The sequence below is a fragment of the Bombina bombina genome, chromosome 12 (genome assembly GCF_027579735.1).
Source record: "Bombina bombina isolate aBomBom1 chromosome 12, aBomBom1.pri, whole genome shotgun sequence".
NCBI lineage: Eukaryota > Metazoa > Chordata > Amphibia > Anura > Bombinatoridae > Bombina > Bombina bombina.
The window spans coordinates 63663814-63807992 of record NC_069510.1 but is presented as its reverse complement, the minus strand read 5'-3'; the positions used below and the strand labels follow the sequence as shown (position 1 = coordinate 63807992).

At 38.0% G+C, this 144179-nt stretch overlaps 1 protein-coding gene across 1 annotated transcript; it reads left to right on the top strand.

Annotated features, from left to right (window-relative positions):
- The first annotated feature begins 43167 nt into the window (after nucleotides 1-43167).
- LOC128642581 (ficolin-1-B-like) lies at nucleotides 43168-130134 on the top strand. The gene is given in 10 exon segments (XM_053695345.1): nucleotides 43168-43459; nucleotides 58995-59108; nucleotides 59224-59277; nucleotides 62576-62613; nucleotides 67959-67992; nucleotides 81667-81689; nucleotides 81691-81795; nucleotides 108383-108512; nucleotides 114275-114409; nucleotides 129229-130134. Coding segments are annotated over 10 exon segments (1050 nt in total). The 5' UTR covers nucleotides 43168-43293; the 3' UTR covers nucleotides 129480-130134.
- Nucleotides 130135-144179: the final 14045 nt, after the last annotated feature.

The window sequence follows — 144179 nt, the reverse complement described above, 5'->3', positions numbered from 1 at the left end:
TTAATACATGTGAACTTAAATTTAAGACTATGTCTTCTTTCAAAATCGTCGTTGTCTGGGGGGTCTTCCTCTTCCTCTTGGCCCCCCCCCCTCCTGATATGTGGTCTGTGCCCCTCATGTTTTTTGAGCGAGTGGTGACTCCTTGGTTGTTATGAGTAGACTCAATGTTAGGTGCACTTGCCCCATCAGATTCAGAACTGTTGCCAGATGAATCTACGGTAGTTAAATTTCTGGGTTTGTAATATCTTGGTCTCCTAATCCGTATCTCATTCATACCTCTTCTTTCTTCTGGGCTTAATAGCCAGCGGTATACTCTCTTCTCCTTGTAATCTGATGTAACTATGTCCCATTTCTTGTTCTTAAAAGTGGTTAGTTCATGTTGGTATTGTTCTAATTGATTTTCTAATTTATTTATCCAATCGTTATCTTTATCAGATTCTAGGATTGCCCTATTGGTCTCTTCAAATTTGGCCACTTCTGTTTTTGCTGTCTCCATAAGTGCCCTGACTTCCTCTATTACTAAGAGGATCAAGTCCAATGAGCATTTGTTTAGTATGCTGCACCATTTGGTACAAAAAGCGGTGTTATTCCTCCCTATTGTGGGTACATTTTTAACCCTGAATCCCCTGGGTATGTACATCTTGCGATAATATTCTGAGAGGAAACTCCCATGTAGAGAGAGGTCAGTGCATTTCTTTCTCAATTTAAGCCATTTAGTGTAAAGATGTTCAGTTGAGACTTTTAAATCTCTTGCTGGCAATGCTGCAAATCTGATGCGATCTGCATCATCTTGTGTGTAGTTAAACACTGTAGCTCCAGGAATATCATCCTCTGTGTCTTCCATAGTAATAGGCATTACTTGTTCCATATCAGTATATCCGGTAATTAACCCCACAGACTTTAGTGCATACACCAGTGTAAGTGACAAAATGATGGTCCAGAGTCTGGTATTTTCGATAGTAAGGGTGCAATAGTGCCAAAATATTATTATTTAATCAATGTCCATAGGGCACTGCACACACTTTTCAACTGTAAAGCTGCCCGGGGTGCATTCAATCAAGTTGCACACAAATTCCAAATAATAGGAGCGCACTCGCCGGGTCTTAAATAAGTAATACAATTTATTTATACAAAGTGACGTTTCGGGGTGGTTAGCCCCGTCCTCAGACCATTACAACAATTGAAATAAACAGCAAACATTTATACATTACCCTCCACCATCACCACGTACTACCGGAAGTGCCGCCGGCGTCCTGCAGAACTCAGTGCGCAGGTCCGCCGGTTGCCATAGTTACCCGGATATACAACTCTGAAATTAAAAAGAAATATTATAAGACACAGTAAATATCTGCCATCTCAGTACTTGTATATTTATCCTATTCTATGTATCATTAATAGTCTCCTTGTGGCTAACTGTCATTGTTATTACTATACGCCACCATGTCAACATGTATCCGGTTGTCAAGGCAACCGTTGTAATGGCATACAATCCCACAGAACCTCAGATCCTAAATATGGATAATAACAATGCTTAGTTAATAAGATATAAGGCTATTGATAGAGACTGGTTGTGACAGGTCTATAGCTAACTCCCCATATATAGTAATTCCCTTAGGCAATCAACCTTTAATATGGTACTATGTTAGGGCTAAGACAATAGTAAAGTGTCACAAAAATTCTATCTATAACCATAGTTGATACGCCAAAAACATGATTATAACCAGGTATCTTACAAGAAACAGTGCCAATCCAATTGTGTATTTAACCCCTTGGGGAATAAAGTCCCCAAGTTGTAAATCCACCTGGACTCTTTTTGTAACAATAGATTAGCTCTGTCACCACCCCTACTGAGTTTAGGTACGTGATCAATGATCACATACCTCAAATCACTAACAGTATGGCCACTCATTGCAAAATGCCTGGCAACAGGCTGCTCCGATTCTTGCTCTCGAATTGCCAATCTAATGGCAGAGCGATGGTTGGCCATACGTATGCGGAGGGTGTCTACCGTCTTACCCACATAGAATAGGCCACATGGGCAATGTAAGAGGTAGATAATATATTCAGTAGTGCACGTTACTCTATATTTAATAGTGTACTTTTTGTTAGTGTGGGGATGTGTAAATGCCTTGGTATTACTCATGCCATTACACGTAGTGCAACCAAGGCACCTATAACAGCCCACTTTTGATGATTGTAGCCAAGTGGTCTTTTTATAGCTGTCCACTGGATCCACTTTCACTAGAGAGTCCCTTAGTGATCTTCCTCTTCTGTAGGTCACTCTTGGTGGTTCCATGTTAGTGAATGGCAATGTTGGATCACTAGTCACTATATCCCATCGATCTCTCACTGCTCCAGGTATTCCCTTTTTGTCTGCAGTGTATGTAGTTAGATAGGTCAAACGATTCTGTGTCTCCAGGGGTTTTCTTGTACATAGGGCCTCATCTTGTTTCATATCCCAAAACTTAGCCAGGTGTTGGTCGATGTGGGCTTGTCGGTATCCTCTTTGTAGAAATCTCATTTTCATCTCTAGAAGTTGTTCTTTGGCCTTATTAGGATCACTATTGTTGCGGACTACCCTTTTAAATTGTGATATCGGTAGCGCTCGCTTATCTCTATCAATAGCCTTATATCTTATTAACTAAGCATTGTTATTATCCATATTTAGGATCTGAGGTTCTGTGGGATTGTATGCCATTACAACGGTTGCCTTGACAACCGGATACATGTTGACATGGTGGCGTATAGTAATAACAATGACAGTTAGCCACAAGGAGACTATTAATGATACATAGAATAGGATAAATATACAAGTACCGAGATGGCAGATATTTACTGTGTCTTATAATATTTCTTTTTAATTTCAGAGTTGTATATCCGGGTAACTATGGCAACCGGCGGACCTGCGCACTGAGTTCTGCAGGACGCCGGCGGCACTTCCGGTAGTACGTGGTGATGGTGGAGGGTAATGTATAAATGTTTGCTGTTTATTTCAATTGTTGTAATGGTCTGAGGACGGGGCTAACCACCCTGAAACGTCACTTTGTATAAATAAATTTTATTACTTATTTAAGACCCGGCGAGTGCGCTCCTATTATTTGGAATTTGTGTGCAACTTGATTGAATGCACCCCGGGCAGCTTTACAGTTGAAAAGTGTGTGCAGTGCCCTATGGACATTGATTAAATAATAATATTTTGGCACTATTGCACCCTTACTATCGAAAATACCAGACTCTGGACCATCATTTTGTCACTTACACTGGTGTATGCACTAAAGTCTGTGGGGTTAATTACCGGATATACTGATATGGAACAAGTAATGCCTATTACTATGGAAGACACAGAGGATGATATTCCTGGAGCTACAGTGTTTAACTACACACAAGATGATGCAGATCACATCAGATTTGCAGCATTGCCAGCAAGAGATTTAAAAGTCTCAACTGAACATCTTTACACTAAATGGCTTAAATTGAGAAAGAAATGCACTGACCTCTCTCTACATGGGAGTTTCCTCTCAGAATATCATCGCAAGATGTACATACCCAGGGGATTCAGGGTTAAAAATGTACCCACAATAGGGAGGAATAACACCGCTTTTTGTACCAAATGGTGCAGCATACTAAACAAATGCTCATTGGACTTGATCCTCTTAGTAATAGAGGAAGTCAGGGCACTTATGGAGACAGCAAAAACAGAAGTGGCCAAATTTGAAGAGACCAATAGGGCAATCCTAGAATCTGATAAAGATAACGATTGGATAAATAAATTAGAAAATCAATTAGAACAATACCAACATGAACTAACCACTTTTAAGAACAAGAAATGGGACATAGTTACATCAGATTACAAGGAGAAGAGAGTATACCGCTGGCTATTAAGCCCAGAAGAAAGAAGAGGTATGAATGAGATACGGATTAGGAGACCAAGATATTACAAACCCAGAAATTTAACTACCGTAGATTCATCTGGCAACAGTTCTGAATCTGATGGGGCAAGTGCACCTAACATTGAGTCTACTCATAACAACCAAGGAGTCACCACTCGCTCAAAAAACATGAGGGGCACAGACCACATATCAGGAGGGGGGGGGCCAAGAGGAAGAGGAAGACCCCCCAGACAACGACGATTTTGAAAGAAGACATAGTCTTAAATTTAAGTTCACATGTATTAACACCAATGGAGGCACAGGTGTTGAATAAGGGTTTGTCTTTCATCCCTACTGAACTTAATGACCCCTTTACAACATTTTTGGATACACAAAAATTTGAACGGACGCTCCGACTACGAGAAAATTTTGGCACAAATACCTCAGAAATACCAAGGTTTCGACCTAAGGGTAAATATGATCCACACAGCTCTAACCCGAGTATAAAAACCTATAGCCGCCTATTAGCAGACCAAGTAAGTAAAGGTTGCATAGCGGCACAAGAGATCTGCAGAAACAATCTGACGAAGATAGAAAGGAAAGCCTTACAGGATTTGAAGTCAAATCATTCTATCATCTTCCGTGAAGCAGATAAGGGTGGGGCGGTAGTAATCCTGGATTATACATACTATCAACAGGAGATTATGTCCCAACTACAGGACAAAAATACCTACAGACAGCTACCTGGGGATCCAATTTGGACGTTCAAGAAACAAGTGGATGCATCACTACATAATGCTCTAACAGACGGACAGATTGATGATAAATTGCTGACCTATCTTACCGTACAGTTCCCGAGGACACCAGTGTTCTATACACTACCTAAGGTGCACAAACACGCTACACGACCACCAGGGAGACCAATAGTGTCAGCAATTGGATCCCTACTACAGCCAATTGCAGTATATTTAGACTCTATCCTGCAACCCATTGTCCATAATATGCCATCATTTCTATTGGACTCTATTTCCTTAATTAAGGAACTAAAGGAGATCAGAGGTTTAAAGGGAACTGAGTACCTAGTTACGCTTGATGTGGTAAGCCTCTATACAGTGATACCACACCAACAAGGTATAGAGGCTATACGCAATCACCTATATAGATACCCTTATGTGGGTCCCAATATGGATTGGCTACTAGAATTGTTGGAATTTTGTCTTAAAATGAACTACTTTCGTTTTGAGAATAGGTACTTCTTGCAACTGCTGGGTACAGCGATGGGGTCAAGTGTGGCCCCATCGTACGCCAACTTGTATATGGCTGAATTTGAACAATATCAAACAGAACTATTCCAGGACACTAGGATACGATGCTTCCGTCGTTATATTGACGATCTGTTTTTTATCTGGGAAGGCACAGAAAATGAACTTTTCGAATGGTTCCAACAATTGAACCAGGTTCTACCAAATCTCCAATTTAAAATGGAGCATAATCAAAATTCAGTGGATTTCCTGGACTTACGTATTACAATCCAGGGGGATGGGCTGGGTACTACCCTCTTTCGAAAGACCACAGATAGAAATTCATTATTACAAGCTTCAAGCTGCCACCCAGCGGGTCTTAAGCGAGCGCTACCGATATCACAATTTAAAAGGGTAGTCCGCAACAATAGTGATCCTAATAAGGCCAAAGAACAACTTCTAGAGATGAAAATGAGATTTCTACAAAGAGGATACCGACAAGCCCACATCGACCAACACCTGGCTAAGTTTTGGGATATGAAACAAGATGAGGCCCTATGTACAAGAAAACCCCTGGAGACACAGAATCGTTTGACCTATCTAACTACATACACTGCAGACAAAAAGGGAATACCTGGAGCAGTGAGAGATCGATGGGATATAGTGACTAGTGATCCAACATTGCCATTCACTAACATGGAACCACCAAGAGTGACCTACAGAAGAGGAAGATCACTAAGGGACTCTCTAGTGAAAGTGGATCCAGTGGACAGCTATAAAAAGACCACTTGGCTACAATCATCAAAAGTGGGCTGTTATAGGTGCCTTGGTTGCACTACGTGTAATGGCATGAGTAATACCAAGGCATTTACACATCCCCACACTAACAAAAAGTACACTATTAAATATAGAGTAACGTGCACTACTGAATATATTATCTACCTCTTACATTGCCCATGTGGCCTATTCTATGTGGGTAAGACGGTAGACACCCTCCGCATACGTATGGCCAACCATCGCTCTGCCATTAGATTGGCAATTCGAGAGCAAGAATCGGAGCAGCCTGTTGCCAGGCATTTTGTAATGAGTGGCCATACTGTTAGTGATTTGAGGTATGTGATCATTGATCACGTACCTAAACTCAGTAGGGGTGGTGACAGAGCTAATCTATTGTTACAAAAAGAGTCCAGGTGGATTTACAACTTGGGGACTTTATTCCCCAAGGGGTTAAATACACAATTGGATTGGCACTGTTTCTTGTAAGATACCTGGTTATAATCATGTTTTTGGCGTATCAACTATGGTTATAGATAGAATTTTTGTGACACTTTACTATTGTCTTAGCCCTAACATAGTACCATATTAAAGGTTGATTGCCTAAGGGAATTACTATATATGGGGAGTTAGCTATAGACCTGTCACAACCAGTCTCTATCAATAGCCTTATATCTTATTAACTAAGCATTGTTATTATCCATATTTAGGATCTGAGGTTCTGTGGGATTGTATGCCATTACAACGGTTGCCTTGACAACCGGATACATGTTGACATGGTGGCGTATAGTAATAACAATGACAGTTAGCCACAAGGAGACTATTAATGATACATAGAATAGGATAAATATACAAGTACCGAGATGGCAGATATTTACTGTGTCTTATAATATTTCTTTTTAATTTCAGAGTTGTATATCCGGGTAACTATGGCAACCGGCGGACCTGCGCACTGAGTTCTGCAGGACGCCGGCGGCACTTCCGGTAGTACGTGGTGATGGTGGAGGGTAATGTATAAATGTTTGCTGTTTATTTCAATTGTTGTAATGGTCTGAGGACGGGGCTAACCACCCCGAAACGTCACTTTGTATAAATAAATTTTATTACTTATTTAAGACCCGGCGAGTGCGCTCCTATTATTTGGAATTTGTGTGCAACTTGATTGAATGCACCCCGGGCAGCTTTACAGTTGAAAAGTGTGTGCAGTGCCCTATGGACATTGATTAAATATATATATATATATATATATATATATATAGATAGATAGATAGATAGATAGATAGATAGAGAAATTTTAATTATATATCTGTATAACACAGATAGAAATAAAGATACTAATTTAAAAAAATATATAATCAATATAATCAATGCTGACAATATATGTAGAATTTTTTTTAAAAATGTCATATAATTGTACAATATGGACAACATGTTAAAAAAATACACTATTAAAAACTATTTGATTTTATTTTAGTTACATTAAAAATGTATTTAAATTAGTAATATGTCTTTTGTATGAGTTTCTTTTTATATTGTAAACAAGGGTGGTACAATTGAAGTGTTGTTCAATAATTCAATTAAGATTTATAAAGAGCAAATAGTATTTCAAAAGCTGCCTAAATACAAAGTATGCACTTTAGATTTATAAACCGATTAGTAAAAGATAAGAAGAAAGATATATTAGGGATTAGAAAAATAAGATAATGAAAGCATAAATAAAAGTAACATTGAGAGAAAGATAAATAATGTCTGGTAACCTTGTAAATCCAGAAACAAAAGAAGTGCACATAAATTAATTAAAAATCAAGCCCTAGCAAACATAATATATTGACATCTATTAGATATTTTTAAAAATGTATACCTAGGCATATTGTGAAACCTAAGATATGTCATGTAAAAATAAAAATTATTTGATTGTATATTGGTAGCTGTATATCATTATGATATGCAGATAGCAAAATAAAAACTAAATAAAAGTGTTTATATGTAATAAACATTGTCAATATGTACAATCATATAAATAAAATTACATAACATATTTATATCTAGTGTATATATATATATATATATATATATATATATATAAATATATATATATATATATATATATATATATATATATATATATATATATATATATATACACATACACATAAATATATGCCATTACGTATACACATACAACTTTAAAAACAATAGATATATATATATATATATACACACACATATTGATAGATAAACATAAATGGGTGTGTTTGAAATAAAAAGATAACGTTGCAAATATAATCTGAAATTTGAAAGAAGTATATATTGTAGACTATAACAAATTACTTCGATTGAAAAGTTTACTCAAATGATAAAGTTTTTAATCTATAATGATAATGAAAGAATAACTAAAATTATAAAACACGATTAACAATTAATTTCAATAAACGAATATTTACAGTTATTAAACAATAATAGATAAAACACCTTTTTAATTACTATAAATCAGAGAGTTATTTATATATATATATATATATATATATATATATATATATATATATATATATATATATTACATTGATTGTATTCAATGCCAAAAAATAAATTAGCATTTTCATTATCAATAATAATTATTTATATGAATACACCGCAGAAATCCTTTTAAATTTGAGTCTGAAAATATAACATCAAAGGCTTTCATACAATTGCATGGATGTAATTTATAACGAATGTAAAGATACTTTGTTATTCTTTGCTTATTTTTTTATCGTTCAAACAAATCCAAAAAAATCATAATGCTTTTGTTTTAAATATTATTCATATGGTGCGCTGTGACGACAGCACGTAGCGCAACACAGCGGGAGCCCAAGCAGAAGCACGGACACGCTAGCGGTGGAGAGGAAACTGCGTCCAGTGCCGAGTTTTGGGTTTGGAGCGCCCTTGGGAAGTTTCTCTGCCAGGAGCGCTAGGAGGGGAGGTGGCTCAAATTGTGGGCTACACCTGGCCTGGGACTTCCACAGCAGGATACGGCAAGGGCAAGGCTGTGATAAGCTACTACCCACAGTGACACAAGAAGGGTCTAGGGGCCCAGGATCTATTGGGCTGCCGACTAACCCTGAGGTTTGTTCCGAGTGCAGAAGGTGTGAGGGGTGCACTTGGGAAGCCACAGAGCTGCCTTCTTAGAGGAGGCCTTCGTCCCCCTGAAAGAAAGAAAGGAGCAAGGAGAGAGGCCCAGAAAAATTGCGGGCGAACAGAGTGGAGCAAATGGAGGAGAAAGGGAGGAACAAGGGAAGGTAGGAACTTATTTTATTGACTGCTGCTGTTTACGTTCCTTGTTGGTCCCTCATATGCAAGAGGGGTGTTGAACCAGAGAGTATCGGAACTCAGCTTACTTTTTTCTTGGCTCTTGGTTTTCTTTTTTTCCTCCTCCTCTCCCTACCTTCCCTAAAAATCCCTTGCTCAAGAAGCTGAATTTGATTGGAGTTTTTCAGGGACTGGTACAAGTTTCTTTTTTTCTCTCTTCATTACTTTTCAAAGCCCTCCTCTTTCAAAGTGATTTGGTGGTAAAGTGCACTCATTGTGATAAAGACCTGTGAGATGACACCCTGCTGAGTGTTGATTATAACGGGGAGCTAGCAGGTCAGAGCCTGAATTAAGTCAGCAGAAATATGGAGAAGTATCTTAACCAGGGGAAGATGTCACCAAAAATGAAACAAACAGATAAAAAAGGCAATAAGACTGCCAATTCAATTAACTCCCCAAATAAATCACTTAGGGAAGAAAAGATCCCTGACACTTCTTATGCAGGGGAAATTGCAACACTGGTCTCGGCCCTGATAGGGCCCAAATTGGAAGAGATTCATACCAGATTACTGGAGGAGTTAAAAAATCAGGCAGAGAGAATAAAAGAGATGGAACAACGGATTTCAAATTGCGAAGATACTCAGATTAAAGTACAACTTCAGATGGAGGCTTTATTGAAACAAAATCTATCACTATCTAACAAAGTTGATGAGATGGAAAATAGAGCCAGGCGGAACAATCTACGCCTGATTGGCATCCCCGAATCACTAAAAACCCAGGATTTAAAAAAGTTTGTGGAATGGACTATTCCTGAGTTATTGGGCTTAAATCCAGAGCAGAACATATTCACAATTGAAAGAGTGCACAGAATGGGAAGAGAGAGAGACCAATCAATAACAACTGATAAGAGACCAAGACCAGTCATGGTGAAATTCTTGAACTTCCAAGGAAAAAGCGAGATCTTGAGAGCCTATAGGAAACAACAGAATCTACACCATCAAGGAGCAAAGATCCTGCTCTTCCAGGACTTTTCCTCTGAAGTTTCGCTGAAAAGGAAACAATTTTCGCCTATCTGTTCTCGGCTAGTGGCAGAAAAGAGGTTTTTCTCCTTGCTGTATCCAGCCAGACTCAGGATAAAATCAGGCCTGGACTTTTTCTTTTTTGATTCCCCAGAAGCAGCCCTTTCATTCTTGGATAATGAATCGAAGAAGAGGATGGTTTAATGAGAGTCTTCTTTACATTATATGGCTTTTGTAATTGTTTTTTTGCGTCTAAGATGCTATTTAACAAAGATTTTTTTTTTTTTCTATCTAGTTTTTTCTTTTTCTTTTTTGTTCTCCCGGACAGAAAATATTTTTTTTTCTCAAATATTTGATCTCTTTGAGTTTGCTCAAGAGATCAATTTTTTTCCCTTTTTTTTTTTTTTTTCTTTGAAGTAAATGTTTTTTCTCAAATATGAAGTAATTGTTTATATATATATATATATATATATATATATATATATATTTTTTATGCCTATAGGGCAATATAAAGAAACTATAGTTATGTATCGAGTAACATATGAGGTTGAACACATGGGGTTTATATATTTTTGTTTTGATGTTTGCATAATGATGTGTATCACTGTAATACTAGGACGAATAAGGAACAAGGTTACTCCTTTAAGTAGAGAAAAACATAATTTATGTAAGAACTTACCTGATAAATTAATTTCTTTCATATTAGCAAGAGTCCATGAGCTAGTGACGTATGGGATATACATTCCTACCAGGAGGGGCAAAGTTTCCCAAACCTCAAAATGCCTATAAATACACCCCTCACCACACCCACAAATCAGTTTAACGCATAGCCAAGAAGTGGGGTGATAAGACAAAAGTGCGAAAGCATAAAAAATAAGGAATTGGAAAAATTGTGCTTTATACAAAAAAATCATAACCACCACAAAAAGGGTGGGCCTCATGGACTCTTGCTAATATGAAAGAAATTAATTTATCAGGTAAGTTCTTACATAAATTATGTTTTCTTTCATGTAATTAGCAAGAGTCCATGAGCTAGTGACGTATGGGATAATGAATACCCAAGATGTGGATCTTCCACGCAAGAGTCACTAGAGAGGGAGGGATAAAATAAAGACAGCCAATTCCGCTGAAAATAATCCACACCCAAAATAAAGTTTAAATCTTATAATGAAAAAAACTGAAATTATAAGCAGAAGAATCAAACTGAAACAGCTGCCTGAAGAACTTTTCTACCAAAAACTGCTTCAGAAGAAGAAAACACATCAAAATGGTAGAATTTAGTAAAAGTATGCAAAGAAGACCAAGTTGCTGCTTTGCAAATCTGATCAACCGAAGCTTCATTCCTAAACGCCCAGGAAGTAGAAACTGACCTAGTAGAATGAGGCGGAGTTTTACCCGACTCGACATAAGCATGATGAATTAAAGATTTCAACCAAGACGCCAAAGAAATGGCAGAGGCCTTCTGACCTTTCCTAGAACCGGAAAAGATAACAAATAGACTAGAAGTCTTTCGGAAATTCTTAGTAGCTTCAACATAGTATTTCAAAGCTCTAACTACATCCAAAGAATGCAATGATCTCTCCTTAGAATTCTTAGGATTAGGACACAATGAAGGAACCACAATTTCTCTACTAATGTTGTTAGAATTCACAACCTTAGGTAAAAATTTAAAAGAAGTTCGTAACACCGCCTTATCCTGATGAAAAATCAGAAAAGGAGACTCACAAGAAAGAGCAGATAATTCAGAAACTCTTCTAGCCGAAGAGATGGCCAAAAGAAACAAAACTTTCCAAGAAAGTAATTTAATGTCCAGTGAATGCATAGGTTCAAACGGAGGAGCTTGAAGAGCCCCCAGAACCAAATTCAAACTCCAAGGAGGAGAAATTGACTTAATAACAGGTTTTATATGAACCAAAGCTTGTACAAAGCAATGAATATCAGGAAGATTAGCAATCTTTCTGTGAAAAAGAACAGAAAGAGCAGAGATTTGTCCTTTCAAGGAACTTGCAGACAAACCTTTATCCAAACCATCCTGAAGAAACTGTAAAATTCTCGGAATTCTAAAAGAATGCCAGGAAAAATGATGAGAAAGACACCAAGAAATGTAAATCTTCCAGACTCGATAATATATCTTCCTAGATACAGATTTACGAGCCTGTAACATAGTATTAATCACAGAGTCAGAGAAACCTCTCTGACTGAGAATCAAGCGTTCAATCTCCATACCTTCAAATTTAAGGATTTGAGATCCTGATGGAAAAAAGGACCTTGCGACAGAAGGTCTGGTCTTGGCCATCCGGACAAGATCCGCATACCAAAACCTGTGAGGCCATGCTGGAGCCACCAGCAGAACAAACGAGCATTCCTTCAGAATCTTGGAAATTACTCTTGGAAGAAGAACTAGAGGCGGAAAGATATAGGCAGGATGATACTTCCAAGGAAGTGACAATGCATCCACTGCTTCCGCCTGAGGATCCCTGGATCTGGACAGATACCTGGGAAGCTTCTTGTTTAGATGAGAAGCCATCAGATCTATTTCTGGAAGTCCCCACATTTGAACAATCTGAAGAAATACCTCTGGGTGAAGAGACCATTCTCCCGGATGTAACGTTTGGCGACTGAGATAATCCGCTTCCCAATTGTCTATACCTGGGATATGAACCGCAGAAATTAGACAGGAGCTGGATTCCGCCCATACCAGTATTCGAGATACTTCTTTCATAGCCAGAGGACTGTGAGTCCCTTCTTGATGATTGATATATGCCACAGTTGTGACATTGTCCGTCTGAAAACAAATGAACGACTCTCTCTTTAGAAGAGGCCACGACTGAAGAGCTCTGAAAATTGCACGGAGTTCCAAAATATTGATTGGTAATCTCACCTCCTGAGATTCCCAAACCCCTTGTGCTGTCAGAGACCCCCAAACAGCTCCCCAACCTGTCAGACTTGCATCTGTTGAAATCACAGTCCAGGTTGGAAGAACAAAAGAAGCCCCCTGAACTAAACGATGGTGATCTGTCCACCACGTCAGAGAGTGTCGTACAATCGGTTTTAAAGATATCAATTGCGATATTTTTGTATAATCCCTGCACCACTGGTTCAGCATACAAAGCTGAAGAGGTCGCATGTGAAAACGAGCAAAGGGGATCGCGTCCGATGCAGCAGTCATAAGACCTAGAATTTCCATGCATAAGGCTACCGAAGGGAATGATTGAGACTGAAGGTTTCGACAAGCTGAAACCAATTTTAGACGTCTCTTGTCTGTCAGAGACACTGAATCTATCTGGAAACCTAAAAAGGTTACCCTTCTCTGAGGAATCAATGAACTCTTTGGTAAATTGATCCTCCAACCATGTTCTCGAAGAAACGATACAAGTCGATTCGTATGAGATTCTGCTAAATGTGAAGACTGAGCAAGTACCAAGATATCGTCCAAATAAGGAAATACCACAATACCCTGTTCTCTGATTACAGACAGAAGGGCACAGAGAACCTTTGTAAAAATCCTTGGAGCTGTTGCTAGGCCAAACGGCAGAGCCACAAACTGGTAATGCTTGTCTAGGAAAGAGAATCTCAGAAACTGATAGTGATCTGGATGAATCGGAATATGCAGAAATGCATCCTGTAAATCTATTGTGGACATATAATGCCCTTGCTGAACAAAAGGCAGAATAGTCCTTATAGTCACCATTTTGAATGTTGGTATCCTTACATAATGATTCAATATTTTTAAATCCAGAACTGGTCTGAAGGAATTCTCCTTCTTTGGTACAATGAAGAGATTTGAGTAAAACCCCAGCCCCTGTTCCAGAACTGGAACTGGCATAATTACTCCAGCCAACTCTAGATCTGAAACACATTTCAGAAATGCTTGAGCCTTCACTGGATTTACTGGGACACGGGAAAGAAAAAATCTTCTTGCAGGAGGCCTTATCTTGAAGCCTATTCTGTACCCTTCTGAAACAATGTTCTGAATCCAAAGATTGTGAATTGAATTGATCCAAATTTCTTTGAAAAATCGTAATCTGCCCCCTACCAGCTGGGCTGGAATGAGGGCCGCACCTTCATGTGGATTTGGGAGCTGGCTTTGGCTTTCTAAAAGGCTTGGATTTATTCCAGAATGGAGATGGTTTCCAAACTGATACCGCTCCTGTAGGGGAAGGATCAGGCTTTTGTTCCTTATTGTGACGAAAGGAACGAAAACGATTATTAGACCTAAATTTACCTTTAGATTTTTTATCCTGTGGTAAAAAAGTTCCTTTCCCTCCAGTAACAGTTGAAATAATAGAATCCAACTGTGAATCAAATAATTTATTACCCTGGAAAGAAAGGGAAAGCAAAGTTGACTTAGTAGACATATCAGCATTCCAAGTTTTAAGCCATAAAGCTCTTCTAGCTAAAATAGCTAGAGACATATACCTGACATCAACCCTAATGATATCAAAGATGGCATCACAAATAAAATTATTAGCATGTTGAAGAAGATTAACAATGCTATGAGAATTATGATCTGTTACTTGTTGCGCTAAAGCTTCTAACCAAAAAGTTGAAGCTGCAGCAACATCCGCTAAAGATATAGCAGGTCTAAGAAGATTACCTGAACATAAGTAAGCTTTTCTCAGAAAGGATTCAATTTTCCTATCTAAAGGATCCTTAAAGGAAGTACTATCTGCCGTAGGAATAGTAGTACGCTTAGCAAGAGTAGAGATAGCCCCATCAACCTTAGGGATTTTGTCCCAAAACTCTAATCTGTCAGATGGCACAGGATATAATTGCTTAAAACGTTTAGAAGGAGTAAATGAATTACCCAAATTATTCCATTCCCTGGAGATTACTTCAGAAATAGCATCAGGGACAGGAAAAACTTCTGGAATAACTACAGGAGATTTAAAAACCTTATTTAAACGTTTAGATTTAGTATCAAGAGGACCAGAATCCTCTATTTCTAATGCAATTAAGACTTCTTTAAGTAAAGAACGAATAAATTCCATTTTGAACAAATATGAAGATTTATCAGCATCAACCTCTGAAACAGAATCCTCTGAACCAGAGGAATCATTATCAGAATCAGAATGATGATGTTCATTTAAAAATTCATCTGAAAAATGAGAAGTTTTAAAAGACCTTTTACGCTTACTAGAAGGAAGAATAACAGACAAAGCCTTCTTAATGGATTTAGAAACAAAATCTCTTATGTTAACAGGAACACTCTGAGTATTAGATGTTGATGGAACAACAACAGGTAATGTAACATTACTAAAGGAAATTTTATCTGCATTAACAAGTTTGTCATGGCATTCATTACAAACAACAGCTGGAAGAACAGATACCATAAGTTTACAGCAAATACACTTAACTTTGGTAGATCCAGCATCAGGCAGCGATTTTCCAGAAGTATCTTCTGATTCAGGGTCAATCTGGGACATCTTGCAATATGTAATAGAAAAAACAACATATAAAGCAAAATTGATCAAATTCCTTAAATGACAGTTTCAGGAATGGGAAAAAATGCCAATGAACAAGCTTCTAGCAACCAGAAGCAATAAACAAAGAGACTTAAATAATGTGAAGACAATAATGACGCCCATATTTTTTAGCGCCAAAAAAGACGCCCACATTATTTGGCGCCTAAATGCTTTTGGCGCCAAAAATGACGCCACATCCGGTAACGCCAACACGTTTGGCGCAAAAAATGACAAAAATGACGCAACTTCCGGTGACAAGTATGACGCCGGAAATAACAAAGAAATTTTTTTGCGCCAAAAAAGGCCGCGCCAAGAATGGCGCAATAAAATGAAGCATTTTCAGCCCCCGCGAGCCTAACAGCCCACAGGGAAAAAAGTCAAATTTTAAGGTAAGAAAAAAATTGATTATTCAAATGCATTATCCCAAATAATGAAACTGACTGTCTGAAATAAGGAATATTGAACATCCTGAATCAAGGCAAATAAATGTTTAAACACAAATATTTAGAACTTTATATAAAAGTGCCCAACCATAGCTTAGAGTGTCACAAAAATAAGACTTACTTACCCCAGGACACTCATCTACATGTAGTAGAAAGCCAAACCAGTACTGAAACGAGAATCAGTAGAGGTAATGGTATATATAAGAGTATATCGTCGATCTGAAAAGGGAGGTAAGAGATGAATCTCTACGACCGATAACAGAGAACCTATGAAATAGACCCCGTAGAAGGAGATCATTGAATTCAAATAGGCAATACTCTCTTCACATCCCTCTGACATTCACTGCACGCTGAGAGGAAAACCGGGCTCCAACCTGATGCGGAGCGCATATCAACGTAGAATCTAGCACAAACTTATTTCACCACCTCCACGGGAAGCAAAGTTTGTAAAACTGATTTGTGGGTGTGGTGAGGGGTGTATTTATAGGCATTTTGAGGTTTGGGAAACTTTGCCCCTCCTGGTAGGAATGTATATCCCATACGTCACTAGCTCATGGACTCTTGCTAATTACATGAAAGAAAGATTGTGTATATGCTTAAAGCTATGTATCAAGTAATATATGATGTTGAACACAGGTGGTTTATATATTTCTGGTTTGATGCTTGTGAATTGTTGTTTATCACTGTAATATTAGGACGAATGAGAAATAAGCCTACTTCTCTAAATAGAGAAAAATTGTGTATATGCCTAAGAGTTTCATTAGTATCTGTATAGATAGAAAGACATTATAGTTATGGGTAAAATAAGGTACGATTCTGTTCACAAGGGGTCAAAACACAATTTATTTATATTTTTTCCTTTTTTTTTTTTTTAATTACAATATTTTGATCACAAAGGGCAATATACTTTTTTGCCCTCTTTTTCTATATACACTTATAAAGAATTTATAGCTATGTATCAAGTAATATATGATGTTGAACACAGGTGGTTTATATATTTCTGGTTTGATGCTTGTGAGATGTTGTTTATCACTGTAATATTAGGACGAATGAGAAACAAGCCTACTCCTCCAAGTAGAGAAGGATTGTGTATATGCCTAAAAGTTTCACTAGTATCTGTATAGATAGAAAGACATTATAGTTATGGGTAAAATAAGGTACGATTCTGTTCACAAGGGGTTAAAACACAATTTTTATTTATTTATTTATTTATTTATTTTTTTTATTTTTTTTTCTCCTCTCTCCTCTTCTCCCTTTTTCCCTCTCTCTCCTCTCCTGTCCCTCCCCTCTCCCCTGTCCTCCTCTCCGATGATTCCCTCATATAAGCTAGATGGTTAAAATACTGACTTGGAACATAGGGGGGATACACTCCCCTATAAAGAGGAAAGCAATCTTGAACCTACTAGGGAAAAAAGATTTCGATATAGTGTGTCTACAGGAAACCCACCTATCAGATAAAGAGCATAGAAAGATCAGAGCTCGCTGGCTGGGAGAATCTTTCTTTTCATCATATACAAAAGCGTCTAGAGGAGTGATGGTTCTTTTCCACACAAGGTTGGAATATAAAATTCTTAGTATCTCTTAAGATAGTGAGGGAAGATATTTGATCATTAGGTTTTCTACTGAGGGGGAATAATACCTGTTGGTTAACATTTATGGTCCTAATATCTCTAATGAGAAATTTTGGAATTTATTAGTGAAGAAGATGTTTAGATTCCCTAAAGCTAAGATAGTACTAGCGGGGGATTTTAATGTCACACCAAACTCATACTTGGATAGAAGGAAAGTGGGGGCTCGGAGTGGGGAGACTAAATTCAAATCTGCTCAATTGAACTTCGAGAAGAAAATATTTAATCTACTTCATAACTCACTAAAATTAGTTGATATATGGAGATTATTGAATCCAAATAGTCTTGAATATACGTGCTGCTCTAAAACTCACAATACGTTATCAAGGTTAGATCTTTTTCTGATTTCAGACGTATTAGTCTCTAAAGTTGAGAAATGTAGCATTGGAGATTTTAGTTTATCAGATCACGCTCCGGTTACTTTATCTTTCGCAGGAAAGAGGAAGTTCTCATTTAATTCTTTTTTCTTTCCAGCTTACCTGCGAGATTCCACCAACTTTAAAGATTTTTTAATTAAAGCGTGGGAAGACTATAGCTCATTTAACAGCCATTGCAGAGGGGATGTCCAGCTTTTTTGGGAAGCTGCTAAAGCCTATCTGAAAGCGGAAATCTCTAATTATGTGGCAAAGGTAAAGAAAGAGAACATGAGGAAAGATCTAGACCTCTCAGATAAAGTAAGGGAGGCATATATCTTGTTTAGGGAAAGACCATGTAAATTGAATACAGATAATTACTTCCAGGCAAAGAAAGAAAGAGAGACGTTCCTTATGGGAGAGGCACAGGTACTCTCATATAAGAGTAGTGCTAGATTTGCTAAATATGGAAATAAAGTTGGCAAATATATGGCCTCTCTGTTTAAAGACAGTCTAGGAGGAAATCAATAGCAGCAATTAGAGAGAAGGACCAAGTACACACAGATCAAGGTCAAATACTGCAATTATTTCAGAGGTTTTACACTAACTTATATACATCGCAATGTCCGGACTCAGAAGACATTAAACATTTTTTGGAAGATATTAATTTCCCAAAAATTACAGAAGAGGATAGTGAGGGTCTGAATCGACCAATAACAGAGAGGGAAATACAAAGAACCATTAATTCAATGGCTAGAGGAAAAGCTCCTGGCCCGGACTGCTTACCGGTCGAATCCTGCGAACAGAGATTGGCCCGGTACTGACCGATCTTTATAATACATATTATGGAACAGATAAACAAATTTCGGAGAACTTTAAGAGGGCTAATATAATCCTAATTCAAAAGATCAATAAAGATCCATTGGATATGACTTCATATAGGCCCATTTTGCTTCTCGGCCTTGATTACAAAATACTGATGAAGCTTCTGGCGGAAAGACTGAAATCTTTGCTACCAGCGTTAGTGCATCAGGACCAGGCAGGCTTCGTTATGGGGAGAGCGTCTGAATTTAATGTAAGGAAAATTCTACAGGTCATCAAGCGGTTTGGGGGAGACTGCACTGCCCTGCCGGAGGCCTTCCTGCTATCCTTGGATGCAGAGAAGGCCTTCGACAGGGTGGAGTGGCCCTTCTTGATCCAGGTCCTAGAGAGATTTGGATTTAGGGGCCTCTTTAGGGATTTTATCGTTAAGGTATATTCAGATATTAAGGCCTCTTTGTTGATTAATAACTCCATGTCTAACTCATTTATGCTAACTAGAGGCATCCGTCAGGGATGCCCGATGTCTCCGTTATTGTTTGATCTTATAATAGAACCTCTGGCTATCAAATTAAGAAATATGTTGATCGGAATAAATATAGACCAGGTAAAATTTAAAACTGCTCTATTCGCAGATGATCTTCTGCTATTTGTTGCCGAGCCAAGAAAACAGATTGGTGCAATTATCAATCTGCTTGAACAATACGGTAGGGCCTCAGGGTATAAAACAAACCTCTTGAAGTCTAAAATCTTGTGGCTAAAGCACGATCCAGGGGAAGCACAACCCTTTCAGTTCATAGAAACGAATTCGCTGGAATATCTGGGGTTGAAGATCTCTGCTAATACAGCAGATTGGTATAAAGATAACTTTGCATCAGTACTGAGGGATAGCAGAGAAAAATTAAAATCATGGGTCTCACTCCCGGTTTCACTGACAGGTAAGATAGCTCTCTATAAGATGTTTATTGTCCCTAAGATTCTGTACACTTTGAGGATGTTTCCTCTTTTAATAAATAAGGCTGATCTACGTCTCTTTAATCAAGCTCTGAGAGTGTTTCTTTGGAGCGGGAGAAAGCCAAGACTGAAACTAGCCAAGTTATATCAACCTTATTTTAAAGGCGGGCTACCCGATCTAGAGAGATATAATCAGGCTGCCATTTTAAGATTCTCTATGGATTGGCTAACAAGATCTTTTGTATACTCGGATGAAATTCTTGAGAATCAAGTCTGTGCCCCGCTCTCCTTAAATTATATTTTGTTCGCTTCAAATAAAGAATTAGGAAAGAGACTATTGGATCACCCTCTGTATAGAGATATAATAATTGTCTGGAGAAGGTTAACTAAGTCGGTTGGAATGAGGCAGAATATTTCAAAATGGTTGCCGATAACTGGCAATACACACTTCCCTTTAGGCAATATGGTGGACACTTTTAAAAAATGGTCACCAGGAAGACCACTTATAGTGAAAGACTTCTATGACTCTGAGTTAAATAAAGTCTACACATTTGATAGATTTCAAGAGATTTTCCCGGAAGCTCAGAAAAAACATATATTCTATTTTATTCAAGTAAAAGGCTATATTCTTAAACTAGTGAACTTGGATCCCCAGATGTGGGAACAACATCGGTTGGTTGATCTGGTAATGGTTAGGAAGGGATTATTATCCTTTATCTATAAATTTTTGGTATCCCTGGAAGAAACATCGGTTCTAGCAGATTTGACTTCCCAGTGGTTAACACTGGTTGATTCTCCTGATCTTGAGACAATACTCTTAAAGAGTGTGAAGACTGCACAGAGGTTGTTTTCTTCGTCTTATTATAGGGAAATTCAATTTAGGGTGATACACAGAGATTATTTAATTCCTCGGAGAGTGGCTAAGTGGAACAAAAATGTGTGTAATATCTGTTGTAAATGCCACTTTCAAGATCCTGACTTGATTCATCTAGTCTGGGGATGCCCTAAGGTAAATCAATTTTGGATGAAGGTAGAATATTTTCTCTCTAATATAGTAAAGAAAAAGATCCAGCTATCACGAGACTCTATTCTTTTTTTAAGATCCCACGCCGCTTGGGATAAGGATGTTGACTTTATACTAATAGCATTAATAATTACTAGAACACTTCTCTTTAAATATTGGATTTCTTATAAGACACCCACTATCCCAGAAGTGAGGAAAGCATTATTAGACTCATCTATCAAGGCAGCATATGAATCAAAATTGGAGGGGCCCTCAGGAGAGAAATTCTGTAGAAGGTGGAGAGTTTTCGTGGGCTTCCGGGGAAATGACTTCGTACAATATATAGAACAAATCATCAACATTAAATTAGATTGGGGGGGGGGGGTGCGGGGGGGGGGGTGAGAGGAGAGAGGGAATATTCTTCCTTACTACTACCTTTTTTTTTTTTTTTATTATTGAGTTGTCCGGGAAAGGGTCTTGGCTATTGGGCTTTTGTCTCTTCTTATATATTTTTCTTTTATGCTGTAACCTCCATGCATGGAGAAAGGTGTGTTATGTGTGTGTTGTTTGTATTTGTCTTCTTTCTTTTTTGTACAATAAAATTTAAATAAATAAAAAAAAAAATAAAAAAAAAAAAAATATTATTTATATGTAATAAATCTAAAATGAAAATGAGGGCAGTATAAATATTTAAAATATAGAGCACTGATTTCAAATATTATATTAATAACTTACTATCGGTTATTTCTTTTGAACTTGGAGCAGCCCTCTAAGATGCTGAGAATCTTGGCAAGAAATGATCATCAAGTATGCGCATGCGTGAATTGTGAACGCGCGACAGGCATAACCTTGTTTATATTGCACTCGGCGCATGCGCATTGGCTGCGAGCAGGCTGTGACGTAGCTTTCTGGCCGCCGATCGGCCTGAAAGTCAATTGGTCTCTTGAAAAAACGTGACCAGGAAGTAAAGTGACGCATCACCAAAGGGCTGAATAGAAGATTAAAAAAATATCCATTTAAATGCGGCGATAACGGTATTTATGTAATGCAAAAAAAAAAAGTCATGAATGAAAGTGCTATTGTTTTGACGGTAATTATATAAATCTGCAGAGTAGAAGCACTAAGTTTACTTTTACTTTAAATTATAGACATGCACCAGAGGCCCCAAATGTGTACGGACCGGTTCTGAGAATATTATCCACATGGAGATTAATAAATAGTGGCATAAGTATCCATGGCAAGGAAACAATGTACAATAGTAATACACATGGAACAGTGCACTGATGCGTAATAACCCATTTAAAAGGGAGTGACAGGGTGAGGTAATAGCAGGGGGCATTGAGGAAACCTGAAAAATTTGAACTGTAGTAGGTAGTTGGTCAAGAAACTAAGGGGTCACATAAGAATATTGAGATATACTTAGTAACTGATGAGTCATATCTATGTGGTGCAAAATCGGAACATTCAAAATCTAATACAATGGGCCTGTGGTCTAATTTGACTCTTGAATCTGAGCTTGTTCCCACTTAAAAGTGATGTGTGTGTGCATGTTCAGTTTCTTCATGAAAAAGGTATAGCGTAATTTAAAAGGATATAAAACTCAAAGTTTTTCTTTCATGATTGAGATAGTGCATGCAATTTTAACCTCTTAAAGACCAGAGACATACCCTGTATCCTGTGAGGTTGCGCTATTTCTGCATGCCCCACGAGTTGCAGAGTTACTGATACTACCTGATTAAACTCTTTACTGCTGGGAATAATAAAAATGTGGTGTGCAGCTGCAATTAGCAGCCTTCTAATTACCAAAAAGCAATGGCAAAGCCATATACTGTATGTCTACTATTTTTGAACAAAGGGGATCCTAAAGAAGCTTTTACAACCATTTGTGCCATGATTGCACAAGTGGTATGTAAATAATTTCTGTGAGAAACCTAAAGTTTGTTAAAAAGTTAAAGGGCCATAATACTAAAATGTTTAAACATTTGAAAGTTATGCAGTATAGCTGTAAAAAGCTGACTATGTAAAAAAGAAAGATATTTTAACTCAAAAGTTTCTCAGTAGCCACCTCCCATTGTAAAGGATTTCTAAGCAGCATATTAGTGTGTCTGTCCTGGGACAGCTTAGGGGTTGAGCCTCGTGCACTCTCATGTTATTTCCCTATTCAGTTTAAAGGAAGTTTACAATGAAATCTCTTGAGAGTTAAGTCAAATCTCATGAGATCACAGTAAAAGAGTTCATGACCTCAGCACTGCTGATGCTGATTGGCTGCTGTTCATTTCTTCATTTTTTTTTTACCTGCAGCTGGGAGCAGCTGAGTATAACTTTTTACACAGAACTTACTCTGCTGAGCTGAGGAGATTGTGAGGTAAAATGTCTTCCTTTTTTACATAGAGATGCTCAGGTGATATTTTCCTGTCAGCTTTTTACAGTTATACTGCATCAGTTTCAAGTAATTTAGCATATGAGTATTATGTCCCTTTAACTATTTTTTTATTTGCATTTGGCATGAAATATACCAAAAAGGGCCTAGATTAATACTTTGCGTTGTCTACTAAAAAACAAATATATAGTTTTGATAGGTAATAAAAAATAAATAAAAAAAACAAGGCTCTATTTCTGTTTAAATGGAGTGATGGCAAAAATGCTAAAAATGCTCTGGTCTTTTGGGGAAGTTTTAGGGAACAATTTATTAAGTGTCGGACGGACATGATCCGCTGTGCGAACCATGTCTGCCCGACATCGCTGCATGCAGACAGCATACGCTGTCGGCATTTAACATTGCACAAGCAGTTCTGGTGAACTGTTTGTGCAATGCCGTGCCCTGCAGATTCGCGGCCAATCGGCCGCTAGCATGGGGTGTCAATCAACCCGATCATATACGATCGGGCTCATTGCTGTACGCCATCTCAGAGGTGGCGTACGAGTTAAGGAGCAGCGGTCTTAAGACCGCTGCTTCTTAACTCCTGTTTCCGGCGAGCCTGAAGGCTTGGGCGGATACAGCTGTATTAATTAAAAATAATAATAATTTGGCCCCTTAGTCTGAGATGCCCGGTCCTTAAGGGGTTAAACAACTTTCTAATTTACTTCTATTATAAATTTATCTTCATTCTCTTGGTATAATTTGTTGAATAGCAGGGATGTATGCTTAAGTAGCAGTTTTGCAAGAAGGTTATCCATTTACAAGAACACTAGAGGGCAGCACTATTTCCTGTCATGTAGTGCACCAGATGCTACCTAGGTATCTCTTCAACACAGAATATCATGGGAACAAAGCATATTTGATAATAGAAGTCAATTTGAAACTTTTTTTAAATGGTATGTTCTCTCTAAATCGCAAAATAATTTGTTTGGTTTTATATCCCTTTAACTTTAGTTAGCCATTATAAATGTATAGAGCTATTCTGAACAGGCAATGGAGCAATTTTGGCTACCTATTCAGTTTTGGCTGAGGAAAGTGACAAGAGCTAATATCATGAAGGAGATAAATCATATCTTTTTGTTTTATTTGATAAAGAGGACGAATGTGATAATACTGACTTTATAAATACAACTATCTTGGCGGGGAGATATCTTATTCTTAAGAACTGGAAGAATGAAAGGGAACCAACTATCAATAATTTAACAGTTTGGTAAATCCAATAGCACAGAAGCTTGGCAGGACAAGTTTAGTAAAAAGTGGCAGGACTTTCTTAAATTATACAGGGATAACTCCGTGAGACGACTCATCATGACCCTGTTTCAAAATTTAGGGCTCAGTGACTAAGGAGGATACTGTATGAGATGGTCTCTAAAACTATAACTATTTTCGGACTTCCCTTTTTTTGTTCCCCCTCTTCCCCCCCCGCTCTCCCTCCACATACCAAGGGCGCAATCCGATATACGGTGCAGGTTTCGGTGCAGGCGTGGAAACCTGCGCCGCCCGTAGTTTCACCTCGCACAGCGAGCTATCACATATACGGCGCCGGCAGCTGCTAAAGTGCCGTAAGTCGGACAAACTAGTGATGTCCAGAAATAAGCGTAAGTACAAATTTCTGGAGTCGCCAGTGACTTACGGCACTTTAGAAACTGCCGCCGCATAAAAAAACTAACTAAAGTATAAAATCTCCCGTTACTGTCTAACACGCCTCCCAAACATCATCCCGACACGTATACCCCTCTATCCGCAATCCCCCCTCTCACTCCTAATAATAAATATATTAACCCCTAAACCGCCGCTCCCGGACCCTGCCGCCAGCTACATTAAATGTATTACCCCCTAATCTGACCCCCCTACACCGCCGCCACCTATTTTAAATATAGTAACCCCTAAAATTATTCCCCTACACCGCCGCCACCTATTTTAAATATAGTAACCCCTAATCTGAGCCCCCTACACCGCTGCCACCTATTTTAAATATAGTAACCCCTAATCTATTCCCCCTACACCGCCGCCACCTATATTAACCCCTAATCTGAGCCCCCTACACCGCCGCCACCTATTTTAAATATATTAACCCCTAAACCTAAGTCTAACCCTAACACCCCCTAACTTAATTATTATTGAAATAAATCTAAATAATATTAATATTAACTAAATTATTCCTATTTAAAACGAAATACTTACCTATAAAATAAACCCTAAGATAGCTACAATATAATTAATAATTACATTGTAGCTATTTTAGGGTTTATATTTATTTTACAGGTAACTTTGTATTTATTTTAACTAGGTACAATAGCTATTAAATAGTTAATAACTATTTAATAGCTACCTAGTTAAAATAATTACAAAATTACCTGTATTTTAATCAGCCAATAGAATTACAGTAGCTCTTATTCTATTGGCTATTCAAATCATCCAATAGAATTAAAGTAGCTCTCATCCGATTGGCTGATTTGAATTTGAAGGCTCAAATCAGCCAATAGGAAATCAAGGGACGCCATTTTTAATCGTGTACCTTGAATTCCTATTTAGTGTACGGCGGAGATCGTATGAAGAGGATCCTCCACGCTCCATGGCTCCGGTCTTCAGTTCCAGCGTCGCCGATCTTCAGTTCCAGCGTCGCCGATCTTCAGTTCCAGCGTCGCCGGTCTTCAGTTCCAGAGTGGACGGTCTTCAGCTCCGCGGTCATCCGTCTTCAACTCCTCTGCTCCGCGCCGGCTGGTTCCTGGAAGAAGACTTCTCCGCCTGGAACAGGACCTTCTCCGCCGGTCTTCAGGACAGGTAGGGACCACTTGGGGGTTAGACTTAGGTTTTTTAAGGGGGGATCGGGTGGGTTTTAGAGTAGGGGTGTGTGGGTGGTGGGTTGTAATGGGGGGGGTTGTTCTTTTTTTTACAGGTAAAAGAGCTGATTACTTTGGGGCAATGCCCCACAAAAGGCCCTTTTAAGGGCTGGTAATAGAGCTGATTACTTTTTTAATTTAGTTTAGGGTAGGCTTTTTTATTTTATTATGGGGCTTAGATTAGGTGTAATTAGCTTAAAATTCTTGTAATCTTTTTTTATTTTTTGTAATTTAGTGTTTGTTTTTGTAATATAGTTTAGTGTATTTAATTGTATTTTAGTTGAGATAATTGTAGTTTATTTAATTAATTTATTGATAGGGTAGTGTTAGGTGCAATGGTAACTTAGGTTAGGATTTATTTTACAGGTAATTTTGTAATTATTTTAACTAGGTAGCTATTAAATAGTTATTAACTATTTAATAGCTATTGTACCTAGTTAAAATAAATACAAAGTTACCTGTAAAATAAATATAAACCCTAAAATAGCTAAAATGTAATTATTAATTATATTGTAGCTATCTTAGGGTTTATTTTATAGGTAAGTATTTAGTTTTAAATAGGAATAATTTAGTTAATATTAATATTATTTAGATTTATTTCAATAATAATTAAGTCTGGGGGTGTTAGGGTTAGACTTAGGTTTAGGGGTTAATATATTTAAAATAGGTGGCGGCGGTGTAGGGGGCTCAGATTAGGGGTTAATATAGGTGGCGGCGGTGTAGGGGGATTAGATTAGGGGGTAATAGAGTTAATATAGGTGGCGGCGGTGTAGGGGGCTCAGATTAGGGGTTACTATACTTAAAATAGGTGGCGGCGGTGTAGGGGGATCATATTAGGGGTTACTATATTTAAAACAGGTGGCGGCGGTGTAGGGGGATCATATTAGGGGTTACTATATTTAAAATAGGTGGCGGCGATGTAGGGGGATCATATTAGGGGTTACTATATTTAAAATAGGTGGCGGCGGTGTAGGGAGATCATATTAGGGGTTAATATATTTAAAATAGGTGGCGGCGGTGTAGGGAGATCATATTAGGGGTTAATATAGTTAATGTAGGTGGCGGCGGTGTAGGGGGATCAGATAAGGGTTAATATAGTTAATGTAGGTGGCGGCGGTGTAGGGGGCTCAGATTAGGGGTTAATATAGTTAATGTAGGTGGCGGCGGGGTAGAGGGCTCACATTGGGGGGTAATACATATAATGTAGGTGGCGGCGGGGTCCGGGAGCGGCGGTTTAGGGGTTAAACACTTTATTGGGGATTACATTTCTGTGTGGCTTGCTCTGGGGTTATTTAGCTCCCCTCAGCAGAAATAGAACTATTGCACCTTAAGTGGGTGAGACTCTGTGACAGAGGAGGATTCTCAGGCCCAAAGGCAACCATTCAACGCTTCATTGGATTTAATTTGCTTTCATTAACCAAAGTCTATAGATTATATACATATAAAAACCATGTGTGTGTAAGTGTTAGTGTGTATATATATATATATATATATATATATATATATATATATAAATAAAACAATATTAATTGTGAGGGAGGGTGGAAGTCTTGGTGAGTTCCCACACTTTTTTTTGTAGGACTTGACCCCTGAGTTCGATAATAAAAGTAAACTGGCAAGTTGTTTAAAATTGTATTCTATACCTAATTCATGAAAGAAAATATTTGGGTTTCATGTCCCTTAAGTGCACTAACCCGAAATTAAAATATGAATATTTCACATTCCAATGTTCTTCATATAGCAGAATAGGCTCTATTTATTCTTATATACAATATTATTATTATTATTATTCTTTATTTATAAAGTGCCAACAGATTCCGCAGCGCTGTCCATGGGTAACAAAGATAAAAAGGACAGTACAATATGAGACACCAGACAAAATTTAACAAACAAATACAGGGGGAATTGGGAGCCCTGTTCCCGTGGGAATTTACAATCTAGATGGGTAGGAGGGTGAGAACCAGGAGGTGGGGACTGCAAAGGTGGGAATGATGTTAGTGTGGAGTTCGATGAGGGCAACTATTAGGCAAGTGGAATTTATTAGTTACTGATTTGGTGATAGGCTTCCCTGAACAAGAAGGTATTTAGGGAGCGTTTAAAGGAGGAGAGGTTGGGGGAAAGTCTGACAGCTTGAGGAAGTACGTTCCAGAGGGTTGGTGCCGCACAAGAGAAGTACTGTATTCTAGCATGGAGGAGGTGATGGTAGAAGAGGCAAGGAGTAGATCGTTGTTGGATCTTAGGGGACGGGCTGGAGTATATTTGTTGATGAGTGAAGACAGGTGGGGGGGTGCATAGGTAAGGGCTTTGTAGGTCAGAGTGAGAATTTTTAATTTAATTCTGCTGTGATGGGGGAGCCAGTGAAGGGACTCACAGAGGGGTGCAGCAGATACAGAGCATCAGGAGAGGTGGATTAGCCTAGCAGAGGCATCTAGGATGGATTTGAAGGGGGTAGAGGCGAGAGAGATGAAGACCAGCTAGTAGGTTGTTACAGAAGTCAAGCAGGGATATTACTAGGGAATGGATTAGCTGTTTAGTAGTTTCAGCACTCAGAAAAGGATGAATTTTGGAGATATTGCGTAGGTGGTTGCGATGAAGAGAGCGATTGGATGTGGGGTATGAAGGACTGATTGGAGTCAAGTGTAACTCCTAGGCAGCAGACTTGGGGTGATGGGGAGATAGTGGTGTCACCAACAGTGATAGTAAAGTTAGAAACTGGAGTAGAATTAGATGGGGGGATTAGAAGAAGCTCAGTTTTGGACATGTTGATTTTTAGGTGGTGAGAGGCCATCCAGGAAGAAATACCAGATAAGCAGTCGCTGATGTGGGAAAGGACAGAAGGATTTGAGGTAGATCTGAGTATCATCAGCATAGAGGTGATAGTTAAAGCCATAGCTACTGATACGTTTACCAAGTGAGAAAGTATAAATAGAGAAGAGTAGAGGGCCTAGAACAGAGCCTTGAGGTACTCCAACAGACAGAGGCAATGGAGGGGAGGAGTCGCCAGCAAATGAGACCGAAAAGGACCTATTAGAGAGATAAGAGTGGATCCAGGAGAGGGCAATGTCACAGAGCCCAAGGGAGCTAAGAGTCCGTAGGAGGAGGGGATGGTCAACAGTGTCAAAGGCAGCAGACAGGTCAAGTAAGATAAATATAGAATAGTGGCCATTGTTGTTAGCAGAAAGAAGATAGTTAGTAACCTTGGTGAGGTCAGTCTCAGTTGAGTGTTGGGGATGGAAGCCAGATTGCAGGGCATCAAGCAATGAGTTGGAGCATAGGAAGTGGGTTAGGTGATCGAAAACTAGTTTTTCCGGGACTTTTGAAGCTAGTGGAAGCAGTGATATGGTGCGGTAGTTTGCAAGAGAATTGGGGTCGAGGGAGGGTTTTTTTGAAGATGGGGGTGACCTTTGCATGTTTGAAGGATGATGGAAATGAACCAGAAGTAAGGGATTGGTTGAAAATGTGAGTAAGAGCTGGGATGAGGGTAGAAGACAGAGAAGGTATTAGATGTGAACGGGATAGGGTCAATTTGTGGAGGAGCAAGAATGTTGAGTGCAGAGGAGACAGTATTGTTATAGTGGTTTGTAAAAAGGTCAGAGCAGGATACTGTGGAAGTGTGGGGAAGGTGTTTTTGAATAAGGGTAGAAAGTTGTAGAGGATCCACAGTGTGCAGGTTTCTACAGGTGCGGAGGTGGGGAGTGAGAAATAGGTTTAGCATGTACATTGAGATTATAGGTGAGCAGATGGTGGTCTGAGATGGGAAATGGGCGACAGGTGACATCAGAAGGGGAGCAGAGGTAGGAGAATACCAGATCAAGAGAGTGTCCATCACGGTGAGTAGGGAATAGGGTGGACTGTGAGAGACTAAAGGAGTTTGTGAGTGAGAGAAGCTTAGAGGCAGCAGGGGCAGATGGGTTATCAATGGGGATGTTGAAGTCCCCTAGTATTAGAGCAGGTGTATTTGTAGAGAGAAAGTGAGAAAGCCAGGCAGCAAAGTTGTCGAGGAATTAGGAGGTTGGTCCAGGGCGGCGATAGATAACTGCCACCCTGAGGGAGAGGGGGAAGAAAATGCGGATGCAGTGAACTTCAATGGAGGAGAAGGAGAGAGATAGATGAGGATGCAGGTGCTGATAGGAGCAGGAGGGGGATAGTAAGATTCCAACACCACCACCATTTCTCTCACCTGGCCTAGGTGTGTGGCTAAAGTGGAGACCGCCGTGCGTTAGAGCAGCAATGGAAGCAGTGTCAGAGGAAGATAGTCAGGTTTCAGTAATTGCTAGAAGATTGAAAGCGTTGGAAACAAACAGGTCGTGAACAGTTGTAAGTTTGTTACAGACAGAGCGTGCATTCCAGAGGGCACAAGAAAAGAGAGGGGATAAGCGCTGTGGGTTAATGGAGATGAGATTGTTGGGATTGCGTGACCTTGAGTTTGTATTGTGGGAGACTGAGCGAGAGTGTAAAAGTGCGGTGATTGCTGCAGGGTCAGAGTTAGGAGAGATGTCACCAGCAGCAAGCAGTAGTTGTAGTGTGAGTGACAAAAGGTGAAAATGAGTCTTGTAGGAGTGTGTTTGATTAGAGACAGGAGAGTTGGATGGGGAAGTATTTCTAAGGAGGCAGAGTAGTTCATGAGAGGACAGCATATGGGATGAGAGAAGGGTGGGAGAGATAAGGATAGTGTGGGGATTATTGATGTTATAAGGGCATGCAGTAAGTTTTAGGAAAACGGCAGACAGAAAGAGCAGAAAAGACATAGACAAACATATTTCTATTGATATATCTGATGGTATTTTGGTACAATAAATATTGTTACCTATAAATTGGTGATTATATATAGGTATAGCTATATACAGGTATATATAAGAATATTTATTTAAAAATACTTAGAACATATGCTGCTATATGCAGAACATTGGAGTGTGAAATATTGACAGTAAATACACACTATGGGGCCGATTTATTATAGCCCGAGCAGACATACGCAGTCGGCATTTATCATTCCACAAGCATTCCTTGAAATGCTTGTGCAATGCCACCCCCTGCAGATATGAGGCCAATAGGCCGCTAGCAGGGGGTGTCAATCAAACTGATTGCTTTCCGTCTCCAGAGGTGGACGAGTTAAGGAACAGCGGTCTTAAGACCACTGCTTCTTAACTCCTGTTTTCAGCGAGCCTGACGGTTTGTCCGGAAACAACTGCATAAGGCAGCATACAGGGCTTAATAAATCCGCCCCTAAAAACTTAAATATGAATGTTGCATAAATATGCTTTTACATGTTTTCATTTACTTAACTGGAAATATTGATATCTTACAGCGCTGCGTTTGGTGACCTCTTGCTCCTGTCTGTGGTGGGTCCCCCAAACTCCCACTAGGTTAATAGGATATATAAAGTGAATAGAGAGGAGCGCCAAAAATAGGCAGGGTCTAGTATAAATAATGCTAGATCCTAGGTTGGTATATCATATACTGGGTGTTTAAAAGAGTCTCTATGTGTATGTATCATAGAAACAAATCTAGAAGGTGGGTATGGTGTGTATAACACAAAATATTTATTACAATTAGCACAAAAAACGTATACAATATCGCACAGTAAAAACAAATGTTATATAGTAAAAACAATTAAATATATAGTTAAAACAATTAAATACAGTCTCACAGAATAAAAAAGACAGTTAGGTACATGGATCCATGTGGCCAAAATTCTAAATTAATATGACCTAAGACAATTTAAAAACAAATAAACAAAGGCAATATGACCTAAGACAATTTAAAAACAAATAAACAAAGGCAATATGACCTAAGACAGCCATATTTGTTTTTAAATTGTCTTAGGTCATATTAATTTAGAATTTTGGCCACATGGATCCATGTACCTAACTGTCTTTTTTATTCTGTGAGACTGTATTTAATTGTTTTAACTATATATTTAATTGTTTTTACTATATAACATTTGTTTTTACTGTGCGATATTGTATACGTTTTTTGTGCTAATTGTAATAAATATTTTGTGTTATACACACCATACCCACCTTCTAGATTTGTTTCTATGATACATACACATAGAGACTCTTTTAAACACCCAGTATATGCTATACCAACCTAGGATCTAGCATTATTTATACTAGACCCTGCCTATTTTTGGCGCTCCTCTCTATTCACTTTATATATTCATTTACTTAACTGCAAAGGGCTCCAATGCACTACGTCTATATGTGTGTACATATGTATTTATATATATATATATATATGTCTGTAAATACATAAACACACATATAAATACATAAATAGATATCTAAAAAATAAATATATATATATATATACACATACATATACTTATTTAGAGTCCATGTATGTATCTTTATGTCAAAAAATCTTTATGTATTGGATGATGTTATTATGAGTGTATCTGTACTTTTCAATGTAAGATGAAACAGCATTGTTGGCCGAGAAACGCGATGCTGTGTTTTATACTTGTTTTTAAATAAACTTGTTTTACTTATTCACCCTGCTCTGTGAATATATTTACTTTGGTTTGTGTGGAGCCTGCCAAGTTTTTACTCCTTCCACAAGAGGCGCTTCTAGCCCCTTACACACCCCCTCCTTCAATCCAGCCGATTGGTGCAGACATCCGTAGGTGCTGGTTGCTGGTTGCCTCCTGGTTGGCGAGACGTCTCCATGTGATCGGCCTTTGGGAATCGAGGTTTAGTCTGTCGGGCGACTAAGAGGTCCCGGCCCGCTGTTGATGGCACTATTCATGCCTCTTCTCATGTGAGTTGACATTTGTCTGTTGTCTCTGTCTCCAGTTCTGACAATATTATTCGATGTGGCGGCTCCTCTTCTGTCTTTACAGGATCTTCAATGTATTTTTGATGTGTTTTGCAACAGTTAAGCAGAGCTCTGAGAACACGGTAATCATTCTAGCATAAATCGCGATTGCGCTCAAGCTTTCACGTTTACTTTCCACTTATGATACAAGCGCTTAACCTGACATGCTCAAACACCCGCGATAAACCCATTTTCGCTTGCACGTAACTGTTAGCGCTTCACTCGTAATCTGGTACATAAACAGAATCCTGATTGCTTTAAGCTTTAATAAGGAGGATCCTGAGTGTTTAAAGGGATAGTAAACACCAAAAATGTTATTGTTTAAAAAGATAGACAATCCCTTTATTTACCATTCCTCAGTTTTGCATAACCAACACTGTTATAGAAATATACTTTTTACCTCTGTAATAACCTTGTAGCTAAGCTTCTGCTGACTGCCACTTATCTCAGATCTTTTGACAGACTTGCATATTAGCCATTTAGTGCTGACTCTTAAATAACTTCATGTGCATGAGCACAGTGTTATCTATATGAAACACGTGAACTAACGCCCTCTAGCTGTGAAAACTGTCAAATGCATTTAGATGAGAGGCAACCTTCAAGGGCTTATAAATTAGCATATGAGCCTACCTAGGTTTAGCTTTCAACTAAGAATAGCAAGAGAACAAAGCAAATTTGATGATAAAAGTAAATTAGAAAGTTGTTTAAAATGACATGCCCTATCTGAATAATGAAAGTTTAAAGGGACAGTCTACACCAGAACTTGTATTGTTTTGAAAGATAGATAAATCCCTTTATTACCCATTCCCCAGTTTTGCATAACCAACACAGTTATAATAATATACTTTTAACCTTTGTGATTATCTTGTATCTAAGCCTCTGCACATGCCCCTTTATTTCAGTTCTTTTAACAGACTTGCAGTTTAGCCAATCAGTGCCTGCTCCCAGATAACTTCACGTGCATGAGCACAGTGTTATCTATATGAAACACGTGAACTAACATCCTCTAGTGGTAAAAAACTGTTAACATGCATTCTGAAAAGAGGTGGCCTTCAAGGTCTAGGTCTCCTAGGTTACACTTTCAACTAAGAATACCAAGAGAACAAAGCAAAATTGGTGATAAAAGTAAATTGGAAAATTGTTTAAAATTACAAGCCCTATCTGAATCATGAAAGTTCATTTTGGACTAGACTGTCCCTTTAATTTGGACTTTACTATCCCTTTAAAGCTTTTTTCATAGGGCACCAATTAATGTTCAGCATACTTATAATTATCCTTTTGTAAAATCCTTCAGCACATACAAAAATACATAACCCTGTGAAAAGCTACAGTGGGATTTATTCATGTATCGGTATGTTATTTATATATAATAGCTGCCTTTTGTGCTCAACACATTGCACAACTCAGCATTTCTTCACTTCAATAGTTTCAAAACAGGAAAATTGTGACATTGTAGTATAGATCTGCAATTGTAAGAATGCTTATTTCACAACACATTATTGACTGCCAGATGACATATTTCACCCATGCATAAATGACTTACACTGACCCCAGGATATTGTGATGACAGAGCCCAACCCAAGTTATCTGAAGTGTCAGCTTCTTGAGATCACAGGATAAGAAAATTACATTAACGGGCTGATATTGTACAAACTGGTTCTGAAGAGGAATTTCAGCTTCTAGCTGAGATTATAGGGACCCAATCATACAAATCTAAATTTTAGTGCAAAGTACATCATATGTCTTTTCTTTGGGTTTTCATATTCAAATTCTAATCAATTTGAATACCCTACAATAACCAATTTATTTTTTTAAACTGTTTTGAGTGGCATATCTTTGCTGTTTGCATTAATTTCTTTCCAATCTTAACATTTTTGCCCTTGCTTTTTGGTCATGCCACATATTAATCAATATATTTTTTAATAAGAAGTTGAAAAAATATTGCTCATATCACTTTAAAACAAAAACTCGTATTCAAATGAATAAAGATCATTTGAATGCCATTTTATGATTGCAATGAATGGTTTTTAAACATTAACATTAAAAAAATATTTAACAAATTTACTGAAAATTGTATTACCTTATTAATTGCACACATCATGAATTGATATTAATTAAAGTGAGAGTAAACTAAGAGAGCATTTACATCTATGCATTGTATATGGTGTATGCCAATAAACTAGGAACATCTATTTTTCAAGTTTATAACTTACCTAAACTCATACAGGTGCTGCTGCTGTGTAACACTTTTTTTTCTACAATGACGATATGAATGGTATAGCCTATGCTTGTCCCATAGCTTTGAATTAGAACTACCTATCAGCCAGTGGCGGCTGGTGACTTTTGAAGATGGGGGAGCACTAGCCCCGCCCCTCAGATGGCTCCGCCCACTTTAATGTGTGTGTGTGTGTTTGTATATATACATACATACACAAACACACATAGCCCCCACACACACAGCCCCCCCCCGCACACACACACAGCCCCCCACACACAAACAGCCCCCCCCCCACACAAACAAAAAATATGTGCATTAAATAAAAGGGAGGAAATAATAAAACAACATCTTAAAACAAATGTTACCTCCAGAATATCCTCCAGATCATTGAGGGTCAGGCAGCTGTGCTTAGCAAGTATCTTCAGTTTGTTAGTTTTATAAAGTTCAGTAGCTTTCTCCCAGTTGGGCTCCTCCAGCACTTGGAATATGGCAGCCCCTATGGCCAGGTAGAAGATGATGGCAGATGTGAGGAGGGGCCCCCTGTCTACCATGGTAGCACTAGCAGCTGGGGAAGTTGCCCGGACAGTGAGGCGCAGAGTTGCGCACAAACTTCTCCCAGAGTAATGTAGCGCTATGCTGCTGCGGGGAGTTCGTGTCCCAGAGCCCCGCATACAGATAGGCTGAGGTCCCTCCACTTGCTGAGCTGGGCTGCTGGTGTGTGGGGGGCATCGGATGCGGCTCCCCCTGCTTGTTGCTACTGACAGTGCGGGACACGTGAGGCTCTGCTGCTCAGCACTCCGCTCAGGTTCATTATTTGTATTTTGTAGTGAGGAGGGGAAGAGTGAAGACGGACTGAGAAAGGAGGAGATAGGGGCAGGAGGGATCCTGTGCGATCAGCCAGGGAATACACTGTGATCTTTGTTTAGTGTATAAATACCCTGGGTGTGCTGCTGGGGCAGGAGCGGAGTGGGCCTGAGAGGGTAGGGCAGGGGACACTCGCAGCCTGGCAGTCCGTCCCGGCTCTGCCTCCTCGCTGCCTCTCTGCCCTCAAGACAATACTCCTCCCACACACACAGCTCTTAGTGTGCAAGTGTCACGTGACAGCTGGCTCTCGCACACTAAGAGCTGTGCAGTTAGGAGACCTATGGGCTGGCCTGTAGGTGGCACTGCAGTCAATGCAGTTTTAAAGTGGAAAGGTCTTTTGCCTATACTTCTACCTATCGCACTGCACAGCATGTGCGATATAGATAGAAGTATTAGGCAAAAGACCATTCCACTTTAAAACTGCATTGACTGCAAATAAATAAATAATTAAAAACAGCAATTTTAATGGAGCCTGGAGGATTTTTTAATTTAAATAAGCAAAAAAGGTTTAAAAATGTAATTATTTTTTTTATTTCTCAATCTTTTTTTTTTTTTTTTTTTTCAGGGGTCAGGGGGTTCATCAGGGGTCAGGGGGTTGGTCAGGGGGTGTACGTGCTCAAGTGCTCCTATAGAGGAGCCTCCACTGCTATCAGCTAGATTACGAATTTGGCGTCTTGCAGGTATAGGTGTACACCTTTTAGCCTGTCACGCAACGTCAGTACCGCACTTTTAAAAAAGTCCTTTTTCAATGGGACTCCCATAGCGCTGGTATTACAAGTTTGCCTGGGAGACCAAAAAGTGAGCGGTAACCCTATACTGACAAGATCCATATCACCATCTAAAGTCAGTAGTTATGAGTTTTACGTTACAAATCTGTAACATAAAACTCATAACTAAACTCTTAAAAAGTACACTAACACCCATTAACTACCTATTAACCCGTAAACCGAGGCCCTCCCGCATCACAAACACTATAATAAATTTATTAACCCCTAATATGCCACTCCAGACATCGCCGCCACTATTAAAATGTATTAACCCCTATTCTGCCGCTCCCCGACATCGTCGCAGCTATAATAAACCTATTAACCCCTAAACCGCCGCCCTCCCACATCACAAACACTATTTATATATTATTAACCCCTAATCTGCCGTCCGCCCACACCACCGCTATAATAAACCTATTAACCCCTAAACAGCAAGCCCCCCACAACGAAATATACTTAAATAAACTATTAACCCCTAAACCGCAAGTCCCCCACAACGAAATATACGAAAATAAACTATTAACCCCTAAACTGAAAGCCCCCACAAGAAAATATACTAAAATAAACTATTAATCCCTAAACCTAACGACCCCCTAACTTTATATTAAAATTACAATTTCCCTATCTTAAATTAAATTAAAACTTACCTGTCAAATTAAATAAATTTATTTTAAACTAACAATTAAACTAAGATAATTATTAAACTACAATTAAACGAACTACGAATTAAATTAAACTAAACTACACATTAAAAAAATCCTAACACTACTCTAAAAATTAAACAAAGTATCTAATTACAAAAACAAACACTAAATTACGAAAAATAAGAAACAAATGATCAAAAATAAAATAGAGTTACACCTAATCTAATAGCCCTATCAAAATAAAAAAGCCCCCCAAATAAAGAAAACCTAGCCTACAATAAACTACCAATGGCCCTTAAAAGGGCCAAATAATTCAGCTCTTTTACCTGTAAAAAACATACAAACACCCCCCCAACAATAAAACCCCCCAACCCCACAACCAACCCCCCCCCAAATAAAATAACTATCTAAAAAAACCTAAGCTCCCCATTGCCCTGAAAGGGCATTTGTATGGGCATTGCCCTTAAAAGGGCATTTAGCTCTTTTACATGCCCAGACCCTAATCTAAAAATAAAACCCACCCAAAAAACCCTTAAATAAACCTAACACTAACCCCGACGATCCACTTACAGTTATTGAAGTCCCGCTTGAAGGATCCATCCAGCCAGCAAGAAGTCTTCATCCAGGTGGCCTCTTCGATCTTCATCCAGCCAGTGAAGGCCTCATCCAGGCGGCAAGAAGTCTTCATCCAGACGGCATCTTCTATCTTTATCCATCCGGCGCGGAGCGGGTCCATCCTGAAGACATCCGGCGTGGAGCATCCTCTTCATACGGTCACCGCCGTAAACTGGAACTTCAATGCAAGTGACGTCATCTAAGATGGCGTCCCTTGCATTCCTATTGGCTGAAAGATTTCAATCAGCCAATAGAATTAGAGCTGCTAAAATCCTATTGGCTGTTCCAATCAGCAGCTACACAAGCTAATGTAGGTTTTAAACCTAACAATAAGTCTTTTCTATTGGCCATTGGGCATGCTTGGCAAATGCCCGGTGGGCTGCTGGGTCTCTTAATCCAGCCAGTGGATCCCTTAGCCCCGCCCACCCCCACCTTGCCAGATTCTGTGGGTCATCCTTCTCTCCTACCTGTCACTTCTGTGCAACTTTAGGCCCTAGAGATACCTGCGAACTACACCTATGGAGGCAGCTGGCAACTCTTCAGGTTCAACCTGGTAAGTCAGAAGAAGTCACCGGATTCTCTAGCAGGCAGCCCATGTCTGCACAAACACAGTGTGACCAACACTAAAGAGCCAATGATGTGTTAGCATGGGTTTTACAATAAAGATGTATTATAATATATTTGTATCCAAAACTTAAAAGTTAGTGTTATTAAAAGCAAGCCATATATATATATATATATATATATATATATATATATAAATATAAAACACGGAAGGGGACTGCACTCTCAGACTGGATTGGGTACACATCCCATGACCCTGCAACATGCTCAGACCTGTGTGCTAATAGCACTCTCAGGAAGCTGTGCTGTCTCCAGAGTCACAGGCAGTTAACCCCAGACAAGTCTGGATGCAAGGCCCACAGGACAAATTACAAAATAAATTAATACAAGACACAGAGAAAGTCCAGCACTCGCTTACAAGCTCTCAGCTATGATTAAAAGCAAAACTGGAATAGTTAGTTATCGCATCTGGCCAAATGGGACAAGCCCAGGTATCACGTCAAGGTCTCTTCTAAAACCTGGGTCCCTAATACAGCCATACAAATGCAAGCTCTCAATCAAATAAACTGGGAACAGGTCAGGGTTCACTGACTTATGTAATCACCCTAGACATATACAAAACACAGAAGGGGACTGCACTCTCAGACTGGACTGGGTTATATATATATATATATATATATATATATATATATATATATATATATATATATATATATATAGTATAGACCAGCAGTAAATCTTAGGAGCCCTGGCTACCTGGATTTGTTAATGCCCTGATTTATTGCTTTCTTTTTGTTTGTATTACTCTTGTCAGCTTTTCTTATAAATTTTCTATAGACACCATTTTAATCGAAAAGTTGAAATATGTCCCTTCCCTCCCAGACCTAGTAGAAGTAAGCCAAAATATGCTCCTGGGTGGCTGGTTTAACATTAAGGAAGCATTTATGTCCATGCTTCAACAAGGTCCTCATATATTTGCTCTGCCTAGACCTCATGGGCATGGCCGCCATCAGGGGGGAAAGAGGTGACTCCTGTCAGGGCCCCACTGGGCCAGGGGGCCCCATGAGGCAAGCACAACTATTATTTAAAAAAAAAGTTTAATATTGGCAGCCACCAGAGGGCGCTACAGCAGAGTGCTATTGAGTGCAGGAAATGTCATTACAAGGAGTAAAGCATTAGAATTTGAGAGGATTTCTGAGTGTGCACAAAATCACTATGCACAGTGTGAGACAGACTTGGCACTTCAGTTGTACAGTATGTGCCTGAGTCAGAGAGCAGATCACTTTCATTTGCAGAGGAGACAGGACTTGCTTAGTAAATGTTTTTTATTTCTTTATGCAATTTCTGATTGTAACTTCAGTGTGTCTGTGTTTTCTATGGATGTCTCTGTGAGAGTGTGTGCGTATGTCTTTGTGCATTTTTTGTGAATGTCTCTGTGAGGATGTGTGCGTATGTTTTTGTGTGTTTTCTGTGGATGTCTCCATGGGGGTGTGTGCATATGTCTTTGTGCATTTTCTGTGGGTGTCTCTGTGAGGGTGTGTGTGTATGTCTTTGTGCATTTTCTGTGGATGCCTCTGTAAAGGGTGTGCATATTTCTTTGTGCATTTTCTGTGGGTGTCTCTGGGGGGGTGTAGTCTGTGTTTTCTGTGGATGTCTCTGTGAGGGTGTATGCGTATGTCTTTGTGCATTTTCTGTGGGTGTCTCTGTGAGGATGTGTATGTCTTTGTGCATTTTCTGTGGATGTCTCTGTGAGGGTGTGTGCATATATCTTTGTTTGTTTTCTGTGGATGTCTCTGTGAGGATGTGTGTGTATGTATGTCTGTGTTTTCTGTGGATGTCTCTGTGAGGGTATGTGCATATGTCTTTGTGTGCTTTCTATGGATGTCTCTGTGAGGGTGTGCGTATTTCTTTGCGCATTTTCTGTGGGTGTCTCTGGGAAGGTGTGTGTGTATGTATATCTGTGTTTTCTGTGGATGTCTCTGTGAGGGTGTGTGTGTATGTATGTCTTTTCTGTGGATGTCTATGTGAGGAAATATGCGTATGTCTTTGTGTGTTTTCTGTGGATGTCTCTGTGATGGTGTGTGTGTATTTCTTTGTGCATTTTCTGTGGTGTCTCTGTGAGGGTGTGTGTGTATTTCTTTGTGCATTTTCTGTGGTGTCTCTGTGAGGGTGTGTGTGTATGTCTGTGTTTTCTGTGGATGTCTCTGTGAGAGTATGTGCATATCTCTGTGCATTTTCTGTGGGTGTCTCTGTGAGGGTGTGTGTGACCAAGTGCGCAAGCACATGAAAGTGTATGCTACGCTGAGTACCTGCATATCCTCCTGTGTGTATGTATGTCTGTGTGTTTTCTGTGGATGTCTCTGTGAGGGTGTGTGTGTATGTCTGTGTGTTTTCTGTGGATGTCTCTGTGAGGGTGTGTGTGTGTGTGTATGTCTGTGTGCTTTCTGTGGGTGTCTCTGTTATGGTGTGTGCATATGTCTGTGTATTTTCTGTTGGTGTCTCTGTGAGAGTGTGTGTGTATGTGTTTGTGTGTTTTCTGCGGATGTCTCAGTGAGGGTGTGTGTGTATGTATGTCTTTGTGGGTTTTCTGTGGATGTCTCTCTCTGTGTGTGTGTGTATGTCTTTGTGGGTTTTCTGTGGGTGTCTGTAAGTGTGTATGTCTGTGTGTGTTTTCTGAGGCTGTCTCTGTGGGTGTTTCCTTGGGTGTATGTACAAGTTTGTGTTTGAGTTTCTGTGTGTGTCCATTGTCTGTTCCTTTTTAGGACATTTTGACCTTACTGCTGATTACTCACATCTTTTTACAGACTTTGAGAATAATGAGACCTTTCCGGAAGTCACCAATCCACCATTTAACCTTTCAATCATTGTTTAGGCAGTTCAGGGCCCTTCCTTTAAGCCACTGCATGCTGTTGTCATCATTTAGTTGGCATCTTCCTTGACAAAAAGATAATCAGAACTCCATATTTTGTTTTGTAAATCTCCTTTTTTGACAAAACTGTAGTCTACCTCATTACTTGTCAGGTCAATGTAAACAAGTGCTGAGTGTCTGTTTGGGTGTCTGTGTCTGAGTGTGTTTCTTTGCGTCTCTGCTAGAGTGTCTATATGTGAATCCTTATGTGTGAGTGTGTGTTTCAGTGTATGAGTGTGTCTGTGTGTTTCTGTGTTTGTGTGTTACTACCTTTACAACATTTCCACGTTTGACTACACTTAAGAATAAAGTGCATATACGTTTAGTCACTTGGTCAAAAATTGCACATGTCAAAGGGAGGTGGGGGGGCCCTGATCAATGGTTAAGTAAGGGGCCTGAAAAGTTCTAGTGGCTGCCCTGCTCGTGGGTGTGTGCATGCAGTGTGTGTGTATGACTAATGTACTGTATATGAGTGTGTGTATGTATTTATAAGGGTGTGTAAGTATTTATGAGTGTGTGTTTGAGTGAGTTTGTGTATGTATGAGTATGGATATGTGTTATGTTTGTATGCGTGCGTGTATGTATGAGTGAGTGAATGTGTTTTGTGCGTGTATGACTGTATATAAGGGTATGTGCTTATGAGTGTGTCTATGTATGAATGTGTGTGTGGTGTATGAGAGTGCATGTGTGTGTGGTGTATAAGAGTATATATGTATGAGTGTGTGTGGGGTGTATGAGAGTGTATGTGTGTGTGGTGTATAAGAGTATATATGTATGAGTGTGTGTGTGGTGTATGAGAGTGTATGTACGTGTATATGTATAAACTGTACTCCTAATTAGAGTTATTTAACGGGATTGAAAAGAAGCCTTTTTCATTGTTTCCATCATGCTACGTGTGCTGATATGTTGCATGTTTAAACTTGTCTGCTACTCATTTTATTACCAATGTCTATAGTCCTTATATCTTTATAACAGTTACTGGCTCGTCTGTCAGTCTGTCATTACTCTTTTTTTTCTTTTTTTTTGGGGGGGGGGCAAAAAAAAGAATCTTACATCAGGGCACTCTGTTCATTAGGTCGGCCAATGTGCCTGTGTTATGCCTAATGTGTTTATTTGATTATGTATGCTGTCCCAGTGTGTATGTATTTGTATATGTATTCCTTTGTGTGTATGCTGTGTAGTGTGTGTATATCTGTATGTTTTGTAGTGCGTATCTACAAGTATATCTATATGCTGTGTATGGAGACATATCTATATGTTGTGTATGTTTGTGTGAATATGTATATCTGTAAGCGGAGTAGTGTGTGTGTCTGTACATTGTATGTATGCATGTTGTAGACTGTGTATGTTTAGTGTGTATGTACATAATTCTGTATGTATATGTGTATGCTGGACAGTGTGTATGTTGTTTTATGTGTGTGTATATATGAGTATACTGCATAGTGTATTGTGTGTGTGAGTTAGTGTAAATGCAGTGTAGTGTGTATACATGTATGTATACTTGCTGCACACTTTTTGCTTATTTGTGTGCACGTTAGTGTGTATATCTATTGTGCCAGTATGCTTTCTAGTGTGAGTAAAGTGTATGTTGAAGAGTTTGGCATGTGTGTGTAGTTTGGTGAGTCTGTGAAGTGTATCAAGTGTATTTTATGCATACAATAAAATGCTAATGCTAATAAAATGATTTTTAAGACACAATATATATTGCTAAACTTTAAAAAATCTATTTTAATATTGTGCAACTAATTTACAAGTCAGTTTTAGGAAGGATGCAAGATGCTAAGCACCACCCAAATACAAATGGCGGAAGTTAATATAAAGGACCACAGTATCCCCCAGCCCCTGATACCTTACATAGCCATGATGAAGTCTGCTTCCAGTTTGCTGACGCTGATCTTTTGGGTCACCATCATTCACTGCTATGCGGGGGACACCTGTCCAGGTAAGTTATATTTGTGTTACCAACCAAAAGACCAGCACATAATCTAAAGCAGTGATGACCAGCATCATAACACATGGGGGGAGGGGCGCAGATCAGTAATTTACTTACTTATGGGTATGAAACACGCAAATAATACTTTTACTAAAAACATCTAGAGGCACAGACTCAGATTATAGTAAGGTTACAGGATATACTTTTCATGCTGTTTGATTCTCCAAAGAGCTTTTTTTGAGTTGTGGCCAATTTGTTTAACCCTTTTCCAGAAATACCCAAAGCATAAATGTTTTCTTCCACTTTTTCCAAGGGGCCACAAAATCTAATGCCTAGGGACAAATGTGGCTATCTCTGATCTAAAGTATGGTTTAATTCTGTAGCACCAAGACCAGCATTAATTTAATTATAGGTATAATAATATTATTTATGGAAGATGTTTCTAGGTCAATGGGGCCGAATTATCAAGCTCTGAATGGAGCTTGATGCCCCTGTTTCCACGCGAGCCTTCAGGATTGCCGGAAACAGCAGTTATGAAGCAGCGGTCTTAAGACTGCTGCTCCATAACTGGTCCACTGCCTCTGAGGCTGCGGTCTGCAATTCGCCCAATCCTATACAATCGGGCTGATTGACACCTCCTGCTAGCGGTCGATTGGCCGCGAATCTACAGGGGGCGGCATTGCTCAAGTAGTTCTGGTGAACTGCTTGTGCAATGTTAAATGCCGACAGCGTATGCTGTCGGCATTCAGCGATGTCTGTCAGACATGATACACTACAGCCTATCATGTCGGACAGACATTAATAAATTGGCCCCAATGTATATATGTTTCAATATGGTATAAGGGACAACTGGTGATTGGTGGCTACACATATATGACTTTTGTCAGTTGCAATATATTCTACAAATCAGACAATAAAGCCCCATGATTGGTTATTATGTTTAGGTACCCAGAATTAAAAGAAGAGTCTAGTCAAAATTAAACTTTCATGATTCAGATAGAGCAGTCAATTTTGAGCAACTTTCTAATATACTCTTATTAGAAATTGTTCCTCGTTCTCTTGGTATCTTTATTTGAAAAAGCAAGAATGTAAGCTTAGGAGCCGGCCCATTTTTGGTTCAGCACCTGGGAAGCGCTTGCTGATTGGTGGCTACATTTAGACACCAATCATCAAGCCAGGTGCTGAACCAAAAGTGGGCCACCTCCTAAGCTTACATTCTTGCTTTTTCAAATAAAGATATCAAGAGAGAGAAGAAAAATTGATAATAAGAGTAAATTAGAAAGTTGGTTAAAATTGCCTGCTCTATCTGAATCATGAGAGTTTAATGTTGACTAAACTATCCCTTTAAAAAAATGAAAAAAGAGAAGATGGGAATCTAACAGCAAAGTTAAAGATAAAAAATACATAATAAACAACATGCATATTTTTCTTGGTTAGCTGAGTTAAAGTTACATTAGATAGAAACAGATTTGACAACAGATAAGAACCAAAGGCCGAACAAGTCTGCCCATATTTCCATAAAGTGTAAGTTTAATTAGTATGTAGGATAGCCATATGCTTATCCAAGGGGACTCCTCCATTTTATTGTCCTTACCACCTTTAACCCTTTCCGGTCCTATAAATTCAATTAAACTGCAGCCAGCTAGTTTTATTTAATTTTTCGCACCACACTTTTAAATTTCTTAGCTAAATAGCAAGTCACCACTAGATGGCGCTATTTAGCTGTGAAATTCAAAATGGGAAATTGCTGGAATATATACAGCGTTTGACCGCATGCGTTAAAACGCTTTGTCGGATATATTTCGACAAAGGACCTGAAAGGGTTAATAGAAGTCTATTCCATTAATCAACTACCATTCCTGTGCAAAAAGTGCATCTGCAAAATACCCCTGAACTGGCTTCTTTTAATTTGAGATAATGACCCCTTGTTCTGGTGTTGCTCCTATTGAGAAAAATACTTTTCAGGCTCAGCTTTTTTTTAAAGACACAGTAAATACCTTGTGATTTTACTATAAACAGTTAATTATGCATAGTAAAGCAGGTTTGATGTTTATTGGTTACTATCGCAATAGAATGGCTGTGGTTAAACTTATGCCATTCACTTGAGCAAACAAATATGTATACTTTAGAGATTCAATAATTGTTAAAAGGACATGAAAACTTTTTTCTTTTATGATTCAGATAGAGATTACAATTTAAAAACAATTTTGCAATGTACTTCTGTTTTCAAATTTGCTTCATTTTCTTGATATCCTTTGTTGAAGGATCAGCAATGTACTGTATATAGCTAGTCAAATGCAATGGGTGAGAAAATGACAAGAGGCATATATAAATTGGAAAGGAATGTTGTTTAAAATTGCATGCTCTATTTTAAAGCGTGAAACTTTAATTTTGACTTTACTGTCCCTTTAATTACAGTATTAGTATGCAAATAATTTAAGTGGCTCCTTCAAATTGTATGTGATTAAAGGGAGAGGAAACCCCAACATTTTCTTTCATGATTTGGATAGAACATACAATTTTAAACAACTTTCCAATTTACTTCCATAATCAAATTTGCTTCATTATCCTTTGCTGAAGGAACAGTATTGCACTACTGGCAGCAAGATGAATACATCTAGTTAGCCAATCGTAAAAGACACATGTGTGCAGGCACCAATCAGCAGCAGCTCCCACTAGTGTAGGATATGTGCGTATTCTTTTTCAACAAGGGATACCAAGAGAACAAAGCACATTTGAAAATAGAAGTGAATTTAAAAGTGTCTTAAAATCACATGCTCTATCTGAATCATGCAAGTTTAATTTCGACTTTCCTATCCCTTTAATACACTTACATACTTCCTAATTACGGTTTAGTGTAACCAAAACTCTACTTAAAGCCAATACAGGGACGGAACTACAGGGAGTGCACAGATCGCAACTGCAACCGGGTCCCAGAGGGTGGGGGCCCAGATATATATATAAAAAAACACTTTTTTCTCAATAAAAAACGTTGACCTGCTACTGCCTGCACTGATATCATGTGAGTGTGATGTGATGCTTCACTAGTGTCTCTGTCTCTGACTACAGGGGTTAGTGTTTCTGTTTTACCCATTGGTGTTTATGTATGTGTGTGTGTGTGTGTGTGTGTGTGTGTATGTATGTGACTGTGTGTGTATTTATGCATGTATGTGTGTGTGTGTGTATGTATGTATGTATGTATGTGACTGTGTGTGTATTTATACATGTATATGTGTATGTATTTATGTGACTGTGTGTGTATTTATGTATGTATGTGTGTGCGTGTATGTATGTATGTGACTGTGTGTGTATTTATGCATGTATATGTGTGTGTGTGTATGTATGTATGTATGTGACTGTGTGTGTATTTATGCATGTATGTGTGTGTGTGTGTGTATGTATGTATGTGACTGTGTGTGTATTTATGTATGTATGTGCGTGCGTGTATGTATGTATGTGACTGTGTGTGTATTTATGCATGTATATGTGTGTGTGTATGTATGTATGTATGTATGTATGTGACTGTGTGTGTATTTATGCATGTATGTGTGTGTGTATGTATGTATGTGACTGTGTGTGTATGTATGCATGTATATATGTGTGTGTGTGTGTGTGTGTGTGTGTGTATGTATGTATGTATGTGACTGTGTGTGTATTTATGCATGTATGTGTGTGTTTGTGTGTGTATGTATGTATGTGACTGTGTGTGTATTTATGTATGTATGTGTGTGTGTGTGTGTATATGTATATATGTGACTGTGTGTGTATTTATGCATGTATGTGTGTGTGTGTATGTATGTATGTGACTGTGTGTATATTTATGCATGTATGTGTGTGTATGTTTGTGTGTGTGTGTGTGTGTATGTATGTGACTGTGTGTGTATTTATGTGTGTGTATGTATGTATGTGACTGTGTGTGTATTTATGCATGTGTGTGTGCATTTATGCATGTATGTGTGTGTGTGTGTATGTATGTATGTGACAGTGTGTGTATTTATGCATGTATGTGTGTGTGTGTATGTATGCATGTGACTGTGTGTGTATTTATGCATGTATGTGTGTGTGTGTATGTATGCATGTGACTGTGTGTGTATTTATGCATGTATGTGTGTGTGTATGTATGTATGTGACTGTGTGTGTATTTATGCATGTATGTGTGTGTGTATGTATGTATGTATGTATGTGACTGTGTGTATTTAGGCATGTATGTGTGTGTATGTATGTATTTGACTGTGTGTGTATTTATGCATGTATGTGTGTGTGTATGTATGTATGTATGTATGTGACTGTGTGTGTATTTATGTATGTATGTGTGCGTGTATGTATGTATGTATGTGACTGTGTGTGTATTTATGCATGTATGTGTGTGTACATATGTATGTGACTGTGTGTGTATTTATGCATGTATGTGTGTGTGTGTGTATGTATGTATGTGACTGTGTGTGTATTTATGTATGTATGTGTGTGTGTATGTATGTGACTGTGTGTGTATTTATGTGTGTGTGTGTGTGTGTGTGTGTGTATGTATGTAAGTGACTGTGTGTGTATTTATGCATGTATATGTGTGTGTGTGTATGTATGTATGTATGTATGTGACTGTGTGTGTATTTATGCATGTATGTGTGTGTTTGTGTGTGTATGTATGCATGTGACTGTGTGTGTGTATGTATGTATGTGACTGTGTGTGTATTTATGCATGTATGTGTGTATGTATGTATGTATGTGACTGTGTGTATTTAGGCATGTATGTGTGTGTATGTATGTATTTGACTGTGTGTGTATTTATGCATGTATGTGTGTGTGTATGTATGTATGTATGTGACTGTGTGTGTATTTATGTATGTATGTGTGTGCGTGTATGTATGTATGTGACTGTGTGTGTATTTATGCATGTATGTGTGTGTATGTATATATGTGAATGTGTGTGTATTTATGCATGTATGTGTGTGTGTGTATGTTAATGGAACCAGTAAATTACAGACCTTGTTACTACAGCATGGGGGGTGGGGGTAAACAGTGTCACTATACAGTACCACTATATACAGTATGGGGGGGCTGGACCATGTCACAGACTACTGTGGTCACTCTATAAAGTACTGGGGCGGGTAGGGTCAGGCCAGCCACCTCACCGGCAGATTACAGCCTGTGTCACTGACTCACTATATACATACAGTACCAGTGGGTTAAACAGTGTCACTATATACAGTAATAGGGTCAGACCATCTCACAGACTGTGAGCACGGGTTACCTCCTTTTGCAGATATGTAATCTGATTCACATTTTTATTTCTGTGTTAAATGTAAAAAAAAATAAAAAATGATATGTATCAAATTCATATTTTTTTTTTTTTTTTGGGGGGGCCCTTCTTAGATTCTTGCACCTGGGCCCAGTGGTTTCTAGTTATGCCTCTAAGCCAATAGATCAAAAGCTCGCCAGAAAAAGCAGTTATGAAGCAGCGGTCTAAAGACCGCTTCTCCATAACTTGCCCACCTGCTCTGAGGCTGCGGACATCAATCCGCCTGATCCTATATGAATTTGCAGGGGGCGGCATTGCACAAGCAGTTCACAAGAACTGCTTGTGCAATGATAAATGCAGGCAGCGTATGCTGTCGGCATTTATTAATGTGTGGTGGACATGATACACTACATTGTTTCATGTCCGCTCGCACTTTCATAAAATCGGCACTTGGTAATCAAAGAAAGTAAAAAGCTTGCCAACGCCATATGCGTTTCACCCCTGTACACACTTCATGCTGGGGCTTCGTCAGGGCTATAAATTCCTCTGCTTGGATCCCATATTTAAATAATATCCCTTTCACTTTTTCTATTATTAAAGCTTTTTACATATTCATTTAACACTTGGGGGCCGAATTATCAAGCTCCGAATGGAGCTTGATGCACCTGTTTCCGCGTGAGCCTTCAGTCTTAAGACAGCTGCTACGTAACTGGGCCGCTGCCTCAGAGGCTACAGTCTGCAATCCGCCCGATCCTATACGATCGGGCTGACTGACACCCTCTGTTAGCGGCGGATTGGTTGCAAATCTGCAGGGGGCGGCATTGCACAAGCAGTTCTGGTGAACTGTTTGTGCAATGTTAAATGCCGACAGCGTATGCTGTCGGCATTCAGTGATTGGCTGTTGGACATGATACCCTACAGCGTATCATGTGGGACAGACAATGATAAATCGGCCCCTTTAAGTCAATTTTTCTGTTAGATTGTTTTTAAAAGAATTACAAGTAATTTCACAAGAATTCACATAGGGAAACTTATGCGTCTTTCAAACAACATCTTGTACTTTAATTTCACTTTATTTTAAAACGCATACACACTTTCAGTTCTAAACTATCAAAATGTTCTTCTCCTATCTCCATCCTATAATATAAAAGGCCACGACAGCACGAGGACAAACACACCTGGCCTTTGCGATCCCTACCTGATCTGCAGCAGTGGTGGGCGTGGCCGGGTGTGAAGGCTCGTAAAGGGGCGTGGGGAGGGAGAGAGAGAGAGAGAGAGAGAGAGAAAGAGGGGAGAGAAAGAGGGGAGAGAAAGAGGGGAGAGAAAGAGGGGAGAGAGAGGGGAGAGAGAGGGGAGAGAGAGAGAGAGCAAAAGAGAGGGGGTAGAGAGAGAGCACAGTAGAGAGGGGAAGAGAGAGAGCGCAAAAGAGAGGGGGGAGAGAGAGCGCAAAAGAGAGAGGGGGGAGAGAGAGCGCAAAAGAGAGGGGGGAGAGAGCGCAAAAGAAAGGGGGAGAGAGAGAGAGCACAAAAGAGAGGGGGAGAGAGAGAGCGCTCAAAAGAGAAGGGGAGAGAGAGCAGAAGAGGGGGATAAAGAGAAGGAGAGAGACAGCAAAAGAGAGGGGGGGAGAGTGCACAAAAGAGGGGGGAGAGAGCGCAAAAGAGAGTGGGGAGAGAGAGCGCAAAAGAGAGGGGGGAGATAGAGCGCAAAAGAGAGGGGGAGAGAGAGAGAGAGAGAGAGAGAGAGAGAGCAAGAGCTCAAAAGAGAGGGGGGAGAGAGCTCAAAAGAGAGGGGAAGAGAGAGCGCAAAAGAGAGAGAGAGCGCAAAAGAGAGAGGGAGAGAGTGCAAAAGAGAGGGGGGAGAGAGAGAGAGCTCAAAAGAGAGGGGGAGAGATAGCAGAATAGGGGGGATAAAGAGAGGGAGAGAGACAGCAAAAGAGAGGGGGGAGAGTGCACAAAAGAGAGGGGGAGAGCGCAAAAGAGAGGGGGAGAGAGAGCGCAAAAGAGAGGGGGAGAGAGAGCGCAAAAGAGAGGGGGGAGAGAGAGGGAGCGCAAAAGAGGGGGGGAGAGAAAGAGAGCGCAAAAGAGAGAGGGGGAGAGAGAGCGCAAAAGAGAGGGGGGAGAGAGCACAAAAGAGAGGGGGGAGAGAAAGAGAGCGCAAAAGAGAGGGGGGAGAGAGAGCGCAAAAGAGAGGGGGAGAGAGAGCGCAAAAGAGAGGGGGAGAGAGAGAGCAAAAGAGAGGGGGGAGGGAGAGACAGAGAGCAAAAGAGAGGGGGAGGGAGAGAGCGCAAGGGGTGGGACCGCTGTACTGCAAAAAACTAGTATGCTATAATTACTCACAAGAGGACAATCCTATACTATAAAAGGCCAAGTGTGTTTGTCCGAAACTGTCATGCGCAGTAGAGACAGCAGGAAGACAAACACACCTGGCCTTAAATCCCTACCTGATCTGCTGACTGCCGCAAGCAGAAGTGGGGGGCGTGACCAGACGTGAAGGGGGCGTGACCTAGCATGAAGGGGCGGAGCCTATTGTGAAGGGGCGGGGCCGGGCCATGAAAGGCCATGGAGAGAGCTCAAACGAGGGGAGAGAGAGGGGAGAGAGAGGAGAGAGAGATCAAGAGGGGAGAGGGAGATCAAGAGGGGAGAGAGAGATCAAGAGGGGAGCGCGCGAGAGAGAGAGTGAGAGAGAGAGAGTGAGAGAGAGAGAGAGAGAGAGTGAGAGAGAGTGAGAGAGAGAGAGAGAGAGAGAGAGAAAGAAAGGGGAGATAGAGAGGGAGAGAGAGAGCGCAAAAGAGGGGGGGAGAGAGAGAGTGCAAAAGAGAGGGGGAAAGAGAGCGCGCAAGAGAGAGGGGGGAGAGAAAGAGCTTAAAAGAGAGGGGGGAGAGAGAGAAAACAAAAGAGAGTGGGAGGGAGAGAACGCAAGGGGTGGGACCACTGTGAACAGGCTTTAGGACTAGTCTAAATATAAAACAATAGTGTTACATTTACTATATATAGAGGACCTCTTCGCACCCTACGTTTAAATAAAAAAAAAAATTCTAAATAAAAATTTGTCTTATAAGGAGCCTTGTACAAAGGATTAAATGAAATTCTATATTGTCATGTCATTAATATTTCTTATATGCTTTTTTTCTGATATTCCAAGCCTCATTTTTGGGGAGTACATTTTTACATAAAGCCGGCATAATCACATTTTTCATTTAGAACTAGGGGATATTTTGTTTTCAGATTCTATATCCATCTTGCCTCTTTTTGTAAGAGTCATTTGTCTGTCACCACCTCTATTACGGGGGTCACACTTGTCTATTCCAATAAATTTCAGGGACACAGGGTCACTATTACGGTACCTCTCAAAATGTCTAGCGATATTGGTATCCCTATTAAAGGTAATGTCATCCCTGTGTTTCTGTATTCTATCCTTTAGGGTTCACTTGGTTTTCCCTACATAGAAGCAGGGACAATCACAGTGTAACAAGTACACTACCCCTACTGAGTCACAATTAATGAAGGACCTTATAATGTATTCTCTATCATCATTCCCTGTGAACTTTTGACCTCTCTCTATAAATGGACAATATACACATTTTCCACAATGGAAACTTCCTTTTAAGCCTCAGTTTTTCCTCAACCAATCCGCCATTGAGGGACTCCTTTCAAATCTACTTCTGACTAACTTATTTTTTAGACTTTGCTTGCGGTTAGTAGTGGATAATCTCCCACCACTTCTTTAATCTTCTCAACTAGGTGTAATGTGTTCCTATTCTTTTTTTAGCACTTTCTTTACATTTTCCAATTGATCACAGTTTGTGGTAATAAACCTCACTTTGTTCTGTTCATCCTTCACTTTATTAGAGTAAAGCAGAGTATCTCCATCTGTCCTCGCTCTGGAATAAGCCTGGTTAATACATTTGTTTGAATATCCTCTCTTTATAAACCTGTCTCTCATTAGCACAGCATGCTCATCAAATTTAGTTACAGATGAACAGTTTCGTCTTAACCTGAGAAACTGTCCAATTGGAATTCCTTTAATTAGGGAGGCTGGATAAGCACGGCTTGCTTCTAAGATACTATTAGTCACAGTACTTTTTCTATAGTTCTTAGTCACTAGTAGCCTTAACATTTTAAGATTATCTAGAGAGCCATCCCATAGTAACAATATGTCGTCCACATATCTTATCCAGAGCAGGACAAATTCATCAAAAATATTCTGATATTTTTCAAAAACTTCAAACAACTCCCATGCCCCTAGGTGTAAACAGGCATATGTTGGGGTGCATACTGCCCCCATCAGTGTTCCTCTTACTTGCATAAACACCCTTCCATCAAATGTAAATACATTGTTCTCCAAAATAAATTTGAAAAGGTTAAACACAAACTATGTATGTTTGTCAAAATTAGGACCTCTTGTTTTCAAAAATGATTCAATTATTTTCAGGCCTATTGAATGTGGGATTGATGATTAAAGGCTCTCTACGTCTAAAGAGACTAATATTGTATTTTCTGTTACCGCAATACTATCCAATTTCTTTAGAAGGTCCCGGGTATCTTTTACATAGGAGGGGAGATTAGAGAGAAAAGGTCTTAGAATAAGATCCACATACTGACCTATATTCTCTGTGACACTGCCAATTCCTGAGATGATGGCTCTCTCAGGTGGGCTGGTCATACTCTTGTGGATCTTGAGGATGGTATAGAACACTGGCATTTTAGGTAAATCAGGATATAGAAATCTAAATTCTTGTTGGGAGACACGTCCTCCCCTTTTTGCTTCACTTAACAATATGAAGTTTTCTTAGTGGATTGTGGCTTAATTTCTCATATTGATCCTGAACCCCTAATTGTTTTTTTACTTCTAAAACATATTTTGTTTAATCCATTAGGACCAGGTTTCCTCCCTTATCTGCAGGTTTCACTATGACATTTTTGCCTGCATGAGTTCTTTTAAAGCATATCTCTCCTTCCATGTCAAATTATGCCTGGTTCCAGACTTTTTTGGTAGACTCTCAATCTCTTTTTCTACCACTTTAACAAAGAGATTTACCGTTGGAACCTGGGCTAATATTGGCATGAAAGAGCATTTACATTTTTGGGAAGTAGATACGATGGGTGTTTTATCTAGGTCTCTCTCCTCATTAGCTAGGGACTCTAAGAATTCTAGGGTTTCCTTATCTTCTTTGGTAAGAACCTCTTGTCTTGATTTTTTTGTTGCTATTTGTGCCAGGGCCAATTTTCGTGCAAACAAATAAAGGTCCTTTATGGTTTCAAATGTATCCAATTGATTTGCTGAACAGAAAGACAGACCTTTTTCAAAAGGCTTATATGGGCAAGGTTCAGATTAAAAGGGGAAAGGTTAACCACCTATAATTCATCCCCCTCATATGCCTCTAATATCTCCTTCAATATCTTCTCCATGCTCAACCCTGTTCATGAACCTGTCCTCTGGATAATAATCCCTCCCCCCCCCTCTGCTGTCTTGTCTGATACCTCTTCTCTTCTATAGATTAACTTTTTATCTCTCTTTCTACCTCCCCTCCTTCTCCATCTCCTGCAGTACCTCTCTGAAAATATGATACTGTATGCAGTCCTTCCACCTCAGTGTCAAAAATTAGGCTTGGAATATCAGGAAAAAAACATATAAGAAATATTAACGACATGACAATATAGAATTGTACCTTTAAATCTTGATTTACCTCTTGTACTACAGAGGAAAGAGATTGTGTGACTAAGCCTAATTGCTCAACATAGGGAACATCTAGTAGTTCTTGTTGACATTGAACAGTCATAGCGACAGGTCTCAGCCTTATTTGGGAAAGCAATGGCATAATGTCCTGAATTACCACAATAGAGACACAGGTTCTGAGAAACACAGCACTGTTTTTCTTTAAATGAAAATGGTTTCTGGATAAAATTCACTGGTATGGGTTTCGGTTCTGTATCATGTACAAGGAAGCTGTATATAGGTGAAGTTTATTCAAAATTTACAATGAACTTCTTTACCTGACAAAAAATAATGTTATTAAACTAGAAGCAAATACATGTTAAAATATAATGTAATGATACTCAGACTCAGCAGGAAGGAATCCAGTAGCTGGCACAGGAAAAGCAGAAACTTATTTGAAGAAAGTTGCATAGTCCAAAAACCATCTGTAGTCAGCGATTGGAGAATTGCTGAAAGAAGTCAAACAAGCTGAAGTCAATACACAGGAAAACAATACTACACACATAGAAGTTAGATTAAAGGGAAAGTAAACACCAAAAATATTGTTTAAAAAGATAGATAATCCCTTTATTTACTATTCCCCAGTTTTGCATAACTAACACTGTTATAGAAATATACTTTTTACCCTTGTAATTACCTTGTATCTAAGAATCTGCTGACAGCCTCCTTATCTCAGATTTTTTGACAGACATGCATTTCAGGCAATTAGTGCTGACTCTTAACCTCTTAAGGACATATGACGGAATTTTTCCGTCATAAAACAATTGAGCAAACTGAAAGCTGTGTCCTTAAAGGGTTAAATAACTTCACATGCATGAGCACAGTGTTGCCATATGAAACACATGAACTTAAGCCCTCTAGCTGTGAAAAACTGTCAAACGCATTCAGATAAGAGGTTGCCTTTAAGGGTTTAGAAATTAGCATATGAGCCTACCTAGGTTTAGCTTTCAACTAAGAATAACAAGAGAACAAAGCAAATTTGATGATAAAAGTAAATTAGAAAGTTGTTTAAAATTACATGCCCAATCTGAATCATGAAAGTTTAATTTGGACTTTACTATGCCTTTAAGGGTGAGCGAACAACCACAATAATTAGGCAAGAAAAGTTGGCAGAAAGTGACCTCTTATAGGTCAGGGACCAGTCACATGATCAGAGACAGGTGAAGACAGTTCAATATAACGATGCAGAAGCCAGGTTCAAGGTAAGGTACGTAAGCAAGCAGACCTGGATTCTGAAGTGGCAGATTGACAGAGCAAAGGGTTAGTACCAGAGAGACCAGGGTTCAATACCAGATTTGCTCATAACATATAGTGAAACATTTGTTTAATTTATATTTGCTGCAAACTGAGAATTTATATCTTGTGAGATTCACTATCCCAGAGAGCTTCATTACTTTCTAGGTTGAATTGCTAGAATCATAAAAGTGATGCAGCACACCTAATTTGACTAGAAAATATCAGCTGAACAACTCCATGTAAAAAAGGAAGACATTTTATCTCAAATTTCCTCAGTAGTCACATTCCACTTTAAAGGGACTTTTTTTAGCAAACAATTAGGAAGCATGCCGCAGGACCAGGCAGTGTGCAACACGGTTACTTTATTTCCCTACTCAGTTTACTATGAAATCTTTTGAGATTTCTGGGAAATACCATGAGATCACAGAAAAGTGTTGAGCTCTGATGAAGCTGATTTTAGGCTCCCTCTGCTGTCAAACTCATGTGCTGTAACTACACTAATAATGTGCTGATGAAGCAAACCTAATGAGTATGTCAGGTGGTGACATAACTGACCAACTATACTAGACTATGGATTGCTGCAAAACAAAAGCTAATTTGTATAAAATAACTAATACAAGTTATAAACTTCAAACTACCAAGGGGCATTAGTCAAAAGCTATGAGCATGCCAAGTTTCATGAAAATACATTGTCATGTTAGCTGTAGAACTAGGGTGACCATATTGCCGTTTAAAAAGGCACATATGAAAAATACATATGTTCTTATACAAAACATTTCTTTAAACAGCCCTGAAAACAGCCCTGACATATGTATTTTTTATATGTGTCCCTTTTTAAAGCGGCAATATGATCACCATATGTAGAACTGGCAACAAATCAAAATTATAAGACAATGGAATTTTTCAGAAAAATTTAATTTTTTTCAATAACTTTAAAATAGCTTGACCAATTGAATTTGACAGTTTTGTAGTTATTAATAATAGCTACAAAACTGCAAAATTTCAGCACAATTCATTTTTTTATTTGTTATTGTTATACAATATTGAAAAGTGAAATTTAAGAAGAAACTTGATTCAAATGTATAAAGTTATAAAGTTTTTTTCCCACGTAATAATACTACTTGTAATCGATATTTTGACCCTTTACACCTAGTAGAGAAAGAAAATAACTTGAGTCCATTAACAGCAGTACGTCACAAGCCAAACATTGTTAATGAGCTTAATAAGTAGGGTGACCATATCGCCGCTTTAAAAAGGGACACATGAAAATACATATGTCAGGGCTGTTTTCAGGGCTGTTTAAAGAAATGTTTTGTATATGAACCCTGGCCTATGTATTTTTCATATGTGTCCCTTTTTAAAGCGGCAATATGGTCACCCTATTAATAAGTGCAATATATAGGGTGACCATATTGCCGCTTTAAAAAGGGACACATATGAAAAATACAAATGTCAGGGTTCTTATACAAAACAATTCTTTAAACAGCCCTGAAAACAGCCCTGACATATGTATTTTTCATATGTGTCCCTTTTTAAAGCAGCAATATGGTCACCCTAGCAATATAAGGTATACATTTTTTTACATAATGATAGCAAAAAAACACCATCCTTCTGTTGTAACTTGACTAGCGCAAAATAAAAATCCAACATTTGTAATCGCTATTGGCCACCTGAAAACAATGAACATTGGTAAAGTAAACTCATCTTTAGTAGTCAAATTGATTAAAATGCATCCAATACCATGGTCTTAGTAGTGTCCATGAAATTATACTCATCCTTGCTGATACATTGGTATTAAATTATAGGATAAGTTATCACATCTGTTTAGGGAGCGATTTTTTTGTTATAACAAATAAAAAGCAACAAATAAAGAAGACACCACAGTAATAAAAGTGTAACATGGTTGCAGTATAAGAAAATGGTAACCCTTGCACTAGTGCAGTTATGGCTAACCTTGGCTCCCCATATGTTTTGAAACTACATTTCCCATGATGCCTATGCACTCTGCAGTCTAGTTGAGCATCATGGGAAATGTAGTTCCAAAACATATGGGGTGTCAAGGTTAGCTATCTCTGCACTAGAGTATACAGTACTTCCAAGAACTTATGGTGTAGGGTAAAGTTTTGTAAAGCTGAGTTATAAGACTCTTGTGTGGTAATAAGGCCCATTACAGTGGGTTGCTCATGTCAATCAGAGCCACAGTAAGACTCTGTTCTTTGGTACCAAACCTGATGGCTAGATAGATCACTTCCCTTCCAAATTAGCACAAATAGTGATATAACAAGTATTATCATGTACATTATCAACATGAATCCCAGTAGGGTAACAAGTAAATGACTGGTATACTAATCTGTCAGATAGACATAGTACAAAAACAATGAAAGGAGTCCAGGGAAGTAAAGTTGGAAGAGGAAATGGAATATGTAATGTGCAAATTAGGAGGAGGGGACAATGTGAGCTACAGTAGCGAGGAAGAGAAAAGGCAGAGAGAGGGATTGCAGGATCATCTAGGAAAAAAACAAAAACCATGTTCAGCCCATGCAATAAAAACTCTACTAACTCATCAAAGGGGGAAAGCTGGGTGGTTTGGGATGGTCTATGGTGCTGAGCTTGTAGGGTCTGAACCCAGTAAAACTTGATCAAAAGGTCTAATTTTGTTTATAGTTTAAAATTAACATTTCATGATTCAGTTAGAGCAGCAATTTAAACAACTTTCCAGTTTACTTCCATCACCAACATGTGCAGTTTTTTTATATTTACACTTTTTGAGTCACCAGCTCCTACTGAGCATGTGCAAGAATTCACATAATATACATATATGCATTTGTGATTGGCTGATGGCTGTCACATGATACAGGGGGAGGGGAAATATACATAACTTTGAAATTTGTCAGAAATCTACTTTTCATTTGGTAGTTCAGACTAAGGGGTAGATTTATTAAGCAGCGGATGCTGCTATCTACATCCTAAGAAGCAGCGGTCGTAAGACCACTGCTCCTTAACTTGTCCGCCACATTTTTAAGTGGCGGACTGCAATCTTCCCGATCTGATCGGGATGATTGACACCGCCTACTAACAGCCGATTGGCCGCGAATGTGCAGGGGGCGGCATTGCACAAGCATTTCTTATGAAATGCTTGTGCAATGATAAATGCCAACAGCATATGCTGTCGGCATTTAGCGATGTCGGGCGGACATGATTCGCTACAACCCCTAAGTGTTATTGCATTGTATTTTTATAACTCATTTGTTGTTTCATTTTTATTTTTTTTATAGTTGTGTTGTTATTATACATTTCTAAGGTCCAATACTTAATAAAAATTACATTTACTAACGCCAGAAACATTTCTCGCTACAGATGTGAAGGTCATTGGTGTTGGAGACTCAGACAGACTGACAATACTGAGAGGATGTCCAGGAACCCCGGGAGCCCCAGGACAGCAGGGTCAGCCTGGGCCAGCAGGAATTAAAGGTAAACCAGCCTTGTTCTGTATCATATCAGACATTAGCAGAGACCTGCCATGTTGTTGTTTTTTCATTATACTTTTACTATAGAAGCTTTGAACTTGTTTCTCAAATATTTCTAGGAGATAAAGGGCCTCCAGGAATTCCAGGGAAAATGGGACCCACTGGGATGAAAGGTAAACACACAATATTGTTCACATTTTCTTTGGGATATTATAAGGCATTTCGTTGATAGCTGTGCAGTAAATGACTAATTTTTAGAACGAATATATTCTGATACAGCAGGTGACATTTATCATCATACATCTGCAGCTAACACTTACCAATGTGCGAGCGGACATGATACGAAGTAGCGTATCATGTCCGCTGCACATCGCGGCACATCGATAAATCATTGCAAACTGCTGGTGCAATGCCGCCCCCTGCAGATTCGCGGCCAATCGGACACTAGCAGGGGGTTTCAATCAACCCGATCGTATTCGATTGGGTTGATTTCTGTCCGCCGCCTCAGACTGCTGCTTCAGAGGGGCTTGGTAAATATGCCCCTCTGACTTCACCATATTACGTGTCTCTGATAATTATGCATCACAAAATTGATCACAAATGCACAAAGAATCACAAATATTGATCAGAAAGCAGCAGATCAGCCAGATCATGCAGTGACTGGCAAATCCTGTTCTTAAAGGGACATAGTACTGTAATTTTATCTTCCCTTTAATGTGTATGTAATTACTTTTTTCCTGCTGGAGTGTATAAACCCATTTTCATATGACTAATTTACTTTTATTATGTCAATTGAAATAGTGATTGTTGCCTGTTCAAAACTCCAATTATATAATCAATAAAATTACTGCAGTATTACCTATAGTAAAGCTATGCAAACAAGGATCATCATCACAAACCAGCCTTCCAGAGGGAGGTTGTTCCCAAAGCTTGATATAGAGGTCGATTTATCAAGCTGCCTCTGGCGGACTGAATTCCGCTGCCGGAATTCAGCATTGCACATGAGCGCTATTTTGCAATCGTGTGCCAATCACGCGCAGGCAGGAGCTGTCAATATTCTACTTTTTGGGCTGTTTACAAGCTAAATCATTGTGATTGATACTTCTATGCTTTGGGTTAAAAAATAATTTTAATAAAACATTAAATTTAAATACCCAAGAAATATTAAAATATATATATTAAAACAATTTTGTAAAGTTCTTTATTTCCCACTTTTCATTTACTATAACTCTGGAAAGTGTGGACGTTTTTTTTCTACTGACCCGGAGAGGCTGAAGTGCATCCTGCGGGATTCAGTACACTAATCTTGCAACAGTAGGAGCTCATTTATATCTGTTCCTAACAGACTGGCGAGAGTAGATTAAATATCCTAAATAGGTTTTTCAAGGGGTATATACCTTAATTGTAAATTTTGCTATCCAACTAAATTAAAGGGACAGTCAAGTCTAAAAAAAACTTTCATGATTCAGATAGGGCATGTAATTTTAAACAACTTTCTAATTTAATTTGATCACTCATTTTGCTTTGTTCTATTGGTATTCTTAGTTGAAAACTAAACCTAGGAGGTTCATATGCTAATTTCTTAGACCTTGAAAGCCGTCTCTAATCTGAATGCATTTTGACAGTTTTTCACCACTAGAGGGTGTTAGTTCATGTGTGTCATATAGATAACATTGAGCTCACGCACGTGAAGTTACCTAGGAGTGAGCACTGATTGGCTAAAATGCAAGTCTGTCAAAAGAACTGAAATAAGCGAGCAGCCTGCAGAGGCTTAGATACAAGGTAATCACAGAGATAAAAAGTGTATTAATATAACAATATTGGTTAAGCAACACTGGGGAATGGGTAATAAAGGGATTATCTATCTTTTTAAACAATAACAATTAAGGTGTAGACTGTCCCTTTAATTTAAAGAATATTAAACACAACAAATACTAGATAGAATGAAGTATTCAAAACAGAGGTTACATTTTTAAATATTTTAAATACTGAAAAATAAGTGCAATGTTTTAGTGTCCATAAATGAATGGGCTATGTTGTTATTTAGGATTCCTTCTCTGCAAGGACCAATTGAAGACAACTAAAGACTGTGTGGCATATAGCAGTGTTAAGTCTGTAGTTTGCACATTCAGTTTTATCAGGAAAAGCTCAACACTTTCAGAATTAACTTACAGGAAAAGGGGACAAAATAAATAATGAAAGTATAAAGCAAAGTTTTTATAATTAAACATTTTATATTACAAAAATGTTCCTTTAAAAAATGTGCTTTGAATGCAGGGCTTTTGTTATGCAGTACTGTACTTAAATGATGATATAAACTATGCATATATAAAAGTGATTTTAAAGGGACATGATACCCAACTGTTGAAGCACTTAAAGGGATAGAAAAGTCAAAATTAAAGTTGCATGATTCAGATAGAGCATGTCATTTTAAGACACATTTAAATTTACTTCTATTTTCAAATGTACTTCCTTCTCTTGGAATCCTTTGTTAAAAACAATACACACATATTCTACACTAGTGGGAACTATCTGCTGATTGGTGCCTGCACACATTTGTCTCTTGTAATTGGCTAACTAGATGTGTTTAGCTATCTGCCAGTAGTGCAATGCTGTTACTTCAGCAAAGGATAACAAGAGAATGAAGCAAATTTGATAATAGAATTAAATTTGAAAGCTGTTTAAAATTGTATGTTCTTTCCAAATCATGAAAGAAAATTTTGGAGTTTCCTATCCCTTTAAAAGTGATGCAACATAGCTGTAAAAAGTTGACTAGAAAATATCACCTGAACATCTCTATGTAAACAAGAAAACTGTTTTACCTCAAATTTCCTAGGTATTCCACCCACTGTAAAGAGACTTTAAGCAGCCAGTCGGGATGCTTGTCCCAGGACAAGCTAGGGAGCGTGCATCTGTCATGTGCAGGCACAGGCATGTTATTTTCCTATTCAGTTTAAGGACGTTCTATGAAATCTCATGAGATTTCAGTGGGGTTAAGAAATTGCAGTGAATGAGTAAAATATTGGACTTTTTCCTATCTTTAACATTGAGTGGACTTATTCCTTTTTCCCTCTGGGCTACACCCACTCACCAGTTTAGACTAGGGGGCCAATTTACCAAAGTGAGAGCGGACATGATACAATGTAGCGTATCATGTCCGCCGCACATCAATAAATGCCGACAGCATACGCAGTCAGCATTTATCTTTGCAAATGCAGATTCTCGGCCTATCGGCCGCTAGCAAGGGGGTGTCAATCAGCCCGATCGTATAGGACCAGTTATGGAGCAGCTGTCTTAAGACCGCTGCTTCATAACTACTGTATTCGGCGTGCCTGAAGGCTCGAGCGGAAACAGGGGCATCAAGCTCCTTTCAGAACTTGATAATTCAGCCCCATGATCTTCCTTTGATGAGATTATCCTGTCATTAAATTTACGTTAAATTACTAATAACATTTTGTTTTATTTTCTTAGGAGACAAAGGGATTCCTGGAATAAATGGACAAAAAGGTAATATAGTAAAAAAGTAGATAAGGTTAAAGAAAGACAAAAACTCCATCAAACTCAACCTTAAAGATCATTTTTGATCCCTGTTTTATACTAAACAAAAACTGCCAAAAAAAAACTGTAGGGTCTCAAAATTAAATGGGTAGGAAAGTCAAAATCGAAATATGTATTATTCAATTTTAAATAGAAGCATTTTAACAATATACTTACATTACAAAAAAATGCTTCTAGTAAAAGTAATTTTTCACTGGCATATGCACATATGCTGTGAGGGCCGTGCATCAGTGTTCAATCTCAGAGATCTTGCGGTGGTGTGTATTGTGTCTATGAAGGCGTAATTTGCGTCATATAAGCCACTGCTGACTCTTTGAGGAGGTTTGAATGACACAAATGAAGTCTTCACAGACACAAATACACCCCCCCGCAAGCTCTCTGAGTTTAAATACTGGTGCATGGGCCCTCATAGCATATGTGCGTATGCCGCTGAAAAACAGCAATAACGTTTAATAGAAGCATTTTTGCTAACGGAAGTATATTGCAAAAATGCTTCTATTGAAAACTGAAGTGCACCCGTGCACAATTCAATTTAGACCTTGCTATCCCTTTAACAAGAGACATGTGACCCGTAAACTTATTTTCTAGGTTGTTACATAACATTACTTAAGATACTGGAACAATAAGACTGAATCAAAAATCAGGAATTTGATACAGAAGATCCAGAGGCTGGAGAGAAAGACTATGAGGCCAATTTATCAAAGGTCTGTTGGACCAGATCCGACAGTGCGGATCAGGTCCGACAGACCTCGCTGAATGTGGAGAGCAATACGCTCTCCGTATACAGCATTGCCCCTGCTCACAAGAACTGCTGGTGCAACACCACCCCCTGCAGATTCAGCAGGGGGGTGTCAATCAATCCGATCGTACTTGATCGGGTTGAATTGTGGCGATCTCTGTTCGCTTGCTCAGAGCAGGCGGACAGGGTTAGGGAGCAGCGGTCTTTAGCAGCTCTCTTTATGTTGTATTACTACCACGATTGGCGTATTTATTATTTCATTTTCTTCTTGTTTGATATGACATACTTAACCTTTAAAACTGAAGAATAATAATGTTAATAAAAAAGATTTAAACATAAATTAAGGGGTAGATTTATTAAATATCGAGCAGACCTCATTCAATCCATCATCTATGAAAGCTGTTTTTTAACAGCCGCATCCGCTGTTTAAAAAATGGAGCCCTTAATGTATAATATTTTTATATTAGACTGGAGTTTGAACTCTGTGACATGAGAAAAATGTCAGTTATTTGCGTTCTCTATCTAAATTTGTATATTATAGTGGGATAACTTGAGTATATTACAAACCTTAAAGGGATATTAAACTCAATATGTATTTCCCTATAAAGGGAGCGCTAAAGGGACTAAAGCGCAACTTAAGGCCCAGGGTGCTTTATCCATATTGCGACCATGCGCCAAGAAAAGCACAGATCTTATATTACAAGTGAATGGTAAAACAAGAATTTACCACTTTCTAATTTACTTCTAGTATCAAGTTTATTTGCTTCATTCTCTTGATATCCTTTGTTGAAGAAGCAATGCACTGTTGTGAACTAGCTAAATACATCAAATGAGTCATATATGTGCAGCCACCAATCAACAGCGAAGCTACCAGTAGTGCATTGCTGCCTACCTGAGGCTAACTAGGTATGCTTTTCAACAAAGGCTACCAACAGAACAAAGCACATTAAATAATAGAAGTACATTGGAAATTTGTTTAACATTGCATACTCTATCTGAATAGTAAATATTTAATTTTGACTTTACTGTCCCTTTAAGCGTCACTACTAAATGAGCATCCAGAAGTGAGAAAGATTTGCTATGTCTTTTTACTACTAATAAATAATAATAGTTTTCAGGGGTTATAGTGATTACTTGTTTACCAAATCTCATCCAAATTTGTGTTATTTGAAATAAGTGTTTGAGGAACATTCACAAATGGTGCAAGCCAGAATATGATCCTCCTCCTTTTAGTTACTAAAGGCTAGATTACGAGTGGAGCACTAAATTATTACACGCCCACAAAAAGGCAAATTCGCCCCGTTTGCGGGCGTGCGATAATTAACACAGCCATTACAAGTGGCTGGCAAGCTTGCGGTAGCAATTAGCGCTCAGAAACTTAACCAGAAGATCTTATCTATGGTTCATTTCTAAAATGCCCCAAATGCCCTCAAAATTTGTAGCATTTTTTTATAATAAAAAACAAACTGCACTAGGCAGTTTTTGGGGTCTCAAGCGGGTGGGAGTGGGGTGTTAGAACAAAAACAGCGCTGAAAAGGGCCTTTACATAGCCGTCTATGAGAACTGTGTGTTCCCAGTAAATATATGTATACTCATATTAACACACATAAATATATATGTATATACTCATATTAACACATAAATATATATGTATATACTCATATTAACACACATAAATATATATGTATATACTCATTAACACACATAAATATATATGTATATACTCATATTAACACATAAATATATATGTATATACTCATATTAACACATAAATATATATGTATATACTCATATTAACACATAAATATATATGTATATACTCATATTAACACACATAAATATATATGTATATACTCATATTAACACATAAATATATATGTATATACTCATATTAACACACATAAATATATATGTATATACTCATATTAACACACATAAATATATATGTATATACTCATATTAACACATAAATATATATGTATATACTCATATTAACACACATAAATATATATGTATATACTCATATTAACACACATAAATATATATGTATATACTCATTAACACACATAAATATATATGTATATACTCATATTAACACACATAAATATATATGTATATACACATATTAGCACATAAATATATATGTATATACACATAGTAACACATAAATATATATGTATAGTACTCATATAACACATAAATATATATGTATAGTACTCATATTAACACACATAAATATATATGTATATACTCATATTAACACACATAAATATATATGTATATGACCTCATTATTAAACACATAAATATATATGTATATACTCATATTAACACACATAAATATATATGTATACTACATCATATTAACACAACACATAAATATATATGTATATACTCATATTAACACACATAAATATATATGTATATACTCATTAACACACATAAATATATATGTATATACTCATATTAACACACATAAATATATATGGTATATACACATATTAGCACATAAATATATATGTATATAACACATAGTAACACATAAATATATATATGTATAGTACACATAGTAGACACATAAATATATATACTCATATTAACACATAGAATATTATATACTCATATTTAACACATAAAGATATATGTAGTATACTCATATTAACACATAAAGATATATGTATATACTCATATTAACACATAAAGATATATGTATATACTCATATTAACACATAAAGATATATGTATATACTCATATTAACACATAAAGATATATGTATATACTCATATTAACACATAAATATATATGTATATACTCATATTAACACATATATATGTATATACTCATATTAACACATAAAGATATATGTATATACTCATATTAACACATAAAGATATTTGTATATACTCATATTAACTCATAAAGATATATGTATATACTCATATTAACACATAAAGATATATGTATATACTCATATTAACACATAAAGATATATTATATACTCATATTAACTCATAAAGATATATGTATATACTCATATTAACACATAAAGATATATGTATATACTCATTATTAACACATAAAGAATATATGTATATACTCATATTAACACATAAAGATATATGTATATACTCATATTAACACATAAAGATATATGTATATACTCCTATTAACACATAAAGATATATGTATATACTCATATTAACACATAAAGATATATGTATATACTCATATTAACACATAAAGATATATGTATATACTCATATTAACACATAAAGATATATGTATATACTCATATTAACACATAAAGATATATTGTATATACTCATATTAAACACATAAAGATATATGTATATACTCATATTAACACATAAATTATATATGTATATACTCATAATTAACACATATATATGTATATACTCATATTAAAACATAATATATAGGTATATACTCATATTAACACATAAAGATATATGTATATACTCATATTAACACATAAAGATATATGTATATACTCAGTATTAACACATAAAGATATATGTATATACTCATTATTAACACATAAATATAGTATTATATACTCATATTAACACATATATATTGTATATACTCATATTAACAACATAAAGATATATGTATATACTCATATTAACACATAAAGATATATGTATATACTCATATTAACTCATAAAGATATATGTATATACTCATATAACACATAAAAGATATATGTATATACTCATATTAACACATAAAGATATATGTATATACTCATATTAAACTCATAAAGATATATGTATATACTCATATTAACACATAAAGATATAGTGTATATACTCATATTAACACATAAAGATATATGTATAATACTCCATATTAACACATAAGAGATAGTATGTATATACTCATATTAACACATAAAGGATATATGTATATACTCATATTAACACATAAAGATATATGTATATACTCATATTAACACATAAAGATATATGTATATACTCATATTAACACATAAAGATATATGTATATACTCATATTAACACATAAAGATATATGTATATACTCATATTAACACATATATTATGTATAATACTCACATTAAAACATAAATATATATGTATATATTCATATACAAATATATATAAAAAAAAATATGCTGCAATCGCCGTGCTCCTTATCCCCTTCTTGCGCAAGGTTCTCTGACGCATCAGAACGAGGCTCCCATTGGAGCCTATAGAACCACGCTCTACATGTAATGCCAGGCGCACATTAGCGTACTCTGGTATTAGTCAGTGGAACGCTAATAGTCGCTTACGATGCAAGCATTATTTAGCGCTCCACTGGTAGGTCTACCCCAAATGTGATTTATTCTATTGTGGTTTGATTAATTTATGCTTTGTTTATTTGTAGGGTCTTTTAAATAGTAATCAAGTTTTGAATTATTGGGTGTATATACAGTATATACAGTAAATACATGACAAATTAGCAGACTGATTTCACGGCCACGTGAATTTTACATATGTAAAATAGTGGATTTTATCTTTCAATGTGCAGGTGGACAAAGGAGATCCTGGAACACCAGCAAAGGGAAGTAAGTATCAAGTGCAGGCTATGATTATTTCTCTGCAATCCGAATACTGTCTCCTCTGTTGATGTGTAAATTGAATGGCATGTGATAACTAAGGGGTCGCCGGGAAACAGACGTTATGAAGCAGTGGGTCTAAAGACCGCTGATCCATAAACTGTCCGCCTGCTCTGAGGTGGCGACAGAAATCCACCCGATCTGAATACGATCGGGTTGATTGACAACCCCCTGCTAGCGGCTGCAAATCTGTAGAGGGTGGTATTGCACCAGCAGTTCACAAGAACTGCTAGTGCAATGATAAATGTCGACAGCGTATGCTGTCGGCATTTATCAATGTGCAGCGGACAATGATACACTACACATCGTTTCATGTCCGCTCGCACTATAATAGATTGACCCCTAAGAGGTCCATTTTTATATATATTAAGTACACTTCGCAATAAATTTCCTTGTTCAAGAGAGGGCTACTAAACAAGTACATGATCTAAAAAATAAAGTTACAAAGAAAAATGAATAATAATAAATTATAAAAGATAAAGCAGAGAGGTATGATAGATAAAATGTATGTATTATGATCAGAAAAAGGAGACAGCCTCCTATAGTGTAAAATATTAAACGCGCATTTCGTTTCGTTACCGAATCGAAATTCGGACGGATTTGTCAAATTTCGATAGCTTCAGATCGATTTGAATTTCTGGAATTACCGTAGCAACGAAACCTAACGAATAAATCCAAATATTATCGGACTTATTTGTTACATTCGGGATGGCCATGGACTAATCACAATTACACTAGTTTGTACAGTATATTAGGTTATATCACTCTGCTTTGGGGTTACACCTAATATTACAGTACATAATACTAGTCTAATACACAGCACATCCCGAACCGAATACATCCGAATACATCCGAATTTATTCGAATCCGAATGAATCCAAATGAATCCAAAAACGAATGCATTTGAATGTATCCGAATTCGAATCGATCCGAAAACAAAATTCGAAAACATAGGAATCGATCCGAAACTAATCGAAAAAAAAAATTCCGCCGCGCACAAGTCTAAAAAATAGGACACAAATAATTGTAGAACTTAATATTGGATACATTCACAGGAAAAAAAACCAATGTATCTGCACAAAGGATAACTCCATTTCCCAATCCTTGTGTGTTTAGCAACCTTGAAAAAGGGCTTTGATTTCCATAAAATGGATTCCATGTACATCTGTCCAGGTGCATATCATTTTTATATAAAAAGTGTTGAATAACTTAAATATTATCTTTCAAATACAACCTAAAAGCGATTACTGTGGGTTTCAAATACAAATCGAGTGTTTGTTGAATCAGTGTCTGATTCAACGCCGTGATTGGAGTAAGCCGGATTCCTCATTTTTAGACCCAGGAAGGAGGCTTTGCGACGGGCGGAGGAAGTGATGAAGCGGCTGTCAAGATTAAAAGGAAGTATTTTCACAACACGAGTGAAATGTAAATTTTGATGAATTAAAGTGCAACTGTTTTTAATCGGATTTTTTAAAAACCCGGCCGGGCACTTTATCTTCAAAATTTGCATTCACTTTAAAGATAGCATTAGACTATTACGTTAAACCAGTTGTTAGAATGTTGCACAAACATTACAATTTGAAAAGGAACGAACTAATGTTCATTTAATTTTTTCAAATGTTACAAAATATTTGCCCATCCCTAATCTTTTACTTTCTCCTACAGTCAAATTAATTCATAGAACTTTTAGAGCCAGATTTCAAGTGGAGCTATATTTAACACGCACGCATCAGGTAGAGCTTATAAAATAAAAACATAATTTATGCTTACCTGATAAATTCCTTTTCTTATGTTGTGTGATCAGTCCACGGGTCATCATACTTCTGGGATATAGACTCCTCCCAACAGGAAATGCAAGAGGAATTCACCCAGCAGAGGCTGCATATAGCTCCTCCCCTCTACGTCAGTCCCAGTCATTCGACCAAAGAATCAACGAGAAAGGAGTAACCAAGGTGAAGTGGTGACTGGCAGTATAATTTAAAAGATATTTACCTGCCTTAAAAACAGGGCGGGGGAGGAGCCGTGGACTGATCACACACAGAAGAAAGGAATTTATCAGGTAAGGCATAAATTATGTTTCTTACTGTTATGTGTGATCAGTCGCACGGGTCATCATTAGCTTCTGGGATACCAATACCAAAGGCAAAAGTACACGGGATGACGGGAGGGATAGGCAGGCTCATGATACAGAAGGGACCACTGCCTGAAGAACCTGTCTCCCAAAAATAGCCTCCGAAGAAGCAAAAGTGTCAAATTTGTAATAATTTGGAAAAAGTATGAAGCGAAGACCAAGTTGCAGCCTTGCAAATCTGTTCAACAGAGGCCTCATTCTTAAAGGCCCAAGTGGAAGCCACAGCTCTAGTGGAGGTGAGCTGTAATTCTTTCAGGAGGCTGCTGTCCAGCAGTCTCATAGGCTAAACGTATTATGCTACGAAGCCAAAAAGAGAGAAAGGTAGCAGAAGCTTTTTGACCTCTCCTCTGTCCAGAATAAACGACAAACCAGGGAAGAAGTTTGGCGAAAATCTTTAGTTGCCTGCAAGTAGAACTTGAGGGCACGAACTACATCCAGATTGTGTAGAAGACGTTCCTTCTTTGAAGAAGGATTTGGACACAAGGATGGAACAACAATCTCTTGATTGATATTCCTGTTAGTGACTACCTTAGGTAAGAACCCAGGTTTAGTACGCAGAACTACCTTGTCTGAGTGAAAAATCAGATAAGGAGAATCACAATGTAAGGCTGATAACTCAGAGACTCTTCGAGCCGAGGAAATAGCCATTAAAAACAGAACTTTCCAAGATAACAATTTTATATCAATGGAATGAAGGGGTTCAAACGGAACACCCTGTAAAACGTTAAGAACTAAGTTTAAACTCCATGGCGGAGCAACAGCTTTAAACACAGGCTTGATCCTAGCTAAAGCCTGACAAAAGGCCTGGACGTCTGGATTTTCTGACAGACGCCTGTGTAACAAGATGGACAGAGCTGAAATCTGTCCCTTTAATGAACTAGCTGATAAACCCTTTTCTAACCCTTCTTGTAGAAAGGACAATATCCTAGGGATCCTAACCTTACTTCCAGGAGTTAACGTTTGGATTCGCTCCAGTATAGGTATTTACGCCATATTTTATGGTAAATCTTTCTGGTAACAGGCTTCCTAGCCTGTATCAGGGTATCAATAACCGACACAGGAAAAAACCACGTTTTTGATAAAATCAAAGCGTTCAATTTCCAAGCAGTCAGCTTCAGAGAAGTTAGATTTTTGATGTTTGAATGGACCCTGTATCAGAAGGTCCTGTCTTAGAGGTAGAGACCAAGGCGGACAGGATGACATGTCCACTAGATCTGCATACCAAGTCCTGCGTGGCCATGCAGGCGCTATTAGAATCACTGATGCTCTCTCCTGTTTGATTTTGGCAATCAATCGAGGAAGCAGCGGGAAGGGTGGAAACACATAAGCCATCCCGAAGTTCCAAGGTGCTGTCAAAGCATCTATCAGAACCGCTCCCGGATCCCTGGATCTGGACCCGTAGTGAGGAAGTTTGGCGTTCTGGCGAGACGCCATGAGATCTATCTCTGGTTTGCCCCAACGTCGAAGTATTTGGGCAAAGACTCCGGATGAAGTTCCCACTCCCCCGGATGAAAAGTCTGGCGACTCAAGAAATCCGCCTCCCAGTTCTCCACATCCCGGGATGTGGATTGCTGACAGGTGGCAAGAGTGAGACTCTGCCAGCGAATTATCTTTGATACTTCCATCATTGCTAGGGAGCTTCTTGTCCCACCCTGATGGTTGATGTAAGCTCACCAGTTAGTCGTGATGTTGTCCGACAGTGAAACCTGATGACCCCCGAGTTGTTAATTGGGGCCAAGCCAGAAGGGCATTGAGAACTGCTCTCAATTCCAGAATGGTTATTGGAAGGAGACTCTCCTCCTGATTCCATAGTCCCTGAGCCTTCAGAGACTTCCAGACAGCGCCCCAACCTAGTAGGCTGGCGTCTGTTGTTACAATTGTCCAGTGCTGGCCTGCTGAATGGCATCCCCCCTGGACAGGTGTGGCCGATAAAGCCACCATAGAAGAGAATTTCTGGTCTCTTGATTCAGATTCAGAGTATGGGACAAATCTGAGTAATCCCCATTCCACTGACTTAGCATGCACAATTGCAGCGGTCTGAGGTGTAGGCGTGCAAAAGGTACTATGTCCATTGCCGCTACCATTAAGCCGATCACCTCCATGCATTGAGCTACTGACGGGTGTTGAATGGAATGAAGGACACGGCATGCATTTTGAAGCTTTGTTAACCTGTCTTCTGTCAGGTAAATCTTCATTTCTACAGAATCTATAAGAGTCCCCAAGAATGGAACTCTTGTGAGAGGAAAAAGAGAACTCTTCTTTTCGTTCACTTTCCATCCATGCGACCTTAGAAATTGCCAGAACTAACTCTGTATGAGACTTGGCAGTTTGAAAGCTTGAAGCTTGGTATTAGAATGTCGTCTAGGTACGGAGCTACCGAAATCCCTCGCGGTCTTAGTACCGCCAGATGGGCACCCAGAACCTTTGTGAAGATTTCTTGGAGCCGTAGCCTATCCGAATGTAAGAGCTACAAACTGGTAGTGCCTGTCTAGGAAGGCAAACCGTAGATACCGGTGATGATCTTTGTGAATCGGTATGTGAAGGTAAGCATCTTTTAAATCCACTGTGGTCATGTACTGACCCTTTTGGATCATGGGTAAGATTGTCCGAATAGTTTCCATTTTGAACGATGGAACTCTTAGGAATTTGTTTAGAATCTTTAAATCTAAGCTTGGCCTGAAAGTTCCCTCTTTTTTGGGAACCACCAAACAGGTTTGAGTAGAACCCTTGTCCTTGTTCCGACCGCGGAACCGGATGGATCACTCCCATTAATAACAGATCTTGTACACAGCGTAGAAACGCTTCTTTCTTTATCTGGTTTGTTGACAACCTTGACAGATGAAATCTCCCTCTTGGGGGAGATAATTTGAAGTCTAGAAGGTATCCCTGAGATATGATCTCTAGCGCCCAGGGATCCTGAACATCTCTTGCCCAGGCCTGGGCGAAGAGAGAAAGTCTGCCCCCGATCCGGGACCGGATCTAGTGGGGGGCTCTCGGTTCATGCTGTCTTTGGGGCAGCAGCAGGTTTCCTGGCCTGCTTGCTCTTGTTCCAGGACTGGTTAGGCTTCCAGCCTTGCCTGTAACGAGCAACAGCTCCCTCCTGTTTTTGGTGCAGTGGAGGTTGATGCTGCTCCTGTTTTGAAATTCCGAAAGGGACGAAAATTAGACTGTCTAGCCTTAGCTTTGGCTTGTCTTGAGGTAGGGCGTGGCCCTTACCTCCTGTAATGTCAGCGATAATTTCTTTCAAACCGGGCCCAAATAAAGACTGCCCTTGAAAGGTATATTAAGTAATTTGGACTTAGAAGAGTACATCAGCTGACCAGGATTTTAGCCACAGCGCCCTACGTGCCCTGGATGGCGAATCCTGAGTTCTTAGCCGTAAGTTTGGTTAAATGTACTACGGCCTCCGAAATGAATGAATTAGGCTAGTTTAAGGACTCTAAGCCTGTCCGTATGTCGTCTAGCGTAGATGAACTAAGGTTCTCTTCCAGAGAATCAATCCAAAATGCTGCCGCAGCCCGTAATCGGCGCGGATACATGCAAGGGGTTGCAATATAAAAACCTTGTTGAACAAACATTTTCTTAAGGTAACCCTCTAATTTTTTATCCATTGGATCTGAAAAAGCACAGCTATCCTCCACCGGGATAGTGGTACGCTTAGCTAAAGTAGAAACTGCTCCCTCCACCTTAGGGACCGTTTGCCATAAGTCCCGAGTGGTGGCGTCTATTGGAAACATCTTTCTAAATATTGGAGGGGGTGAGAACGGCACACCGGGTCTATCCCACTCCCTTAGTAACAATTTCAGTTAGTCTCTTAGGTATAGGAAAAACGTCAGTAACTCGGCCAGGAGGCGTTACCGCAAAGTATTTATCCAACCTACACAGTTTCTCTGGTATTGCAACGGTGTTACAATTATGAGAGCTGCTAAAACCTCCCCTAGTAATACACGGAGGTTCTCCAATTTAAATTTAAAATTTGAAATATCTGAATCCAATCTGTTTGGATCAGAACCGTCACCCACAGAATGAAGCTCTCCGTCCTCATGCTCTGCAAGCTGTGACGCAGTATCAGACATGGCCCTAGTATTGTCAGCGCACTCTGTTCTCACCCCAGAGTGATCACGCTTGCCTCTTTAGTTCTGGTAATTTAGACAAAACTTCAGTCATAACAGTAGCCATATCTTGTAATGTTATCTGTAATGGCCGCCCAGATGTTACAAGGCGCCATAATATCACGCACCTCCCGGGCGGGAGATGCAGGTACTGCCGCGTGAGGCGAGTTAGTCGGCATACCTCTCCCCTCGCTGTTTGGTGAAATTTGTTCAAATTGTACAGAGTGACTTTTATTTAAAGTAGCATCAATACAGTTAGTACATAAATTTTCTATTGGGCTCCACCTTGGCATTGGAACAAATGACACAGATATCTTCCTCTGAGTCAGACATGTTTAACACACTAGCAATAAACTTGCAACTTGGTTATAATCTTTTTTTAGCAAAAACGTACTGTGCCTCAAAGAGGTACTAAACGATTAAAGACAGTTGAAATAATGAACTGAAAAAACAGTTATAGCATCAAACTTTAAAACAACACAACTTTTAGCAAAGGTTTGTTCCCATAGTAAAATAACAATAATTAAATTTGACATAAAAATTACAGGAGCAACGTTTTTATTCACAGTCAAAATAAAATTCTCACAGCTCTGCTGAGAGAATCTACCTCCCTCTAAAGAAGTTTGAAGACCCCTGAGATCTGTCGGAGATGAACCGGATCATGCAGGAAATATAAGAGTAACTGACTGGAAATTTTTGATGCGTAGCAAAGAGCGCCAAAAAACGGCCCCTCCCTCACACACAGCAGTGAAGAGAAACGAAACTGTCACAATTAAAACCAAACAACTGCCAAGTGGAAAATAATGCCCAAATATTTATTCACTCAGTACCTCAGAAATGTAAACGATTCTACATTCCAGCAAAAACGTTTAACATGATAAATACTTATTAAAAGATTAGTGACTTTTAACAGAGTAGTTCCGGTGAAATACCATCCCCAGAATACTGAAGTGTATACATACATGTCATTATAACGGTATGGCAGATTTTCTCATCAATTCCATTCAGAAAATAAAAAACTGCTACATACCTCAATGCAGATTCATCTGCCCGCTGTCCCCTGATCTGAAGCTTTTACCTCCCTCAGATGGCCGAGAACAGCAATATGATCTTAACTACTCCGGTTAAAATCATAGTAAAAAAACTCTGGTAGATTCTTCCTCAAACTCTGCCAGAGAAGTAATAACACGCTCCGGTGCTATTGTAAAATAACAAACTTTTGATTGAAGTCATAAAAACTAAGTATAATCACCATAGTCCTCTCACACATCCTATCTAGTCGTTGGGTGCAAGAGAATGACTGGACTGACGTAGAGGGGAGGAGCTATATGCAGCTCTGCTGGGTGAATCCTCTTGCATTTCCTGTTGGGGAGGAGTTATATCCCAGAAGTAATGATGACCCGTGGACTGATCACACATAACAGAAGAAAACTGTTTTCAGTTGCGGGCTAACCCTACATGCATTAAAAGACTAAAAGCCGAACTTAGAATATTGCTTGTGCAATAACGTATTTCGACATAGAAGTCGATGGAGCAAATAAAGTGGGGGGGAAAACACCCTGCTTGCACACAAACGCGTTCGCATATTGTGCGTTAACCTGATGACAAGAAAATATTAATGTTTCACATTCCAATGTTTTTCACATAGTAGAATATGTTCTATTTATTCCAAATTACTTTTTTCTAGAAATGTCTGATGACATTTCGTACAATATACAGTATATCTATACCTATATACTATATATATATATATATATATATATATATATATATAGGTATAGATATAGAGATATACAGTATAAAGGGATATCTATTTAAAAATACATAGAACATATTCTGCTATTACATAACATTAACATATTAAATATTTACAGTAAATAAAAACTATAACCCTTTATTAAATATGAAAATTGCATAAATATATTTTTACATGTTTTCATCTATTTAATTGCAAAGGGTTCTAATGCACTTATATATATATATATGTCTATATGTGTATACATTCGTATTTATGTGTCTATATGTGTATATATGTCTGTAAATACATATGTACACATATAAATACATCTCTAGGCATGTATACATATGTATTTATGTGTTTATATGTGTAGATATGTCTGTAAATACATATGTACACATATAAATACATCTCTAGGCATGTATACATATGTATTTATGTGTTTATATGTGTATATATGTCTGTAAATACATATGTACACATATAAATACATCTCTAGGCATGTATACATATGTATTTATGTGTTTATATGTGTATATATGTCTGTAAATACATATGTACACATATAAATACATCTCTAGGCATGTATACATATGTATTTACGTGTTTATATGTGTATATATGTCTGTAAATACATATGTACACATATAAATACATCTCTAGGCACGTATACATATGTATTTATGTGTTTATATGTGTATATATGTCTGTAAATACATATGTACACATATAAATACACCTCTAGGCACGTATACATATGTATTTATGTGTTTATATGTGTAGATATGTCTGTAAATACATATGTACACATATAAATACATCTCTAGGCATGTATACATATGTATTTATGTGTTTATATGTGTAGATATGTCTGTAAATACAAATATACACATATAAATACATCTCTAGGCATGTATACATATGTATTTATGTGTTTATATGTGTAGATATGTCTGTAAATACATATGTACACATATAAATACGTTTCTAGGCATGTATACATATGTATTTATGTGTTTATATGTGTATATATGTCTGTAAATACATATGTACACATATAAATACATCTCTAGGCATGTATACATATGTATTTATGTGTTTATATGTGTATATATGTCTGTAAATACATATGTACACATATAAATACATCTCTAGGCATGTATACATATGTATTTATGTGTTTATATGTGTAGATATGTCTGTAAATACAAATATACACATATAAATACATCTCTAGGCATGTATACATATGTATTTATGTGTTTATATGTGTATATATGTCTGTAAATACATATGTACACATATAAATACGTTTCTAGGCATGTATACATATGTATTTATGTGTTTATATGTGTATATATGTCTGTAAATACATATGTACACATATAAATACATCTCTAGGCATGTATACATATGTATTTATGGTTTATATGTGTATATATGTCTGTAAATACATATGTACACATATAAATACATCTCTAGGCATGTATACATATGTATTTATGTGTTTATATGTGTATATATGTCTGTAAATACATATGTACACATATAAATATATCTCTAGGCATGTATACATATGTATTTATGTGTTTATATGTGTATATATGTCTGTAAATACATATGTACACATATAAATACATCTCTAGGCATGTATACATATGTATTTATGTGTTTATATGTGTATATATGTCTGTAAATACATATGTACACATATAAATACATCTCTAGGCACGTATACATATGTATTTATGTGTTTATATGTGTATATATGTCTGTAAATACATATGTACACATATAAATACATCTCTAGGCATGTATACATATGTATTTATGTGTTTATATGTGTAGATATGTCTGTAAATACATATGTACACATATAAATACATCTCTAGGCATGTATACATATGTATTTATGTGTTTATATGTGTAGATATGTCTGTAAATACAAATATACACATATAAATACATCTCTAGGCATGTATACATATGTATTTATGTGTTTATATGTGTATATATGTCTGTAAATACATATGTACACATATAAATACGTTTTCTAGGCATGTATACATATGTATTTATGTGTTTATATGTGTATATATGTCTGTAAATACATATGTACACATATAAAATACATCTCTAGGCATGTATACATATGTATTTATGTGTTTATATGTGTATATATGTCTGTAAATACATAGTACACATATAAATACATCTCTAGGCATGTATACATATGTATTTATGTGTTTATATGTGTAGATATGTCTGTAAATACAAATATACACATATAAATACATCTCTAGGCATGTATACATATGTATTTATTTGTTTATATGTGTAGATATGTCTGTAAATACAAATATAAATACATATGTACACACATATAGACATATAACATACATATACAACTTTAGCGATTGTGTTTTCTTTCAACTTGTAATATGAGTGAAAAACCTGATGCGCACAAAACACCCGTGATAAACCCCTTTTTGCGCATACGTAACTGTTAGCGCTACACCTCGTATCTGGACCTAAATAGTTTGCCATTTTAACCAAATCAGCCTTCACCAAACTTTTAAAATAACTCTTCTTTGGAACGAGAAAATATAAGTATAATTTCAACTTGTAATACCCAGAGCAAACAGATGCACGCAAAACGCTTACTTCTAGCGCAGGTTAACGATCGAGCAGGAGCATTAATCTTCACAATGTCAGGTAGAGGTTATGGGGGCATATCTATCAAGCTCCGTAAGGAGCTTGATGCCCGTGTTTCTGACGAGCCTTCAGAAACACAAGTTATGGAGCAGCGGTGTAAAGACAGCTGCTCCATAACCTGTCCGCCTGCTCTGAGGAGGCGGGACAGAGATCGGCACAATTCAAACCCGATCGAGTACGATTGGGTTGATTGACACGCCCCTACTGGCAGCAGATTGGCCGCAAATCTGCAGGGGGCGGCGGTTGCACCAGCAGCTCACAAGAGCTGCTGGTGCAATGCTGAATACGGAGAGCGTATTGCTTTCCGCATTCAGCGAGGTCTGTCGGACCTGATCCGCACTGTCGGATCAGGTCAGACAGACCTTTGTTAAATAGGCCCCTATAGATGGATCTCAGTAAAGATCTATGGTGTTAAAAAGCTCAACACATTTCAGCTACAGGAAACAACTAATCAAATGTTAAGCTACAAAAAGCTCATTGTTTATTTGTTAACCCCTTAAGGACCGGGCACTTCAGACAAAAACTTCCCCAAAAGACCAGAGCATTTTTAACATTTTTGCCATCACTACATTTAAACAGAAATAGCCTTTTTTTTTTACCTATCAAAACTATATATATATTTTTTATTAGTAGACAACCCAAAGTATTGATCTAGGCCAATTTTGGTATATTTCATGCCACCATTTCACCGCCAAATGCAATCAAATTAAAAAAAAAATTGTTAACTTTTTCACAATTTTAGGTTTCTCACTGAAATGATTTACAAACAGCTTGTGCAATCTTGGCACAAATGGTTGTAAATGCTTCTCTGGATCCCCTTTGTTCAGAAATAGCAGACATATATGGCTTTGGCATTGATTTTAGGTAATTAGAAGGCTCCTAAATGCCGCTGCGCACCACACTTCTATTATGCCAGCAGTGAAGGGGTTACTTAGGTAGCTTGTAGGGTTAATTTTAGCTTTAGTGTAGAGATCAGCCTCCCACCTGACACATTCCACCCCCTGATTCCCTCCCTGTGCCCTCTCAAACAGCTCTCTTCCCTCCACACCACTCAAAGGTCAAGCCCTTCTTAAGTTCTGGCAGAAAGTCTGCCAGTATAAAAATATTTTTTTTTTTACTTTTTTTTTTTAATTATATATTTACTGCAGGGTAGTATCCCCCCTTACCTCCCAACCTCCCTGATCCCCCCCCCAAACAGCTCTCTAACCCTACCCCTCTATTTGAGGCCATCTTAGGTACTGGCAGCTGTCTGCCAGTACCCAGTTTACTTGAAAATAGGCATTTTTTATAATATATATATATATAATACCCATTTTTGTGTAGTGTAGCTGCCCCCTCAATACCAAACCCCTCCCACTCCCCCTCCCAGATCCATTTTCTTCAAATGATCCCACATATGATCCCCCTCGTCATTGCCCTCCTCCCTTCTTTCCCCCTCAATCACGCAGCTGGAGTTTGTTTTTTCCCTGTAGCATGGTGCAGAGGTCCCGCCCTCCTCCCGCCTTCTCCAGTGATGGGCCACCCACCCACCACCCTCCTTACACTCCCACCAACGATCGGTCCCACCGCTGTGGGGTAACTCTGCAACTCTATTTCTGCAGTGCCCCACTCCTGGGACATGCAGAAATAGCGCAATCTCGCAATTTTGAGCGAGATTGCGGCAGAGAGAAGCCCAGGACTGCAGCGATGTACAGGGTACGGCACTGGTCGTTAAGGGGTTAATATATTTTGAATTTATTACAAAGATTATCAGTTTTGTTTTTTTATTGTCCTTTGATATTTTAAAAGGTTCTATAGGCACTCAATAGATTTTTTTTTTTTTTTATGAAGATCACCATCAATTTGGGCAAACCCTCTTAAAATGTTATATCACTGGTGATCCAGGATATGTATAAGGCTACCTTAAAGGGACAGTGTACACTAGATTTTTTTTTGTATTAAATGTTTTGTAGATTATCCATTTATACAGCCCATCTGGGAGGGTTTTTGTAACAATGTATAGTTTTGCTTATTTTTTAAAGACATTGGGATGATTTTTAGACTCCTAACAAAGCCCCACAGTGTCAGATGTATACTGATGTCTACAGACTCCTGCTCGCTCCTGTTTGTGTTATCTGTCTTTTCATATCCAGGGAAGGGGGGGTGGGGGTGCCTGCTCTTATTGTATTTCCAGCCTCTTTCACTGGGTGTCCCAGCCTAACCTCATCAACAATGCTGAACTGGGAGCTTCTAAGACGTTTTTAAAAGGTTTTATACTGGATTTTTAGATCAGTATCTGTGCGTATCCTTCTTTATAGTAGTGTTTATTGCATGCAATTATATGAAAATTGGTCTACACTGTTCTTTTAAGAAAAAAATAAAGTTTGCACTTAAAGGGATAGTATAGTCAAAATTAAACTTTCATGATTCAGATAAAGCATGCACTTTTAAGCTACTTTCTAATTTACTCCTATTATATTTTTTTCTTCGTTCTCTTTGGTATCTTTATTTTTAAAAAACTGGAATATAAGCTTAGAATGCCGGCCCATTTTTGGTTCAGCACCTGAGTAGCGCTTGCTGATTTATGTCTAAATGTAGCCATCCAATCAGCAAGCGCTACCCAAGTGCTGAACCAAAAAGGGGCCGGCTTCTAAGCTTACATTTAAATAAAGATACAAAGAGAACGAAGAAAAAATGATAATAGGAGTAAATTAGAAAGTTGCTTAAAATTGCACGCTCTATCTGAATCATGAAAATTATTTTTGAATAGACTATCCCTTTAAGAAGGAAAGATGGGCCTTTAAGTTCTTATCTGCCATTTAACTCTATCTTCCTATTCATTTGAAATTTGTATTACTTTTGCCATGTCCAACTCTCCTGTCAGAGTACTAAGCCAGTAGATACTCATTCTCATTCCTCATTATCTGTTTGATGCTTCGTTTTCCCAGCTGCACAAAACTGTAAGGAGCTGCGTGGACATGGGCGCTTCCCTTAATGGCTGGCACACAATTTACCTACCAACTGGGGTACCACTGATGGTGCTGTGTGACATGGAGACGGATGGAGGAGGCTGGACAGTAAGTTGGGAATTGGGTTGGAGTGATTCCCGCTGATCCTATAAAAGTGTGTGAAACGTTTCCCATTGATTTGTTCATCTATTTTTGATGTATCAATGGCCTAGATTATTCCAAGGGGTAGATTATCATATGTCGGATGGACATGATCCGCTGTAGCGAATCATGTCTGCCTGACATCAATAAATGCTGACAGCATTAACATTGCACAAGCATTTCTAGTAACATGCTTATGCAATGCCGCCCCCTGCACATTCGTGGCCAATCGGCCGCTAGCAGGGGGTGTCAATCTTCCCGATCGTATCTGATCCGGATGATTGCTGTCCACCACCTCAGAGGTGGTGGATGAGTTAAAGGGACATAAAACCCAATTTTTTTCTTTCATGATTTAGATAGAACATAACATTTTTAACAACTTTCTAATTTACTTCTATTATCAATTTTTTTTAGTTTTCTTGTTATCCTTTGTGGAAAAGCAGGAATGTAAGCTCAAAAGTGTGCGCCTGTCTGCAGCACTATGTAGCAGCAGTTTTGCAACAATGTTATACATTAGCAGGGGCACTAGATGGCAGCACTGTTTCCTGTAGTGTAGTGCTTCAAGCATGTGCATGCTACCTACCTAGGTATCTCTTCAACAAAGAATAACATGAGAATGAAACAAAATTGATAATAGAAGTAAATTGGAAACTTTTTAAAAATGGCATCCTCTATCTGAATCATTAAATAATTTTTTGGGGTTCAATGTCCCTTTAAGGACTGCGGCTTCTTAACTTATGTTTTCCAGCGAGCATGAAGGCTCGCGCGGGAAACAGCTGCATCCGCAGCATAATAAATCTACCCAGAGGTCTTTATTCCATGATATCTTATTTTAGCATTTATAAAAGTTTCCATATCTCCTAATTCAATATAATAAGACATGGATTAAAATCAAGTAATTTAATTTAAAGCATACTATGGGCTAGATTACAAGTGGAGCGCTAAATATCGCTTGCGCTGGTATTACAAGTTAAGCGCAAGGTGAACACAATCTTGCGTTTGCATTGCTCATGAGAGCACGGTTTCATAGGCTCCAATCGGAGCCTCGTTCTGATGTTGTCAGAGATGGCTTTAGACCCTAAGAGCAGCAAAGGGGGTAAGTAGCGCAGCGAAGGCAGAATATATATATATATATATATATATGTATATGCTTATATACATATATATTTATGTGTTAATATATGTACAGTATACACACATATTAACACATAAATATTCATATATATTAGCATATATATATATATATACACACATATTAACACATAAATATTCATATATATTAGCATATATATATATATAAACACATATTAACACATAAATATTCATATATATTAGTATATATATATATATACACACATATTAACACATAAATATTCATATATATTAGCATATATATATATATATATATATATATATACACACATATTAACACATAAATATTCATATATATTAGTATATATATATATATATATAGTATATATATATAGACACATATTAACACATAAATATTCATATATATTAGCATATATATATATATATATATATATATTTATATATACACATATATTAACACATAAATATTCATATATATTAGTATATATATATATATATATATATACACACATATTAACACATAAATATTCATATATATTAGTATATATATATATATATATATATATATATATATATATATATATATATATATATATATATATATATATATAGTATATATATATATATGGAAATCAGGAGACAGCACTCACTGGTCTTGACAATACTGGATTTACTTCAGTGACATTTCGGGGGGAATACACCCCTTCATCAGATGAACTGAATAATCCAGTATTGTCAAGACCAGTGAGTGCTGTCTCCTGATTTCCATATTCTACACCCTGGCATTTGGAATTAAAGTGTTAGTGAGAGTGCACCTGCCACTACCTGCTGTATATATATATATATATACTGTATGTATGTATATATATATATATATATATTGGTGGGAAGAGTGGTATTAAGGCGCACTGTTCATAAGGATAGTAACCAATATTGCTTAATATTGGTGTCAGAGTAGTAGGTATAGTACAAAAATCAGAATATTTTGATATAGATTGTTCTATGTGATATACCTAATTCAGGTGTTAGTACCAGCGGCGTCTATACTAGAGATAATAACACACACAATGTAGTAAAGCCCAATTACAGGTACACACTGTAAATAAATAATTGTGAATAAAAAAGACAATTCAGTCCTATATTTAGTACCTGGATGAGTAATATCAGAGGTATTTGCAATTTATTTCATATATAAGGGTAAGATAGGATCCCAATCAAGTTAATTAGACATCCTAAAAAATCTCTTTCACAGCAAAGAGTACGGATAGTTCACTTAATATGACATAATAAAGTTCACAAAGTTCACAGGTAATCTCAGTCCCAAAATCAAGTAGGTTATGTAGAATAAATTAGAAATCTTTGTCTAATCCTTATGCTGTAAATAAATGCCCACTTACTGGATGTAACCTCAATCCTATGAGGTAAGTGGGAAGCGTCTTTAGTGAATACAGTTGTCCCTCAGCAATCTGGAAAAGCTGCTTCTCTGCCTCTTTGGTGTAGTTAGAAACACTGCTTCCTGCCTCCTTACGGCTAGATTAGAGTTTTGTCGGTAAGGACCCGCGTAGCTAACGCCGGCTTTTTTCTGGCCGCACCTTTAAAATAACTCTGGTATTGAGAGTCCACAGAAAGGCTGCGTTAGGCTCCAAAAAAGGAGCGTAGAGCATTTTTAAACGCAACTGCAACTCTCGATACCAGAGTTGCTTACGGACGCGGCAGCCTCAAAAACATGCTCGTGCACGATTCCCCCATAGAAAACAATGGGGCTGTTTGAGCTGAAAAAAAAACCTAACACCTGCAAAAAAGCCGCGTTCAGCTCCTAACGCAGCCCCATTGTTTGCTATGGGGAAACACTTCCTACGTCTGCACCTAACACTCTAACATGTACCCGAGTCTAAACACCCCTAACCTTACACTTATTAACCTCTAATCTGCCGCCCCCCACTATCACTGACCCCTGCATATTATTTTTAACCCCTAATCTGCCGCTCCGTAAACCGCCGCTACTTACATTATCCTTATGTACCCCTAATCTGCTGCCCCTAAACACCGCCGACCCCTATATTATATTTATTAACCCCTAACCTGCCCCCCACAACGCTCGCCGCCAGCTACCTACAATAATTAACCCCTAATCTGCCGACCGCAAAGCGCCACCACCTACATTATAGCTATGTACCCCTAATCTGCTGCCCCTAACACCGCCGACCCCTATATTATATTTATCAACCCCTAACCTGCCCCCCACAACGTCGCCGCCAGCTACCTACAATAATTAACCCCTAATCTGCCGACCGCAAAGCGCCGCCACCTACATTATAGCTATGTACCTCTAATCTGCTGCCCCTAACACCGCCGACCCCTATATATATTTATTAACCCCTAATCTGCCGCCCTCAACGTCGCCTCCACCTGCCTACACTTATTAACCCCTAATCTGCCGAGCGGACCGCACCGCTATTATTATAAAGTTTTAACCCCTAATCCGCCTCACTAACCCTATAATAAATAGTATTAACCCCCTAATCTGCCCTCCCTAACATCGCCGACACCTAACTTCAATTATTAACCCTAATCTGCCGACCGGAGCTCACCGCTATTCTAATAAATGTATTAACCCCTAAAGCTAAGTCTAACCCTAACACTAACACCCCCCTAAATTAAATATAATTTTAATCTAACAAAATTAATTAACTCTTATTAAATAAATTATTCCTATTTAAAGCTAAATACTTACCTGTAAAATAAATCCTAATATAGCTACAATATAAATTATAATTACATTGTAGCTATTTTAGGATTAATATTTATTTTACAGGCAACTTTGTAATTATTTTAAACATGTACAATAGCTATTAAATAGTTAAGAACTATTTAATAGCTAAAATAGTTAAAATAATTACAAATTTACCTGTAAAATAAATCCTAACCTAAGTTACAATTAAACCTAACACTACACTATCAATAAATAAATTAAATACAATTCCTACAAATAACTACAATGAAATAAACTAACTAAAGTACAAAAAATAAAAAAGAACTAAGTTACAAAAAATAAAAAAATATTTACAAACATAAGAAAAATATTACAACAATTTGAAACTAATTACACCTACTCTAAGCCCCCTAATAAAATAACAAAGACCCCCAAAATAAAAAATGCCCTACCCTATTCTAAATTACTAAAGTTCAAAGCTCTTTTACCTTACCAGCCCTGAACAGGGCCCTTTGCGGGGCATGCCCCAAGAAGTTCAGCTCTTTTGCCTGTAAAAAAAAACCATACAATATCCCCCCCCAACATTACAACCCACCACCCACATACCCCTAATCTAACCCAAACCCCCCTTAAATAAACCTAACACTAAGCCCCTGAAGATCTTCCTACCTTATCTTCACCATACCAGGTTCACCGATCCGTCCTGAAGAGCTCCTCCGATGTCCTGATCCAAGCCCAAGCGGGGGGCTGAAGAGGTCCATGATCCGGCTGAAGTCTTCATTCAAGCGGGAGCTGAAGAGGTCCATGATCCGGATGAAGTCTTCTATCAACGGCATCTTCAATCTTCTTTCTTCGGGAGCCATCATCTTCCATCCGACGCGGAACATCCTCTTCTCCCGACCCCTACTAGCCGAATGACGGTTCCTTTAAGGGACGTCATCCAAGATGGCGTCCCTCGAATTCCGATTGGCTGATAGGATTCTATCAGCCAATCGGAATTAAGGTAGGAATATTCTGATTGGCTGATGGAATCAGCCAATCAGAATCAAGATCAATCCGATTGGCTGATCCAATCAGCCAATCAGATTGAGCTCGCATTCTATTGGCTGATCGGAACAGCCAATAGAATGCGAGCTCAATCTGATTGGCTGATTGGATCAGCCAATCGGATTGATCTTGATTCTGATTGGCTGATTCCATCAGCCAATCAGAATATTCCTACCTTAATTCCGATTGGCTGATAGAATCCTATCAGCCAATCAGAATTCGAGGGACGCCATCTTGGATGACGTCCCTTAAAGGAACCGTCATTCGGCTAGTAGGCGTCGGGAGACGAGGATGTTCCGCGTCGGATGGAAGATGATGGCTCCCGAAGAAAGAAGATTGAAGATGCCGTTGATAGAAGACTTCATCCGGATCATGGACCTCTTCAGCTCCCGCTTGGATGAAGACTTCATCCGGATCATGGACCTCTTCAGCTCCCGCTTGGATGAAGACTTCAGCCGGATCATGGACCTCTTCAGCCCCCCGCTTGGGCTTGGATCAGGACATCGGAGGAGCTCTTCAGGACAGATCGGTGAACCTGGTATGGTGAAGATAAGGTAGGAAGATCTTCAGGGGCTTAGTGTTAGGTTTATTTAAGGGGGGTTTGGGTTAGATTAGGGGTATGTGGGTGGTGGGTTGTAATGTTGGGGGGGGTATTGTATGGTTTTTTTTTTACAGGCAAAAGAGCTGAACTTCTTGGGGCATGCCCCGCAAAGGGCCCTGTTCAGGGCTGGTAAGGTAAAAGAGCTTTGAACTTTAGTAATTTAGAATAGGGTAGGGCATTTTTTATTTTGGGGGTCTTTGTTATTTTATTAGGGGGCTTAGAGTAGGTGTAATTAGTTTAAAATTGTTGTAATATTTTTCTTATGTTTGTAAATATTTTTTTATTTTTTGTAACTTAGTTCTTTTTTATTTTTTGTACTTTAGTTAGTTTATTTCATTGTAGTTATTTGTAGGAATTGTATTTAATTTATTTATTGATAGTGTAGTGTTAGGTTTAATTGTAACTTAGGTTAGGATTTATTTTACAGGTAAATTTGTAATTATTTTACTATTTTAGCTATTAAATAGTTCTTAACTATTTAATAGCTATTGTACCTGGTTAAAATAAATACAAAGTTACCTGTAAAATAAATATTAATCCTAAAATAGCTATAATATAATTATAATTTATATTGTAGCTATATTAGGATTTATTTTACAGGTAAGTATTAAGCTTTAAATAGGAATAATTTATTTAATAAGAGTTAATTAATTTCGTTAGATTAAAATTATATTTAACTTAGGGGGGTGTTAGTGTTAGGGTTAGACTTAGCTTTAGGGGTTAATACATTTATTAGAATAGCGGTGAGCTCCGGTCGGCAGATTAGGGGTTAATAATTGAAGTTAGGTGTCGGCGATGTTAGGGAGGGCAGAATAGGGGTTAATACTATTTATTATAGGGTTAGTGAGGCGGATTAGGGGTTAATAACTTTATAATAATAGCGGTGTGGTCCGCTCGGCAGATTAGGGGTTAATAAGTGTAGGCAGGTGTCGGCGACGTTGAGGGCGGCAGATTAGGGGTTAATAAATATAATATAGGGGTTGGCGGTGTTAGGGGCAGCAGATTAGGGGTACATAGCTATAATGTAGGTGGCGGCGCTTTGCGGTCGGCAGATTAGGGGTTAATTATTGTAGGTAGCTGGTGGCGACGTTGTGGGGGGCAGATAAGGGGTTAATAAATATAATACAGGGGTCGGCGGTGTTAGGGGCAGCAGATTAGGGGTACATAAGTATAACGTAGGTGGCGGTCGGCAGATTAGGGGTTAAAAAAATTTAATCGAGTGGCGGCGATGTGGGGGGACCTCGGTTTAGGGGTACATAGGTAGTTTATGGGTGTTAGTGTACTTTAGAGTACAGTAGTTAAGAGCTTTATGAACCGGCGTTAGCCCAGAAAGCTCTTAACTACTGACTTTTTTCTGCGGCTGGAGTTTGTCGTTAGAATTCTAACGCTCACTTCAGACACGGCTCTAAATACCGGAGTTAGAAAGATCCCATTGAAAAGATAGGATACGCAAATGACGTAAGGGGATCTGCGGTATGGAAAAGTCGCGGCTGAAAAGTGAGCGTTAAACCCTTTTTTGAGTGACTCCAAATACCGGAGGTAGCCTAAAACCAGCGTTAGGAGCCTCTAACGCTGGTTTTCACGGCTACCGCCAAACTCCAAATCTAGGCCTATGTATGGTAGAGATTTCTTTCTCCCCCCTTCTAAACAGCTTGGTTATTCATTCAGCTCCCAGTAATCCGTGATGTGGAATACATAGATAAGGGAACACAAATATGGAAAGGATAGTGGAATACTGTTTTGCAAATTTAAAACATATATTTATTTCATATGTAAAAAATGCTCACATTCTTACACCTCAATCCAATATGAGGTATCAGTTAGGCATTACAATAGTAGTAGAATACAACAGGTGCAAAACTCCAAAATGAATAGTCAGAAGTGCAGGAAAACGGCATAAAAGCAGTTTATAAGATACAGTTCAGTATATTTTTGTTCAAATCTCTCCTTACGCGTTTCAAAGGTTTAAAAATAATGGGTTACCTTCTTCATCAGAGGAAATTTTGAGTGTGATTGCTGGTGGGTAGTTTGGGACTTTAAATAGAGTTTACCTGATTAATTACGATTTTCCAGAGCTCTGATTGGCTCTTTATGGTCATATGACTTAAGAGGTGTGTGGGATAATATGCCAATCACTGGCTTGATAGATCGTACTTATTTTACTTTGACTTTCAGCATGTTTAAGTGAAGGATTCAATGAAAAGATACTATCTATTTAGATTTACCTAAAGTATATTTTTTGTCTACTTCGTTGGTTAAATTGTCTTTGGTATATGGAAGTGATTAAAAGCGTGAGTGAGGAATCTTAGCACATGCGCGTTGCTACTGATTTTATTTGTTAGCAAATGCGTCGGGGGTGTGTGCAAATGAACCAATCAGATTACAGGTTCGGAAATTATTTGCGTTAGACACCCCCGATCGCTAGAGATTGTTGCTCCTAAGTAAGCGTATATGAAGTGGTTTTAAGCTCTTGACGGTCATTCTGCTAAATATCATTTTGCTAGAGATGTAATTGTAATATGTTTGCCCGACCGAGTGGCTAATTATAGCGCATGCGTGTACTGAGCCTTCTCTCTTTGACAAATGAATATGGGTGTGTGTAAATACTCAAATTAGATAAGTGATATACTTATATTTATTTCAACACTGGGCTGAGTTATTAGTTGATGTGATATCTATACTAATCGTGGAGTGCTGGTTTTTTAATAGAGCACCTATAATAGGGGTAGTGTGATTTTCAGTAAGGAATGATTTGAACTACCTTTATATTTTTAGTTTCAAGTCATTCCAATTAGTGTATACGCTACTGCTTATTCTTAATTATTTGAAACAATATATATATACATACATTCTATATGCATTTAAAAGGTTTGAAACAATATATATATATATATGTGCATTTAAAAAGGTTTCAAAACATAGTATAAAATATAAAACATTACATGTTAAAACAGTTTTTCCCATAGAGGATCGATCTTTATGTGTACACTTAAAATTCCACTATTTGCCAATAGTATTTGAAGCAAATACATTGTAAAAATCCAGATTCTTATTGAGTTATTTTAGAGACCAGGTCCAAAGGTGGGTTTTTATTGTTTTTTTTATTACCACATAAAAGGTGGTTTCTGGGATTTCCAATCTAGTTGGGTGTACCACATGGTTATTAGAGATAAGGAATTTAGTGAGTAGTCTTATTATAGACCTATATATTTATCTACAGGATTTTTTCAAAGTTAAGGATGCTTATAAATGATAGTATACAAGTGTCTGTATCTCAGTATGTATATGGATGACCGAATGCACTCCCTTAGAGTTACTATATTTCTTAAGAGTAGTCGGTTGACATACATGTTTATATAGAGATGTATTAGTGTTTATGCTATTCCTTGATTACTCATTGTCTTCTTTGAAAAAAGGGATTATTTTCAATTTTCCACTAAAAAGGCTGCCAAATCAATATCTTTATTAAGGCCAAAAGGTGTTTGTGAGTGTAGGGTATGTATCCAGAAGGTTTCTCTTCGTCTCAGATGTAGCTCTCTATCCCCACGCCTCTCATTAACCGGTATACATTCTAGAATAGTTGCTCTTAAACCTTCTGGATCTTTATCGTGATAATTTCTATAATGAAGTGACAGATTGTGAGATTTTTCCCCCGCTTTAATATTCATCAGATGTTCTGCTACCCTCTTCTTAAAGGGTTGTGTCGTGCGTCCTCCACATGTGCATTCGATCAAGTAGACAACATGATCTGTTTTGCAATTGCAAGCGGCATTAAGTTTACATAATTTACCATTGCTACTAGATCTAACTTCTTTGGTTGATTTTTGTCCGCTATAATGATGTTCACATTCGACACAATTTAGGCGATTACATTTGAAAAAGCCTATGGACAATTTGCCCAGCCAATTTTGTTTTTTTGGCTGTTTCAATTTACTTGGTGCAAGAGTATTTTTCAAATTTTTATTTTTGAGAAAAATCAATTTCGGTTCTTTTGGAATAATTGATTTTAAAAGGTCATCTTTTTCTAGCAGATGCCAATGTTTTCTCAGAATAGTTTTTATTTCTTTGGAACCTTCATTGTATGTTGTGATAAAGTTAGCTGTATCTTGTTGCATTTTTCCTTCATCTTGTTTTTTCTTTTGTTTTTTCTGTAGAAGTGAGTGTCTATCAATGCATTTTACTTTTTTTTAAGCTTTGTTCAGTTCTGTTTCCTTGTAACCTCTTTCTATAAACCTCTTTTTCAATATGACAGCTTCTTGCTCAAAGTGTTCCATTTTGGAGCAATTGCGTCTAAGGTGTTGATACTGGCCGTAGGGGATGTTTTTTATCCATTCCTGGTTATGGCCACTAGAGGCTAGTAGGTATTTGTTACTGTCAGTTGGTTTTTTGTGAAGTTTGGTATGAATTGAACCTTCTTCGTGAACAATACAATATCGAGAAAATCAATCTCTACTTCGTTTCCTTTTCTCTGTGAAAGTAAGGTTGAATTCATTTTCGTTTAGGGTTTTTACAAAATCACTCAGAATATTGTCAGGGCCTTCCCAGATCATGATAATATCATCAATGTATCTGGCCCATTTTATAATGTGCTTACTGAATGGATTGTTGGACCATATGTGGCATTCCTCCCACAGCCCCATGTAGAGGTTAGCAAAGCTGGGTGCAAAACGAGTTCCCATTGCTGTGCCTTGGAGCTGTAGGAAATATTCCTTTTCGAATAGAAAGAAGTTTTTTTCCAAAACAAATTTTTTTTTTTTTTTTTAAATTATTTATTTATAACCAGTAGTGTATAATACAAACAAGAATGTGTCACAATATCAAACAACAATATATTACTTGTTTTGCGCCACGCAGGGCCAATGGTATAGTTCTATAAAGAAAACAAAGTATGTCAGGACAACATTCTCTTGTTGTACGCCGCACCCATTCAAAATTTAAACGAAAAATAGAGTAAAAACCAAAGGAAACATTATAGGTTGTTTAGCATTCTTATACTCCTGTTTATACCTGAAAATCCTATGTTCTTTGTACACACTACTATTTTCATAACACATTTTTTTAAACATACACCCACTCATACCACACCACACTCGAAACAACAAAACAAAAAAAACAAAAAAAAACCAATCACATTTACCTAACTTAATTGGCTCCTTCCCTGACCTCTCCCCACTGGTAGGGTAACCTCTCCTCTGCTATCAGATTTAAGAAGGATACTAAATTCTTAAGAGGGGAAATAAATTGCATTTGTTTATCTAGCGGCCATTGCCGAAGTACCTTTAACCATTTATTAAAATACTTCCTAAGCTTTGTCTCCTTTCTTAAATTATGGTCATAGATTTCTACTCTCATCTGGTAATACATTAGCTTAATAAATTCCCCTAACACAGGGGGTCTTCTTCCTATCCAGTTCCTAACTATCAGATTTCGAGCTGCAATTATACCAGTATTAACTAGCTGACTCTCACCTGGTTCTAAAAGACCTTGGTACAAGAAAAAGATTATAGATGGGGTAAATTCAATCCGTGACCCAGTATATTTATTTAACCAATAATTTACCTTCGCCCAGAATTGTCTAATTTTGGGACATGACCATAAACAATGCAATAGGTCTGCTCTCCCTGCACTGCACTTATAGCAAGAGGTATTTAGATTTGTAGTAGCCCATTTATTTAATCTATCCGGTGTTAAGTAATAATTGTTAATGATTCTCCAATGCGTCTCCCTCCAACTAGTTACTGTCGTCACTGAGGTACTTAAACTGATACTTTTCATTACATCTTCTTCCTTCACATTAGGAACATATTTTTGCATCTTCTGTGTGATTACCTTGATATGGTTAAAGCCTAACCTGTCAAATAGGATGTTATACCAATATCTTAATGATCTGATACCTGCTTTGTACAAGATAAGTCCCGCCTCCATCTCTTGTAGGTCCCAACCTGACTCACTTGGATGGTCAAGTGCTGTCATAAAGCTTCTAGCTTGCAGAAATGCATAGAAATTATTTTGGGGTAGCTGAAATTTTCTTGCTATCTCACCATACGTTTGTACTTTATTTGTGCCTGTTATTAAAAGTTGCGCAAAATATAGGATTCCTTTTTCGTGCCATTTTCTAAAGACTATATTATTTTGTCCTGGAGAAAAGTCCGGTGTACCAATGATCGGTAAGAATCTCGATTTTCTATAATCCACGCCCATTAGGTTACAGTATTTTTGCCAGGCCAAGATAATATTCGAAATTGTTGAAAATTGTTTAATGTTCTCAGGTAGTTTTGCATGTGTGTGATGTAGGGCCGATTTTAAGCTGAAAGGTTTTATTAATTCTGTCTCAATCTCATAGTAGGTAATATATTGTGATTCAAATAACCAGTCTAACCCATATTTTATCATTGCTATCCAGTTATAATAGCGTAAATTTGGTAAAGCCATACCTCCATATTTTTTAGGTATAGTTAATCTGTCTAGTGAGATCCGCGGTTTCATCTTACCCCAGATAAATTTAGTACATGCCTTTTTAAATTTAGTAATATCTTGTCTTGTAATAAATAGTGGTATGTTTTGAAGTAGAAACAATAGACGCGGAAAAGTAATCGTCTTGATAAGCATAATTTTAGCTGATAATGAAAGAAAATATATATTCCATCTCTGTAACTCAGCGTGAAATTTAGCAAAATAGTCAGTGAAATTGAGTTTATACCATTCGCCTGGGTCTGTCCCCAAGATGATTCCCAGGTATCTAAGATGTGCTACTTCCCTATATGGATGATTTTTATAGCTACTTTTATTTTTGTTGATCCATAATATTTCTGACTTTTGTATATTTACTCTATAACCTGTAAATTTACTGAACTGATTAATAATCTCCAGACTTACTGGGATGCTTACTCTGGAGTTGCTAAGAAATAGAATAACATCATCTGCATATAGTGAAGTGACTATCTTTTGGTCTCCTATCTTAATACCTTCTAGTCTATCCCTGAGATGAATTGCCAGAGGCTCTAGCGCAATATTGAAAAGAAGTGTGGATAATGGGCATCCCTGCCTAGTACCTTTTTGCATGGTGATATATGGTGTATATCCCCCGTTTACAATTACTTGAGATCTTGGCGATTTATATATTAAATTCACCAAGTTCACTAGATTGCCTGAGAACCCGAACTGTAATAATGAAGTCGTCAGATGATCCCATATTATCGAATCAAACGCCTTTTCCGCGTCTATTATAAGTAAGGCATGATCTACTTCACTGTATTTTCTTGTATTATGGAATTTATTATGGTAATGTTCTATTGTTAATAGTACCCTGCGTATATTTCTCGCTACGTTCCTGCCTGGCATAAAACCCGTCTGATCGGGATGGATTATGTCTCCAATCACTTTTTTTAGCCTCTCAGCTATGATATTCATTAATAACTTGTAGTCATTATTGAGTAGCGATATGGGTCTATAAGAACCCATATCGTCTAATGGTTTACCCTTTTTGTGAATCAATGTGATAGCTGAATCGGTGAAGTAGAAAGATTTCATTCTATTCTGAACAAAATATAAATTGAAAAGATCTGTTAAGATATCAGCTATATCTGTTTTCAATATTCTGTACCACTCTGCCGAGAGGCCATCTGGACCTGGTGCTTTCCCGATCTTTATTTTATCAATGGCCCCCTTAACTTCCTCAATATGGATTGGTAAGTTTAGTTGTGCCATTTTCTCACTATCAATTTTTGGTAGATTAACCTTATCCCAGAACGACTCTTTTGCTTTAACATCTAGGTCCCCAGAGGCATATATGTTCTGATAATATTTAAAAAAGGCATCTCGAATATCATGGGATTTAGTATAAACGTTATGATCCTGCCTTATTGACATAATCATGTTCTTATTTTTCCTGAAATTTATGATTTTAGTCAGATTTTTAGCTGATATTCCCTCCGGACCCTGCCAGTAATGCCTATTTTTGAGATCTTCCATTGCCCATTTTTTATTCATAAAATGATCTCGTTCTTCTCGAGCCGTTCTGTATTTATTCCATAATAAGCTATCTGGCTTAAGAATATATTTTTGGTATGCATTCTTTAACTGGTTTTGCTAGTTGCAATTCCCTGTTAGCCATCTTTTTCCTCATTCTAATCATGTATTGTTTAATTTCACCTCTCAAAACAGCTTTACCAGCTTCCCAAAAAATTTCTGTCTTGTTCCTATATGTATCATTTAAGATAGAGTATTCTCGCCATCTTTGCGTTAACCAGTTGCAGAAACCCAAATTATTCATCATATAACCTTGAAATCTAAAGGAATTCCTATTTGATACCTCTTGCAGATTACAATTTAATTTTAACGATATAATGACGTGATCTGATATAGTGAATTCAGATATTTCAGATTCTAAGTCTAGTTTTGATATATTTTCATCAATAAGAAACAAATCTATCCTGGAGAAATTCTTATGTGATTTAGACTCACAAGAATATTCTTTTATATCCGGATGTTGCACTCTCCATATATCTTTTAACTTTAATGTTTTACACAACTCTCTGAAAAAGCACGCCTCTCTTATGTGTTTCCCTCTATTTTTCTTTATCAATAACCTGTCTAGTTCTGGATATAGGGTCATGTTGAAGTCCCCTGCTAAGATCAAGTTTTGCCCTAAATAAGGAATTAATTTAGTTTGGATGTTAATCCAAAATCCTTTATCAAATTCATTTGGCCCATATACATTGCATATTGTCCAGACTTTGGCATCAATTTTTATTTGCATGATTAAATAACGACCTGCTAGATCGGCCTCGACGCTAATTATATTATATGTTAAGTTTTTATTAATCAGAATGGCTACCCCTCGCTTCCTTGATACACAGGGAGTGGCTAAGATTTCAGCCACCCATTTTGCCCTTAACTTTGGAATCTCTGTTGCCTTTAGGTGCAATTCCTGTAGGAGGACTATATCAGGGTTGAGTTTTTTTAGGGTTTTTAGGATGTTTTTGCGTTTTATTGGGGACGTGACCCCACCTATATTCCATGATACAAAACTTAAATTCATGCTCCTTTAATCCAATCTGTTAACATTTTCACATCAAATGCTAATTCACACAGAGGAGGAAAAAAAAAAAAAAAAAAAATCAGAAAAAAATCCACACTCACACCACAATCCACACTCATACCACAATCCTCAACCTTGCCATGATTCCACACAAATCCATCAATTTCCATAGCCATTTTGTTCATATACCACTTAACATTGTACTCAAAGGAAATACTTTAAAATTGTACATTTTTTTTGAGACAAAAAGCCTTCGCTTCACTTGGTGTATTTAGAACTACCTGTCCCTCGTCTGATTCTATTACTAGTTTAGCAGGATACTTTAAGATAGCTTTCATTCCATTTTTAATACATCCAGAACAATAAGGGGACATTTCTTTCCTTTTTGCAGACGTGTCTGCCGAAAAATCCTGGAACAAAAGAATCTTTCTATCTTCAATAACTGGTGGATTTGTCTTTCTATACTGCCTTAATATTGAAACCTTATCTTGAAAATTCAAGTAGCGTATCATGATCATTCTTGGGCGATTTCTATTATCTGCCTCTGTTCTATGAAGACCCACACGATGAGCTCTTTCTACTTCTATGTTTCTTCCCTGCACTGGCAAGTTTATTAATTTTGGGAGAGTAGTTGATGCAAATTGTATAAGGTCTGCATATTCTGAGGTTTCAGGAACTCCCACTACCCTTACATTGTTCCGCCTCGACCTATCTTCTAAGTCCTCTATCTTTGACTGCAATATCTTAATAGTATTCGAGAATTTCTGATTACTATCTTCCTGGTTAGTATACAAGTCCTCTAGATCTGATACTCGGGTTTCAACTTCTGTTAGCCTACTAGAAAATTGCCTAACTTCAACAGTAAGACCCATAATCTCCTTTTTTATGCCTTCAAACTGGGGCAATATTAGGTCCACTAACTGGTTATTAGTTAATTGTGTCTCCACACCTTTTCCCATATCTTGCGGGGAGGAAGGGATAATCTCTCCTAATTGATCTTGTGTCAATTTATTCAGCTTTTTATCTCTCCTGGATGACATAGCTGGGGACCTGGATTTCAAGTTTGTTATATATTTTTCCATTAAGATCTGGGATTTATACTAAACCCAGAAATGTGTCTTATTGTGAATTTATATCAGTGAATGATTGTGTATGTACAAAAAATCAACGCAGGGAGGTCCAGAAAGAGAAAAAAAAACAGACCCCCTGCCACCCTCTGAACTCTCCAATCTACTACCCTTGAACTACTGTGAGTGAAAAAAAATAAAAAAAAGTGAATAAAAACCAAAAAGTGCAAGGGAAAAGGAAAAAAAAAAAAAAAAAAAAAAGAGGTTTACAACATATATATCTTATTCCAGTATCCACTACAGCAATGCTATCTCACCAAAGAGCCTTTTATATATTCCGCCTCCTTTTCTATTTCCACACCCGGCCTAACTTAACCTATAGGTTTAATGTTTGTTTTAACCTAAGATACACAAATAACCTTTATTTTAACACCCGTACTTGTATTCCACTACGATAATAGCAGTGAAGCACACCTCGCTATCTGGTTTCTGCCTGATTATCTTTACCTGGCCAACTTTGGTATTCCCTTATCAATACTCTATATGTAAAAGAAAAAATAAGAAAAAAAAAACCCAACATATATTGCAGTATTACACAGTATTGTGCCCCAATTTCAATATGCCTTTGTTAATATGTTCTCTAAGGAAAAACCAACAATATTCACATTATTTGTCCCAGATTTCAGTGATACCTAGCTGTTACATTCACTTAAAAATTAGATAGGCAGAAATAATATTTCACTATTCCCTCACAAGCATACACTTGCAGACAGAAAAAACAGCCATCATTATACATAAGGGGGAATATTTTAAAACATTTGTAGTTTCTATCTATATAGTCCGTGACAGAAATTTCTCTATTTTGCCTGCAGGCAAGAATCTTTGCCAGCTTTTATCTGTTGTTAAAGCGTCCAATTATAAGAAGACAGTCTCCATCTGCACCTAGTATGACAGTTCCACAGGGTTTAACTTTCAACCATGCCTGCATGCAACTTTAATGTGTTGAACTGGGCCAGAGTGGCTCCTTTTCCATGTGCCACAGACAGCACTCAAAGCTACATCCCAGTTAATGAAATTTTCACTGGAGCCTATATTTTCCAGGGACGTGGTTAAGTTTGCCTCTTGAAAAGAAAAGAATGTTCCTAGCTTTCCAGCTTATTCTTATCCTTCTGCCAGCTCCACTATGAACCTATATACACAAAGGCTATACACAGAACTGTTAATGAATCAAGATAAACAGCAAACTTCCTAAGCTTCAACTTAGTTGATACTGATATTTTTAGTTCTTTACCACTGTCATATGTCTCGTGAGGCTTATAGGCATGTGTACCCAGGTAATTAGCCTCAGTAATAATCTTGTCAACCTATATCGAAAGTTCAGGTTAGCCTGTGTATAGAGTATACGATCCCAATGTTTATAGGAAATGCAGGTTAGCCTGTGTACAGAGTACTTTATCCCAGTGTTTATAGAAAATGCAGAGTTCTGTCTGGCCAAATGACTCTAAAAGGTGTACACTTTAACAGGGTGAGGCGCTACTGTTAGATTCTTGGGGCATACAGATTTTATACTTGCGGTTTTACAGGTTTGCAGCTTCCATAGGCTCTCTTCTTATTGCCTTTCACTTTAATCTTGGCTTCCGCAACCCTCAGGGGCTGAAGTGGCTCCTCCAGGATACCTCCCGAATTTACCCCTTTCTGCCACCCGAAAGTGCCGCTTCTCCAATCAGGGGATTCACTTGCTTCCACCTGTCGCCGCTCTGCTCACACCCGCACTTGCCTCTGCTACTTTGCCCGCTATGCAAGGTTTGCCGCCTCACCCTCTGCTTCCTTGAAGATCCTCAGAGTTTCGTTTTGGCTATTAGCCAGCACCACCTGACTGTGGCGGTAACGCCTAGACCTCCGTGCTACAGCACCTGTGCTTCTCTCCACAGGCGGAGTGCTTCTCTAGCCGCCAACGGGAACACTGTGCTTGGGGGTTTTGAATCTCTCCAAAACAAATTTTATTGAGTTTAAGAGAAACTTACATGTTTCTTTTGTGAGATCAGTCAGGGTTTTCAGCCACTACACTCACAAACACCTTTTGGCCTTAATAAAGATATTGATTTGGCAGCCTTTTTAGTGGAAAATTGAAAATAATCCCTTTTTTCAAAGAAGACAATGAGTAATCAAGGAATAGCATAAACACTAATACATCTCTATATAAACATGTATGTCAACCGACTACCCTTAAGAAATATAGTAACTCTAAGGGAGTGCATTCGGTCATCCATATACATACTGAGATACAGACACTTGTATACTATCATTTATAAGCATCCTTAATTTTGAAAAAATCCTGTAGATAAATATATAGGTCTATAATAAGACTACTCACTAAATTCCTTATCTCTAATAACCATGTGGTACACCCAACTAGATTGGAAACCCCAGAAACCACCTTTTATGTGGTAATCAAAAAACAATAAAAACCCACCTTTGGACCTGGTCTCTAAAATAACTCAATAAGAATCTGGATTTTTACAATGTATTTGCTTCAAATACTATTGGCAAATAGTGGAATTTTAAGTGTACACATAAAGATCGATCCTCTATGGGAAAAACTGTTTTAACATGTAATATTTTATATTTTATACTATGTTTTGAAACCTTTTTAAATGCACATATATATATATTGTTTCAAACCTTTTAAATGCATATAGAATGTATGTATATATATATTGTTTCAAATAATTAAGAATAAGCAGTAGCGTATACACTAATTGGAATGACTTGAAACTAAAAATATAAAGGTAGTTCAAATCATTCCTTACTGAAAATCACACTACCCCTATTATAGGTGCTCTATTAAAAAACCAGCACTCCACGATTGGTATAGATATCACATCAACTAATAACTCAGCCCAGTGTTGAAATAAATATAAGTATATCACTTATCTAATTGGAGTATTTACACACACCCCTATTCATTTGTCAAAGAGAGAAGGCTCAGTACACGCATGTGCTATAATTAGCCACTCGGTCGGGCAAACATATTACAATTACATCTCTAGCAAAATGATATTTAGCAGAATGACCGTCAAGAGCTTAAAACCACTTCATATACGCTTACTTAGGAGCAACAATCTCTAGCGATCGGGGGTGTCTAACGCAAATAATTTCCGAACCTCTAATCTGATTGGTTCATTTGCACACACCCCCGTCGCATTTGCTAACAAATAAAATCAGTAGCAACGCGCATGCGCTAAGACTCCTCACTCGCGCTTTTAATCACTTCCATATACCAAAGACAATTTAACCAACGAAGTAGACAAAAAATATACTTTAGGTAAATCTAAATAGATAGTATCTTTTCATTGAATCCTTCACTTAAACATGCTGAAAGTCAAAGTAAAATAAGTACGATCTATCAAGCCAGTGATTGGCAGATTAGCCCACACACCTCTTCAGTCATATGACCATAAAGAGCCAATCAGAGCTCTGGAAAATCGTAATTAATCAGGTAAACTCTATTTAAAGTCCCAAACTACCCACCAGCAATCACACTCAAAATTTCCTCTGATGAAGAAGGTAACCCATTATTTTGAAACCTTTGAAACGCGTAAGGAGAGATTTGAACAAAAATATACTGAACTGTATCTTATAAACTGCTTTTATGCCGTTTTCCTGCACTTCTGACTATTCATTTTGGAATCTTGCACCTGTTGTATTCTACTACTATTGTAATGCCTAACTGATACCTCATATTGGATTGAGGTGTAAGAATGTGAGCATTTTCTACATATGAAATAAATATATGTTTTAAATTTGCAAAACAGTGTTGCACTATCCTTTCCATATTTGTGTTCCCTTATCTATGTATTCCACATCACGGATTACTGGGAGCTGAATGAATAACCAAGCTGATTAGAAGGGGGGAGAAAGAAATCTCTACCATACTAAGGAAGCAGGGAAGCAGTGTTTCTAACTACACCAAAGAGGCAGAGAAGCAGCTTTTCCAGATTGCTGAGGGACAACTGTATTCACTAAAGACGCTTCCCACTTACCTCATAGGATTGAGGTTACATCTAGTAAGTGGGCATTTACTTACAGCATAAGGATTAGACAAAGATTTCTAATTTATTCTACATAACCTACTTGATTTTGGGACTGAGATTACCTGTGAACTTTATTATGTCATATTAAGTGAACTATCCGTACTCTTTGCTGTGAAAGAATTTTTTAGGATGTCTAATTAACTTGATTGGGATCCTATCTTACCCTTATATATGAAATAAATTGCAAATACCTCTGATATTACTCATCCAGGTACTAAATATAGGACTGAATTGTCTTTTTTATTCACAATTATTTATTTACAGTGTGTACCTGTAATTGGGCTTTACTACATTGTGAGTTATTATCTCTAGTATAGACGCCGCTGGTACTAACACCTGAATTAGGTATATCACATAGAACAATCTATATCAAAATATTCTGATTTTTGTACTATACCTACTACTCTGACACCAATATTAAACAATATTGGTTACTATCCTTATGAACAGTGCGCCTTAATACCACTCTTCCCACCAATAGTTCTTTCTATAAATTGAAATAGGACAGTGCAGGGTGGGGACCCTGCAATTGCCCTCATTTCAGGTATAAGGGCAGCCAGTTCATTCATCTACTCTACTAATAAAAAACCTCTCGGGGGGGTACACCTAGCGCTGAATTATTTCGCTCTCTCTCAACATATATATATATATATATATATATATATATATATAAAAATAGGTAACACACAGTTCCCCATAGACTGCAATGTAAAGACACTTTTCAATGCCGTTTTTTCCTAACACCTGACTCCCCCCAACTTTAGCCCCAAAATACTGCCTAGTGCAGTTGTTTTTTATTCAAAAAAATGCTACTTTTTTTTTTAAATAAAAAATTATAATGCCCTTTTTTTTTTAGGGCATTTAGGGCACTTTTAGAAAATTAACCAGAGATCTAATCTTGTAATGGCTGGTTATTTATTGTGTGCCTGCAGACAGGGACATTTGCCAGTTTGAGGGCAGCGCTCCACCTGTAATCTGGCCATATATTTTTAATTTGCTGTTCTCTGAAGTAATTAAAAAAAATATATGTTTTTTTAGTTTAGCTAGCTTTCTATGAAAGAGAACAGATAAAGCAGATATTTGACCCTTTAGGGAGCTAACAGGCAAACCCTTGTCAAAGCCATCTTGTAAAAACTGAAGAATTCTAGGAATCCCAAAGGAATCTCAAGAAAATCCTCTGGAAGAGAATCATTCGAAGTATGCCCTCCAAATCATGTGATAACTTTTTGGTAACGCATTATCTGGCGTGAATCAGGGAACCCTCTATGTTTCAACCTCCACGCCATTAATCTTAGAGATTTGCGATCCTTATGGAAAAGAGGCCCTTGAGACAAGAGATCTTGTCTTAGAGTAAGAAGCTATGGAGGAGAAGATGACATCTGCACTAGATCCTCATACCATGTTCTGCGGGGAAAGGCTTGAGCAATCAAGATAAATTAAACTGACTCATGTTTAATTCGAGCAATTACTCTTGGAAGTAGAACAAACGGAGGAAACAGATACACTAGATAAAAGTTCCATGGACACACAGAGGCATCTATCATTTGAGCCTTTGGATCACTTGATCTTGCACAATATATTGGAAGTTTGTGATTTAAATGGGAGGCCATAAGATCTATGTCCAGTATACCCAATTTGAACACTAATTGACAGAAGATGTCCTGATGGAGATAAACTGACTTCTAGATAAACTGACTGACGGCTGAGGTAATCCACTTCCCAATTGTTCACTCCTGGAATGTGAACTGCTGACAGGGAGCGTTGATTCCTCTCTGCCCAAGACAGAATCTGGGACACTTCCTGCATAGCCAGTGGACTCCGGGTTCCCACTTGATGATTTTTGTAGGTCAACACTGTGATATTGTCCAACTATAAACAGATAAACTTTTCTTCTTTTAAGGGGGGCATGGGCTGAAGACCCCAAATAATTATTTTGAGTTCCAGAATGTTGATTGGTAACCTCGTTTCCAGAGGGGACCAAACTCCTTACACTCTTCGAGAATTCCAGACTGCACCCTTCCAATTGCAGATCATTCTTTGACCACTAATTGAGCAACGAAAGTTGAAGGGAAGTGGAGGTGGGAAAAGGGAACTGTGTCTGAAGCTGCAACCATAAGATCCACTACCTCCATGCATTGGGCTACTGATGGAAATGAAGCACGTTTCAGGAATAGACACGCCTTTTGAAGTTTTAATCTGCGTGATTCCGTCAATTAATTAGGATTGAATCTATGATGACTCCTAGAAAGGACACCCTTGTGGCTGGAGTTAAAGAGCTCTTTGGAACTTTGATTCTTCAACCGAGGTCTTTGAAAAAGCATAGGAGCCTTTAAGTATGGGCAATAGCTAGAGGCATGGAAGGAGTCCACACTAAGATATTGGCAATAGAAATCCCCTGAGCTCTGATCACTGCTAACAGTGCTCCTAGCATCTTTGTGAACATGTTTTTAAAAATAGACACAAAAATGTATAGGGAGAGTTATCAGTAAAAGGGAAAAAATAGTGTCAAGCTAAGTGAGTGGGGCTACCGCCAGGAATGCTCCAATGTGTTTGAAAGACCAAATTCCACATAAAATTGCAATTTAACAAAGTTGACAAAAATACAGTAAAAACATAAACCCAAACATTCATTTTGTGTTTCAAAGAGAAACAGCATGTTAATTGAGGAATCAGCAGTCTGCATAAAGCAATCAGTAGTTTTCTTAAAGGGCTATACCTTTATTTTTGTAAGAGCTAAAAAGGAGGGTCCTAAGTCAAAGGGTGCAAAAAGAGTGTCAGTGTCCTGTGTATGCCCTCCTAATTGAAGTAGGGCAGTTATGTACCTGAAATCAGGAGGAAATTGTGTCAGTGGAAGAGTAGACTAAGTCCCCTGGTTATCCTGTACCTGTGTGAGTATACCTTCTAATGACCTGTGAGCTGTGTCTGTGCTATAGTAAGTGACTTATCGGAAGTAGCACCCCTCCACTATCTTAGCGGGCACCAAACTGCAGCAGTATCCAGTAGAGAGCAAATCCAGTGCTTGCACAAGTATAGCAGATGATTTTAGAGGAAATACCATTATCCCTTAGGTGGAGGCTAAGGGACATGTCCCTGCAACACCTGAGGATAGTTATGCCTGAAATGCTTAGGGAGATAAGCAAATAAAAGGATATTCCTATGTCCCTGTATAATTCAGTTTACTGTAAATCTCTTCTGCCTTTTTGGGAATGATATGTCCCAGGGATAAAGGCTCTCACATTGACCTGAGCTGCCATATATTAAAAGGACAATTTACCCAAAAAATGTTCTATCCTTTTATTTGTTTCATTTTACCTGCTAGAGTGTATTAAATTGTTTACAGATAACTCCTTAGCCTTTATATTGGGATTTGAAATAACTGATTTAGCCTTTGGTAACCCCACCTATACTGAAAATCTACCTAGGTATATGCTATTGACAAACTATGTAAACAGAAGAAATTACACTACCAGTGGAAGGTGGAAGAGATACAGCTCTAAAATGTTCATTTTCAATTGTTCTTTCTAAGTATTGTACAGAGACAGAGATAAGAAAGGGAAGCATTTGAGTGATAAGATAACAAGATCTGATCTGTCTGCAAGCTTAACCTATTTTGATGGGCTGTGGTTTCAAATAGCAAATCCTGTTATTTAATTTGCAAAAAAAGAAGCATAAGTGAGCAATTTATGATACATTTTAGATGCTGTAGCTGGTATAACAAGTTATTGGGAACACATTAAGGGGAAAACAATGCACTGGCCCTTTAATCGAAAGCAAGTAGCTGGAACACCTCTATTCTCGTCCTCCTCCTGGGAGGCCAAAAACAAAACTGAGGAGAGATGGTAGGTGAGAGGGATTGAGGCCTCCTCCTAGTGGTGAGAATTATATCCCACATGTTATGGAGCTCTATGGACTATCATCATCATCATATAAAGGAAGATGCAGTGTTTTAAGACCTCAAATAATGCAAAGAAAACAATTTCGTATTCATTTTAAAACACAATACTAATGTATAACAAATTAATTAGAACATATTGAGGGGAAACAAAGTTTATAGTACAGTATCCCTTTAAAATAATGTAATGGAACACATAATGATTAGAAATACCTATAAACATATGTGCATTGTGGGGACAGAATAATCACAAGAACTTACCAACTAAGGAAATGTCTAACAAACATACGGCTAGATTTAGAGTTTTTTCGGTAAAGACCCGCGTAGCTAACGCTCCTTTTTCCCCCCCCGCACCTTTTAAACAACGCTGGTATTGAGAGTTCTCTGAAGGGCTGCGTTAGGCTCCAAAAAGGGAGCGTAAAGGCATATTTACCGCCACTTCAACTCTCAATACCAGCGTTGCTTACGGTAGCGGCTATCTGGAAAAACGTGCTCGTGCACGATTCCTCCATAGGAAACAATGGGGCAGTTTGGGCTGCAAAAAAACCTAACACCTGCAAAAACGCAGCCCCATTGTTTCCTATGGGGAAACAGTTTCTAAGTCTGCGCCTAACACCCTAACATGAACCCCGAGTCTAAACACCCCTAATCTTACACTTATTAACCCCTAATCTGCCGCCCCCGCTATCGCTGACACCTGCATTACACAATTAACCCCTAATCTGCCGCTCCATACACCGCCGCAACCTACATTATCCCTATGTACCCCTAATCTGCTGCCCCTAACACCGCCGACCCCTATATTATATTTATTAACCCCTAATCTGCCCCCCCCCAACATTGCCGCCACCTACCTACAATTATTAACCCCTAATCTGCCAACTGGAGCTCGCCACTACTCTAATAAATGTATTAACCCCTAAACAGCCTCACTCCCACCTCAAAAACCCTATAATAAATAGTATTAACCCCTAATCTGCCCTCCCTAACATCGCCGACACCTAACTTCAAGTATTAACCCCTAATCTGCCGACCGGACCTCGCCGATCAGCCAATAGAATGCGAGCTCAATCTGATTGGCTGATTGGATCAGCCAATCCGATTGAACTTGAATCTGATTGGCTGATTCAATCAGCCAATCAGATTTTTCCTACCTTAATTCCGATTGGCTGATAGAATCCTATCAGCCAATCGGAATTCGAGGGACTCCATCTTGGATGACGTCATTTAAAGGAACCTTCATTCGGCGAGTAGGCGTCAGTAGAAGAGGATGGATCCGCGTCGGCTGGCAGAAGATGGCTCCGCTCCGCTCCAGATGGATGAAGATAGAAGATGCCGCTTGGATGAAGATGTCTACCGGTCCGGATGTCCTCTTCTGCCCGGATAGGATAAAGACTTCTGCCGCTCCGGATGTCTTCTTTTGGTCCATCGGTGCCCGGTTGGGTGAAGACGACTCAAGGCAGGGAGATCTTCAGGGGGGTAGTGTTAGGTTTATTTAAGGGGGGTTTGGGTTAGAGTAGGGGTATGTGGGTGGTGGGTTGTAATGTTGGGGGGTGGTATTGTGTTTTTTTACAGGCAAAAGAGCTGATTTCTTTGGGGCATGCCCCGCAAAAATCCCTTTTAAGGGCTGGTAAGGTAATAGAGCTGTTAACTTTTTTAATTTAGATTAGGGTAGGGATTTTTTTTATTTTGGGGGCTTTGTTATTTTATTAGGGGGCTTAGAGTAGGTGTAATTAGCTTAAAATTCTTGTAATCTTTTTTTATTTTTTGTAATTTAGTGTTTGTTTTTTTTGTAATTTAGTTTAGTTTATTTAATTGTAGGTACTTGTAGTTAATTGATTTAATTTATTTATTGATAGTGTAGTGTTAGGTTTAATTGTAACTTAGGTTAGGATTTATTTTACAGGTAATTTTGTAATTATTTTAACTAGGTAGCTATTAAATAGTAAATAACTATTTAATAGCTATTGTACCTAGTTAAAATAAATACAAAGTTGCCTGTAAAATAAATATAAATTCTAAAATAGCTACAATATAATTATTTGTTATATTGTAGCTAGTTTAGGGTTTATTTTACAGGTAAGTATTTAGCTTTAAATAGGAATACTTTATTTAATAAGAGTTAATTTATTTCGTTAGAATAAAATTATATTTAACTTTGGGGGGGTGTTAGGGTTAATGTTAGACTTAGCTTTAGGGGTTAATACATTTATTAGAGTAGCGGCGAGGTCCGGTCGGCAGATTAGGGGTTAATACTTGAAGTTAGGTGTCGGCGATGTTAGGGAGGGCAGATTAGGGGTTAATACTATTTATTATAGGGTTTTTGAGGCGGGAGTGAGGCGGTTTAGGGGTTAATACATTTATTAGAGTAGCGGCAAGCTCCGGTCGGCAGATTAGGGGTTAATAAGTGTAGGTAGGTAGCGGCGACGTTGGAGGGGGCAGATTAGGGGTTAATAAATATTATGTAGGTGTCTGCGATGTTAGGGGCAGCAGATTAGGGGTTTATAGGTATAATGTAGGTAGCGGCGGTGTGCGGTCGGCAGATTAGGGGTTAAAAAAAATTATAGTGGCGGCGATGTGGGGGGACCTCGGTTTAGGGGTACATAGGTAGTTTATGGGTGTTAGTGTACTTTAGAGCACAGTAGTTAAGAGCTTTATAAACCGGCGTTAGCCCAGAAAGCTCTTAACTACTGACTTTTTTCTGCGGCTGGAGTCTTGTCGGTAGAGGCTCTACCGCTCACTTCAGCCAAGACTCTAAATACCAGCGTTAGGAAGATCCCATTGAAAAGATAGGATACGCAATTGGCGTAAGGGGATCTGCGGTATGGAAAAGTCGCGGCTTGGAAGTGAGCGTTAGACCCTTTCCTGACTGACTAAATACCAGCGGGCGGTAAAAAACAACGTTAGGAGCCCTTAACGCTGCTTTTGACGGCTAACGCCAAACTCTAAATCTAGGCGTTAATGTTCTCCCCTATTTTCCATCTTAGGTGTTTCAGAGGCGCTTGGATGGTTCTGTGGATTTCTACCGGGACTGGAATTCCTACAAGACAGGATTTGGGAGTCAGGGCAGTGAGTTCTGGTTGGGAAATGACAACATACATCTCCTCACCTCAACTGGTAATACATCCCAAAAATCAGTAGCAAATCATGTGTTTCAGAATCACCTTGAACATTTGTACATTAAAGAGATAGTAAATCCTAGCATTTGTGAAACGCTGGGAATTACCAGTGGAACAAATAAAGGGGACTTTCAGTCATGAAGTATAAAATACTTCATGCTGAAAGTTCCTTTATTTGTTTGAAGCATTCGTCGATATGAGCACCTCAGGCAGCCCACGGCAGAAAGCTATTTTGCTGTTAAGTGACGTTTCCACCTCTTAGCCAATAGAGGTGCGGGCCAGCTGGCACCATGCTGGATAGCTAGCACGCTATTGACTAAGAGGTGAAAACGTCACCTCACAGCAAAATAGCATTCTGCCATGGGCTGCCTGAGGAACTTTCAGCATGAAGTATTTTATACTTCATGACTGAAAGTCCCCTTTATTTGTTCCACTGGTGAATCTTAGTGTTTCACAAACGCTAGGATTTACCATCACTTTAAAGAGACAGTAAAGTCAAAATTCTACTTTTAAGGTTCAGATAGCGCAATGCAGTTTTAAACAATTTTCTAATTTACTTATTTTATCGAACTTGCTTTGTTTTCTTGGTATCCTTTGTTGAAAAGCATACCTAGGTACGCTCAGGAGCAGCAGTGCAGCTAGCTGATGATCGATTGCTGCACATATATGCCTTTTGCCATTGGCTCACACAATGTGTTTGGATAGCTCCCAGTAGTGCATAGCTGCTCATTGATCAAAAAATACCTAGAGAATGAAGAGCTGAATAGTGTTTGTATATGTTTTTCGTGTGGACATTAACCAAGCTGATTTGTGCTAAATGCAGAATGCAATTGATTACAGTTGCTGCTACCTGATTTTTTTGTTAGCTGGTAAAACAGTATGCAGATCTATGCAAATTGTGTGTTGATAGGAACCCGAAGAGGGATTTTGTGATGCGATAATGTTAACACTGCTGATTATCGGCAACAAGTGTGAGGTGTCTGATTTCATGTATATGAAACCAGACACCTGACACTTGTTGGAGTTGAACGTTTACAAATAAAGCAGAGGGTTGTGTACACTAATCCTCAGGGATATAACAACAGACCAGATTTCTTTCATACAGTGGTAAGAGTTCACAATCCATTACTCATGGGATTCAATTCCTGGCCACTAGGAGGAGGCAAAGATTCTCAAAACTCCAAGAGTACTTAATCTCTCCCACCTCTCTGGTATGCTAGTCTTATTTTACCAGGAGGAAGGTGAAGAATTGAGGTGCTCCAGATTCTTTGTTTAGAGGGTTCCTCAGACCGATATGAGGCCCATTTTCTCCTCCGAGAGCTGCTACTGAAAGACAGAGGGGAGATTGGAGTATTGGGTGGTGACACAATTTCTCCCAGTGAAGGAGTTAGTCACAAGCCTGCCACAGTTGTCACTGAGAATGGTTCCTTAATCTCCTCCTGTTGGGTTGTCAAGATACTCCTTTACAATGATCCTTTGCTCTGACGTACACAGCACTGGATGGGCTGTAGCTGACTAAGCATGGTGGAGTGGGTGCATCTCAAAGTAAGTGAGCAAATACATGCACTCACATAGCCCTCATGCTATTAGCAGGTACACCATTCAGGGAGTACATCATAGCAAGGGGAAATTACACTATACAGACTTTACAACTTTTCCCCTAGACTTTATTTTTTCAGTCACATAAAAGGTTATTAGAGTCAATGGAGCTTAAATCTCTCTTAGGGTCTGAATTCACTGAATGCTCAAAAGAAAAAGGACAGAACTCTCCAGCACTGCAAGATCTATCTCATTTCTGTATCTGAAGGCGAAACAAGCTGAGTACAATATAGCACTTTATGATATGAGAGTTTTATTGCACTTACACTTTGTGCATTATATTTTATATTACTTTACACTTCAGATTTGGTCCTTCCAGTATTAAGCCTTGCACTTTATATTTTATATTTTAATACATTAAGATTTAGATACAGCAGTGCTTTTACAAATTCTGATTATTTCTGTGTTACTTTAACAAATTAGGATCATTCTTTGTATATATTTACGTGTTAGCAAAAATACTTCTAATAAAATGTATTAGTTTTTCAGTGGCATATGCACACATGCTGGGAGGGCCTGTGCACCAGTATTCAAGCTCAGAGACCTATTAGTGGTGTGTCTGAAGACTTTTTAATTTGTTCCATATAAGCCGTTGCTGCCTTTCTGAGAAAATAGGGTTCTTAAATACTGGTGCACGGGCACTCACAGCATATGCGTATGCCACTGAAAACCAGAAATAACTTTTACAAGAAGCATTTTTTATAACGAAAGTATATTGCAAAACTTTGTCTACTTCAAATTAAAATTTACCCATGCACATTTCAATTTTGACCTTTCTATCCCTTTAAATAATTGTTTTAAGAAAAGATTTGCCTTATAAAAAGATATATATTTTTTTAGAAACAGAGGGCGGATTCCATCATCAAATATAAAACATAAAAATGTATTGAAACACTTAAAAACGTTTCATGACCACCAGCACAAGACAAAAATAGGAAAGAGCTGGTCTTTCCTATTTTTGTCTTGTGCTGGTGGTTATGAAACGTTTTTAAGTGTTTCAATAAATTTTTATGTTTTATATTTGATGATGGAATTCGCCCTCTGTTTCTGATTTTGTATTACGGGACTACAAGGAGTCCCCATTGGGATTCCCCTAACCTCACCTGGTGTATTTGAGCACGCTTATTGCAAGAGGGGACTGCCCTTAATGTGCTGTATGCTGGACGGAATCAATACCCAGCATTTTCAGGAGCTGATTGGAGTATGATCACACACCCCCCTTCGCAATTGTCATGTGACTGCAGACGTCACACGCTATGCTCTAAATAGGGACACCGGAGCGGGAGAAAACCGCTTGGAAAAAAGGTATTTGCGAATTGTATAATTCCACACTGAAGCTGTGGTTCATGCATCCGTTTGTTTCCAGAGAGGTATGGTCCGTGGTCTAGAGACTTTACAGAGCATTGTCCTTTGATTTGGATTTGGGTAAGAACTACTAGATATCATTTGCTCTGTAGCTGTTGGCTCTCTCCTGTTGTTTATACTGGCACTCGTCCTGGGCGCTTCTTTATAGAAGTATTGTTCATTCTATTTGGCTCTATACACCAGAGATTTATATTATTATTTAAGTGACTGACTTTCACCAGGGAAACTATTTTTGATATGATATATATTTTTTCTTACATAGCAAGGCTAATGAAACTGATACACAAGGTTAATTAACACAGCAATCTTAGGATCAGATTACAAGTGTAGCAGTATTTAACACTCCCGCTTGCGGGCTAACTCCGCTGGATAAAGCTTTTTGCGTATGTCGGTTAGCGCACATATTAGAAGTTGAAAGTAAAAAGGTATTGCTTGCGCAATGGCCTGACGCGCGTAAAACACCAAAGTTAAAATATCGTGCGCAATAGAAGTCAACAGAGCAAAATAAGGCTAAGGGACAGTCTACTCCAGAATTGTTATTGTTTAAAAAGATTGATAATTCCCTTATTACACATTTCACCGATTTGCATAAACAGCACAGTAATATTAAAGGGATAGTAAACCCCCCAAAAATATTTTATGATTCAGATAGATTCAGATAGAACATACAATTTTAAACAACTTTGCAATTTACTTCTATTATCAAATTTGCTTCATTCTCTTGTTATCCATTGCTGAAGGAACAGCACTGCACTACTGACAGGAAGCTGAAAATATCTAGTTAGCCAATCACAAGAGACAAATGTGTGCAGGCACCAATCAGCAGCAGCTCCCACTAGTGTATGCTATGTGCGTATTCATTTTCAACAAGGGATACTGAGAGAACGAAGCACATTTAAAAATAGAGGTGAATTTTAAAGCGTCTTAAAATAACCTGCTCTGTCTGAATCATGCAAGTTTAATTTTGACTTTACTATCCCTTTAATATACTTTTTACCTCTGTGATTACCTTGTATCTAAGCCTCTGCAGACTGCCCCCTTATTTCAGTTCTCTCATAAGTAGCTTCACGTGCGTGAGCTCAATGTTATCTATATGGCACACATGAACTAACACCCTCTAGCTGTGAAAAACTGTCAAATGCATTCAGATAAGAGGCCTTCAAGGTCTTAGAAATTAGCATATGAGCCTACCTAGGTTTAGCTTTCAATTAAGAATATTAAGAGAGCAAGCAAATTTGATGATAAAAGTGAATTGGAAAGTTATTTAAAGGTGCATGTCTTATATGAATCATAAAAATGTTTAATTTTGACTAGACTGTACCATTAAAAAAAAAACTAACACCCCACTCGCGCACAAACCCGATCACATATTCTGAAGTGTGTTCTAATTATTCATAAATACATATTTTTATAAGATAGTGTTATTATTTTTTATGTGTTTTGTGTGCCTTTTTTTTTTGTGAAACATTTAACCAGAGCTTTGAGGTTGCGCTATCACGACACGTGTTAACTTCAATTGTACTCAAGCGATCACGTTTACTTTCAACTTGTAATACGTGCACAACATCCGACGCATAGAAATACTCGTGATAAACCCATTTCTGCTTGCGCGTAACTCATAATCTGACCCTTAGTTGGCTAAAATCTAAAAAATCTAGCCAAAGCCCGAGCTCCTATGCTTACATTCCGGCTTTTTCAAATAAAGATACCAAGAGAATGAAGAAACATTGATAACATTTGGGTTCAGTATCCCTTTAAAGGAGATTTGTTTTGTTGCAATTAAAGGAATATGAAACCCAAAACTTTTCTTTCATGTTTCAGATAGAACATGCGATTTTAAATAACGTTTAAAGTGGTTATGTTCTGTCTGAATAAAAAAATAAACATTTTGGGATTCATATCCCTTTAATAGATTTGCTGTTAAAGGGACACTGAACCCTTTTTCTTTCGTGATTCAGACAGAGGGCTCTATTTAACAAGCTCCGTATTGAGCTTGATGGCCCCTGTTTCTGGCGAGTCTTCAGACTCGCCAGAAACAGCAGTTATGAAGCAGCGGTCACAAAGACCGCTGCTCCATAACCTGTCCGCCTGCTCTGAGCAGACGGACACACATCGCCACAATTCAACCCGATCGAGTACGATCGGGTTGATTGACACCCCCCTGCTGGCGGCCTATTGGCCGCGAGTCTGCAGGGGGCGGCGTTGCACCAGCAGCTCTTGTGAGCTGCTGGTGCAATGCTGAATACGGCGAGCTTATTGCTCACCGTATTCAGCGAGGTCTGTCGGACCTGATCCACAGTGTCGGATCAGGTCCGCCAGACCTTGATAACTATGCCCCAGAGCGTGCAATTTTAAGCAACTTTCTAACTTACTCCTATTATCAATTTTTCTTCGTTCCCTTGCTATCTTTATTTGAAAAAGAAGACATCTGAGCTATTTTTTGGGTTCAGTACTCTGGACAGCACTTTTTTATTGGTGGATGAATTTATCCACATCAGCAAGGACAATCCAGGTTGTTCACCAAACATGGGCCGGCATCTAAACTTACATTCTTGCATTTCAAATAAAGATGCCAAGAGAATGAAGAAAATTTAATAATAGGAATAAATTAGAAAGTTGCTTAAAATGTCATGCTCTATCTGAATCCCAAAAGAAAAAAATGTGGGTTCAGTGTCCCTTTAATGTTATTTTTGTGTATCTTACTCTATTTTTGATCTATATCTGTACAGTATTTGTATTCTGATTAAAATAAAAAATAAATATATGTATATAAATTTGTGCCTGATGTGTTTGCAGGTACCTTCCAGTTAAGATTTGATTTCACAGATTTCGATAACAATAAAACGTATGCCTCATTCAGAAACTTCCACATTGCTGCAGAATCGCGGAACTACATTTTGACTGTGGGAAACTTCACTGGGGGGGATGCAGGTAAGTCATCCGTCTGTTTCTTGCACTCGTATTACAAGTTGTGAATTAAAGGGACATGATACCCAAATGTTGAAACACTTGCAACTGATGCAGCATAGCTGTAAAAAGCTGACTAGAAAATATCACCTGAACAGTGAACATCTCTATGTAAAAAAGAAAGATATTTTACCTCAAAATGTACTAGGTATTCAAACCCCATTGCAAAGGACTTTAAGCAGCAAATCGTTGTGCCTGTCCCGGGACCTGCAAGGGAGCAAGCCTCATGCACACTCATGTTATTTCCCTATTCAGTCTAAGAAAGTTTACTATCGGGTAGCTTAAGAGTTTTGCGCTAAACAGGGTGCGAAACTAATGCCAAAAAAGTTGCGTTATTTCACTCTCCATAGCGCTGCCATTACAAGTTACTGAAAAGCCTCCTTGTGCGTGCGATATGGTGGCGTTAAGCTCCATACCGCTCAAAATCCAAGGGCTGCTTTGACGTGCTCGTGCACGCTTTCCCCATAGACATCAATGGGGAGAGAGTGTTAGAAAAAAAACTAACACCTGAAGTGCGGAATTAAAAATCTCCATAACGTGACCCCATTGATGTCTATGGGGAAAAAAAAGTTACGTTTAAACCTAAAACCCTAACATAAACCATAAATCTAAACACCCCTAATCTGCCACCCCCGACATCACAGACACCTAAATAAAGTTATTAACCCCTAATCTGCCGCTCCCGACATCGCCAACACTAATAAAAGCTATTAGCCCCTAATACCCCACTCCCGACATCGCCGCCAATATAATAAAGCTCTTAACCCCTAATCCACCACTCCCCGACATCGCCGACACTATAATAAAGCTATTAACCCATAATCCGCCGATCCCCGACATCGCCAACACTATAATAAAGCTATTAACCCCTAAACCTCCGGCCTCCCACATTGCCGCCACTGAATAAACCTATTAATCCCTAAACTTCCGGCCACCCACATCGTCGCCACTAAATAAACCTATTAACCCCTAAACATCCGCCCCCCCACATCGCTGCTACTAAATAAACCTATTAACCCCTAAACCACCAGCCCCCCACATCGCTAAACACTAAATTAAACTATTAACCCCTAAACCTAACACCCCCCTAACTTAAAATTAAAATTACAATATAACTATCTTAAAATAAATAAAAACTTACCTGTGAAATAAAAAAAAGTTTAAACTATAAATTAACCTAACATAACAATTCTAATAAAATTTAAAAAACTACCAATGAAAAAATCTAAATTACAAATTTTAAAAAAAAAACTAACACTGCGAAAAAAAACAAAAAACTAAAATTACCTAAAATAATAAACACTAAATTACGAAAAATAAAACACTAAGCTTACAAAAAATAATAAGCGAAATTATCAAACATAAAAACAATTACACCTAATCTAATAGCCCTATAAAAATAAAAAAGCCCCCCAAAATAAAAACACCCCCTAGCCTACAATAAACTACCAATCATCCTTAAAAGGGCCTTTTGTAGGGCATTACCTGTAAAAAAAATACAAAGTCCCCCCAACAGTAAAACCCACCACCCAACCAACCCCCAAAATTAAAAAAAACTAATTCTAAAGAAATCTAAAGCTACCCATTGCCCATAAAGGGGCATTTGTATGGGCAGTGCCCTTAAAAGGGCATTCAGCTCTTTTTGTTGCCCTTAAAAGGACATTCGGATCTTTTAAAAAAGCCCAAAGTCCTAATCTAAAAAAAACACACAAAAAACTGAACCCCCCCCCCCCCTAACCCCAGAATATCTACTCACGGTTTCTGAAGTCCGGACATCCATCTCCATCCAGGCGGCGAGAAGTCTTCATCCAGCCGGCGATATCTTCATCCATCCTGGGGGCACGGAGCGGAGCCATCCTGGAAGCCGAAGACATCCTGCGCGGAGCGTCCTCTTTATACGGTCACCGCCATAAACTGAAGTTGAATGCAAGGTAGCTAATTCAAAATGGCATACCTTGCATTCCTATTGGCTGATTTGATTCTTCAAATTCAAATCAGCCAATAGTATGAGAGCTACTGAAATCCTATTGGCTGATTTGAATTGTTCTTTTGGTATCTTTTGAAAATTTTTATCTATTTTCAAGAGCACTAAATGGTAGCACCATTTACTACCATGTAATGCTCCAGATGCCTTCCTAGATATCTCTTCAACAAAGAATAACATGGTAACAAAGCAAATCTGATAATAGAAGTAACTTGGAAAAAAATGTTTAAATTGTATTTTCTATCTGAATCACAAAACACATTTTTTGTGTTTCATATCCCTTTAAAACCAATATTTCTTATCATTTTCGTGGGTTTGTTATGGAACTAGCAAGTGATAATGGTTTACTTCAGTTCTCAAAAAGCTCTACATTTTACAGCTGTATTTTGTATTGTGCTTGGGCGCAACACTTAAAGGGACATAATACTCATATGCTAAATCACTTGAAACTGCTGCAGTATAACTGTAAAAAGCTGACAGGAAAATATCACCTGAGCATCTCTATGTAAAAAAGGAAGATGTTTTACCTCACAATTTCCTCAGCTCACCAGAGTAAGTGCTGTGTAAAAAGTTATACTTCAGCTGCTGTTCAGCTGCAGGTAAAAATAAATAAATGAAGAAATGAACAGCAGCCAATCAGCATCAACAGTGCTGAGGTCATGAACTAATTTACTGTGATCTCATGAGATTTCACTAAATTTTAATGAGATTTCATAGAGGTAGATTACGAGTTTTGCGTTACGGCTTTTAACGCTGAAAAAAATGGCAAGTCCAGCGTAATGGCCAGTATTGCATATTAAGAGTTGTGTCAGTATAGCTATACGGCAAGCATTTTAGCCTGTAACGCAAAGTTAATTCTGCACTTTTTTGCGTGGGACTAGAATACTGTTTATCACCCTGAGATTGATATCTAGCCACTGCAATATAAAACAAAAGGGTTGTCTTATGTATTACACCCTGCTGGTTATATACATAAACTAACACCTAGATTACGAGTTTTGCGGTAAGCTGAAAAAGCAGCGTTAACAGGTCCTAACGCTGCTTTTTCACTACCGCTGCTATTACTTGCATCATTGCATCAGCCAATAGGATTTTTTCTACCTTAATTCCGATTGGCTGATAGGATTCTATCAGCCAATCGGAATCTAAGGGACGCCATCTTGGATGACGTCACTTAAAGAGATATTCATTCCAAAGAAGACGTTGTTTGAAGAGGATGCCCTGCGCCGAATGTCTTGAAGATGGAGCTGCTCCGCGTCGGAAGGATGAAGATAGAAGATGCCGTATGGATGAAGACTTCTGCCCATCTGGAGGACCACTTCTGCCCATCTGGAGGACCACTTCTGCCGGCTTAGTTAAAGACATCTTGCCACTTGGATGAAGACTTCTCCCGGTAAGTGAGTCTTCGGGGGTTAGTGTTAGGATTTTTTAAAGGGTGTATTGGGTGGGTTTTATTTTGAGGTTAGGGCTTTGGGCTGCAATAGAGCTAATGCCCATCCAAATGTCCCTTTCAGGGCAATGGGGAGCTTAGGTTTTTTTAGTTAAGCTTTTATTTGGGGGGGTTGGTTGTGTGGGTGGTGAGTTTTACTGTTGGAGGGGTTGTTTGTATTTTTTTTTACAGGTAAAAGAGCTGATTACTTTGGGGCAATGCCCAGCAAAAGGCCCTTTTAAGGGCTATTGGTAGTTTAGTTTAGGCTAGGGGGTTTTTATGGGGGGGGGGGGGGCTTTTTTATTTTGATAGGGCTATTAGATTAGGTGTAATTAGTTTAAATATCTTGTAATTTGTTTTTATTTTATGTAATTTAGTGTTGTTGTTTTTTGTAATTTAGCTAATTTAATTTAATTTATTTAATTGTATTTAATGTAGGGAATTTATTTAATTGTAGTGTATTGTTAGGCGTTAGAGTAACTTAGGTTAGGTTTTATTTTACAGCTCAATTTGTAATTATTTTAGCTAGGTAGTTATTAAATAGTTAATAACTATTTAGTAACTATTCTACCTAGTTAAAATAAATACAAACTTGCCTGTAAAATAAAAATTAACCCTAAGCTAGCTATATTGTAACTATTAGTTATATTGTAGCTAGTTTAGGGTCTATTTTATAGGTAAGTATTTAGTTTTAAATAGGAATAATTTAGTTAATGATAGTAATTTTATTTAGATTTATTTAAATTATATTTAAGTTAAGGGGGGTTAGGGTTAGGGCTAGACTTAGGTTTAAAGGATTAATATATTTAGAATAGTGGTGGCGACGTTGGGGACGGCAGATTAGGGGTTAATAAATGTAGGTAGGTGGCAGCGAAGTTTGGGGCGGCAGATTAGGGGTTAATAAATATATTGTAGGTGTTGGCGATGTCTGGAGCGGCAGATTAGCGGTTAATAAGTGTAAGATTAGGGGTGTTTAGACTCGGGGTTCATGTTAGGGTGTTAGGTGTAAACATAACTTTTGTTTCCCCATAGGAATCAATGGGGCTGCATTACTGAGATTTACGCTGCTTTTTTGCAGGTGTTAGACTTTTTCTAACCCGGCTCTCCCCATTGATGTCTATGGGGACATCGTGCACGAGCACGTAAAACCATCTTACCGCTGACTTAAGCAGCACTGGTATTGAAGTGCAGTGTGGAGCTCAATTTTGCTCTACATTCACTTCTTGCCTTTTAACACCGGGTTTGTAAAAACCTGTAATACCAGCGCTGCAGGTAAGTGAGCGGTGAGAAAAAACTGCACGTTAGCACCGCACAGCTCATAACGCAAAACTCGTAATCTAGCTGTATGATTGGTAGCTTTGGTCTAAATTTGTATATAATGTATAGTGAATGTGAGGGTGTTATTTTATATATATATATATATATAGATCCGCACTCTATTACTTGGAATTGGATATTGCTGCTCCTGACACCCTGGCTCGTATTTTAAGAGGTGAGAGTGCAAATCCCTATGAACTTTCGTATATATATATATATATATATATATATATATATACCTGTATATATTTCAGGTTGTCCTTTTTCTGTATGTTCATTGTGCTATCTCTTGCTTCTGTAAAAACAAAAAAGCCACCCCAGAATAATAATAATAATAATAAACAATAATCTACCAATAGCCCTTAAAAAGGCTATTTGTTGGAAGGAGGACAGAGAAACTTCCCTGCGACATCCAGCAGCTAACAGCTACCAAAACTCTTACAAAGTTTAGACACAGCATTAAAGGGACAGTATACACTCATTTTCATATAACTGCATGTAATAGACACTACTATAAAGAATAAGATGCACAGATACTGATATAAAAATCCAGTGTAAAACTCAGTGGCGTCACTAGGGTTGGTGTCACCCGGTGCGGTAAGTTATGGTGTCACCCCCCCCCCCCCAGAAAGCAGACACACACAAAAACACAGGCAAACACACATACAAACACTCAGACACACTTAAAACATACTCAGATGCACACACAAACACTCGGAAACACACTCAGACACACACACACACAAAAACACTCAGACACACACACACACACAAAAACACACACACACAAAAACACTGAGACACACACACACACAAAAAAACTCAGACACACACATACAAAATATGTAAACTGCACTGCATTAATTATAAAGCTCATGCCTAGAGCTGCTCCCTGGCTCAGCAGAGCATCAAATGAAAGATAAATAGAGCACTCTAAAAATAAATCACTAAAGAAAAGTTTTAGGTGCAAACTATGAAAATTCTGCTCTCTGACTCTGTTCCAAGTCTGTCAGTGCACAGCCACGGGCCGCGTGCCTACCGCTTCTTATGGCCAATCAGCTCTGCACTCTGCCCACCCCCAGACCCCCGCCCGCCCTCCTACCTGTTCAGTGTGCACTTAGTGTACCGTAACCGTAATGGTCTGGTGGGCATCATATGTGGCTGCTTCACTTTAAAGACAGTGTCAAACAGTCATGCGGTCAGGTGCCAGGCATCCCCTCATGATTTGCCAGTTCCCGTTTAGAGAGACAGCACAGCAGTGAGTGACTCCACTGCTCCACATGTCACTGAGCAGTGAGCACAGATAGGCAGGCAGGTTTAGGCTAGGAGCAGCCGGGAAAACTATTTGTTGAAATTGCAGCACTGGCTCAAGGGGCAAAAAAATTGTGTGTCTACATCTTCCCCAGTCCCACCAATGTTCACAAATGCCAGCCCCTCTAATAAAAAAAAAATCTATGCATCTCAACATTGTATTTCTTTGAATTTCAATAAAATTAAAAAAAAAAAAAAAAAAAAAAAAAAATTTTTTTTTTTTTTTTTTTTTTTTTTTGGTGTCACCCCCTGGTGGGTGTCACCCGGGTGCGGCCCGCCCCCCCCCGCCCCCCCCTAGTGACGCCACTGGTAAAACTGTTTAAAAACTTACTTAGAAGCTCTTAGTTTAGCACTGTTGAAAAGGTAGCTGGAAAGCCCACTGCAAGTGGGAAATAAGACCCTCCTCCCTCCCCCTTCTTTTGCATATGAAAAGACCATTTACACAAACAGGAGCAAGCTGGAGAGGTAGCTGACGGTATTCTCATAAAACGTTGGGGCTTGGTTAGGAGTCTGAAAATCAGAGCAATGTTATTTAAAAATAAGCAAAACTATACATTTATTAAAGAAAAAAAACTTTATGGGCTATATAAATAGATTATCTACAAAACATTTATGCAAAGAAAAAATGAGTGTATAATGTCCCTTTAACCCCAGTCCTATCTTGTAGGGACTTAATCAAATTTTTTTAATCTAATTTTCTTCAGAGCACCATCTTCGCCAACCTCCAAGTTAAAGAGGCAACCAATGACCGGGGGTGGGGGGGGGTATACTTATAGCTTTGGCTGTAGTGTCTTTGCCTCCTCCTGGTGGCCAGGTGCTGAATTTCCAACAGTAATGAATGCATTTGTGGACTCTCCATCCCATTGGAAAGAAATTACATTTAAAGAGAGCATTAGAAATGTTATTACAAATATATATTGATTCATATTTTTATTTGAATTATGCAATATTCAAATTATAAAAATTTTAATTGAATATTATATTTAAAGATAGCATTAGAAATACTATTATATTAAAGGACCAATAAACACAGTAGTTTTTTTGACAATTTTAAAAGTTATGCCTATTTCCACTCCCCCTGTATCATGTGACAGCCATTAGCCAATCACAAATGCATACACGTACCATGTGACAGCTATCAGCCAATCACAAATGCATACACGTACCATGTGACAGCTATCAGCCAATCACAAATGCATACACGTACCATGTGACAGCTATCAGCCAATCACAAATGCATACACGTACCATGTGAAAGCTATCAGCCAATCACAAATGCATATACGTTTATTCTGTGAATTCTTGCACATGCTCAGTAGGAGAAGGAGACTCAAAAAGTGTAAATATAAAAAGACTGTGCACATTTTGTTAATGGAAGTTAATTGGAAAGTTGTTTAAAATGGCATGCTCTATCTGACTCATAAAAGTTTAATTTTGACTTGAGTGTCCCTGTAAACGAATGTTAGAATGTTGTGCAAACATTTGAAATTTGAAACAAATGAACTAATGTGTTAAAATTTGTTTCATTTTTCGAATGGTGCAAAACATTCGCCCATCCCTAGATTTCTGCCCATTTTTTAAGCTGACTTGGCAGAATGTATTTTCATGACACTTAGCCTTTTGTTGGCTTTTGGCTTGATCTAATGCCTAAATCTTTTTTGTAATATACATGTATTAGCAAAAATGCTTCTAATAAAAACTATAGCTGTTTAAAACGTGTATTTAAGTATGCTCCGTGCACCAGCATTTTAAACACGGCACTTGCTCAAAGAGCCTCAGGTGCTTATACCATCTAGTAATGACTGAATTTGTTAATTGCTGAAATAATACAAGCCCCACTGACTCTCTAAGCAGCTGCAGTCTTTAAAATGCTGGTACACTGAGAATATCCAGATATGATTCACATGCATGTCCAGCCTAGAAGCATGTTTGCCACTACATGTATAGTGCAAATATGTTTCTATTCAAAAAAGTAATTCATCTTTGTGCATTTAAATTTTGACCGTAATGTCCCTTTAAAGGGACATTATACACTCATTTTTCTTTGCATAAATGTTTTGTAGATGATCTATTTATATAGCCCATAAAGTTTTTGTTTTTTTTAAATGTATAGTTTTGCTTATTTTTAAATAACATTGCTCTGATTTTCAGACTCCTAACCAAGCCCCAAAGTTTTAGGAGAATACTGATGTATACCTACTCCAGCTTGCTCCTGTTTGTGTAAAGGGTCTTTTCATATGCAAAAGAAGGGGGAGGGGGGAGTGTCTTATTTCCCACTCTTATTTCCAGCTACCTTTTCAACAGAGCTAAACTGAGAGCTTCTAAGTAAGTTTTTAAACAGCTTTATACTGGATTTTTACATCAGTATCTGTGCATTGTATTCTTTATAGTAATGTCTATTACATGCAGTTATATAAAAATTGGTGTATACTGTCCCTTTAAGTTATTCCATACTAATTTGCTTTTGTTTTGTAGCAGTCCACAGTGTAGTACAGTTGGTCAGTTATTTCGCCACCTGACACGCTCAGTAGAGTTCTTCAGCACATTATTAATGTAGATACAGTGCAGGACTCTGGCAGCAGGGGGAGCCTACAATAAATATCATCTGTGCTTTTCTGTAATCTTATGGGATTTCACTGAAATCTCACAAGATTTCATAGTGAACGTCCTAAAACTGAGGAGGGAAATAAAGTAACTGTGCTGCACATCCCTTGCAAGTCCTGGGGCATGTATCCTGATTGGCTACCTAAAGTCCCCTTTACAAAGGAATGTGGCGACTGATGAAATTTTGAGGTAAAATATCTATCCATTTTACATAGAGATATTGTTTAGCCAGCTTTTTACAGGTTTTTTCTAGCCAGCTTTTTACAGTTATACTGCAGCACTTTCATGTTTCAACTGATTCAACATAGAAAGTAATTAAGCTGTCTGGGATCAAATACAAGTTAAACTGAAATGTTTTCGTTATAATATAACTTGCATTTTCTTATAGTTTAGTAAGATTACTTTTCTGCAAATAAGTGTATTGTGTACTTTGAATAAACTACATCTGCATACATCTTGTAGGTTAAAGGAACAGCGAACACCTTGAGATTTGTATATAAAATGTGTAGTTATGCATAATGAAACCATGTTGCAATGTAATTTCATTATTCATTTTGTCCCCTTTTCATGTAATTTAGCTCTGAAAATGGAGCAATTTCTAATTCTCTAAACTTGAAATGCACCTGCTTATTTATCAAGGCTAACTCTACTACATATCTGTTTCTAAGTGTTTTTATGAGATAACAACTGCAAAACAATTAATTTTATACTTTTATGACAGTTGTAGCCTTGTTGTCTGTTGACTAAAGCCCATATTGATTTCTCCAAATAAGCCAAACGGTGGGTGGAATTTGGCTATTGAAAACTAATTGCACTAAAAATTATGTTAATATGTTTTAAAATCTTGAGACTCAGCTACAATTTACATTGTACATCAACAAATCAGTACGGTGTGTAGTCCCTTTAAATCAGTAAGACCTGCAGGTGTAAAATGCTTAGAGAATATAATAAGTTGTGAGAGAACTTCAGACACACGCAGGGAATCCCCCATGTTCTTCCCACTTTTGTTTGTTCCTATCTGCATTGTAGAATGGTAGTGAAGCAGCTCCAGTCTGCACAAGTACAAGTCAAATCTGGAATTCCAAAAATCAAAACTTATTCTGAAATCCAAACTTTTTAATGAAAATATATATACACAGCGAATCATGTCTGCCCGGCATTTGATAAATTGACCCCTATAACTTCATAAAATCAAGACCATGATAGCACAATGGTGTTACAGACATATTGTGGCAGCATTAAAGGGATATTATAGTAAAAATTAAACTTTTATGATTCAGAGCATGCAATTTTAAGCAACTTTCTAGTTTACTCCTATTATCAATTTTTCTTCATTCTCTTGGTAACTTTTTTTGAAAAAGCAAGAATATAAGCTTAGGAGTCGACCCATTTTTGGTTCAGAACCTGGGTAGCACTTTCTGATTGGTGTCTAAATGTAGATACCAATCAGCAAGTGTTACTTAGGTGCTGAACCAAAAATGGGCCAGCTCCTAAGCTTATATTCAAATAAAGATACCAAGAGAACAAAGACAAATTGATAATAGGAGTAAATTAGAAAGTTGCTTAAAATTGCATGATCTATCTGAATCATGACAGTTTAATTTTGACTAGACTCTGAGGCCTACTTATCAAGCCGTCAACTGCAAATACGCTGGAATTCCGCGACGTAATTGTGGAGAGCCTGATTCGTCCTAGTTATCAAAGCCTACAGACCGGCAAAAGTTTAATTTTGTGATGTAACATACGATCTGCCAGTTTCAATCCGACACAGATCGATGCTTACGTCATTACAGATGTTCCGAATACAAATTCGGCACTATCTGACAACTTTTGCTAGTTAACAAATATCTAACAGGTACGCTCGCCACTATTCTGACCCAGCGTACCTGGTTTTCAATCTGCCACCCTGGAGGCAGCGGATGCCATAGGAATCAATGGGAGTCTGAAAGCAGCGAAAGCTATGTTTGATGCTGCCAGATATCCCATTGATTTCTATGGGAGAAAAACCAGAAAAGTTTACACCTAACACTAACACCCTAACATAAGCCCCGAGTCTAAACACCCCTAATCTGCCGCACCGACATCGCCGCCACCTACATAATATGATTAACCCCTATACCGCCGCTTCCCGACACCGCCACAACTAAATAAAGTTATTGACCCCTATCCCCCTACTCCAGGACCCCTTCGCAACTAAATAAATGTATTAACCCCTTAATGACCGGACCATTTTTCAATTTCCTTACCCTTAATGACAATGGCTATTTTTAAATTTCTGCAGTGTTTGTGTTTAGCTGTAATTTTCCTCTTACTCATTTACTGTACCCACACATATTATATACCGTTTTTCTCGCCATTAAATGGACTTTCTAAAGATACCATTATTTTCATCATATCTTATAATTTACTATAAAAAAAATATAAAATATGAGGAAAAAATTGAAAAAAACACACTTTTTCTAACTTTGACCCCAAAAATCTGTTACACATCTACGACCACCAAAAAACACCCATGCTAAATAGTTTCTAAATTTTGTCCTGAGTTTAGAAATACCCAATGTTTACATGATCTTTGCTTTTTTTGCAAGTTATAGGGCAATAAATACAAGTAGCACTTTGCTATTTCCAAACCACTTTTTTTCAAAATTAGCGCTAGTTACATTGGAACACTGATATCTGTCCGGAATCTCTGAATATCCCTTGACATGTATATATTTATTTTTAGAAGACAACCCAAAGTATTGATTTATACCCATTTTGGTATATTTCATGCCACCATTTCACTGCCAAATGCGAGCAAATAAAAAAAAATCGTTCACTTTTTCCCAAATTTTGTCACAAACTTTAGGTTTCTCACTGAAATTATTTACAAACAATTTGTGCAATTATGGCACAAATGGTTGTAAATGCTTCTCTGGGATCCTCTTTGTTCAGAAATAGCAGACATATATGGCTTTGGCATTGCTTTTTGGTAATTAGAAGGCCACTAAATGCCGCTGTGCACCACACGTGTATTATGCCCAGCAGTTAAGGGGTTAATTAGGGAGCTTGTAGAGACCTTGAAGGGTTAATTTTAGCTTTAGTGTAGTGTAGTAGACAACCCAAAGTATTGATCTAGGCCCATTTTGGTACATTTGATGCCACCATTTCACCGCCAAATGTGAGCAAATAAAAAAAAAAAGTTAAAATTTTCACAATTTTAGGTTTCTCACTGAAATTATTTACAAACAGCTTGTGCAATTATGTCACAAATGGTTGTAAATGCTTCTCTGGGATCTCCTTTGTTCAGAAATAGCAGACATATATGGCTTTGGCGTTGCTTTTTGGCAATTAGGAGGCCACTAAATGCTGCTGCGCACCACACTTGTATTATGCCCAGCAGTTAAGGGGTTAATTAGGTAGCTTGTAGAGAGCTTGCAGGGTTAATTTTAGCTTTAGTGTAGAGATCAGCCTCCCACCTGACACATCCCACCCCCTGATCCCTCCCAAACAGCTCTCTTCCCTCCCCCACCCCACAATTGTCCCCGCCATCTTAAGTACTGGCACTTAGCCCCCAAACTCCCTGATCCCCCCAAACAGCTCTCTAACCCTCCCAACCTACCTATTTGCCACCATCTTGGGCACTGGCAGCTGTCTGCCAGTACCCAGTTTTCCCAAAAAAAGAGAGGTTGTTTTTTTTTTCTTTTTTTTTTCTTAAATACATAGTTTTCTGTAGTGTAGCTTCCCCCCCCCCAATAACACCATCCCCCTACCCTAGCAGATCCTATTAGTATTTTAAAAAAAAAAAAAAATTAAAAAAAAAAAAAAATGTTTTCTGCCCCCCTCTCTCTTCTTTAATCATTGGTGGCAGTGGTTGCTGCGCGCGCACACACACACATGCACGAGCGCGCGCCCCCGCAGGCCCCCCTCCGCACGCTCCCAGCATCCGGCGTGCACAAAGCACTTGCAGGAACCGGATGACGGGTAGCGATGGGCCGCCCACCCACCTCCCTTGAAAGCTCCCACCAACGAACGGCACCATCGCTACCGGTGCAGAGAGGGCCACAGAGTGGCTCTCTCTGCATCGGATGCTTGTTAAAGGGTATTGCAGGATGCCTCAATATCGAGGCATCACTGCAATACCCTGAGAGCTGCTTCCAGCACTCTCTTAAACAACTGACGTACCAGGTACGTCCATTGTCACTAACTGCTAGTTTTTGCAGGACGTACCTGGTACGTCAGTTGTCATTAAGGGGTTAACCCCTATCCCGCCTCTCCCGGAGCCCACCGCAACTGTAATAAAATTATTAACCCCTAAACCCCTGGCCTCCCACATCACTACCACTAACTAAACCTATTAACCTCTAACCCACCAGCCCCCACATCGCCATAAACTAAATTAACCTATTAACCCCTAAATCTAACAACCCACTAACTTTACATTAAAATTAACTCATCCCTATCTTATAATAAATTAAAGCTTACCTTTAGAATTAAATTAAACTATATTAAACTTCTAATTAAACTACTCTAACTATTATACTACAATTACATTCAACTATATTAAACTATTAATTAACCTACTCTAACTATTATACTAAAACTACATTAAACTAACAATTAAATTAACTATTACATATTTAAAAACCTAACCCTACTCAAGTTATTTAAATATACTATTAAAAATTACTAAGTTACAAAAAAATAACAACTAAGTTACACAAAATAAAAAAGAAATGATCAAATATTTAAACTAATTACACCTAATCTAATAGCCCTATCAAAATAAAAAAGCCCCCCAAAATAAAAAAAACCCTAGCCTACAATAAACTACCAATGGCCCTTAAAAGGGCCTTTTGCGGGGCATTGCCCCAAAGAAATCAGCTCTTTTACCTGTAAAAAAAATACAAACAACCCCCCAACAATTAAACCCACCACCCACACAACCAACCCCCCCAAATCAAAACCTATCTAAAAAACTTAAGCTGCCCATTGCCCTGAAAAGGGCATTTGTATGGGCATTGCCCTTAAAAGGGCATTTAGCTCTTTTACTGCCCAGACCCTACTCTAAAAATAAAACCCACCCAATAAACCCTTAATAAAACCTAACACTAACCCCCGAAGATCCACTTACAGTTTTTGAAGACCCGACATCCATCGTCATCCATCCGGGAGAAGTCTTCATTCAAGCGGCAAGAAGTCCTCAACAAAGCCTGGAGAAGTCTTCATCCAAGTGGCAAGAAGTCGTTCTCCATGTGGCCGGAAGTCTTCATCCAGACGGCATCTTCTATCTTCATCCAGATGGCATCTTCTATCTTCATCCATCCGGCGCGGAGCGGCTCCATCTTCAAGACATCCGGCGCGGAGCATCCTCTTCGTACGACGTCCGTTGCAGAATGAAGTTTCTCTTTAAAGGACGTCATCCAAGATGGCGTCTCTTATATTCCGATTGGCTGATACAATTCTATCAGCCAATCGGAATTAAGGAGAAAAAAATCCTATTGGCTGTTGGAATCAGCCAATAGGATTAAGCTTGCATTCTATTGGCTATTCCAATCAGCCAATAGAATGCGAGCTCAATCCTATTGGCTGATTGGAATAGCCAATAGGATGAAAGCTCAATCCTATTGGCTGATTCCAACAGCCAATAGTATTTTTTCCCCCTTAATTCCGATTGGCTGATAGAATTCAGCCAATCGGAATGTAAGAGACGCCATCTTGGATGACGTCATTTAAAGAGAAACTTCATTCTGCAACGGACGTCGTACGAAGAGGATGCTCCGCGCCGGATGTCTTGAAGATGGAGCTGCTCCGCACAGGATGGATGAAGATAGAAGATGCCGTCTGGATGAAGACTTCTGGCCGCATGGAGGATGACTTCTTGCCGCTTGGATGAAGACTTCTCCCGGCTTCGTTGAGGACTTCTTGCTGCTTGGATGAAGACTTCTCCCGGATGGATGAGGATGGATGTCGGGTCTTCAAAAACTGTAAGTGGATCTTCGGGGGTTAGTGTTAGGTTTTATTAAGGGTTTATTGGGTGGGTTTGGTGACTGTGACAACAGCACTTGATACTATGTTATTACAGTAAGAGCTCACCAAGTATTGCAGAAAAAGAAGTTGAACACAGCATATTTTGACTTATATTTCTGTCATCCACAGGTGACTCATTCTCTTATCACAATAAGGCACCATTTTCAACCAAAGACAGAGATAATGACTCAGCTAAAAGTAGCTGTGCGCAGGTGTACAAAGGCGCTTGGTGGTACAGAGAATGCCACTTCTCCAACCTCAATGGGCTCTATCTGAAAGACAACCAGACTAGCTTTGCTAACGGTATAAATTGGAGGACTGGCAAAGGTCACCATTACTCATATAAGGTGACAGAAATTAAGTTCCGACCACAAGTTTAACAACAGATGTGAGTGGCCCAGCTTGCAGAATAAGAAAATGAAATATCTAAAGTGCTTTGAAACCTATGAACTTGGACAACGCAACACAGGTTTTCACTGTGATGAGAGTTGCTTTGTGTTTTTCCATGGTCAAAGTGTAGCTTGTTCAAAATCCCAAATCTCTGCTTTAGTGTATTCAAACATTTGTTGCTTGGCTTTTCCCCAATATATTCAAAGCTCAGACCAGCCATTTGGCTTCCTATAAATCACCAAGTGACCTTCAAGATACTCTCTCATTATTATTATTATCAATTATTTGTAGAGCGCCGACAGATTCTTTAATTTCAAATAACAGAGGTATCCAACTCCATCTGGAGGGTCAAACATAGTCCAGCATTGTTAGGATCACTGGGCTTGAGAAAGAATCATATTTACTAAAAATGGTTCATTGAAACAGAACTGATCATTGATTAGGACACATCACGTAAGGTGGGACCCTCTGAATGCAACTGAACTAATTCTGATCCAAGGTCTGCTGGAATTGCTGAGTTGCCACGGCATTCCTTCAGCTGTGGATCATACCCTGTACTGTTGCTTGTCCATTAACGCCAGTGTTCTTATGCAATGTCCTTTATCTGATGGTTTTATATATGTTTTAAATAAATATTTACCTGGATCCTACAGTCTCCTGTTATCTAACCTGCCAGAGGAGTGAGATAATATTGAGCAAATACAACTGAGAGCTCAGTCATTAGCTCACCAAATGTGTGAGTATGGTCCTATAGTATTAACATATATTGTTTAAATCACAGAACTTCACTATTGTTTGTACTTCTCTCCCTTAATTTTGAGGATTCTGGTGTGGAAAAGGATAATTTCCTTAAAGGGACATTTTCCCAAGATAAACAACAGAAACCAGTCTGAAAGACTATCACCTAGATTTAGAGTTTTGCGTTTGTGTTTTAATGCTGAAAAAATGGCCATTTTAGCGTTAAAACAGCAACACAGCCATTACAAGTCTTGTCGGTATAGCTGTACCGCAAGCCTTTTAGCCTGTAACGCAACGTCAGTACCGCACTCGAAAAAAATGACGTTTTTGCATGGGATTTCCATAGCGCTGCCATTACAAGTTTTGCGGTGAGGCTAAAAAGCTTGCATTATACCCTATAACGACACAATCCGTTCCACAATCTGAGACCAGTAGTTATTAAATTTATGCAACAAAACTGTTACATAAAACTCATGACTAAAGTGTTACAAAGTACACTAACACCCATAAACTACCTATTAACCCCTAAACCGAAGCCCTCCCGCATCGCAAACACTATTGTAAAGTTATTAACCCCTAATCTGCCACTCCCGACATCAGAGTCACTAATAAAATTTATTAACCTCTATTCTGCTGCTCCCCGACATCGTTGCCACTATACTAATGTTATTAACCCCTATTTCCCCGCACCCCAACATCGCCCACACTAAAATAAAGATATTAACCCCTATTCCGCCGCCCCCTGACGTTGCCACCACTCTGGCCTCCCACATCACTACCACTAAATAAACGTACTAACCCCTAAACCACCAGCCCCCACATTTAACTATTAACTCCTAAACCTAAACACCCAACTTTTAACTTTAAATTAAAATTACGAGATTCCTATCTTAAAATAAATAAAAACTTACCTGGGAAATTTAAAAAAACTATAAATATAAATTAAACTTACATTACTATTATACTAAAATTAAAATAACTACACATTAAATAAATTAAATTACACATTAAAAAACCTAACCCTACTAAAATAAATTAAATCTACAATTACAAAAAATCAAAAATACTAAATTACAAAAAATCAAAAAATACTAAAGTACGAAAAATAACAAACGAAATTATCCAAATTAAAAACAATTACACCTAATCTTATAGCCCTATAAAAATAAAAAAGCCCCCCCCCCAATAAAAAAACCCTAGTCTACAATAAACTACCAATAGCCCTTAAAAGGGCCTTTTGTGGGGCATTGCCCTAAAGAAATCAGCTCTTTTCCCTGTAAAAAAATACAAAGACCCCCCAACAGTAAAACCCACCACCCTACCAACCCCCTAAAATAAAAATCCTAACTCTAAAAAAAACCTAAGCTACCCATTGCTCAGAGCAGGCGGACAGGTTATGGAGCAGCGGTCTTTGTGACCGCTGCTTTATAACTGCTGTTTCTGGCGAGCCTGCATGCTCGCCAGAAACACGGGGCATCAATCTCCATTCAGAGCTGGATAGATAGGCCCCTTTATGTTTACACCTAACACCCTAACATGAACCCTGAGTCTAAACACCCTAATCTTACCCTTATTAACCCCTGATCTGCCGCCCCCGACATCGCAGACAACTACATTATATTTATTAACCCCTAATCTGCCGCTCGGGACATCGCCACCACTATAATAAACATATTAACCCCTAAACCGCCGTACTCCTGCATCGCAAACACTAGTTAAATATTATTAACCCCTAATCTGCCGCCCCTAACATTGCCGCCACCTACCTACATTTATTAACCTCTAATCTGCCGCCCCAACGTCGCCGCCACTATATTATATTTATTAACCCCTAAATCTAAGTCTAACCCTAACACCCCCTAACTTAAATATAATTTAAATAAATCTAAATACAAATTACTATCATTACCTAAATAATTCCTATTTAAAACTAAATACTTACCTGTAAAATAAACCCTAAGCTAGATACAATATAACTAATAGTTACATTGTAGCTAGCTTAGGGTTTATTTTTATTTTACAGGCAAGTTTGTATTTATTTTAACTAGGTAGAATAGTTACTAAATAGTTATTAACTATTTAATAACTACCTAGCTAAAATAAATACAAATTTACTTGTAAAATAAAACCTAACCTAAGTTACACTAACACCTAACACTACACTACAATTAAATAAATTCCCTAAATTAAATACAATTAACTAAATTAAATAAAATTAGCTAAATTACAAAAACAAACAAACACTAAATTACAGAAAATAAAAAACAAATTACAAGATCTTTAAACTAATTACACCTAATCTAATAGCCCTTTCAAAATAAAAAAGCCCACCCAAAATAAAAAAAACCCTAGCCTAAACTAAACTACCAATAGCTCTTAAAAGGGCCTTTTGCGGGGCATTGCCCCAAAGAAATCAGCTCTTTTACCTGTAAAAAAATTACAAACAACCTCCCAACAGTAAAACCCACCACCCACACAACCAACCCCCCAAAAAAAAGTCTAACTAAAAAAACCTAAGCTCCCCATTGCCCTGAAAATGGCATTTGGATGGGCATTTAGCTCTATTGCGGCCCAAAGCCCTAACCTAAAAAAACCACCACCCAATACACCCTTAAAAAATCCTAACACTAACCCCCGAAGATCCACTTACCGGGAGAAGTCTTTATCCAAGCGGAAAGATGTCCTCAACGAAGCCGGCAGAAGTGGTCCTCCAGATGGTCAGAAGTCTCCACCCAGATGGCATCTTCTATCTTTATCCTTCCGACGCGGAGCAGCTCCATCTTCAAGACATCCGGCATGGAGCATCCTCTTCAATCGACGTCTTCTTCTGGAATGAAGGTACGGTTGATTTGCGGTAAGGCCACAAAAATGTGCGGTGCGCCTACATCTGCAAGACTCGTAATACCAGCGGGAGTAAAAAAGCAGCGTTATGAGGCTTAACGCTGCTTTTTTACTCATAACGCAAGACTCGTAATCTAGTCGAGAGTTTTTTCTTTGACCAGGAATTCATAGTAGTAATCCTTCTATTCTAATTCCCTTATAAAAGCTGAAACTTTCACATAAAATACAAGTTCAAAAGTTAAGAGTGTGATTCAATGGTAACTGTAAATATCTTCGACCCTCATAGGACTAAGGCGTCTGCCTATGCGATATTCCAGTTCTGATATCTGCTGTCTACTTGATGGGTTGTTGGCACACAGTGAATATGACTCCCAGAGTCTGTTCCACACGCTCTGCCATTAGTGTGAGCCTTATAAAATGTTTGTTTTCCATATGTTACTCAGCGTTAAGGAAACCACGCTCTGCAGGCAACCTTTGCACAAATTTGGACCTAAATATATTGCTCCATACCAAATTATTTATTGGGGTACATCTACTAAGCTCTTAGGCTCGCTAGAAACAAAACTTAAGAAGCAGCGGTGTTAAGACCACTGCTCTTTAACTCAGGCTCAGATTACGATCAGGATTATTGACACCCCCTGCTAGCGGCTGATTGGCCGCAAATTTGCAGGGGGGGGGCATTGCACAAGCATTTCACAAGAGATGCTTGTGCAATGTTAAATTCCAACATCATATGATGTCGGCATTTAGTGATGTTGGGTGGACATGATACACTACAACGGATCATGCCGTCCGACATATAATAAATCTACCCTATTGGATTTATTCAGTGGTATATAAATTGTCATTGTTTGATTCTCTACACATCTCTTAAATGTTTCATGATTCTTTACTGAAAACAAATGCTGCTCAATAGCTTCTCTCACTCTACTTTCCCTACACCATCATTTATGATTCAAGGCCATTATTAATAAGGCCTCATGCACTGAAAACATAATTTATGTAAGAATTTACCTGATAAATTCATTTCTTTCATATTGGCAAGAGTCCATGAGCTAGTGACGTATGGGATATACAATCCTACCAGGAGGGGCAAAGTTTCCCAAACCTCAAAATGCCTATAAATACACCCCTCACCACACCCACAATTCAGTTTAACGAATAGCCAAGTAGTGGGGTGATAAAGAAAGGAGTAAAAAGCAACAAAGGAATTTGGAAATAATTGTGCTTTATACAAAAAAATCATAACCACCATAAAAAGGCTGGGCCTCATGGACTCTTGCCAATATGAAAGAAATGAATTTATCAGGTAAATTCTTACATAAATTATGTTTTCTTTCATGTAATTTTCAAGAGTCCATGAGCTAGTGACGTATGGGATATCAATACCCAAGATGTGGAACTCCACGCAAGAGTCACTAGAGAGGGAGAGATACATAATAAAATACAGCCATTTTCCGCTGAAAAAATAATCCACAACCCAAATTATATGTTTATTCTTTAATGACAAGAAAAACTTAAAACATCAGCAGAAGAATCAAAGTGAAACAGCTGCCTGAAGAACTTTTCTACCAAAAACTGCTTCTGAAGAAGCAAATACATAAAAACGGTAGAATTTAGTAAATGTATGCAAAGAAGACCAAGTTGCTGCTTTGCAAATCTGATCAACTGAAGCTTCATTCTTAAAAGCCCACGAAGTGGAAACTGATCTAGTAGAATGAGCTGTAATTCTCTGAGGCGGAGTCTTACCCGACTCCAAATAAGCTTGACGAATAAAAAGCTTTAACCAAGAAGCCAAGGAAATAGCAGAAGCTTTCTGACCTTTCCTAGGACCAGAAAATAAAACAAATAGACTAGAAGTCTTTCTGAAATCTTTAGCAGCTTCAACATAATATTTCAAAGCTCTTACCACATCCAAAGAATGTAAGGATCTTTCCAAAGAATTCTTAGGATTAGGACACAAGGAAGGAACAACAATTTCTCTACTAATGTTGTTAGAATTCACAACCTTAGGCAAAAATTGAAATGAAGTCCGCAAAACCGCTTTATCCTGATGATAAATCAGAAAAGGAGATTCACAAGAAAGAGCAGATAGCTCAGAAACTCCTCTAGCAGAAGAGATTGCCAAAAGGAACAACACTTTCCAAAAAATTAGTTTAATGTCCAAAGAATGCATAGGCTCAAATAGAGGAGCCTGTAACACCTTCAAAACCAAATTGAGACTCCAAGGAGGAGAAATTGATTTAATGACAGGCTTAATACGAACTAAAGCCTGTACAAAACAGTGAATATCAGGAAGTTTAGCAATCTTTCTGTGAAATAAAACTGAAAGAGCAGAGATTTGTCCCTTCAAGGAACTTGCAGACAAACCTTTATCCAAACCACCCTGAGAAACTGTAAAATTCTAGGAATTCTAAGAGAATGCCAAGAAAATTTATGAGAAGAACACCATGAAATGTAAGTCTTCCAAACTCGATAGTAAATCTTCCTGGAAACAGATTTACGAGCTTGTAACATAGTATTAATTACTGAGTCAGAGAAACCGCTATGACTTAGTACTAAGCGTTCAATTTCCATACCTTCAAATTTAAGAATTTGAGATCCTGATGGAAAAATGGACCTTGAGACAGTAGGTCCGGCCTTAACGGAAGTGGCCAAGGTTGGCAACTGGACATCCGAACAAGATCCGCATACCAAAACCTGTGTGGCCATGCTGGAGCCACCAGCAACACAAACGATTGTTCCATGATGATTTTGGAGATCACTCTTGGAAGAAGAACTAGAGGCGGGAAGATGTAAGCAGGATGATAACACCATGGAATAGTTAGCGCATCCACTGCTTCCGCCTGAACATCCCTGGACCTGGACTGGTATCTGGGAAGTTTCTTGTTTAGATGAGAGGCCATCAGATCTATCTCTGGAAGACCCCACATCTGAACAATCTGAGAAAACACATCTGGATGGAGAGACCACTCTCCTGGATGTAAAGTCTGACAACTGAGATAATCCGCCTCCCTATTGTCTACACCTGGGATATGCACCACAGAGATTAGACAGGAGCTGGATTCCGCCCAAGCAAGTATCCGAGATACTTCTTTCATGGCCTGAGGACTGTTAGTCCCACCCTGATGATTGACATATGCCACAGTTGTGATATTGTCTGTCTGGAAGCAAATGAATGGTTCTCTCTTCAACAGAGGCCAAAACTGAAGAGCTCTGAAAATTGCACAGAGTTCTAAAATATTGATTGGTAATCTCGCCTCTTGAGATTTCCAAACCCCTTGAGCAGTCAGAGATCCCCAAACAGCTCCCCAACCTGAAAGACTTGCATCTGTAGTTATCACAGTCCAGGTTGGCCGAACAAAAAAAGCCCCTTGAACTAAACGTTGGTGATTTAACCACCACGTCAGAGAGCGTTGTACATTGGGATTTAAGGATATTAATTGTGATATCTTTGTATAATCCCTGCACCACTGATTTAGCATACAAAGCTGGAGAGGTCTCATCTGAAAATGAGCAAAAGGAATCGTGTCCGATGCTGCAGTCATGAGGCCTAAAACTTCCATGCACATAGCCACTGAAGGGAATGACTGAGACTGAAGGTGCCGACAAGCTGCAACCAATTTCAAACGTCTCTTGTCTGTTAGAGACAGAGTCATGGACACTGAATCTATCTGGAAACCTAAAAAGGTGACCCTTGTCTGAGAAATCAAAGAACTTTTTGGTAAATTGACCCTCCAACCATGTTTTCGAAGAAACAACATTAGTTGATTCATGTGAGATTCTGCAGAACGTAAAGACTGAGCTAGTACCAAGATATTGTCCAAATAAGGAAACACCGCAATACCCTCTTCTCTGATTACAGAGAGTAGGGCACCTAGAACCTTTGAAAAGATTCTTGGAGCTGTTGCTAGGCCAAATGGAAGAGCAACAAATTGGTAATGCTTGTCTAGAAAAGAGAATCTCAGGAACTCATAATGATCTGGATGAATCGGAATATGAAGTTATGCATCCTGCAAGTCTATTGTAGACATATAATGTTCTTGATGAACAAAAGGCAGAATAGTCCTTATAGTCACCATCTTGAAAGTTGGTACTCTTACACAACGATTCAAAATTTTCAGAACCAGAACTGGTCTGAATGAATTTTCCTTCTTTGGGACAATGAGTAGATTTGAATAAAACCCCAAACCTTGTTCCTGAACAGGAACCGTCATGATTACCCCTGAAAACTCCAGGTCTGAAACACACTTCAGGAAAGCCTGAGCTTTTACTGGATTTGCTGGGATGCGTGAGAGAAAAAAATCTTCTCACAGGAGGTCTTACTCTGAATCCTATTCGATACCCTTGAGAGACAATGCTCTGAATCCATTGATTTTGGACAGAATTTATCCAAACATCCTTGAAAAACCTTAATCTGCCCCCTACCAGCTGAGCTGGAATGAGGGCCGCACCTTCATGCGGATTTAGGGGCTGACTTTGCTTTCTTGAATGACTTGGATTTATTCCAATTTGAGGAAGGTTTCCAATTGGAAACAGACTCCTTGGGAGAAGGATTAGATTTTTGTTCCTTATTCTGACGAAAGGAACAAAAACGGTTAGAAGCCTTAGATTTACCCTTAGGTTTTTTATCCTGAGGCAAAAAACTCCCTTTCCCCTAGTAACAGTTGAAATAATTGAATCCAACTGAGAACCAAATAAATTATTACCTTGGAAAGAAAGAGATAGTAATTTAGACTTAGATATCATATCAGCATTCCAAGATTTAAGCCACAAGGTTCTTCTAGCTAAAATAGATAAAGACATGGATCTAACATCAATTTTGATAATATCAAAAATGGCATCACAAATAAAATGATTAGCATATTGCAGTAAGCGAACAATGCTAGATGTGTCAAAATCCAATTCTTGTTGCGCTAAATTTTCCAACCAAAAAGTTGATGCAGCCGCAACATCAGCCAAAGAAATTGCAGGCCTGAGAAGATAACCTGAATATAAATAGGCTTTCCTTAGATAAGATTCAAGCTTCCTATCTAAAAGATCCTTAAAGGAAGTACTATCTTCCATAGGAATAGTGGTACGTTTAGCAAGAGTGGAAGTAGCCCCATCAACCTTGGGGACCTTTTCCCAAAACTCTATAGAAATTGCTGGTAAAGGATACAATTTTTTAAACCTTGAAGAAGGAATAAAAGAAGTACCTGGCTTATTCCATTCCTTAGAAATCATATCAAAAATAGCATCAGGAATAGGAAAAACCGCTGGAGTAACCACAGGAGGTTTAAAAACAGCATTTAAACATTTACTAGTTTTAATGTCAAGAGGACTGGCTTCCTCAACATCCAAAGTAATTAACACTTCTTTTAACAAAGAACAAATATACTCTATTTTAAATAAATAAGTAGATTTGTCAGTGTCAATATCTGAGGAAGGATCTTCTGAATCAGATAGAGATGACTGCGTTCTGTATAGAAACAAAAAAAGAAGAGGCGCTCTGGTGCAGATGATCCTTGGCTACAAATGATTCTAAACTAACAGTTCAGAGTAATACTCACAAAGATGTTTGCACATGCAGTGCAATAACAGGTGAGCCGAAGCTTCAGAGCCGCTCGGCTGACTCGCTAGAGGGTGAAATCAGCTGTTCACTGGGTAATCACTTCACCAACGATGTGGGGAAAAAAGATACCTATGACATAAAATATAGATACCGCCCTTGGTGCAGATTATCCCAGGCACAGAATACACATACAACAGATGTCGAGAAGTTATACTCACAAACGGAGTTGCACAAGCAGTGCAATATCAGGCGTGCCGAATCTTAAAGAGCCGTTCGGCTGACTCCCTGAGGCCTGTACAGCTGCTCCTGGATCGTTGGAGGAGTGGTGGAAAATAAAGGTGGATATGCCGATAGAGGTTAATCCAAGCAAGGGATCAATAAGGCAAATAGAACAATTCACCAGCAAGGTAGACAAAATAAAAGTATTTATTAAAAATATAAAAATTACTTAGCAACGCGTTTCTCGGCTAACATGCCGTTTCATCAGGCTACATAATTCTAAGAGCTACCTTGCTGACTTAAAAGGACTGACAGGACCAATCAAAACCCTGAAAATTCACACACCTCCCTTGCTCAGGTGTACTATCTGATTACAGGGTGTCGCCCTGAGATACATAGCACTTTTGTTAAAAATGAATACAATTTATACAAACTTCAAAAAAATCTTTCTATATATACAAGGGCAATTTAACATGAATCGATAGCAAGTTTTAATCTCAATAATTGTAACAATAATATTTAGATATTTCAGTCTTACAAACAATATAACAATATAAAAGAAATACGATATAATAATCAGATATTTATAAATATAATAGATGAATTCTCAGTAATAAATTTATAATAAACATATAAATCATATAATAACAAATTATATATAAATACAAGAATAAATACTAAAAAAATATATAATTACTAAAAATATATATAAAGCCATATAATCAATCATATTACTACATCTAATGGTCGGATTAGAACTCACGACCTAGTGGCTGGGAAACCATCAACCCAGCCACTAGGCTATAAGCGGGCTTCTGATGCAAGTGTTCATAGTGTACTGAATGTATCTTGACAATGCTGTGACTGGTGCAAGTGGTGCATTATACAAAATAAACGTGTGTGTGAAAAAAGGTGTATAAATGTGATGTACTTGTGCCTAACAGATAGTGGTATTTACCTTTATAGTGATGTACATATAAGGAAAGCAATGATGTACCATTATGTGATGGATTGCTATGTGTGGCCATAGCAGATATGTGTGACATGTTGGTTAACATACTAGTGTGATGGCTAAAAATAAAATAAGAATTGACTAAAAGCCAATATTGGAAGGGGATACTAGTAATTATTATAGTGCTAATATGTTAATAATTTGCTAAAAAGATATTATGAATGATTATTAAGAATACTTGATGTATTCATATGACATATTTACTATGTTAATGTATTCTTAATGTGACAATATTAAGCCACTATATATAATGTGATATATATTAGTATTAAACATTGACTAGATTGGATCTCCCGACCTCATAGTATAAATATCTAACAAGCTAACCGCTAGGCCATGACTGCCTGTGTGCAAAGAGTGGTCAAATAGTTAAAATACTAATGTGGTGCCTAAATATAAATATTGACTGATAGCCAATATCATAAATAATATTGATTATTAAAGTGCTAATGTATTAAAAGATTTTTAACTAAAAAGATATTGTGGGTGAATATTAAGAATGCTCCGTTTACTCGTGTGACATGTTTGATATGCTAAATATATTCCTGATATAGCAAAATTGTGCATCTATATTGTTAATTTAAAAGATAAAAAATTAAAAAAATATAAATAAAATTTAGTATAAATTAATACTAATAAACAATAATGGCCAGATTTGAACTCCTGACCTAATAATATAAAGACTATCAACCTAACCACTAGGCCACAACTGCATGTGTACCAAGATTGGTCGAATTTTCTTATAATCAGCTGTATATGGTCTATTAAGATTATTCATATGCTAATTCAATACTATACTATTACATAAGATAGGGGTAATTTTGATAGGCAGAGAGAGATTATATAACAGCTTTATACTTTTAGTTAATAAATATAATCTAGAGGGCTGCCAAATCTACATTAATCTAAAAGGCTGCCAGATCTACATTAAGGTTAAGTCCTAATGGGTGTAAAGTTTTTAGTTTATGAATCCAAACAGTCTCTCTCTGCCTAAGCCTCAAAAATCTATTATATGTATGGGATGGTATAATTTCTTCTATGGGTATTATAGTGTAACAATTGGGGTCCCCTTTGTGATTTTTATGGCAGTGTTTAATAACACTGTGTGATTTCTTGTTTTTTAAAACACTACAATAATGCTCTGACCACCTATGGCTCAATCGTCTAATAGTTCGGCCGATATATTGAATCCCACAAACACAAGAGATAAGATAAACTACATATTTTGAAGCACAAGTCATTCTACTTTTGATCTTGTAAGTTTTTTTGTCTACAAAGGATTGAAACACATGAGTACCATGTCCTATGTGATCACACATTTTACATCTGGATGCTCTACATTTGTATATTCCTCTGCCCTTTATTTGGGAATTCAAATTTCTTCTATTCTTAGATTTATGATTTTCTTGTTTGGCCTTGTGTTTTACTACTTTACTAGGTGCCAAAATATTTTTAAGATTTGGGGCCTTTCTATACACAATGGAGGGAGTATCTCCAATTAGATCCTTTAAAATAGGGTCTCTTTTCAGGATTCTCCAATGTTTTTGGAAAATTTCACTTATATGTTTATAATTACAGTTATACTGTGTAATAAATCTTATTTCAATAGGTTTATCATCTCCCCGTTGGATATTATGGTTTTTGTTAAAGTATGTCTCTCTATTTTCATTTCTAGCTCTTTGATAACTAGAATTAATAAGGTCTGTTGGATAATGCTTTTCCATGAATCTCTCTTTGAGCGTCGTACTCTGCTTATCATAATCCGATATTAGGCTACAATTGCGCCTTATCCGTTTAAATTGTCCGTATGGGACATTCTTTTTCCAAGGATAGTGGTGATTACTTCTAAAATCTAGATAGCTGTTGCTATCAACAGTTTTGAAATGGGTTGAACTATCTATTCCACCCAAATTATTAAAACGCAGGGATAAATCTAAGAAAACCACACTCTCCTTATGTATACAACTAGTAAATTTCAATCCTCTGTTATTGAGGTTCAGGTGGTCTACAAATTCTAAAGCTCTATCTTGAGTGCCATTCCAAATGAAAATTAAATCGTCTATGAACCTACCATAGAACACCAGGTTCGCCCCAAATTCCGATTGGTAGATGTAACTATTTTCAAAGCTCCCCATATATAGATTAGCGAAACTCGGGGCGAACCTGGTGCCCATGGCGGTTCCTTTTATCTGCAAATAATATTCATCTAAAAATAAAAAATAATTGTGCTGTAAAACAAATAATATAAGTTGTAATATAAATTGTTTTTGTAATGGGGGGATATATTGGTCTTCTTCTAAATAAGCTGATATAGCGTTCACACCCAAATCATGAGGAATATTGGAGTATAAAGCCTCCACGTCACAAGTAATCCATATATAGTCATTAGTGATCGGTATACATCTTAATTTATCCAATAGATCCATAGAATCTCTAATATATGATTCCAAGTTAATTACATACTTTTGAAGGAAGTAATCTATATAAGCTGATACATTCTCAGTGAGACTACCTATGCCCGCTATTATTGGTCTGCCCGGAGGGTTGACAGTATCCTTGTGGATTTTGGGCAGATGGTAATAGAATATTCTGTGCCTGGGATAATCTGCACCAAGGGCGGTATCTATATTTTATGTCATAGGTATCTTTTTTCCCCACATCGTTGGTGAAGTGATTACCCAGTGAACAGCTGATTTCACCCTCTAGCGAGTCAGCCGAGCGGCTCTGAAGCTTCGGCTCACCTGTTATTGCACTGCATGTGCAAACATCTTTGTGAGTATTACTCTGAACTGTTAGTTTAGAATCATTTGTAGCCAAGGATCATCTGCACCAGAGCGCCTCTTCTTTTTTTGTTTCTATACAGAACGCAGTCATCTCTTTTTCAACATCTTTGGAGAGAGCAGCTATCGTTTGGGACATCATTTCCAGATTGGACATCACTCTATATTGGGACTTTCACTTGCATCTATGGATGTATATTTCCTAACCATATGACTGTGGTGACTATTGTTATGTATTTGTATTTATAATTATACAGTTCATATTGTTTATTTTTTGTAAGATATAAAACTTAGGATCTATCCATATTATCACTTTTTTGAAATAGCATAAATTAGGCGCACCTTATTTCTGGACACACTACTTAGATATAGTAGAGCCCCATTGTTTTTGTATACATCTATTTATCTAGAGGTTATAGCTGCCATTATGCTATCTGTTAATGAACGAGTCAATAAGAGATTAACATTAGTCGCAACTGTTTCTCCCACCAACCCTGCACTCTGTGAAAATATCAATATAGATAGTTTATCAATACACTCTTCCTTCTCCAGATTGGAGGAACTTATTAACATAGAATGCAGGCATTGGTGGGATGCTGAAATGTTACGTAAATACATAGAGAGAAAACAAATCCCTAGAGGATTAAGAATTTTTAAAAACTGCTCATTCAAGGATGATGCCGAACTGTCCTCCAAATGGGAGGAAGCTCTAGGAGATTGCTCAATTCGTTTGATGAAAATCTTAATATCCCATAGGGAAGCATTAGTAGCAAAAGTTACGATTGAGATTGAAAAATTACAAATACATTTAGAACAATTTAAAACTTCTACAGAATATGAAGAACTAAATAAATTAACATTACAGAAAATCGATAACTATCAAAGAGAACTCATAGAAAATAAAAATAAGAAACTATTACGTGATGAGGGGGATTATAATAGAGGAGAAATACATACTTATAACCATGGGAGATCCAGAAATAGAAATAGATTCAATAATAAACAAAACTTCAACTCACATAATAATCTCCAACAAGGGAATACTAAAGACACCACTGCACCAGCAAATTTGCCCCCCTCACAACAAATGAATAGGCATCATATCAGTCATAACAACTTTAGAAATGCCGAATGGACAGTTGTTGATAGAAGAAATAGTCACACAAATAGTAGTAATACCAACTCTCATCACAACAGCTATAGGCAGGATAGTAATACCACCCCATATCATAATGGTTATAGGAATGGTGGACACAACAACCCACACTATAATAGACCCCATAATATAACACAATCAAATAGAACATACAACAACACTAATACGAACAATAGTCCCTCCCACCCCCCTCAAACAAGCTATGATACATATAATCATCATATGGCTAACCCCATTAACCCCCCCAAAACTAGCCATAATTCTAATAGACCGGTATGGCATAATGACTCACATCTTCAGTATGACACTGATAATAGATATGAATCCAACAGAAGAGTCTCTTATGACCATCCTGTCTCTACCGATATCCTCACTTATAATAGATACGAG